This window comes from Hirundo rustica, chromosome Z (genome assembly GCF_015227805.2).
Source record: "Hirundo rustica isolate bHirRus1 chromosome Z, bHirRus1.pri.v3, whole genome shotgun sequence".
NCBI classification, from domain to species: Eukaryota; Metazoa; Chordata; class Aves; order Passeriformes; family Hirundinidae; genus Hirundo; species Hirundo rustica.
In genome coordinates, this window is record NC_053488.1 from 51987775 (window position 1) to 52131953 (window position 144179).

The following is a 144179-nucleotide window of genomic DNA, read 5'->3' on the forward strand; positions in this document are numbered from 1 at the left end:
GGCAGATGAAACAAATCTTTAGAAAATGGGCTGCATACCTATGGAATGTTAGCATCTGCTTCTTGGCTTTGGTTCTTTTAAAAATATAAGTATTTCTGATATCTTTACAAAACAAGCAAAGGAAGGATTATATTTATTACTGTGCTGTACCCAGACAGCTCCTCAGTGACTAACAGACACATGATTTGATTCAGCCTCACCCAGAAGAGCATTTCCTCTTTTGCTGGAATATGACATTCCACTGTTCAAGCAATCTCACAAATCCCAAAATGTAAAGTCTCAAAGAGAAATGATCTCATGATAATTTTTACTCAATATAATAAAATTCTACATAAGCTGTGTTTCTTCATCTCTCTGAATGCCATGAATAGAGTTTGAAATTTGTTTTCATTGTGCACCAGTTGTATCAGCTCTGTGCTTTTTCTTTTGGTATACTGTTTCTACATTTGAGGATTGTAAGTAAAAGCACAAATGAAGTAAATAGAGTGCAATGTGTCACATTCTGCTTCATAAAGAAACAAGCTGCTCTATTTAACTCATTGGGATTGTTCCTGGAATTTGTTTTGAATTTGCTTCCATGGATTTTCAGCAGAGGTACTGTGCACAAGTTCAGCTACTTATGTTAAGACATAGAGTACTGTGGAGAATCATTTACTTATGGAGATCTAACATGTTTGTTTCACAGTGGAATTACCCTTACACTTTATAATGCAGTGTACCACTGTCTTGGTTTGAAAAGACAGGTGTCTGCTAGGGAGAGGCAGGCCTCTCTAGGAATGGGGAATTCCAATCCCTTTCCTCCATGTTATTATAATTTGGAAGATTAAAAAAACCCCAACTTTTCAGTCAGAGCTATGGGAAAAGGAGTAACAGTCCTTTACTAGTAACTATAACAGGACAGACAAACAACAACAGCAATTATAATAATAATAAAACAGAACCAAATACCCTGAGGGGCTTTGTCTCACATGTCCCGGGCAGTCTGATCTCTTGGGACCCCAAGAGCACCAAACTGAAACAGTGGAAACTCCGGAGCTGATGGCTGGAAACGGTGGGTTGTCCCCAGCAGGCAGGAGGGTGTCCCGGCAAACGAAGTGAGCAGTGCTGAAGAAGCCGCAGCGGCTGGACCCAGGCTGACCCAGATCCAGCAGGGCAGGCAAAAAACTCTGAATTCCTGGGCGCTACAGCAGATGATAGAATCCCCAGGACCGTACCCCTCCGTTAACAGTGGAATCCACGCAGCTACCAGTGGCCCGACCGTCCTCCCTGGAAAACCGAGAGCCGAAAAGAACCACCACCCTCAGCTCCCGGGAGCCTTTCCATCCCCCTAAACTAAGTGATCCACTTCTTTTTTACGGGTTAAGCACCCTTTAACTATCAGTATTTAGTCTCCTAGCAACTTATGGTGGGAAAAATTCCACAGGAAAACTTAACCCCCAACAACCACCCTCTTCTGACTTCAGAAATCTATTACATTTCCAGGTCCTGACTCAAGTTTCTAGGTTTAACTGCAGTTACCTGTCCTGAATCTGTCCTAAAATGAGGGCATGGTCATGGGATATGCATCTCAGGGGGAGTTATGCTTTCAAAAATATTCTCTTGCAACGCTATCTTGCAGAGAAAGTATGGCAATATAATTATATTTACACAGACTGAAATAACAAAAAGGAAACAACTTTAAGACCTCTTGACTGGTAGCTGGGCAAATGTTTAAGTAAAAGTTGAGATGAGGATCAGATCTCAAGCAGCTGAGTTAGGTAAGAAAGTGCAAAACACTTCCGTAGAAGAGGAAGTTATATCTCTAAATGGAAGGTTGGGAAGGAAATAATATAGAGAGAAGATTCAAAGGCTGCACTATTTGTTTGTTTAATTGTTTTGGGTCTTTGATATAAAAAAAGATAGTGAAGACACTGAACATACATGAAAAAGGAGAGAAAGGTTACTGGAGGAAATGAAAAGCAGTTTGGCAGTGCTATGGCACATTAATTTTTTGTTTCTGTTATTATTATTATTGATAATTTACTATATAGTTAATAATGATGATGAGATGATGATGATGTCACTAAACTAAAGAAATTTAACCAGTAGTGCTAATTAAATCTATTTAAAGTGAAATTATGCTAGCTGATTTGATCCATAGGTTTCTTGGATTATTTAAGACTACCTTTACTCTTGCTCTAAAGAACAGCCTACTCCTCACAAATCATTGGTGAGAAAGTCAGATAAAAATAGTAGGGGGTGGGAAGGGTGGGAGGGAAGAGAACAAATATCTACAATAATTCATAATATATTATTTTGAATGAGGTCACATCCTGACTGTTATGTTCACTTCTGATCTCCACAGTACGAGAAAGAAATTACTGCAGAGGGTCCAGATGGTCCAGAAAAGATGATGAGGGGTCTGAAGCATTTCTCATGGGGAGAGACTGTAGGAGCTGAGCCTATTTAGTCTAAAGGAGAGAAGACTCTGAGGGAATCTTGTTAAATGCATATAAACATCTTGAAGTCAGGTGCCAAGAGGAAGGTGCCAGACTCTTTTCAGTGGTGCCCAGCAACAGGATGAGGAATAATGGCCATAAAATAAAACACAAGAAGTATCATCTCAACATAAGGAAGAACTTCTTTACAATGGGGGTGGCAGGGCACTTGGACAAACTTCCTCACAAAGTTGTAGAGTTTCTGTATCGTGATATTCAAATCCCACCATGACCTTGTATCATGGATTGGCACAATTTTGTTTTCTGGTTATAGAGAAACGTGAAATGTTTTTCCCTGCCATGACCACAGAGTGGTTCGGCAGGGGGAGGACAGGGACCTATCAAAAAGCTAGCTGGGACATTGGCAGCTAGGTTAAACAATGGGAAATGTTGTTGTGACTTTGGAGGGGACATTTAAAACTAATCTGCTGCTGATTGGTCAATCTCTTGCTTCAGAATCAGCCATGAGGTAACATCGTAGGCAGTGGGCTGGCCTGGGTCAGGCCCTGCTGCCCTTTTGGGTGGCCGAGCTGGTCTCAGCCCGGCCTCCGAGAGCCTGTGCCTGCATGGGGAACAGCCTAGGCCAGCTGAGCCCCTTTCCCCTGCTTGCCGGCAGGGAAGAGGGATGACTGCAGTTTGGCAGTGCTGGCCACTTGCTCAGACCATGGCAGAAAGGGCCAAGCCATGGCCCAGCTTAATCGCCACTGGTAGCAGAGAAAGGAAGCCTGCAGCTCCATAACAATTCTGAGCCGAGCCACCCTGGATGAGACCGAGGGGTGGAAAAAAGGACATCTACCAGCTCCCTCCATCAGCACAGCTCTGCATTTTCTGCAGGCCCTGCAGCCCGGAGCCTGCACGTGGCCTTTGCAAGCCCGGGTGGATTTAACCCTTTCCTAGCAACATGGAACTTTTAAAGCACAACTCTTGAGAGAAAGAAGAAAGAAAACAAGGGTACATGGAACAGACACCAAATGAAGTCAGTGGATTAGAAGGGAAAGAACTGATATTGTTGGAATAGGACTGAAGAACTGGACATTTTTAACCAGACTTCTCTAAGGTAAACTATGGAGAAATGGACTGTCCTTTGTAGCATCTTATTGTCGTTGGGTAGAATGCTACTCTAATCAAAATTGAGGACTGATGTAATTGAGATTTATTTGAGAACTTTAAAGCCCCCGCTCCTGAGTTAAAAGGAGGTCTCAGCCTTTCAGATGAAGATGATTTTAGACTAGAAGAAGTATTCGTAAATAATACCCCAGATACTCTGAGAAGCTTTGCTGATGGAACATCACAGTGTGCGAAAACTCCGGGCGGCAGCAGATCTGTGACATTGGGAGCACTGGACTATTTTGTCTTGTGGCAAAACATCTTGTCTTAGTTTGAAAAGACAGGTATCTGCTAGGGAGAGGCGGAGCCTCTCTAGGAATGGGGAATTCCAATCCCTGCCCTCCGTGTTATTATAATTTGGAAGATTAAAAAAAAATTTTCAGTCAGAGCTATGGGGAAAGGAATAACAGTCCTTTACTAGTAAATATAACAGGACAGACAAACAACAACAGCAATTATAATAATGATAAAACAGAACCAAATGCCTCGAGGGGCTTTGTCTCACAAGCCCTGCGCAGTCTGATCTCTTGGGATCCCAAGAGCACCAAGCCGAAACAGTGGAAACTCCGGAGCTGATGGCTGGAAACGGTGGGTTGTCCCGGCAGGCAGGGGGGTGCTGAAGAAGCTGCAGCAGCTGGACCTGGGCTGACCCAGATCCAGCAGGACAGGTGAAGAGCTCCGAATTCCTGGGCGCTCCAACAGATGATAGAATTCCCAGGACCATACCCCTCCGTTAACAGTGGACTCCACGCAGCTACCAGTCACCCAGCTGTGCTCCCTGGAAAACTGAGAGCAAAGAAACCACCACCGTCAGCTCCCGGGAGCCTTTCCCTCCCCCGAAACTAAGTGATCTACTTCTTTTTTACGGGTCAAGCACTCTTTAAGCATCAGTATTTAGTCTCCTAGCAACTCATGGTGGGAAAAATTCCACAGGAAAACTTAACCCCCAACACATCTTCATAAAAAAAACCTTAGAGAGACTCTTCTCCTAAAGTAATGAGTGATTATGCCTAACAATTGAGAAACTGACTGAAAATCTCAAGTTGTGTCTTTCTATGTTGCTTAATAAGAAAGTTAATAGTTTGTAAATGGAGAGAAGTGTGTTTCAAAGTGTCATTCTGTTTTAGTTTAGGCTTTCTTTTTCTCAACTTTTTTTCATTCTTTTAGTGTGTGTTAATAAAACTTTTTTTGTTCATTTTTAAGCTTAAGCCTGCTTTGTTTTTTTTCTCCTAATCTCTCCCCCCACAAAAAGAATTAATACTAAACCCCCTACATTAATTGGTGTTTCCGCCCAGATTTATTAAATCAAGACCATTACACGTTGCCTTGGCAGGGGGGTTGGATCTGCAGAGGTCCCTTCCAACACTAACAATTCTGTGATTTTATGGTATTTTGTTTCAAAATATTATCTTTTTTTTTTTTTTTTTTTTTTTCTCTAGAGATGACAAAGGCATGAATCTAAAGCTGCAGAAAAGCTAGCGTAGATAACTCACATGTTAGGCAAACCACAAAAACAGCAACATGGTGGAAATAGCACTGAGACAGACCCTTAATGACTCAGATATTCTGAATTACTTTTAAAAAGGAAGTGGTTATTTCTGTATGAGGGGGGAAGATATCAACTGCTGCATAACACTTCACCATACTTGTATTCAGGGTGCTAATAAAATCACCTATGGTTGCCAACATATAAGCACAAAGTACTTAAAACATTTCTCAATTTTGCCATTACAAGAGTGGGAGAAAAAACCCTTAAATTTAATCTAATCTTAGTCCTTCTGCAACAAAGAAATTCTATCTCCCTTTGTTTGTTTGGCACTGGCCCTCAAAGTCAGAAAGTTCTGGCTTTAAAGAAGTACCAGACTCTTCTGATGAGAGATAATTCTTCCCCCTAGCCATTTGCTTAGAGAAAACCAGGATAAATGGATACAAAATGGGACAGAATTTACCTTGCCTAGTTAAATCTCTAGCCTGGTGGGTTTAAAATGTTTAAGCTCACAGTTTCAAATTATATGGAGGACTTGCTGAATTCTCTCTTGCACACAGATCTGCAAAAAAGACGTGAGGCTTTCATTCTCAATCATTGCACTATGAAGGAAGACCATAGTAAGGTAACGTTATTATACAATTTTGTACATCAAACATTTGTAAAATGTAAAACATTTGTAAAATTTGTACATCAACATTTTGTATACAAACATTTTGTCAAACCAGTCATTTATTATTATTCTTATGTGACTGTATTGTTATGCCTGACTTCTTATAAGAACAAGTAGTAACTCACTAGTTCAGTGTTTGCCCACCACAAATCACATTACGTGAGTTAAAATCTTTCCAAATCCTCTGGATGGTGGTGGAAAGTGGACCCTCCATTTGCTGCTGATATGAGACTGTGAGGACAGGCAGATACTAGGAGTGGGTGATACATCAGAGGGTTGCGATGTCATCCAGAAGAATGGAGAAATGGGTTGACATAAAGATTGTGTAGTTCAAGAAATGCAAGATCCTGAAGCTGGGAACAACAATGCCAGGCACCAGCATATACTGGGACCACCCAGCTGGAAAGCAGCTCTGCACTAAAGTCTAGAGGTCCCATTGGAGTAGAGGTTAGCTGTCAGTGAGGTTGGTAAAGTAAGCACTGAAGAGTAATAAAATTATAAAATTTCAGAATTTGGAGTAATGGTCCAAACTTTTTTTTTTTTTTTTTTTTTTTTTTTTTTTTGCGGGGGGGCAGGGTGTGTGTGTGTATGTGTGTGTGTGATATGAGGTTTGTATTATTAAATACATTACACATTTTCTTCACTACCCCTTCTGGGATTTTATAAATGAAAACTGTATTTTGGTATTTTGCTAAGATTTGTAAAATCTGCTGGTAACATTTGAAATAAGGAAAAGTTTTTAATGATTACTTATAAATACATAGCTCAAAATACAAGAAATTATAGGACTGGTCTTGTAAACAGAATAAATACAACCTCCTTTAATGCTACAGCATTTGTGCATTTTTTACTGCCTTGACAGCTCTTTCCTTTTCAGGTTAATCTCCCAAACCAGTCAGAAAACTGGGTTCTCCCTGTACTTCACTAGAAGCATTAAGTTTTCCCTTGCATTTGTTAAAAGCTGGGTATAATTCACTCAGAATGATGAGATTTGCTATTTGTAGGAACTCATATTTCAAAATTGTACAACAAAATTCAAGGTTGAAACACATACTTAGGAAAGTAAATACTATCCACATAATAAAGAACTTCAAGAGCAGATAGAGGACCTCCTTTTCTGCTTCCTTTTTTGCTTTTCCTTTAAAAAGCAATGACATCAATCAAACCAAACCCATGAAACACAAAAAATGGAAAGAAAAATCCTTATATTGTTAGATTAGCAATCAAAAAGTTATATTCAAAAGTGTATGCCTGAACAAATCTCTCCCTTTTATATAATACTAGATTTTATTGAGCAAATGGAACACTTAAGTAATGACAATTACCCAATACTGCAGTAAATGTAAAATACAGACCAATGCATAAAAGCTGTGGTCTTTGATGTGCAAATGTTAAACCTTTACAGTTGCCTTTAAGACTAAATGGGAGAGAAAACTTTGAAAAGAACACTAATTCTCTCATCAGTGAGACACAGTGGCATTTTTCCGGAAGATAAGCATAAAAAAATAGTTACTGAAATTTTCTGTGAAAAATAATGCCTTTGTTCAATGGCATAAAAGCTGATAATGACAGCTATGAAGAACCTCAAGAATACTTTGTGTTTTTACTGAGAATTACAAAGCTGATTCAAGAGCATTCCCAAATAATGGAATGAGCCAATACATTAGCTTTAGTGGCTAATACATTAGCTTTAGTGATAGTTTCCTCTACTGATGGGATATGGTTCTGTCAGACAAATGCCAGGGGGTCAGCAGAAAAAAAAATCTTCAACACCTTTATATCAGTGTCTGCTATTTTTTAGTCCACTCACCTTCTAGGCAAGAAAACGACAGTTCTCCCCCTTTTTACTTCAATGGAATAGTTATATTGAAGAATAGCCAAGTATATATATGAAGTGTCTGTATGTGTATAGACATATATACATGAAGAATATATAGCCAAAAACTGAAGAGAACAGATACAGTCTTCCTTTGGTGTAATGTGATTTTGCCTGAGTGAGAATGCTTAAAACACAGTTCCATGTATCTTTTCTCTTCTATATTAAATAATTGGATTTTTTTTAATTAAAAAACCCCTTTCAATTAAAAAAATACCTTCCTACCTTTCAAGGATTAAACATGAAGTATTGTTCCTTTTATGAAATCAGAATTAAGTATTAACTGCCAAAAGCAGAAAGTGAACTTGATGTTAGTCATTCAAGATACATAATTTTTTTGTTGTTGTTCTTCTTCTAAGAGCATATAGATTTAAAGCACCTTATCCAGTCTCCTCTTCATCCTCCTCAGTTACCTTCTTTTTATGTACTTTGTATCTCCAGCTGTTCAAATAATAATCATTTTATATATTGGTTTTAGGGAATGTTACTTGCTCTTAGAGGAACATTTCAATAGACTTTACTGCCATGTTTCACTGCACAGGATTTGAATGTTTTCACATAAATTGGTGGCTTGTTTATTTGTTTGTTTGTTTGTTTACTTATTTATTTATTTATTTAAATATGTGCTTGCACTCAAAGAATTCAGGTTTTAAAATGAAAGGCTGCAATATGGTAGTTCAGACAGAGCATTTGTACAATTTTTCTTCCAGGCAGTATTTAGGATTATTTCAATCTCTGCTCTTCCAATCACCTCTTTTTTCTATGCAAGTGCCAGGCAACATGACGTGGGGAGAAATATTCATGGCATACTACCAAGCAGTTTGCATATTCTGAATAAGAGACAAACTGATCTTCATTGAAAAACAAAACAAACAAACAAACAAAAATCCAACCAAACAACAACAAAACCAAAACCAAAAGAAAAAACACAACAAAACCCCAAAAAGCATAATTATATATTCAGAGGGCATTAGTGATTGTGCAACACATCCTCTCTAACTGTAAGTCAAACTGCATGTGGTTTTCATTAAAGAGAGCCTGTAGTGGATCAGATACTATTTGAAAACGAAGTTGTGAAAACAGCTTATATCAGGGTGAGACTATAATGCCATTTTTATGCATATTGAGTGGAAATCTGGAAAGGTTGAAATGTTTCTTAAAATGCATAGGAGCTTTGGCTTTGCTCTGTGTTACCCTCACAAAATATATGAAAAAGAAAATTCAAAGGACTGAATTAACCTTTTAAATTATGACAACATACTCTATTTACTATGCAACATGAAAATCAGAATAGAATTAAACTATTTCAAATTGAAACAAATATTTATTTCCCAAAGCAACAAAATCTTAAGCAATCAAAACAAGGGTGAGTTGATATACCTCCTTTGTTCCATAGCCTGAAAATTCGATGCTCCCACAAGCTTTTAAAAAGGTTCAGTATTGACTACTTTGCATTACTCTAATGTTCCATTGAAATGACTTTTCTAAATTGAGTGCGTCTGTACAGGAACACTGTTAGCAGGCTTTGTTCCTTATCTTACCTAAATAGGTAAGATAAGGAACAAAGCTTTTAAGGAATGACACATCCCATATGGATTTCTCATGTTTCTTTCACTCTTCATCCTCCATTTCTACAAGCAGAGGGAGTTTGAATCAGTTATTGAAAAATGAGATTATTTAGAATAGGCAAAAAAAAAAAAAAAAAATTTCCCCCTCTGCTCTGCTCTGGTGAGTCTCCACCTGCAGTACTGAGTTCAGCTCTAGAAGCATGTGGATCTGTTGGAACAAGTCCAGAGGAGGCTACAATGAGGGTCAGAGGGCTGGAGCTCCCCTGCTATGGAAATGGGCTGAGAGAGTTGGGGGTGTTCAGCCTGGAGAAGAGAAGGCTCTGGTGAAACCTTAGATATCATTCCAGCACCTAAAGGGGCTCCAAGAGCTGAAGAGGAGCTATTGGAGGGGTATGGAATTACAGGACAAGGGGGAATGGCTTTAAATTGTCAGAGGGCAGGGTTAGACTAAATATTAAGAAAATATTCTTCAGTGTGAGGTGGTGAGGCCCTGGTACAGGTTGCCCAGGGAAGCTGTGGTGGCCCTGTCCCTGACAGTGTTCAAGGCCAGATTGAACAGGCCTTGGAGCAACCCGGGATAGTGGAAGACGTCCTTGCCCATGGCAGAGGGGTGGAATTAGTTGATCTTTGAGCTCCCTTTTAACCCAAACCATTTTGTGGTTCTATGAATCCATGAATTGCTGAGTTAACTTTCCACATTTTTAACCATTTTCAGTATTTCTATCAACCTTTTATGCTGTTGCTTTTTAAAAACAAAATAAAGCAGTGAGCTGCAGTTAACATCAGTGATTTTCTGGATTTGGGCAATAGTCTGCAATATTAAATTTCTATAACATTGAAGACTCTGAAGAATGTTAGTACAACTTCTGTCTTCCCAGAATGCCTTTTTTGTTCTTCGGTTCTTTTGTTTGTTTTTAAATATTCAAGGAACATCCTTTTCTATCTCTCTTTCTGTGTACTTTAAAACATGCTGTGGAATCACCCATCTCAGAGATACCTCCATTAGCAGAGTACAGCCTACGTGCCATATTGGGTACACTTGATTCTAGATGAGCTGTTCTTCATGTAAAATAAAGATACAGAAGGATGGAATAGGTCTCTTACTGCTATCTTTGAATTAAAAGATAATTACAGCATGGCATTGAGTTAAGAGTTTTCCTTTTGAGACTTAATTCATCATTATACATGACTCTTAATATCAAAAGATATTTTGCTAATCTGTACAACAAAACAGAAAAGGAAAAATGTAATTCCTAATGAAGGCTGAGGAAGACATGACAAAAATTACAACTGAACATACAAAAAATACAAGCAAAGTATACATACATACAAAACACATACAAAAATAAAATACCTGGAAGGTATTTCAGAAAGCAAGATAAAGATAGACAGTGCCTACTGCCTTAATAGGGCAATTTTTACATCTGAAACATAGTATCTTGTACCTGGTGGCTGGATTAAGGTCTGCGTTAACAGGATTGCTGTTTTTCAATGAGTCTCAGCAATTTAAGATCTTAAGCAGTTGGCAATGTGTAAAACTCCTGATGTTTTATAAAGATTTCATATTGTTGTTTATGGAATTGTTGATACTGTACTCTCACTATAGCACTGCAGAGCAATTAATGTGAGACATTGCTTTTCCACTGCCATGGTACTACTCTCAATATGATGAATTTTCTGTACCTGATAAGGTAGGATTTGCTTTAATTTCTTCCTAGAGTCTGATATGATCCATGACCTTAAGTTAGGTGATGAGGCATGGTAAAAGTCTCACAAAAATAGTGCATATATTCTTGCTATGCTGGCATCCAAACCGAGAGATAGAAAAAGGTAGAATATGGCCAAACGGTGGTATTCATACAAAGAGGTAATATCAGGCATTCCTGTTGTGCAGCTACTCTATTCCATGGGAAACAGTGGTGATGCCAATAGGTGGATTGGTGGGTTAGGACAGTAGAGTGGTTGGAAGGTTGAGAAAGCAAAGGAGGAAGGCAAATGCAGCATTACTAGACAGTTTGGCACAGATGTATCTAAACAAATTTATGTTAATGCAAATTTTCATTCCCACAAGAATACATTACCCAGAGGAAATCTGAGTTACAGATACACGAGTTCAGTTGTAGACTGGAACAGTACCTTGTGCACCACTATAAATCACATACACAAGCCGATAACTTTTTCAGTTATTACCTGCTTTAATTGAGGCATGGAATAAGCAGGCTTTCAAAGGCAAGCCCAATTAAGAGTAGCAGTTTACTACAGGAGGTGATCTGTCAGTCCTCCACTCCCCTGCTAATAGACGAAACCTCAGAACCAATATTGAGAAGCATCCTTTCTGAGTGAGAAAGGACACTGTCTTCTCTTGTGCAGATGTAACATGAGCTAATCTGCTGCCATGGAGAGAAATCTCCCTACAGTGAAAACCAGATTTAAAAGATGGAGCAGTACCTACATAGTGAAGACCAGTGAACACCACTGCCAGCTCTAAATCCATTAGAAAGGTACTGTAACCTTGCCTAAAATCTGCCAGTCTGACTTTGTCCCTCTGGGAATTGCTGACCACCATCTGTCATGAATTTAAGCAGAAGCCAGAACCCTTTATTCCCATCATAGGGCCCCTATGCTTGGCTGCCGCAGGGAATAGATGTGCCTATTCCTTGTGTATGCCAAGGCAGCTCCTTGTTTCCCGCTTACCATGTACACTGCAATTTCTCATTAGTTAGAAGGATACTAGTATTTAGTCTCCCCTAATTTTCTATTCACTGTGGTACTGTTACAAGCACAGTACAATTTCCAAAATACAGCCAAAGCCTCATGTATTCATATTATATAGTCTGTGATATACTTCTCCAAACAGCTCATCTTTCACTGTTTTACAGAAATAAAGTTAGAAAAATCAATGTGTCATTGCTCATTATGAGTAAATGGATATCCCTGGAAATTGTGCAATATCAGTGAAGGCTGCAAAGCTATTCACAGGTGCTGAAAAAGCAGCAAATGAACAATTATATACCAGCACATCTTGGAAAAATCTTAGATTAAATTTAAACAGTGTTAATGAGTTATCATTTAAATGTCAAATGAAACTAGTATTATTTGTAGCTAACTGCTGCTACAATAATTGCCCCTATGTAACAGATGCCATACATCAGATGCAATGTTTGAACTTCCCCTTTTTCCGAATCACCATGAACATCATGTTGAAGAATATACATACGATTTCTATAATTTCAAAGCAATTGGGTTCAGCGTTATCACCATTAAATCTTTAAGAACCTCTAATTTAAATAGACTAGTGAAATAACAGCTAGTTTAATTGTTAAATACCTTTTAGAATTCAATCCATGGTTGGTTAAAATTGAGTTATCACTGTGTGAACATGTTTAGGTTATTCTAGAATGAGTTACATCACTCCTTAAAACTATAGACTACATGTAATCTTCCTGCTCCTAGTAGTTTCACGCTCTGGAACTGATTTCAAAGCCAGCAGAAATACAACTAGCTTAAACAAATTGCTTCATACAAATAAACTCCATCACAAGCAATACACATATCAGTAATGGAAAGAGTGATAAGTAGACTCTGTGAGAGGTAATGTAAGTTTCAATTAATCCATTTTAAGATCAAGAAGTTTAGGAGTCTGGGCAGTTACATAATATAAACCACATCATTTTGAATCTTGCTGTTAGATTAATTTAATGTCTTAAGTCATAGAATCTTATAACAAAATAGTTAAGTATTGGAGTTAGCATACTGGATTATAACAATCAATTTTTTCCTTCTAATTGAGAAACAAATCTTACTGGAAAAATTCATCCCATGATGTGTGGTGATGTGCTTGAATGTTCAAATAAAATTCCCTATGTTGTTTTTAATCTTTTGGGTTTCCCCTCTCTTACACATGGTTCTCCTGCCCTGAACCATGCCCAACTCCACATCAGTCTTTTCCCTGGCTCTACCCTTATTCCAGATCCTTCCCTTAGCCACACCTACAGAGTTGTCTGTCTACCCTGAACCGGCCCTTCCCTCCTCCTTTGAGACTGTCAATCCTCCTCTGGCCCCTCCCATTCTTCTGGAATGTTCCATGACAGTCCCTCAGTCTTTGCAGCCCTAGTGGCTAGTATAGACCTAGTGGCTAGTATGTTCCCTCCCCTTGTGCCCTTTCATTGGTTGTAGCGCTTTCTGTCTCCATCTTGTGTTCCGCCCCCAAGCAATCCTCTGTGGTTGATGTTTGGTGACCACCTCCGTGTTCCTCCCCCACTTAAAACCCCCAGTTTGTCAGTGTTCTCTTACTCCCATCCGAGAATAAACTGTTCTTAGGTACTACACACAAGAGTTCCTCCTTTCTTCATCGCCGCTGCTCCTCGGCACGAGGTACCACCCGGCCCTACAGCAGAGTGCAGCCTAAGCCCTTTGCTCAGCACTGCCACCCAAACCAGGGCGGGTTTGGGGCAGTTGCTCATTTTTGGCATGGCTCTCACAGCTGCTGGGCTAGTAAGAGAGGCTTTGATAAAGTCTGAGGGTCATGTCAATGATGGAAGACATATAGAAATAAAACTGTGAGTAGAACAACAGGACACCTAAACTATCCCAGTGTAACGTATGAAGGAACTTGTTCCATGTGAGTGTATACATAAGGAAATAGGAATCTTTGTACACAGAATGAATGCTTTAGATGTGTAAATATGATCTTAGACACAGTTACTCATTTTACAAATATATTTTCTATGTCTCACATGCAAATACTAGTTTCTGTACAGTGAGCAAGTGTATACAGAATATTTGATGGCACCATGTGTCCAGACGTTTTAAAACTTAATTGGCTTCATACATGTGAGTCATTGAAAACCAATATAATCACAGACAAAGACCCTCTAACTAATTAAAGTTAGAAAGAGCTATGTTTATTCACCAGTGGGTGGCACAGGAGTCATCTCCGAAAGGTGTGGCCACCCCGAACAAGGCTCTTTGCTCTCTATTTATTTTCCAAGATCTTACATACAATACATACGCATAACCCCAGCACCTCCCATCCCCGCTCTGTATTAAAATGAGGCTATTAGTCCTTCACGTATGCGCAATTCTTCTCTTGCATTGGGTTGGTTGTCTCGAGTTGGGTCAGTGGTCTCAAAGGATGAAGTCAGGAGAGTCTTCATCAGGTCTCTGTGACCCTCTGGCACGATCCAAGGTCCCCTGCTTTGTGATTGATACGAAGTCCAGGTTCTGGCCATTGTTCTTACTGGTTTCAATCTGTTCTAGTGACAGTTCACTTACTCCACTTTTTCTATAAACAAGCTCTTAATATAACAGTTAGCTCTAGCTTGGGCGTCTAATAATCATTAACTTAACATTTACTAATCTAACTTGCATCTTGATCAATATAAATTGCTTCTAACCCTTGGCTAAAATCTTAACTCTTTAAAATCATGGATCTGGCTACATCTTAGTTAAAGAAACATCTGTTACATAAATCAGGATTTTTCTCTCCTTACTTTTGAGTTTTCAATTATACAATTCATAAAGAAGTTAATTTTAAAATGTAGGCCAAAAAGAATTGATTTTTTTTTTCCCCCTGGTAACTGACAAGGATCCCCCCCCCCCGCCCCACCCGAAACTTACATGAAAATTTTAAATTCAAAATAACTTCCACTATCTATTATTATTTTATAAGCTTCATTATATAAACATTCCTTGAAATGAGCAATTACATATTACACTACATTATATTACAGCTACATCTAGATTTTTACTCTTTGTTTTATTAAGCAGTACATCAACTTCTACCATCAATGCAGAATATGAGCCTGCTAATATATGCATTAAAGTTCTTTTTGATTTTTATAGGTTATACATATAGCTATGCCTGACAGAAATATCCTTTATTTAAATACAAGATATAGGTAGATGTTTTATATTAAGCCATTGGAACTTAAAACCACAAACTGAGAAATTATTTGAAATGAGAGAGAAGGATGCATACCTGAACTGTGTTATTAACTGTTTATTTAAAAATTTCAGAGTAAACAGCACAAAAAATTCACCAAATTTGAAATGAAAGCAACAGCTGGGTTTATCCTGTGCAGGTTACATCATGGGTCTCAGAGGAAGTTCTGTAGGTATTAAGAGTGTAGTTATATTTTCCTGTTTGTTCATTCTTATCAAACTTTTTTCCTTTCCCTAGCTGCTATAGAAGCACCTATACAAACATCCAAAAGATACCTAAGCATTTTTGCATGATGCAAAAATACGAAGATGTTTGTCAACATGTAACTTCTGTACATCAACAAGCCAGAGATAAACTGTAGAAATCTAAGCTGTATCATTAGTGAGAACCCTTACAGAAGTTAGATGTAATTAACTAAGCATGGAAATTATTACATGCAAATATTTTCATGTTTAAAATTGAAAAAAACCCTGTCCTCTGCAACTCCGTTTTTCATTTCTTCTTATGGGAAAAAAAAAAACACCTCAATAACAAATCAGCTTCCAAATATGAGGATAATTTTAGTGTTGCTCAAAATGTAACATAACTGTTCAGCGTATCTATACATGAGGTCAGTGTATACAGCCTCATGGGAGAATCCAAACATGCTTTTCATGAAGGCATAAATTGTAAATATAAGTAAGTATAAATAGTAAGGTTTCTCTTACATTTAAACACAGATAATAATATGGATTTTAATAAAAGGAAAACAGCCATTAAGAAAGACTGATAGGGCAATTATGTAGCACTGTTTTGTATGCTACTAAATTTAAAGGGGGGTTGGATTGGCAGGAGGTCATGGCTTAAAAGCCCAGCGAGCAGCCAAGCCCCAGGCAGCTGCTTTCTTACTGCCCTACCAGTAGCACTAGGGAGAGGATTGGAATGGTAAAAGCCAGAAAACTCATGTGCTGAAGTATAGACACAGAATCATTAGGTTGGAAGAGGCCTCCAAGATCATCGAGTCCAACCCATGCCCTAACACCTCAATTAGACTATGCTACCAAGTGCCACATGCCACATGCACTTTTTTTAAACACATCAAGGGATGGTCACTCCATCACCTCCCCAGGTAGACCATTCCAGTGCTTTATTACTCTTTCCATGAAAAACCTTTTCCTAATATCCAAACTATAATTCCCTTGTCACAGCTTGAGACCATGTCCTCTCGTTCTTTCAGTTGCTGCCTGGAGAAAGAGACCAATCCCCACCTGACTGCAACCAACTTTCCGGAAGTTGTAGAGAGTGATAAGGTCACCTCGGAGTCTCCTTTTATCCAGGCTAAACAACCCCAGCTCCCTCAGTCGTTCCTCACAGAGTTTGTGTCCAAGACCCTCACCAGCCTTGCTGCCTCTTCTAGATGCACTCAAGCATCTCAACATCCTTCCTATACTGAGGGGCCCAGAACTGGACACAGCACTCAAGGTGTGGCCTGACCAGTGCCGAGTACAGGGGAAGAATGACCTCCCTGCTCCTGCTGACCACATTATGCCTGATCCAGGCCAAGATGCCATTGGCCTTCTTGGCCACCAGGGCACACTCCGGCTCATGTTCAGCTGCTGTCACCAGTACGCCTCGGTCCCTTTCCTCCTGGGCACTGTCCAGCCACACCATCCCCAACCTATAACACTGCAGGGGTGTTTTGTGGCCAAAATGCAGGACTCAGCACTTGGACTTACTAAACTTCATCCCATTGGACTCTGCCCATCCATCCAGCTTTTCCAGATCTCTCTGCAGAGCCATCCTGTCTTCCAACAGATCAATACATACTCCCAGCTTAGTGTCACCTGCAAATTTACAAGTGGAAGATTCAATATCCTCATCCATGACATCAGTAAAAATATTGAACAAAACTGGCCCCAGCACAGACCCCTGAGGGACAGCACTGGTGACTAGCCGCCAGCTCAATGCAGCACCATTCACCACCACTCTCTGGGCACGGCCATCCAGCCAGTTCCTAACCCAGCAAAGAGTGCCCCTGTCCAAGCACGGGCTGCCAGCTTTTCCAGGAGTACAGTGTGGGAGACAGAGTCAAAAGCTTTGCTGAAGTCCAAATAGACAACATCCACAGCCCTTCCTGCACCCTCCAGGTGTGTCACCTGGTCATAAAAGGAAGCCAGGTTGGTCAAACTTGACCTACCTCTCCAAAACCCATACTGGCTGGGCCTGAGACCCTGGCCATCCTCTAAGTGCTGCATGATGGCACTCAGTATAAACTGTTCCTTTATCGAGTACTGAGGTTAGGCTAACTGGCCTATAACTTTTGTGAATGGGTATCAGACTGGCCAGCCTCCAGTCATCTGGAACCTCACCAGTGAGACAAGATTGTAGGTAAATGATGTAGAGCGGTTTCGCAAGCTCATCTGCCAGCTCCCTCATCTCCCTGGGATGGATCCCATCTGGTCCCATAGATTTATGAATATCCAAGCATCTCAGCAGTTCTCTGACTGCCTCCTCCTGTGGGGTGGTGCGTTTTCTCTATTGAGGAGTTCTTTGAATGGCTGGTCCCTATTTCCCCCCAAATGAGTGGTTTCACCCTAAGTTATCTCCTCCCTCTCCTAGTTATCAGTCATTCCCCAAACCCTGCCCCTTTTTCCAGAAAGCCCTATGGCAGTCTTCCCTCAAACCAACCGCCTATCCATTATCCCACCCACCCTGGTGTCAATCGATGCTTATTCCTTCCCCTCGTTCAAGGAAGTTCTCAGTTACATGAAGCCCCATTGGTTTGTTCAAGCTGTAACCTCCCCCTGCATTCTGTCTTTGGTTCTTGTTTTGTAAGTCCCTCCTTGAGCTCCTCCCCTGTTTTTCCCTGATTGGTTTTAGCATTGTACCCTCCCCTAGTTCCACCCCTGCTTAAAAGTCAGTGTAAAGGCAGTTTACACCTGTGGTGTCTCTATCTCTCTCGGAGCCCCGGCTCCATTTTTGCCTCGACTAACTTGAGAAACAAACCACAGTCGGAAGGATTTTTCCCTCAGGGCCCCAAAGATCCCAGAGCGGTGGTGAACATTTTCCTTTAGAAAGAGCAGGCCCCTGTTGATGGCAAGAGTAAGGAGTCTGCCCTTGGTCCAGGGGGAATCATGGCTTTATTCAGTCTTTCTCCTGTGGTCCTGCCCCCGCAGGATCAGGAGCCCCAGTTCCGGTCCCCAAGCCAAGAGAAGGATCCATGTCCTCTCCCTGGCTTTTATCCAGGGGGAAGGGACTACAGTTGGGGACAAGCCACTACCCAATCAGGGATAAGGTGGGAGTGGAACAGAGTTGTATTACATTCCAGTGTGGGAGAATGGGAGGGGAAAAGGAGCAGGGACAAACCTCAGGATGATACATTTTCCAGGGGAAAAGGGGGGTACAGAAGAAATAATTTAAAAACCTAATATAAAAATGAAATACGGTATAAACCCAAAAAATGCAAAACAACATGCACCCAAAGTGCCTTTCCTGTCAGAGCAGCTTACTGCTGCTAGGAAGAGCAGCGGCCCTGCTCTACCACTATCCTGACCTGTAGTGGTCAGGGGGTGGCCACTCTTAGCACAGTCCAGGAAGGGGCTAGCTGGTGGTCTTCCAAGGCACTGTGTCACTCCTGGATAGCAGGGAGACCATTCTGCTCCCTGTCACCATCTACCAACCCGGGAGTACAGCTGTGCTGAGGACAATCCGTCTTCCCACTCAAGACTGAGGCAAAGAAGGCATTAAGAACCTCCGCCTTCTCCTCATCTGCAGTTACTAAGTTCTCACCCTCCTCCAATAATAAACAAAGGTTGGTCTTACCGTTCCTTACAGTTCAACATGGCAAGCAAAAACCATGCACACAAGCAAAACAAGGAATCAATTCACAGCTTCCTAGGGTATGCAGTTGTTCAGCCACCTCCAGGAGAGAGGGCCCCATCACATGTAATGGTGACTTGGGAAAAAACCCGCCATCACTCCGAATGTTTTCCCTCCTCCTCCTTCTTATCTCTATATATTGAGTATGATGTCACATGCTCTGGAATACCCCTTTAGTCAGTTGGGATCACCTGTCTTGGTTGTGTCTCCTCCCAGCACCCATGCATCCACAACTTCCCTGCTAGCATGGCAAGTGTACGAAAAACAGAAAAGCAATACATGTAGCATGACAGCTATGCAGGTAGCAAGAAACAGCACTCTCTGTAACTGTTTATTTTATACCTGTGGGAGTACAAGGGGAAGAACTGGAATAATTGGAGCATTCTGGGTTCTTCCTGACAGGAAAGCTGCTTTCTTATCACTCTGTCCTATGACAGAAAGACTGAAAATTCATCTGTTGTTATTAATTTCTGAAATAGGGTAACACTTTGGAAAAGTGGAAATAATCTGTACTTAGGGAGAAGAGAGAAGAAGGAAATAAAGAGTGAAAGGGAAGATTTTGTGGTATTTCTATCTACTGTCCAAGAAACACGTCTTTTAATAACTGAAATACTGTGTCACAATTTATGTGGCTTTTCACCCTAACAAACATTAATGTTTAACAGCTTTCAAGTGTTGTAAAAAACCCTAATTGATACTCTCACACCATCTGTGAAATAGCTTCTTACTCTACTGATGGAGAGGGAATAACCTTGCTCAAATTACTTGCCCAATACCATATAAATCAGTCAGAAACCCAACCTGAATACCTGAGCTCCTAAACAGGCATACATCTTTCTGGAACATCTCCCCCCTGCCACAGTTCTCACAATATGTAATATTATATTAGCTCAAACTAGGGAACATGCAAATGCACTTTTCAGAGAAATTAGCCTGACATGGTTCTGACACAGCAGGGATGAAGGATTGACTATATCATTTATACCAGGGATTTCAGAAGAAAACGTATTTGCAGAAGCGGAAAAAGTATCAAGAAAAATATTGTTACATTTGCACCTTCATTCAAATACATTCATTTAAAAAAAAGTCCCATAAAGGCTTGCAGCTTTAGTTTTGAGTAGTCCTGAGAGGAGCAGGGAGTTGGACTCAATGATCCTGTCATGGGTTGGCACAGTTTGGTTTTTAGTTAGGGAGGAATGTGGACTGTTGCCCTGTCAGGACCTTGGAATTGTTTTAGAAAGGACAGGGAGCTGTTGGAGGCTAGTTTGGGATATTGGCATCTGCTTTGGCCACTGAGAATGTTGAATGCAACTTTGGGAAGTACCCATAGAAATCTTGCTTTTGTTCAAGTCAGCCCTTTTCTTCCTGGCCAGCTGAACAGCTAACATCGAGTCAGGCCTTGCTGCTCTCCTTCGCCCACTTTTGAGGGGGAGCTGGCCCTGAGGCCTAGCCGGGCTCCATCGACGTCTGGTGGGGGAGGAGAGGTTGCAGCTTAACCTCAACTACTTTGAAAACCTTCCCAGAGCCCCAGAGCCCCAGGAGCAGGGAGGGATCTCCGCAGGGCCCCTGATAACAGCAATGGGCCTGGTTGGGCTGAAGCTGCCCCGATTGTGACCGAGGGGTGGGCAGAGCTCTCCCCCCACTCCCCTCCGCCAGTGATTTCCAGGCAGAGAGGAAAAGAGGGGAAAGAGGAAACCCGATCTGAGATGCAGCAGGGGGAGATTTCCTGCAGAAATCACATGGCCACAGCAGGCCTGGGCAGATCCAACCCTTTCCTGGCAGCGTGAAGCTTCCAAGGCTTAACCCTTCTCCGAGAGAGAGAAGAAGGAGACAGAATGGACGTAGAAAAGACACTGCATGAAGTCAGTGGAGCAAGACTGAAAGAACTGATAAAGATTATTAGAATGAGGGATTGAGGATGTGGACATTTTTAACTGGACTTCTCTGGTGTAAACTATGGAGAAATTAACTGTTTCTTGTAACATATTAATGTTGTTTGGGGGAATGCTGGTTCTAGTCAAAGTTGGGGATTGATATAATTGAGATTTAAGTGGGAATCCTAAAGCCCCTCTCTCCTGGAGTAAAAGGGAGGTCTCAGCCTTTGAGAAAAAGATGATTTTAGAGAGAAAGTGATTTGAAGCCCTCAGCTCCTGGGGTAAAAGGAGGTCTCTATTTCTTTTGAGATAGAAACAATTTTAGAAATAGAAGAGAATCCTTGTTTTATACTAGAAGAAGTATTCTTAAACATTACCCCAGATACACTGAGAGGCCCAGGAGTAGCCAGGGGAAAGGCTGCTAATGGGTGGGACTGCACAATCTGCAAAAATTCCTGGTGGTTGCAGATTTGTGACATTGGGAGCCACAAGACTGTTTTTGTAGTGAATGTCTCCATAGGACTCTAGAGAGACTCCTCTCCCAAAGTGATGAAAGATTACGTTTAAATGGTGAAACTGACTGAAAATCACAGGTTGCGTCTATGTTGTTTGTAAGAAAGTTAACAGCTTGTAAGGGGAAGGAAGAGTGTTTTGAAGTTTCATTTTGGTTTTTTTGTTCTTTTTTCAACTTTTCCATTCTTTTAGTGTGTGTTAACAAAACTATTTATTTTTAAGCTTGAGCCTGCTTTGCTTTTCCTGATCTTCTCCCACAAGAAAAAAAAGAGAGTAACACTAAGACCACTTCACTAAATTTGGCAAACAGAATTTAAGGAACGTTAAACCACTACAGATCCCTATAGATCACTCCTGTTGTAAATGAGTAATGTGATGGTTAAGTAAGGGATGAATATTATGTGTATGCAAAGAGAAGTTTTATTGATGTGTAGTCATGTTATTGTGATTTGTTGTTTGGACATCCTCTGTTCTCTTCATAGTCCCCTTTCCCCCTGCATGGCTGCCAAGGGATAGCCTTGGTAGTTGGACATGTAGTGGGAGGATGTGTACCTGTGCCCCTTGCACGGGGCATCTGGGGCGAGGGCAGGTTTGTTACTAGGGGGTGTGGCATAGCAACACCTGGCCTCCGATCAAATAGAAGGAAAGCAGTCTCCACCAGTGGACAGCAAAGAAGAGTTGATTGGCAGACTATGGGAGGGACCAGGGTTACCTGAGGCACACCCCACCCCCCCCCACCCCCACCCCCCTGGGGTATAAAAGCCAGAGCAAGAGCAGCCATTTTGTGGGTTAGCACATGGTGGTTTAGTTGCATGCTCTCAGTGCTGTAATTTTTCCTTATTCCGTCCTTTGTTGTATTTTGTTAAGGTTTAATAAACCTTTGACATTTTAAAAGTGCGCATCATTTCTCACACTTCCAAACGGAGATATTTTATTATTCTAAAGAGGGAGTCGACTTCCAAGGCTTAAGAAGAGACAAGGTGCTCTGTAGAACCTCCAGCACAAAGTGGCTTGGGATGGCAACTGTGCCTGCAAATTGAACAGGAAAGGTGTGTCGGGTGCAGAGAAGTAACAGCTCAGCTGGTACTACTAGGAACTTTCTCTGCAGAATCCTTTTCAAATTTAAAACTGTTCTCACCAAAATAAACCTCTTGAAAGAATTTGGAGGGACATTACCTCCTCCTGAGTAAATTCTTAGCTGTCCTTCTAGTGCCCATGCCCCCCACACATATGCTGCTGCCCTGGAAGGCAATTAGAAAAGCTTGCCTCATAATGGGAATCTTATAAATATTTATGCTGCATTTCTATATTTAGGCTTATTGCTACTACTACCGTGACAAGGCTGTGTTACAATTGTTTAGAAATCTGAGGGAAAGCAAGAAGCAGTAAAGGGAAACCCACAGAGAGAGAAGCCCATAATATTCTTTGAAATTAAAATTTCTTAAAGCAGAAAAACAGCAGTAAATGGATGTATTACAACAGTATAAACTGAGGGCTAGAGCTTCTCTTTTCACTGTGACCCTAGGCACAAATCCAGCATAATTCTGCATGTCTTAGTAGTGTAAGTTGGAAGCAGAGTTTGCCATTGAAAGGAAAGATATGAAACAATTTCAGCAGATAAAAAGAGCTTGAGAGCTGTGAAAGTGGGAGCAGTAGTTTGTTTTAGTGGCCTCAGGAAAAATTCACTTAATACTTTTGGGTAATGCAAAGCTTTGAAAACCTGAATGTTTAGATGCCTTCTGAGAACTGTAGAGAAACATGCAAGTGTAAACGTGCTCCTATTTGTCAGCTCTTCTAACACGGGGGAAAAAATAATTTAAACATATCTACATATTTTATTGCCTGGTAATGGCAATCACATGATATCTTCTAGATCCCAGAGGTGCTTAGGTGTGAAGCTGATGTACCAAGTAAACTCACTTAGGGAGAAAAATGGTTGATGATGAAGGTAGGTATAGGTTTGCAGAAGGCAGGGTTGAGAGCTTGCAAACTTGAGTAACGTGAAAGGAATACATTTTCAGAGAACAGGGTAGAGTAGCAATGGAGTCACAGTTCTTACAAGGTAAACCGTATCACCAGGATGTATTTTCAAAATTGTTAGAATAGAATCAGAATCATTAAGGTTGGAAAATACCACCAAGATCATTGAGTCCAACCATCAACCTGACAGGTCCACCGTGTCACCATGTCCCCATGCACCACACCTCCATGGTTTTTGAACATTTTCATGGATGGCAAGTCTGCCGTTGCCCCAGGAGCCTGTTCCAGTGCTTGATCAACCTTTCAGTGAAATATTTTTCCTAATATCCCGCCTAATCCTCCCTTGACAAAAGAGTTTCCACTTTTTCTATCAATACTGAAGGGAGGGTGTAGTGAGGCGGGGACTGATCTCTTTTGCTGTGCCTGCAGTGGTAGGACCAGGAGAGAGAGTCTCAAACGGAGACGGGGGAAATTCAAATTACACAGAATCATACAGAATAAGCGGAGCTGGAAGACGCCCAATGGCGTTTCTACACTGTTAGGGTGGTCAGGCATTGCAACACGTCGCCTAGGGAGGTAATGGAGTCGTCATCCCTGTAGGTGTTCAAAAGGCATCTGGATCTGGCGCTGGATCATAGAGTTCAGAGTTACAGTGCACATGTTGGGTTGAACTAGTGGATCCCACTCTAGTTCCACGCGCGTTGTCAGCCCCTCGGCCGCGGAACGAGCGCTTTGTTTCCCTGGCCCGCACGGCCGCACTCATTAGCACCCGCCGTCCCGCACGGCCCGGCCGAGACCGCGCCGCCCGCGCAGGCGCAGAGGTTCCGCGCAAGCGCGGAGCTCCCCGGGCGGGCGGCGCTTCCCTGGGGCGGCCGCGGGCCGAGGCAGCCGCGCGGGGCCCTGCGGAGCGGGCCAGCCCCCGCCCAGCCGGGCATTGTTCCCGGCTCGTCTCCGCCGGGAAGTTTCGGCCGCGTCCCGGCTCCGCTGCGTGCCGGGGCGGGGGTGGGGGCAGGGGCCCGGAGCCCCTTTGTCGTCTCCTCCCCGGCGTGAGGCGGCCGGCGGAAGGGGGGGCGAGGCTCAGCATGATGGCGGCCGAGGCCACGGGTGAGGAGGGCGGCTCGGGCGCTGTGGCCGGGACGGCGGGAGCCGCTGCCGCCGGGGAGCTGGGGCACTGCCCCGCCTTGTGCCGGGGCCGGGCGCCGGAGCCGCAAGGCCCCTTCCTGGTCGGTGGCGGTCCCCCAGGTGGGCCGGCTTTGTGCTCTGTTCTGGGGCTTCTGGAGCTGGACGCGGGGTCAGCCTCTCCGGCGGCCGCTGGGGTTGCCGATCCCGGCTTCCCCCCGCTGCCGCTGCCGCCGCCGCCGCCCCCATTGGCCGGAGGGCTGGGGACAGTGGACGAGGGAGACTCGCTGGACGGGCCGGAGTACGAGGAAGAGGAGGTGGCCATTCCGCTCAACGCGCCCCCCACCAATCAGTGAGTACCCACCGCCCCCGCTTCAGTCCTTGTGGGGAGTGGGTACCGCACCGCCGGGCCCCCACCGCTAGCCGGGGAAAGTGTGTGTCAAACTCGGCTGGAAGTCTCGCAGGAGTTCTGCGTTCCACCCCTTCACCTTCCCTCGCTCCTCCGGTTCCGTTCTAGCAGGAAGTTTGCTTCCTGGGGACACTGCCGGGGGTCTGCGGAGGGCAGCCCATCCGCAACCCGGGAGGATGAACGGCGGCAGCAGGGAGGTCGGGCTCCTTCCCCTTCACCGGGAGCTGGTTCTCCGGTACTGAGTGGGACCAGCTTATGAGAAAAAGGTCTTTGGGTTAGTTTTTTGCAAAGCTTTTTCATAGCAATGCTGCAGGCTGCCAGGAAGCGTGAGCTATTCTGATTGTGGTTTAAACTACCTGTTGAGGAGACTTTTCCAGTCACTGGTAGCCCCTTCTTAGTAGAGCCATAAACTTAATTTCTTAAAATAGATTAAAAACACCTATTCATGGCATAAAATACTTTATTTACCGTGTTATTATTTTGAATTGCATTGCTTTCTGCTAAAAAAAAAAAAAAAAAAAAAAAAAAAAAAAGAGTAACTTACTTTTAACGTTTCATATAGAAATGCAGCCAAAGTAATACCTACATGTTGGATCTTTTTAAAAATTCAGGCGGTATTGAGTCATGGATTTAAAATGAATTAAAATAATTTCTAATTTTAAAAGTGCTAACAGAGTGATATTTTTAGAAATGTTTTTAACTGCCATGCTGCTTAGCCCATTTAAAGTTGTTTTCATTGAGGTTATACTTGGAGAGAGGAGACATTTGGAATGAACTGTAAACTTATGGCTAGGTTTTATTGTATTTGTCTGTGCATTAGGTTAATTTGGATTCCTGCAGTGCTGGTGATAGAAAGAATCTTGCACTAGAGGCAGACTAGTTCTTTGTTTATGTTGTGTGAAATATAAGATCAGATAATGTTATATAGAGTCCATGTAATTAGAAAGTTCTCTAAACACAACCTTTGGATTTCGCTGTAGAAAATTTGCGGTTTTACACAAAGTACTTCCAAGGTGTGTTTTAGAATAGAAAATAAACCTTCCATATCCTTATCATATTCTCCCCCAAATGTAATTGTTTCAGAGGCTTAAATTTTTCATTAGTATCATTTATATAAATGTGTTGTTCCTGAAGTTCTCGCAAGTGTAGTGGATAATTAGGGAGTAACATACAGTTGTATTCAAAGAGATATGTAGATAGGTCAGGAAGATAACCTAAAAATCCGTGTGAATTTGGGGTTCTTACTTGATATACTTTCATAATTTGGCTGACAGTTAACTTCTGCATTATGTTACATTAGGGATTTCAGAAGCTGTTGTCATTTTAAGTAGGACATAAAATTGTAATATTATAGGATTTATTTTAAAATTATTCTCTCCTAACCTTGATAGGCTTCCTAGCAGTTCTTTATCCTTTTAGTTTCTGAGCTTTGTGTGAAAGTCTGTAAACATTAAAGCCTTGTTCTTTGAAGATATTTGAATACTCTTACATTTGTAGACGTCCCTAATGAGCTACAAATAAGATTAGGCAGTTTTAAAAGAAGTCTGGGAAATGGAAGCACATAAAAAGCAAAGTTACTTTTTCAGGACTGTGTGCCAAGCACGTGAGGGACGGGATTGTGCTTTTCTGGTTTGTCTCTCGAAAGTAGAGTGCTTCTATCAGACCTGACTAATTTCCTCAGTCTCTGAGGAAAAAGCCAAACATCAAGCTTTTTACAACATTTTTGGAAAGCGGGGCAGTTATTAATGAGTAATCAGTTTTTGATATGGAATTAATTACTACACTTCTGAGTGAATTTTTCAGTCAAAACATTGTATCATGCAATATTGTAACCATGTGCAAACATCATGGTTAACTTTCAGAAGTGGATATTAAGGTTTCTGGTGAGGAGTACAGCGCAGGGGAAGACCTCAGTCCTGATTTTGTTTTGGCTGAGAGGGCTACTTCACACAGGACCAGGGCACAGCTCTGTGGTTAAATGTTCTTCTGTTGAAGAATGCAATACTGGAGCAGAGAAGAAGTAAGATGCATTTAGAAATCGATTCAGAAGTTTATACTTCCAAACACTTAAGCTTTATCTTTGTAATTTTTATCCTTGGTGTGTGACTTTTCCGTAAAATAATTAAGTTGTTTGATGATTTAGAAGCTTTTTTCTGTTTCTTCTCTTATTTATGGAATGCAGCATCAGTTTTTACCGTTCTCAGTTAAGTCATAAATTTGTTATATGTCAATAGTAAATTCTATCCTTTCAGTACTGCTGTTTTAGTTTGGAAATGCCCTTTCTTTGTAATTATACCATCTGCTTCTATGGAGTTGAACTTCTGATTTATTACCAGAACTAGAGATCGGTATTAATCTGTCATCATATATGAGGGAAACTCCAGTATGAATCTTTGTAAAGACTAATTGATCTTTCAATTTGAATTTCTCCAGGTGGATGTGATTACTGTGGATTGCTGTTCCATTTGTTTGATTGGCATCTCCACTGTTCCCCACTTCCTCCTTATTCATTCAGTTTTTATAGAAGGAGTACAGGGTGACTTGATCAGTAATTCCACAATTTTGTCACATGGCTTTGTTTGTCTTAATTGCTTACAGTATCTTATGTGTACATCTGAAATTTGAGAGTGCTCTTCACTCCTGGCCCTGCCATAATACAAAATTACTATTCTCCTCTGTAAGAATGCAAAGGTGTTATTTCTTTTATAATAATGATAGTAACAACTCACTAGGTTTCTGTGCCTTCCCGTGGACATGCATTGCATTTTAGGATTTCCTGAGTGGTTACTCTCTCTCCAGAAAGAAATATCTGGTAAACGTTGCTGCTGGTTTTTCCAGGTTCAAACTCCAATCTTAGATTGGACTTGTAAGAATAAAATGAAACATTCTGCATAAATTTTGGCACACCTTTATCACTTCTTCTCTGAGCTTGTTTTGCAAAATAAAAAAAACAAGCCCAAAGCAAACAAAAAAACTCAAACAAAAACCAGACAAAATGAGAGTTCCTAGTCTTCTAAGTTTTAGGCTGTAAAGATGTTACAAATGCTTTTTAAACATGAGTATGTTATTAAATAATGTAAAGTTGACAGTCTGGCTTTCGTAGTAACTAATATGAAGAGGCGGGAAATGAAGCACATGCAGGTTCTGCACTTCTTATCAGGGTTTTAAATATAGTTTGTTCAGGGAGGTCTGGGGAATATGTCTTCTTTAAGTGCATATTCTGTCTTGACTGAAACTAACTTGAGGCATGTCTATTCAGTGTGTGTGGGTTTTCATTTTTATGGAGCACAGCGGTGGTGTGTTTATGTTGCAGCTTAATGCAGGGTGGGAGGCGCAGGATATTAGGGAATAAAGTGGGCAACTCTGTTTGTTTAGGTCATTTTTTCCCTTGCCTTCTGCCCCATTTGCAGAGCTCAGTGACAGAGGCTCCAATAGTGTAAGGAAATGCCTTTGGATTTAATGAATGAATGCTGATTCTGTTATGTACTTGATTTAAAATCTTAGCTGACAAAATTACTATATCCTAGTGTTGCAATAATGTGGCAGGAGCAGTTCCAGAGTTGCAGCAAAACTGGCATTTTCATATGGTGTTTTTTGAACAGTGCTTATCTGTTTGAAATGGAAATCGGTTGAAATCTGAAAGTGATCAACCGCACAAAATGAAATAGGCTCTTAAAATACTGTCTGGTTAAAACAAATCTTGCCAAAAGCAGATGTATTCTTTTGGTCACTTCTGGTGCTTGTTCAGGCAACATAATAACAAGAAAAAGCACTGAAGATGAAGACAGGTAGAGGAAATATTAAATAAGAGTGGATAGCATTATAGGTGAACATTTTTCGGCCTGATCATAGAGTGAAGTTCTAGTATCTTCACATGAGTGTTCCAGGTGGCAAGCTGAGAATTCTGCATTTGTTTCAATAACTCATGAATTTTTTTTTTCTGAATAATTGCAGAAAGCCTTTTTCCAGACTAATGAATGAATCTGTTGCACTGTAAACTATGAGGAAGTAATGTTGGCATGTTCAGTTAGGTACTGTATTAAAAAATGAAATGTGATATCAGTAGATTTTAGTGTGTGAGGTTTCTTTGTTCGGCTGCTAATGTAGTTAGCTTTGAATATTTTCTTTTTTAGATCATTAATTTCTCCATCAGTTCCTGTTGTGTGTGGAAGAGAACTTATTTTTCTAAAGTTGATGGGTAATACACTCTGGGCCGCTTCTGGTTTAATGTGTGGTGTTAGAAGTACTGTCTTAAATGCGTGGTTAAACACAGTGGAACAACATTGTATCTAACCTGCTGCAGAAAGTGAAGCGGTAAGTAAACTGAGTGTGTTAGTTCATAGGTAAATGAAAACTTCAGATAAATAAAACCAGAAGAAGGACAGCATTTGAAGCCAGAAGTTTGAGGATGATTTTTCAGTAGTTTAGTCAGTATGTCTAGTTAACATCAGGTAATGTAATTCTGCTTAAACGGTGACTAGAGTCTCTTGTCCTGCTTCTTTAGTTTTTATTTCATGTTGTAGATTGAGTCCGATAATATCAGTGTGGGACTTTGGCAGTTCATCTACTAGCCTACCCCACTGAGAAGCATAATACTGTGCTGTGTTTTTTCACCCTTTTTTGCCTATATGTTTTGTGGTTGTGAAGGAAGGGGGAGCACAAATGTTCTATTGAGGGCTTAGGTCTCTTCAGTATAGGACTCCGTATTTTGATTCAGGCATAAATTCGTAAAATTCCCATTGTAGTTTTCCAGTTTCTTTCATATCTTTCTCCCAAATGAAACAGGTTTCTTGTTATATGTCTTGCTGGTAGGCATAGTAGGAAGGAGGAGAAGGCATCTTGTTTTTCCATAATCCTTGTGCTTTACATAAGTATTGCAGGGTTGATTCCTCAGTGTTCCTCCAGAGTATTGTCCATACCAGTAAACTGTTACAGTGCTAGACAGGATTTATATACTTGACCTCCTTTATTTACTTTTATATACTAGTTAGAGACTGAAGGTGGTCTTTAATAGTTTTCATTTTTACATGAAACACCTGCTCTATCACTCTTGATAGTGCTAGAGCAGAAAAGTTTCTGCTATTAAATTAGTCTATCTTTAAATCATGTTTACTGCTGAAGGTGCCAAGGAGAAGTCAGCATGGATTTTTAAAAGGAAAATTGTGCTTAACCAACCTAAGAGCCTTCTGTGATATAGTCATTGACTTGACAGAGAAAGGGAGAGAGTTTACTATAACTTCAGTAAGGCTTTGGACACTGTCTTCTAGAGTCTCCTTACAGACCAACTGTCATAGTACAGGTTAGGTAAAAGGACATGAGATGCATTGAAAACTGACTGAATGGCTGGGAATAGAGCATGGTGATCAGCAGCTCAAAGTCCAGATAGAGGCAGATTACTGGGGGTGTTCCCTAGGGGCCTCTAGGGGCCAATACTGTGACCTGGGTGATTGGGCAGAGTGCATGCACCCTTAGCAAGTTCACAGATAATGCAAAACTGAAAGAGAAGCTGCTGAAACAACAGGTAGTTGTGCTGACATCCCAGGTGATATGGACAGGATGGAGAACTGTGCTGCGGGAGATCTTGTGTAGTTAAAGGAAACAAAATGCTCAAGCATGTGATGGGGCTAAGCAGCTGGAAAGCAGCTCTGCAGAGAAGTATGTGGGTGTGAGGATGTGAACAAAGCTAGCAGTGTGCTTGTGTGTTGAAGAGGGCTGATGGTATCTTGCGTGTCATTGGGAGCAGTGTTGTCAACAGCTTGAGAGGGATCATCGTTCCACTCTGCTCAGCGCTGGTGAGACACATCTGAGGTATCCAGTGCTGGGTTCGCCAGTACAGGACAGGCATGGAGTTACTCGAGGGAGGTCTGTGCAAGGCAGTCAAGGTGATGAAGGGACTGGATTATCTGTCAGATAAAGAGATGAGGAGAGATCTGGGACTGTTGAGCCTGGAGAAGAGAAAGTTGAGTGGGTCTTAAACATGAGTATAAAAATCACATGGGAAAGGTTGAGATGAGGGTACCAAACTGACCTCGCTGGTGTGAGGGCAGAAGGCAGTAAAGACAAATGGAAAAACTTGAATTTCCATTTAAATGCAACAGGATGCTTTTGTTTATCTGTTTATTCATTGTTTTGTTTGGGTTTTTTATGGCAAAGGTGATCAAACAGTGACAAAGATTTCTCAGAGTGGTCATGAAGATGTTCATGACCCAATGGAAGATAGCCCTGACTGAGCAACCAGATGTAGGTGATCCTACCTGAGCTGGGGGTGAAAGGGGGGCAGGGTTGAACTAGATGATCCCCAGCGGTCATCTCAACTCAAGTGATTCTATCTATAAGTGTAGATACTATTTACAGGTGAGGATCCATGTTATAGGACCTATTTGCTGAAAACTCTTTCTTGTAATTAGTCAGGTATAAAGTCAGGACAGTTGCTAATAGGGGAGATTTGTAGTGAAAGTACAAGAAATTTTTAAGTTGGCAGAAAGAGTATTTCATTGCTTTCGGTATAGAAATGTATCCTAATTTCTCTGGTAAAAGCTCATCTTTAAAAAGATGAATCTGCCTTTAAAAAGGTTTTTCTAAAGTAGCGAGCAATGTCTCTTAAATATTCAATAATTTGCTTCAAATACCTAGCTTTTCCATCTTGGGTATGTTTTTATTATAATTACTCACATGTACAAATTAATGTACCCAGTGTTGCTAGATGAATTTCAAACTCCAGTCGTGTTCCAGGCATGGAGTATTGAGGTTTCCAGGATGCTTGGTGTATACAGTGTGTTATGACAAGTTACAGCCTGATTCTTACGAAGATCAGACCCAGAAAAGTAATTTTTGTGTTCAAATTTCAGTATTTTCAGCTACTTTTCAGTCCAACTTCATACCAATTTTTTTTTTGTTGGTGGTCTGTTTTTTGCTAAACTGAAATAGCAATAGTTGTTCATCCTCATGTGCTAATAGTTTATGGGTTTTTGTGAGTATAAAATTTCCTCAGGGTTGGAATATAAGGAATCATAGAACCATAAATCTGTGGAACCAGATTGGGACAGACCTTGAAAGTTCTTATGTCCCAGCCTTTTGGGTGACAGGGAGTATGACTGATTATTATCTTGAAACCCGTCCAGTCACTTCTTGAAAACTTCCAGCGAGGTTTTTCTTCCTACTGAGGGAGGTTGTTTCGGTGAATAATTTTAATTACTGGAACATTTTGATGAGATGCCCCTGAACCTTTTCGTCTTCAGAGAGGAGAGGCCTAGCTCATTCATTCCTCATGGGGCAGGTTCTCCAGCCATTTGTTTTAGTGTCCCTCCTTTGGATCTTCCCCAGCCTGTTCACATCTTTCTTGGATTATGTGGACCAGAATTGGACACAGTACTCTGGCTGCAACCACACAGCTGGATTGACTTGGGTGATCACCATTTCAGTTTAGCCAGCTTTTGATAATCAGCTCAGGAATCATATGGTAATTATGTGTACATTTGTGTAAGATGTTTCTCTGAAATTTTCATCTTCTTTTTTCTTGTTCTTGTTTTGAGTCTTCCTCTTACTTTCCATACAATTATGTATGTAAATGTTTAGCCATATAAAGGAAATTCTGTTTATGGCTCATTAGGCTTTATATGGTTATAGATAAATGGCATTATATTTTTTATTTATAAAATTTAGGAATGTTCATAAGTCAATTTCTTCTCAATATTGCTATCTGTTAGTAGAATTAGCCCTAGAGATGTTACAAGATTCAAGGTTGCATACTTGCCTAATACTGAACATGAAGGAACTGCTTGCTTTACCTTATTCAAACCGTATTTTTTCCCTCAGTTTTTTTCTTGTATGGATTTTTGTGCTTTCTAAGCATCTGTGAATTTTTTTTTTGTTATTTCTGTTCCTTAAAATAAAACAAAATGGATGCTAGAGAGATGTCTTTGTTCCTGAAAAAGCTTCATGTTACCAAGCCTCTGTAGTAATCATCTCAACCTATATTCCAGTCCAGTAACAGGTGGGTTTTTTCTTTTTCTCAGTTTTACGCATGGTTTTTTTAATGTTATGTTGTGAGATTTTTTTCTGTATGGGTTGTTCTCTAGGTTCCTAGTGCATGTTGGAAGACTTGAACATGTTCAAATATTCGCACTTTGGGTGAGGGTTTGATTTCTAGTGTATAAATAACTTTCAGGGTTTTCTCATTATAGAAGCAGTTAATCCATCCATGGATATGACACATCTCTCTCTCGAAACAATCCAGCTTGCAGGAGGAGGTGAGAGTGGAGCACAAAACCAAAACATGTGTTTGATTAAAGAGGGTGAGGTGCAAGGTTGAGGAGAAAGATTAGAGCCTCTGGTACATTTAATAAGGGTAATGGTAGATAAATTGAACAACATCTTAGAAATTCCTTAGTTATTGTCAAGAGCATCTGCTCATTTAGGTAGCCTTATTAATGGCTACATATATAGTTTCAGAACTAATTACTCAAAAAAGGTGTATTTTTCACCTCCGGTCACAGATATGTAGCCTGTAAAAATGGAAATTTTCTTGCTAAGGCCTTTAATGAGTTCCAGAATTAATTTCCTAATCTGGTTATTCAGTAAGAAAAATGCTAGCTGTTTCAAGATCTGTTTTTCATGAAGTTTAGGTGTATTTCACTTGCTTATTGGTGGTTCTTGCGAAAATGAGATAGGCAGTCTTCTTCTTAGTGTTGGATAGTATGCCGTTGTCACAGCTCTGCCTCTTCTAAAATTATGGCATTGTTTACTACAGCAGTTGGAACTTTTAGAAGCTTTCTGCCCTTTGTGAAATTATTTAAATATGGTATTCTTTTTACTGTATACTTGCCATGCTATTTCATGTTTTCATAGTCTCTTTGTTAAGACATACTGAGGTTTTTGGTTGATCTGTTTAGTTGTAGCTCAGAGCTGACATAAACTCTGCTGAGTTTTAATGGCTGTTTTGTGGAGGTGCGTGCAAGTCCTGCAGTTAGCAGGTTGGCACAGCTAATGTGCCAGAGTGCCTGTGGTGGTGTCTTTCCCTGTTAGTTGGCTGGTTCCTAGTCTTGTAGCGCAGCTCAGTTGAGTTTTCCCCATGCTATTTTTGAGGGATTTTGGAACAGTCAGATGAGAAAAGCAGAATGAGTTTTTGTTAGGCTTACATAGGTATGCTTAAGTGCGTCTTAGAAAAATGTATGTGAAAGCAAAAAGGATGAAAATCTCTCCCTCATGTTCTTGGAACTGTATGTAATATTCAGGGTCATGCACACTGGGCAAAGAGCACTTACTTGGCTAGAAGTTAATTTCAACTGCATATCTTAAAGGTGCATCAATTCTAGTATATTCGCAGATCTTTTTCTAGTAGCAAAGTTTTGTGATGTGGAGAACTGCAAAGACTTGGTCAAAAGTTGGTAACTACTGAATAATAACTAACAAGATGGAAGAAAGAGATGAATATAGTAAAATTTAACTGAAATTTAGTTTAGTCTTATCTCTACAAATTAGGTGCAGAAAGGCAGTATCACACCTTACAGATCATGAGAGAAATGGGGAATAAAGCATAAAAGGCAGAATCTGGATAAAAATAGTTAAACGGAGAGCGCGGTTTAGGCTGGGAGAAGCTATAAGACTGAAATGAAACTTCAGTGAATAGGAGCATTGAATCTTGTCTTGCTCTAAAATCAGCTAAGGATACTATCTGCCAGATAAATAATCTGCTGAGGAAGGTAGAAACTTTCCTGGAATGGAAAAACAACCCTTCCCTCAAATTTATTGTGTTGTCAAAAATTATGAGGCAAAAATATGGGAAAAGGAATAACAGTTCTTTACTAGCAAATATATAATGTATACACATATATATATCACAGAACAAACAAATAAAAACCCCTGAAGTTTTCTCATCTGTTAAGTGCCACTTTTCCGCTTTGGTGTAGTTAAAATCATTACACCAGTAAGGGATGCTGGTGGCTCTGGTGAGGCAAGGGAGGTGCGGTCTTTGTCTTGTGGCCAGCAAGAGGGGCACCGTCCCAAGTGATGATGGCCCTGGCCTTTGGCAGCACGCAGGCACTGGCTCTGCATTCCCTTGCAGCAAGGAATGAAGGAAGCAAACAGGCAGGTTTTGGTTGCACTGCCGAAAACCATGGGGTAGCAATATCCTAGGCAAGCCACACTCACTGTCACCCATGTGGCCCCTCTCCTCGATTTCCAAAGGGAAGGGGCAATCCTGGCCCCACGCCCCACAGGATTCCAGGCCATGTTTACACCTCTTGTGATGTCCCCTGAGCCATGGGGTACCCGGAGGAAACAATGTCAGTTGCTGGCACAAATGATCGTGGGATATCCCTATCACCATGATTCGCCCCTGAAGACAATCTTCACATGGAAAGCTTGAGAGGAGGATGGTTGATGTTGACAGAATAAGAAGACAAAAGTTATAATTCAGGATATTTTGTTGTGTAATTTTTCTCCCTTGTCTTCATGAAATGCCTTGAGATTTATGTGTGTCTTTTGGTGTGAGGATTTTCCCAGTTCAAAGTAATCTTTGCTCTCTTTTGCCTCTAATTGAAATAGAGCTCATGGTCTGAGGTGCTAACAAGAATCTCTAATGTGTGAAAAGCACTAAGGCAGAGTCTTAACTCATGGCAGAGGAGCTCTGACCGTGATTCCTATAAATTCTCCATTGTTACTGCAGCTGTTCTTGAAGCACCATGATATAGCTGTGAAGAGCCTTGAGTTGAGTGAAGTGGATGTGGCATTTAAAGACTGTTTTCCCCTGTGCACCATAGCTTTTTCTAGATGGAAACAGAGAAGACTATAGCTGTTACCAACATCTATATTTGTGCTAAGTTGCTGAAACTCACTTTTACTCCCCTTCTGCACTTCCTCTTGCATTCTCTTCTCCCTGTGTTCCTAAGTAAAAATTGCATTGTACTCTAAGAGCAGAATCCTTTAGCAGAGCAGCAAAGCTTCATACTTGCTTTTCTCACATGTAATAAGGAAATATGTAAATAAAGATTTGGTCATACAATGTGACATGCTTCCACACGTAATAGCAGCTGCCTCCTTCCATATGGTAAATTCACCATCTGCTACTTCTTTGTGAATGGCTTGTTCCTTGAACGGGCCATGCGGTACTGCGGCCGTGTTGGGGGCCAGAAGCCTTATAGCTATACTGTGTACTTGCTAAAGGGATCCCATGTAACTGCATTCCTTCTCACAGTGGAAAGCGCTGGCTGAGCCTAATGGGGCTGGTGTGACTACCCGGCATCTTCCTTGGAGCATGGGAAAATACAGGGATCTCTTGTTTATGTGTGGACCAGAGGTCATAACTCTGACTGCAATGCAGCTCATTCCATGAAGTTCATGATTTGTCATATGGTTGTCAGCCACTCAGTGTGGCAGTGGTATAGGCACCATTCTTTTGCACACCTGTATGTTGCTTGCATGGATATAGAAGCTCTTTGTGATGCTGTGTCTTTGTTCTGTCTGTTTGCTGTAATTAGATTGTGATAGATAGGGTTGGAGTTTTGAACATGCTGCTTTTGAAATAAACTGGCAGATGGAGTATTTTCAAGCACAGTTTTGACAAGTTTCTGAAACATGGAAGCCTTTTACTGATAATTCTCTTAGAAGCAAAATAACAATTATACAAGTTTCTTAAAGCAGACAAGTCAAACAGGTAGTCACAGAAAAAACCCACCTGAATTGTAATCTATAATTTATAGAACATTTTATAATGAAATAGTTTCATAACATACACTTACAAAGCTACTTACTCTCTTTCAATGCATGTTATAACTGCAACTGCATTGTTAGAGTACTAGCTGTGATTCAGAATGTCATTGAATTATGTTTGCTCAAAATACAAGGAAAGTAGTGGATTGTCAGTATTTAAAAACAAAAACATGCAAACCTAATGTTAGAAACAAAGAAGTGTTCCTAGGTAGGATTACACAAACAAGCAGAGGTGACTGAAGAGAAATTATAGGGTCCTTGTCTTTGGCAGTGGTGGAGGGTGTACATCTAAGTAACAGTGAACTAGTGTTTTGAGCGCAGGCGCTTGTAAGTCACAGTCGCTTGGCAACTTACTTATGAACAGCTAGGCAGGTTTTTTATGTGATGCCTTCCCATCCAAACCTTAATTCCTTTCATGAGACTTACAGTACACCATACATAGAAATTCCTTTTGCATCCATTAAGAATCTCTATTAGCATTGCTTCTGACTGAAAACATTAAACTTGAAGCTGTTTTGATTGCAGAATATTTAAGTTGTAAATCTTGACTTAGAAAACTGAGAGGGAGAAGTGTTTTTTTGTGGTGTATTTTTGCAGAATTACTGAGCTCAGACTTCACTCAGATACCTGATTGGAGCTTAAAATCAAAGGATCTGGGGGTTACTTTATTTCCTTTCCAAAATTAGCCTGTTTATATCCTTCAAAGTGTTTCGCGCTCTGTTGTCTGACAAAATTAGGAGTATGGCTAGCTCTATAGTTTTCTCATTTCTGTTGTCCTTTCCTTGGATAGCACTGATTTGGATGGATCTTCCTTTGTAACAGATAATACAACATAGGAGATCTTAAAATCTTTCATTAATGCTTGTTAGATTAGTCAGTATCCTTAAATGAGATTGAATACTGCAGTTTTGTAAACCAGTCTTCACTACTTGTTGTTGAAAGTCCTTGAAGATAATGATGGGAAGTTGCAGAGTGTATCTTTCTATAGTATTGAAAACCAGTGATAGCAGGATGGGTTATAAGGCATGCACTTCTGACAGTGATGTCTTTCAGTGCACCTAGATTGTATATTGCTCAGATAAACTGTTTTATCTGTTGATGAAACTCCGCTTTCTGAAAAAATGCAGTTATTTCTTCACAACCATTTTGCATACTCTGATGGTATTATTCAAGTTTGCACTTAGGTGTGTATCCTATTATTTTAAAGATGTGTGAGGTCTTCAGAATTTTCCTGAGGATATCACTTGGGCTGTTTTCTCTTATCATTGCTCAGTATTGACCGTTTTACTGGTGTTTGTATTAAATTTAGTGTTAGTATTTATTTCTGTGGCTAGTAGTATAGTTTGGTACAGTACACTAACGCAGAGTTAGCTGTAAAATACAGTGGTTTTTTGCCATCAGAAGTAAACATTTTATATATGGGCTCGGTGACACTGAATTTAATTGCACTCAGAAATGAACTTAATAATTTTATTTCAGAAAATAAGCCTTTCCTTAAATGCTTTATCAGGTAATAAGTGTCTTCTGGTACTCTTGATATAAAAGTGTTGAATGGGACAAAATATATATCGCCTGTTCAGTGTTAGAAAACATGATCTCCAATATATAAGATATACCGATATAAATATTGCTGTCACCAGCAAGGAGGGTGTCTTTTTTGTTTGAAACTTCTGGACTGAAAATTGGAGCACCTAGATTTGTGCTATTGTTGTTAGAAGTCCTGGTCCCTTACAGAAAAATTCTTCTGTTTGCTTACAATTCTGCCTTTCTGTTTACTCTGTAAGTTTTTTATTGGTAATTTGCATTCTTATAAAGACTCCCGTGTTACCATTTTGAAATTGTGCCTTTCAGTTTGCCATTGTAATGCAATGTAATTACATTGTAATGTAATGCAATAGAATTAAGATTGTTTTCCTCAAGTGGGTGATAAATAAGAGCAAATAAAAGCTCAGTGAACATGTTATTAGGGTAAAATAGATTTCGTGAAATGGAATGTTGGTTTATTCATCAGAGAAGTTTCCTGAGTCTCTGAGGAGTTTTATATACTTCATGAAAGTCAGTCTATCCAGGAAAGCAATGCCCAGTTGTGACGTGTTGGGAACAAACTTCTCTCAAGTTTCAGCTGTGCAGAGCATACTGACACACAGAATATTTAATCCTAATTACTTCAAAATCAGCAGTCTTGATTTTGATGCATTTCCTAAAAGACCCTCATGGCAGGGAAGGTGTGATCCACTTCTTTGTGGACTGTCTTTGAGCAACAAGTTTCTGTTCATGAGGCTGCTTTGCTCTGGAATGGAATGACAGAGTCTATTGCTAATATAACTAGGTCTGCAGCAGTTTCAAGTTTTAAACGTTGTACAGATACAAGAGTGCTTCTACTGGTTTAACTTGTTTTGATCAGGGTAAGGAAGAGAAGCAAAGGGGAACAATACTAGCAAACACCCAGTTTTGCCAGATTAAAGTATCTATGCTCGTGCTGCTCCTACTGGTGAAATGGTGTTTTTCCGTTTAGTTTATCAAGGTTTTGTTCTGATAAAAGCTCTCACAGCTTTCATTTGTTTTGTAGAAAAAAATTGCTTTTGTTCAGATTTTATCAACAGCTCAGCTTCTAAATTTTTTTTTAAACAGTATGCTGTGAAATATTTGATATTTTTGTGTGTATTAGTTCAAGAGGTCACTTGCCTGTCTTCTAAATTGCATGTTTGTGAATCTTGCAAAACAGTCTGAACAACTAGGACTAAATGGTATGTGACCTGAAGTAGTGAAGGATTTAAATTGTCTGAAACACTGGCTGTTTGAAGCTGACAATTTCTGAGTGTAAAAATAAAGGTTTAATCAAGCAAAATTAGGCTAATGAATTATTAGCTGTGCTGTGGCTTGGTCAAGGTAATGAGAGCAATGGCTGTCTTTGGAAACTGCTCACTGTCACTCCTTCCTTGAAAAAAAAAACAACTTGATCATTTAGGTTAGGACAAGTGTTCTGACAAAGGCTGTATAAACAAACTGAGATAGGTGATTGAATGCTTGAATGGTAGCAGTAGATTAAAGATTTCCTTTAATCCTTTTCCTTTTGCAGTCCATGATTTGCCATGCATTGGCACTCACTTTTGATTGACAAGAGCGCACATTGTGAATAGGAAAGGTGATTTTGGGGCTGGATGGTGGCCTGGTGTCTGCTGTCCAGTTCTTTACTGGCTTTGGTGCAGCAGCATCTCTGTCAGCTGAGGAACAATCTGATAGAAATCATTTCTCCGTTGGTGCTCTTGAAATACCCAAGCTGAACTGACACCTGTGTAGACTTAAAATACAACAGTCTTTCAAGTAAGGTCAGTCACTTAAGTTTCTCTCCATTTAAAGTAAACAAATTAGGGAGGAGATAAAAACCAATATATGTGTAGGGCCTCTCCCACTTAGGGTTGTTCCTTGGGAAAAGCAGGTTATCTGAAAAACTGCTGTGTTAAAAATACTATTTATTGGCAGTAAGTAAACTATGAAGTCGAACTTCTAACAATGATCACATTGCTTTGAAACAAAATTTTGGAGTTGTGTGAGTTTTGACGGAAAGATTTTTCTTCCTTTCATGGGTCTATTTTGTGAGAGTAAATGAAATCCTTAAGTTCTAAGGACACCCATTGTTACTCTTTTTTTTCAGGTGGTATCATGGAAAACTTGACAGAACAATTGCAGAAGAACGTCTTCGACAAGCAGGAAAACCTGGAAGTTACCTTATTCGAGAGAGTGATCGGAGACCAGGTTCATTTGTGCTTTCATTCCTTAGTAAAACAAATGTCAATCATTTTAGGTGAGAATTAAGTGTTTTATTTTGAATACTGTGATCTATCTACTTTTTGTTTCAGAACACAATAAAGTAAACAATGGCTGCATTATAATGCAGTATTTTTTTACTTCTTATGCTTTCATGGTACAGCTTTTTACTTGTGTTTGATTGTTTTAAAACATGCTACTTTAAAATTACTTTATAGGATGGGGAACTGAAGTGTGAGGAAACCAAAAATATCTGGTTAGAGAAGCTTGCCCAAAGTGGTTTGAATAGACTTAAAGCACCATACCGGTTTCATTAGTCAGTCAAGGAGATTGTTTTGTGTCTGTTGCATAGTAATCATTGTAGTTAGCACAGTTAAAGCACTAGCACATCTGGTTGCTTCCTTAATTTTGAGGAGAAGAAACCCTGCCCAAAACAAATACCCCCCCAAACAAACAAAAAACACCCCCAAACAAATAAGCAAAAGCCACCAATAGATTAGATGTTTAGTAATCGAAAGGTTTGCTGGAAACAACTTCCAGCATATGTCCTGAGCATTGTTTTCTGAATCCCCTTGCAATGCTATATGCTGATGAGCTTGGGTATAATCTCTGAAGATTCATCTTTGTATGCATTTTATATTGCTTCTTGGGAGAAACAGTTTAATTCAAATTATGCATTAAAGAATCTCTTTAAGGAAATACACAAACATTAAAGAAAAAAAAAACAGTTTTGTAAGGAGTCTTTATTTTGTTAGACTGCTGAAATTATTATGTGAGCTTTTTCCCATAAGATACCAAATTTTTAAATTGAGTTTAAAATACTTTGGTTATTCCAAAGTAATTTCTTGACTTTCAATAGGGATGCTAAACTAACGGTAAGAAAATTACTAACTTTGATGGTGTTTGTTTTCTGCATTGTATAGTCTTGAAGTGTTGTAATTTTTTGTTAAAGTACTTTCCTACTTTATGCCTATTATAAAAGGTGTATATTGTGCATGATACAAGTAATAATGCTGTTGTGTACTATTGCATTATTTCAGTTTTCCACCGAAATGTTCACACTTACATTTTTTCATTTTGATTTAATTTAGTTCTGAAAAATGTACTCTTTTTCTGTGAATCAGCACTTTCTTTAGATAAAAACCTGGTCGATCATATAATGTGTATATAAATATTTTTGATAAAATATTCATTAGGTTTATGTACATGTTTACAGAGACCATGTAATATTGTATTTTGGTGAATATAGGCACTGTTTTAAGAATTGAACATGATCCTAATCACCTTTCCTTCCAAAAAATTCGGTAGCAAAAATTTATCTAATGTCAAGCTTCTGGATTTTTTTTTTCTTAACAGGATTATTGCCATGTGTGGAGACTATTATATTGGTGGGCGTCGATTTGCTTCGCTCTCAGACCTGATCGGTTATTACAGTCATGTGTCCTGCTTGCTGAAAGGGGAAAAGCTCTTATTTCCAGTAGCACCTCCAGAGGCAAGTAAAAAGAAAATTCTGAGGATTAATTCACTAAAATGTTTGTAACTTTAATCACAATTCAGAATTTTCTTTGGGGAAAGATTTTAGAAAGTTTCCTGTAGTTTTGTATAGGCATACGTGGAACTATAAGAAGTATGAAAATGCATTTTTTACTGATACAAAGTAATGGTTAAAAAAAATTTGCTATTTAATAGAAATACATAATGAGGAAGATAGAGGTATTGCAGTTGTTGCCCAGTGTAGTAACATAATTTTAAGTAGACAGAAAACCAAGAGAATGCCGAGTTCTTGGCTAATAAAGAGCATCATTGAAATGTAACCTTCAGTGTTCTGTGACATTTTGCATATTTAACTATTGTTTCAAATATGCATCCTGGAGATAACCATGGTTTCTTTCACATGCCCATCTTTAATACAATGAAAGTAATTAAAATGGAGCAAGACACTGCAAAATACCCCTGTAACAAAACACAAAACCTGACTAAAGATGTTTCTGAATGTTAAAATTCTGGATATTCCTTCTGCTCTAAGTGAAAAAAAAATAAAAACAACTGATCTCTTAGTCAACAGATTACATGTTTCTAGCTGATGGTGGTTTTAAGCTTTGGAAATAGAAAGATGGATATAAGTGATGTTACCTGTTCTTTGCCTGAGAATAGCATAATGCTGGGGAGAAAGATTCTTCAGTATAGAATATACAGTCAGAGTGTAGAGAAAAAAAACATTGCTCTCTTTTAAACTGTAGCCTGTGGAAGACAGAAGGAGAGTTCGAGCAATTCTACCTTACACCAAAGTGCCAGAAACTGATGAAATAAGGTATGTTCGAATAACAGTAGTAGCTGTGAAGTCTGCAAGAGTATTTTAAATAGTAATAATTTAGGTAGGTGTTCGTATGCAAATACTTTCCAGTTGCACCTTAAACTTGATGCATTAGATTAAAGGATGATCTCTCTCTCTCTTCTTTGATTGGAAATAAGAATAAGACATTTTGTTCTTAGTATAGTTGTTTGTACTAATTGTAAGGGAATGTACATTAGGTACATACAACTAAAACTATTAATGTTATAATTATGAAATATGTTTTGTAAAGCCCTAGTTTTTACCAAAAGGATAAATTTATTTATTTAACAAAGAATTCTATGTGGAAATGGCTTATCTGAGTGTGTGAAAGAAATGAGCTAGGCTTTTTACTGAACTGCCACAGTAAGTAGATGTGTAGCTAAGGGAAATAATTCAGATCACTAGAAAGAGAAAGTGAGCCTTGACTAGTTACAAATTAAGAATGGAAAAAGTGAGTCTTTTAATAGAAGATAATTTTCTGTTTACTTGGTATTGATACTGCTTTCTTGAGATAATTTTTTTCCAGATGAAAAAATAGGAGGCTTTGAAAGTGATTTATGGTGATTTCTGATCTCTCTAATGAGACAGATTTCATAAACTGATGTAATATACCAGTTAAATGGCTAGTTTTTTAAGTTTAGGATTATTGTCTTAAAATGTATAGAAAGATATGAGAGCTTTATTTCCTCATTTGGATGGAAATATATTCCAAAACTCACAGTCCAGTCTGATCCTTTAAAGGATGATATGAGGATATTTGTTTTTGTAATTATGTGTTTTAGTAAGGCAATAGGACTGGGAAGGGGCTCTCTAATGGCACATTGCAACTAAGGCTTCCTACTATATGTGAGAACAACTGCAAAAAAATTTAGTCCTTTATGTGCCTTATTGCACCTATCAGCTTAAGAGGAAATAGCATTTTATTTGCTAACATAACAAAAATTGTAGGCAAGTAAACCTTTTCTTTTTTTTAGGATAGAGCTGAAATGCAGAGTTGGTATTTGGGTTTTGAGGTGTACATGGCTAAAATAGCTCTGCTCATGGCATAGCTGAGACCAAAGTTCTCAATTTGTTCTAGATTGAATTGATACGCTCTTGAAGACATTATGTATTTCAGAGTATATTGACTTAGAATTTTAATATCGTAGTTAATATTTAGTAAGTTTGAAGTAATACTGAGTTAATTTCAGCGTGCCTTCCATGCAATAACTATACCGTGATGGAGGGTGCTCTTGTTATCTGTCACCTGTTAAAGCTGAATAGCAGTTGAATTTATTCTTTGTTCTCGATAGTCATTTGTTGCTTTTTGTTTTTTCTGTTAGCCTACTTCAGATGAAAGCCATGCCACAGACATTTGCCATGAAATTTTAAATTGAGATGGTAGTTAATGAGCTTCAACTCTTTATTGTTTTTCCTGTGCCTCGGTGCCTCATGAAACATGATCAGAAATTCTGTGCTGCAGTGAAGGTTTTCATGTGACCTGAGTTTGTGCTCTTAAGATGTAAAGAGTGGCTTACACTAGTCTTCCGGAAATGAAAACTGCCTTGGACCAGGTGCTGGGTCCTGCACTTTGGCCACAATAAAACCCTTTGCAGAGCTACAGGCTGGAGTAAGAGTGGCTAACTCTAACCATAACCTAATTGAAAAGGACTTTGGGGTGCCGGTCAGCAGCTGGCTGTAGATTTGCCAGCTGTGCTCAGGTGGCCAAGAGTCAATGGTATCCTGGCTTGGATCAGCGGTGGTGTAGCCAGTAGGACTAAGAAAGTGATTCTTTTGCTGTGCTCAAGACTGGTGAGGCCACACTTTGAGTATTATGTCCACCTCTGGGCTATTTGATTCAGGAATGACATTGAGGTCCTGGAGTGTGTCCAGAGAAGGGTAATGGAACTTGTAAAGTGTCTGGAGTACAAGTCCTATTGGGAGCGGCTGCAGGGCCTCAGCCTGGAGGAGAGGAGTCTCAAGGGAGATCTCATTGCTCTCTGCAACTGCCTGAAAGAAGCATGTAGCCAGGTAGGGTTCCATCTCTTCTGCCAGGCAACAGTGACAGGATGAGAGGACATAATCCTAAATTCCTCTTTAGTCTACAGGGCAGCTTTAGGTTGGACATTAGGGGAAGATTTTTCACAGAAGGGGTGATTAGACATTGAAATTATGCCCGTGGAGGTGGTGGAACCACTGTCTCAGAGGGTGTTTAAGGAAAGACTGGACGTTGCACTTTGTGCCATTGTCTGATTGACATGCGTTATTTAGTTGTAGGTTGGACTCTGTATCCCAGTGGTCTTTTCCAACCTATTTGATTCTGTGATTCTCTGATTCTGGATGTTAATTCTTACGCTTTTAGCTAATTGCATGGCATCTCTGGTAACTGCTTTGTATTCTCCTCTCATGAATTCATTAAGTTTATTAAACTTTGTAGTATGGTTGTATCTCTGATTTAAATCTTGCTGTAACCCTCCTCAGTTTCCTTAAAGGAGACATGTTTATTGTCCATAATGAATTGGAGGATGGCTGGATGTGGGTTACAAACCTACGGACAGATGAACAAGGTCTTATTGTGGAAGATCTGGTAGAAGAAGTGGTAAGTAGTTGTTGTATTCAAATTTCTCACACAAATGGGATTTTTTAAATAAAATAATATTGGACAAAAACTAGTGACAATTGCGTGTTTTCTAATTATGTACTTTTCTAAACCTAGTAAATTCATTTAGTAGTTCAAAAATACTAAAACAAACCTTTAAGCTTAATTCATTACCAAAAAATGTGTTGTCCAAAGATAAGTACAAATGAATGGTACTGTAAACTTACTAGGTATTTCCCTAAAATCTACTGTCCTGGTGAAGAATCATTAAATTGCATTTCTTTCTTGAAATTGACATGAAATGTCCGCTAACTCAACCTGAATGTAATTTTGCATTGTGGTGGGCCTTTCTCATTATTCAAGGATGAAATTTGGTTTAAAAATTTATTTCTGAGAAGAAAAAAAAATGAAAAAACCCCATATTTTTTATAATACCTTCTTACACAGTACATGTGTTTCGCTAATAGCAGTGTTACTTGAGATGCTTTCCATAGGTGACCTGTGTCAGGATGTGAATAGCTAAACTGAAGTGGCAGTACTAGACTGTTGATGTGTGAACTGATAGGTCAGTGGTAATTGAACCTGAGGAAAGCTGAGAAAGTTGAAACTTTATAAAAAATTACCACCTCTAAAGGACTTGGATCATGACTGAAGTAATCATCAGAAATAACATTTTTGCTGAATTTTCACCTCATGAATGAAGAGGAAAACTTCATAGAGCTGCAGTAAGCCCTTCAGTTAAAAAATGCCTCAGACTTCTAAATGTCTTTTTTTTTTTTTTCCTACAGAAGGTCTTAACTAACAACTTTTTTTTTTTAATTTGAGTTGTACTGTTGTCATTCACTTGATATGTTAATTTTCTCATAGGGAAGAGAAGAAGATCCCCATGAAGGCAAAATGTAAGGATTTTTGTTTTGTTGTTTAAAAGCAGTCATAACTGTTTGTAAACTTCTGCTATGTGGTTTCTTAGTTTTTGAGAATGTAACCAAAGGGATATATTTTTTAATCTCAAGACTAATTTATATTCTAGCTGCTGCAGATGCAGGGATAATTAACATGAAAAAGTCCTCTAATAGGTGTGTCTATTGCTAATGGGTTTTGCAGTGCTGAAATCTTAGATGAGGCCATATATGATCGCTTTCAGGCAAAATATGCACACTAGAGTATTTCTTGAACACAGTTGCCTTGGAGATAATGACTCTAAATACTGTACCAAAGTACTATTAGAACAGTGTCTGTTTGCCTCATGGGCAGGAGCATTGATCTGCTGGAGGGTAGGAGGGCTCTGCAGAGGAATCCAGAGAGGCTGCGTCAGTGAGGCCGACGGTATGAGATCCCACAAGGCCAGGTGATAGTTCCTGCTCATGGTTCACCGCAGCCTGTGCAGTGCTACAGGCTGGAGCGGTGGCTGGAAAGCTGCTCAGCAGAAAGGATCTGAGGTACTTGTCAGCCGTGGCTGAACATGAGCTGGTGTGGGCCCAGGGCATCCAGAAGGCCATTGGCATCCTGGCTTGGGTCAGCAATAGTGTGGCCAGCAGGGCCAGGGCAGTGACCGTCCCCCTGTAAGGACTGGTGAGGCCACACCTTGAGTTCAGATTCAGTTTTGGGCTCTCACGGCAAGAACGATACTGCAGAGTTGCAGTGAGTCCAGAGAAGGGAAACAGAGCTGGGGAAGGGTCTGGAGCACAAGCCTGGTGAGAAGCAGCTGAGGGAGCTGGTGGGGCTCAACCTGGAGAAGAGGCAGCTCAGAGACAATCTCATTGCTCTCAACAGAAGCGTGAAAGGAAGTTGTAGCCAGAAGAGGTCTCTTCTCCCAGGTAGTGTGTGACAGGACAAGAGGAAACTTGCTCAAGTTATATGAAGGGTGGATTAGATTGGATATTAGGAAAGATGCCTTCACTGAAAGGGTTGTCAAGCCCTGGAACAGGCTGTCCAAGGCAGTGGTAGAATTACCATGTCTGGAGGGATTTAGAAGGTGTGTATATGTGGGACTTTGGGGACGTGGTTTAGTGATGAACTTGGCAGTGCTGTGTTAAGGATTAGAAATTATGATCTTGAAGATTTTTCAACCTGAAGTATTTTGTGATCCTGTAATTCTGATTCTTATAACACTAAAAGTTTGAAAAATAAGTCACAGGACTATAAATTTCCTTCTGTTTTTTAAATACTCTAACTTTTTTTTAAAACTGAATGCAACTTAAAATCAACAGTGTGTTGATATGTCAGTCTGTTGATAGATTACATTCACCAGTGAAGATGAGTGGCAGATAGTTGTGAAAAATGTCTAGTGCCTTGATGACTTAATCTGATGTCATCATTTGTTTGTCATATTTGTGCTTGCTGGTTTTTTTGCTGTTTCCAAATTTCCAGGAGGCTGATGGCAGAAGGAGGCATTTCAGTGGTCTGTTTGGTTTACTGCATTCTACTAGTCAATTTGGTGGTATGGATGTCTTGAAATATGGAAATTTTATATTTGGAAAGTAGCTTGTAGGGGATACCTAGTGCTTTGATTCTGTCTTTCAGCAGTTGTTTGCCTTTCAGAGGAATCCATAAATTAATATCTGAAGGTAGTATAGAAAGAAAGTTAGAAATTGGGGTCTTTTTGATAGAAAAAAGTACCATATCTTTAGCTTTCCTTTAAATGCAAATCATTAAGTTGTAGCATGTTAAGCTTTTTTGAATAGTGGTAAGTATCAGGCTGAGACTAGGCAGGGGCTGTGAACTTTTTTGGGGTACTGCTCTGACATGGGACTCTGGGAAAGTACAAGTGAGATCAAAGCAGTTCCTATTAATCTAACAAAGCTAGGTTTTGTTTCCAAAAAGCTCTGGCAAATTTGAGTTGGAGGTTTTCTATGTTTAACGTCTTGTTTGAGCTTTAGATTTCATGATTCTAGTACATTGCTGTATGACTTCAAATAATGCCTATCAAATTATCTGCTTTCTGGGCAATTCATATCAATCTCTAAACAGAATTGTATTTGAACATCATCTCCAAGTGTTGGATATTTTTATTGAAAGTAATTTATTATTACCTAAAAGTGTTGGTCTTTTCATGCTGTTGGTAGAAGAGAATCATTAAGTAGCATAGACATTGATTGTCTCATTTATATATATTGGGTCTTTTTAAATAAAGATTAATTCGTAGGTGCCAGAGCCTTGGATGTCACCACAACCAAAAAAGAGAGCTCATAGTCTTGCTTTCTAATTTTTCTCTTCATCTTTGTTAAGATGGTTCCATGGGAAGATCTCCAAACAAGAAGCTTACAATTTGCTGATGACAAGTACGTGCATTTCTCATGTGAAATACAGTGATAGTGAAATGGCACAAAATGATCCTATTAATATTAAGCTGTGGCAAAACTTCCTTTAATGTCTGAACATATATGAGTGGTTTAGATTCTCCAAGTCCTCTGGGGAGAATACTCCTCAGTAGAATACTACATTGGAAGAAAACTTTCATGGCTATCAATGCTGAGTATGTTCTCAAGTGCAGTTAATTTTATAATTTTTGATTCAATTAATTTTGAAATTATTATGTGTGGAATTAATTATTTCACTTTCATACAGCAAATATTTCTATAAATTAAAACAGTACTTCTGACCCATATTGTTTAATATCTTGCTTTAAATAGTGGAACAGAGATTCTGGTTTTTTGAAAATGTTATCAAACTTTTTGTATTCTGTTTTAAAGATATGACAAAGACATGGCTAGGTTGCAGGCTACAGCTGAACCATTTTTCATTAATTTTGGTGGTTTAGTACTAGTTCTTATAGTTTGAGATCACTACTGGAATTTACCTTTATAGGGTTTGTATTTCTTCAAGCATGCAGTTCTTCCTAGTTTATATAGAAATAGATTTAGTAATGGTTTACATATATCACTAAGAGAAATCACACTATTATGATGTCTTTTCAGTTGGTCAGGTGTGCAGTTTTCTTGTGAGGCCTTCAGATAATACCCCTGGTGATTATTCACTTTATTTCCGGACCAGTGAAAATATTCAGCGTTTTAAAATATGTCCAACATCAAACAATCAGTTTATGATGGGAGGCAGATACTATAATAGGTGAGTTCATGTGACAGAAGGAATTGTGCATATTTTATGCTTGTATTACTTGCTCCTGATAGTTATTTACTTCTCTGATTTTAAGACTGTATTTTCCTTTGTACTAAATATTTTTCCTAATTTCCTTAGTAGTTACTTTTAACTGAGCAAATTCTTACTGCTTAAATAGCTTAACTGTAACTTGTTTCTCTTGAAATATTTGTGCTTTTTCTGCCAACCAGTTGCTTCACTCTGTAAACTGCGGTTTGAATGGATCATGTGGATCCATAAATTGTGTATCTGTAATTAAGAGATTACTCTGTTTGAAGCAGCTTGGAAGCTTTTCCATGTGTTTCTGTCTTTTTCAAAAGGGAAAAATAAAAGTGCTAATTTTATCTATGACAATCAGTAGAGTTTTCAAATAATAGAAATGGGTATTCACAAGAAAGGGGAAAAACACCACTGTTGAAAAAGTTACTAAATTGTATTGAAATATGTACGTGGTACTTGGAACAGAAATACAATCAGTTAATTTAGAGCGAACAAACTTAGGATGCATTTCTTTGGCCATTGGTGCAAAATTATAGTAATTTGTACAAAAAGAAAGAGAAATAATGAGGTGTTTACCCTTTTGTGAGAGAAACTATCAGTCATCTCCATCTTTGATGGTATTTCTTAAGAGTTGTATCTGGAAGACTTTTCAGTAGTGAAAACTCACTTTCCTACTTTAACAGAGGTCATTGCCTGCCTTAAAAAAAAAAAAAATCAACATTTTTTCAGTCCTGCTCACCTAGAGCCCTAGGGCATTCTTACCCCAATAGAGAATTTCTGTCACTTGTAGCTTGGCTTCTGAGTGCATAGAGATTCAGCAGCTGGTGTGTCTGAGAAAATATCAAGGTCTCCTCACTAAGTTCAGTGGACTTTTTCATATGGCTTCACTCATGTGGTGCTGTGAGGCTAAACAATTGCATCCTTATGGGCAAACCTATGCCCATAGGTTTCACACCCAGGCTGCTTAAATACCTTCTTCATGAATCAGCCTGGCCTCCAGCCATCCTTACTGAAAACCAGGCTAGCTGCAGGGTCAGCCTTTCATGAAGGTAAATGCCGATTTCGAGCTGCAGGGCTTATTAGGAGGATGATAGGCTGGCATGGTGATGTCAAATTAATCATCAAGTTAGCAGAGCTCTTATTAGTCTCAAATGGGTTTGTAGCATTAAATAGTATACTTGCAGAAAGTTACTATATTGTTACTACTTCAGATTACTTTATAATACAGTGCTGGATTCACTTGGGGTATAGATTACATTGTCTGTAAGAGGTTCTATGCAGCTGAACAGAGCAAAGTTAAGCAGCAATAAATCATGACAAAGTGCTGTAGGAATTTTTTAGTATTTTGGTATGTAGTTTGCAGAGGTCTTCCTCATTGTGAAACAAAATCTTTGATTGTGTTGCATGTTTGGAAGTATTATCACTGTATGCTTAAGCTCACTTTCAGTTCAACTTACTGTGTGTATCAGGTTGGCAATTTGCTGGAAGTTCAAACATGTAATGAGGAATGCAGCCCTTAGGTGTTCATCAGGGCCTGAAGTCCTTGTCTATATGTTACTCTAACTACAGATTTTTTAAATACATAGTTTTTAAATACAACAGACATAGACAAATTATTCTTCAGCCCATATTACAAAATTGCAGAAATTGTGCACCTGCTCCTTACATTGAGGAACTCCTAATGGTATTTTTAATCAAGGAATGGTGCCTTGAAGGTCAAGGTATTCCTGATTTGATGAGTGAGAAAATTCATACAGTGCTGTTTTATTGATTAGAATATGTTGGTAGTAACTATTCAACATGTGGAATATAATGACTGAGTCATTATTTTTTGTAGTGTGACACAGTTGAAATTATTATGTAGAAAACAGCATATGCAGACAGCATCTCAGTAAAAATTGAAATTAATTACTTGATTTCATTAAAACTGAAAGAAACATTAATCTCATTTTACGTACCTACAAAATAAAAGTGCTTGTGGGAAGGTAATTTTATCAAGTTTGCACTAGTTCATAGCTTCAGAATGAAATAGAAAAGCCAACCAAGATGCCTTGATATAGCTTTATTTAGAAGTTTATTTATTTTTTTGAGATTTTTACAGTATCAGCTATTGTTCCTGTGTGGCACACATGCCTTATTCGTATCTTTGCACACACAGCTCAGTATCCATGAACTGAGAAGACACGCTTGAGTATATTTTTATCTCCTTAATTACTCGGCTTTTTCTACATTGATATTTTGTGTGTAAATGATTAATTTCTATTGATGTCCCTGTTGCTGTTCTTTATTACAGTGTAAATTTTAGTAGTGCAGAAATAATTAGAGCATCATAAATGCCTTCAGTTTCAGCTTGTATCTGTCACTTCTTCTTTCTTGAGCCTTCCAAGTGCAATTGCAGTCTGAATCTGATTCAGAATTAATGCTGAATTAGGTGATTATAATGAATGCTTCCCTGTAGAGGAGTGCTGCTGACATGGTTATTTAAAAGGATAGCTCAGTGATGTCCAGTCATAGTCTGTAAAAGCCCTGCTACAAACCTTTTCCTTTCCTTCTAGAAAGACATTGCACCTCACTCAGAGTATGTCACATTCCACTTAGCTAATTACTCTAGGACTTACTTGGAAAATTATTGCCAATGAAATAGTAATTTTCAGCCTGGTTGGAAAGCGATTAATGCACATGTATTACCTGAATGTGGAGAGTGCAGTGTCCTCATTTGACATTTTAAGCAAGTCATTAAAATATTTTGCAGTTATGATTAATACGTTCTGAATGCAGTTTTGTCAACTTTCTTGACTTCAGTATATTAGTAAGTCCTCATTCCTACAAATAAGATTATGATGATTAACATTTGATTTTATTAAAACTTTGAAGGAAAGTTTTCTGTGGTTTTATGGAAAAGCAGATTCTCAGACAGTGGAAAAATCAATGAATTTAACGTTAATTTCAATATTCTTTTTCTTACTGGAACAGTATTGCTGACATCATTGAGCACTACAGAAAAGAACAGATTGTTGAAGGATATTACTTAAAAGATCCTGTTCCGATGCAGGTAGGAATTAATATCTGAGCCTTTGATGTTAAAGTCACAGACTGAATTATTATCAAATCAATTTATGAACTAAATTACAGCAGAGATACCAGTGGTAGTTAAGCAGCATCATCTCCAGTAGTCAGTCGTCAACAGTTTAAATGTTTTCAGCTCATCTCTTTGTTTTGTTTTACCCTCAAATACATACGCTTACCAAAGACTGGCTTGTAGTCAACAGAAAATGTGGTAAGTTCTGTCTATGCTGTGAGGTGTTCAACCTCTGCTCTGTGCCCCTAGCTCTGTTCTGGGCTCATGCTTTGATTTGGTCTTATTTTAAGGGGAACCATTCTGCCCTTCTCCTTTTTATGTCTGGGGTTTTTCTCCTGTCACTTATACATAATGAAAAGCTTATACATAATGAAAAGCTTCAGAGATGATTGTAGGGCTGGGATTGCAGCACTTGTTCTGAAGCGCACTTGCCCCATAGCAGAAGTTGATTCCAAGAGATCACCAGTAATAAGCACCCCACATCATTTAGCTTTTCATGAGCTTATAGCTAGTGAAAAAAATTACATGCCTATTTTTTTATTTTTCTGTTTCCAAGCTTTCCTTTTTAAATGGAAATGAGAAATTTGTTCTTCCTATCCTCCCTAATGAGAGTTGCAGTCAATTCATACCTCTTTGTGGGATCTTTCTTATTAATATGAGAGCATTTCCTCTGTTCACCAAGCTAAGCGCACAGAAGCTAATCCTATCTCTTTGTAATGTTTTCATAGTTGCATTTCTGCTACCAGTTTTGGTGTGAACTCATCTTCCTTGAATATGTACTAGAAAAATTTAGAGTAGTACCATGTTAGGCATAATTCCCTTTCCCTCTGGAAAGCACTTAAAAAATGTAATTTTCTGTGGTGGGTTGACCCTGCTAAGGACCTGCACCTTTGCTCACTCTCTATTCCCGTGGAATGGGGCAAAAGCGAAAAAATCTCCAGGATTGAGGTAAATACTGTTTTATAAGCAAAGGAAGGGGTGATGCAAAAGCAATCACTCAGCACCTCTCACAAGCAGACTGATGCCCAGCTGCCCTCTGAGACCTCCCTGTGCCCACATGCTTATTGTTGGTCATGATGTTACATGACAGGGAATATCCCCCTGATCAATTGTCATCATCAGTCCTGGCTGTCTCTGCTCCCGGCATCTTGTCCACCAAGCCACCTCTCTGAGGAAGGGGGCAGAGTGGGAAATGTAGAAAGTCTTGAGGTTATGTAGGTACTGATCAACAAGAACGCTAGTGTGTTACCAATACCATTTCAGTCACAAAACCAAAACACAGCACCTTAGGGACTGCCGTGACAATTGTTAAGTCCATCCTTGTGAGACCATTATGTTGGCATAGCAAACAGTGTCACAGCCCAGTACTCCAATGAGTGACTCAGCTGTTAATGTCTCATTTTCTTTAAGTGTTGACAGGTGTAACTGCTGTCTTGCACTAGGAGATATATAATGTATACCTTGTTATTGCAATCTTTCCCATACTGATAATTGTGTTGTGTTCTTGGTGCTTCCCCATTGTTTCCCGCTGTTAACTCGTGCTCAGTAAAGTGATTGGGTCAGAAAGCCAATAGGAGTTCTGAGATTGTTCCTTGGAAAACTTCATTAGTAACTTTGTTCATGCTCCATCATTCCTCTTTAATGAGGGCAGTAAATCTTCATTTTAGCCTTTCACATACACAAAACTTACAGTATTAATATGTAAGTTAATAAAGTGTATTAATAAAAAACCTCTATTAATAAACTCTGCATTGACTCATTTTCGATGTGAGAGCACTTCAGATTCTTTTAAACTAGCCAGATACACTTGTGACTTTATTTAAAAATTTAGTGCACAGTGGTGCAATTAAGTTCAGCTTTGTGTTAACTCCCTTCCACATAGCATTCTGCTCCGTGTTTTTGAGGAAAAAAAAGAATTCAAAAGTTTTGCATAATTTTAGGTTCAATCTAATGATGGAATTACTGTGTCTAATATGATATTTACTTAAAAATATTTGTCACTAGATCTCTTGTTTTGTGCACTACTCCTTGTGTACTTAAGTTATAGACATTATAGATAATTATGTTACATTATCATTTAATAACTTACAGATATAGCATCCATTGTAGGTCCTCTAATTCCTATTACGAAACTATTTTTCATCTTGCTTTTGTTATTTTGATCAAAATCATAATTCTTGCAGATATATGCACATGAAGAGAAGTAGAACGTTACAGAAGAACCGGTTCACGTGTCTCTTTTCATCTCAGCGATGTCCTTACTACTTTATAGTCTTTCTTTTCTTGTATTTTTTTATGGCTAAAGAATTTTTGTTGATCATCTTACTTAGCAGCTGGGTCTTGGTTGTATTTATTACTTGCATTTCTAGATACTACCATTTTTTGTGTGAATTTATCTTTTTTCTGTTTCCTGTTTCTGTTTTCTTCTCTTGTCACACTCAGTTACGTGTGAGTTCTAATGAGATTAAGGAAAGACTGTGCCATTTCAAGTCAGTTTTAGCTGATCTACACCATTTTTATTGCTTCAGAGTTTATCCATGATTACTCAGGCCTATGAGCTTTTGTAGAAGACAAGCTAGATAAATCTTCAGAGACCGACATAAATTTTAACACAGTGAAATAACAGTGAAAGATCATGCTTTTTGTTTTTACATCAGAAATACTAACTTTGTAGAAGTTGGTCTGTATTGAAAATTCCTATTTTCTTTCAGTTTTGGAAATATGGGAAGAGTTATAGTACATTTCTAGCAAGTGTATTGTATGAAAAATGAATGCTTTAGTAAAATGTGTGTGAGATCAATAGTAGTGAGTTGGTAGCATTCAGTAAGATGATCCTGATCGCAACTCCATAGGATGCACTTTTTAATGGCAATTTCTGAGCTTAAAGTATGTTCTTATGACATGTTTTCTAGCACCAAGAACAAGTGCTTAATGATACGGTGGATGGAAAAGAAATCTACAATACAATTCGTCGGAAAACAAAGGATGCTTTTTATAAAAATATTGTCAAAAAAGGTTATCTTCTGAAAAAAAGTGAGTTATGTTTACTTCTATTATTTTTTTAAAAGGAAGAGAAAAAGCAGATAAGGATCATAGAATCATACAGTATATTAAATTGGGTGTCATAAAGATCATGCTCCTCACAGGTCTGCTGAAAGCTAAACCACATGACTAAGAGCATCATCTACATACTCCTTAAATCCTGACAGGCTGTGAGCATTTCCTGTATACCCTGTTCCAAGGACCAGCCTCCTCCTCAGTGAAGAACTTTTTCCTGAAGTCTAATCTGAATTTTCTCTGATTCAACTTTCTTCCATTTCCTCGTGCCTTACTGTTGGTCACTATAGAGCGAATTTAGTGAGTTTAGTGGTACTAAAGAGCTAAAAATTGAAGTAGGGAAAAGGTTCTAGAAAGTGTGTAAGGAGTATGAAAGATCTTTTTCCTTAGGTAGTAGATGAGTAGAACAACGTGATACTTGAAATTACATGCAACGTGAAAATTCTAGTTGGCAGTTCTGAAAAAATCAGCACAGCACAAAAACTAAGCATCCTTGTCAAAAGTGACATTCAAAATCATTAAATGAAATATATTTTCATAAACTGTTTATACTTAATATGGAACTCACTAAGTTCTAGCTGATAGAGGTCTGAGAGCTAGAATAGTGTAAATCTGTGCATTCACTGCAGAGAACAGCTGGTTTAATTTTGTTAAACAGCTGTTTAATATTTGTAACAAATAATTAATTTGTTATTCCAAGTTGAGTTTTATGTTTTCAGTGTTAAACTTAACCTTTGTATGTCAGACTGCATTTTATAGTGACTTCTTAGGGTTCTAATGCTGACAGAGCATAACATAAAATAAGCACACTCAAGCTGACAGCTTGACTTACTTCGTTGTAACCTTCAGTATTACCCTGAAGAATTTCCATTGAACAAGGTTTTGAAGTTTTGAGGAAGCTAGTCCCTTGCCGAGTGTTATATTTCTGTCTTTTGAAAAAATCAACATTAATGGATGCAGAAAAATGGGGTCAATAACAAAATTTCTGCCGATGGCAAGAAGGATAAGTTACAAGTGTTAATCTGCATAGTAACCTAATGCAAGAAAGAATGTAAGAGCTGAAGTATAGGCTAATATAAGAGACATTAAAAAACCCCAAACCACCTCATACTATACCTTCTGAACAGAACAAGGGAAGCATCTCATTGGTTGATAAGGCTCATTCTGGGAGGTGAAGAGATGTCATGGAGTAGATAATGAAATGAGAATGACTTGGAAAAATTAGGCTAAAAGAAGCAGATTGGAGTACTGTCTTGTAGACCTAGTGTATATGGCATAAATGTAATAAAATCTCTCTTCCATCTAGGAGTCATGGTATAATAAATGTTACATTTGTGTTTTGAAAACAATGTTGCTATTGGCTTATTGATGCCCCAGTGGATTTGTGATGATTAAAGGATGAAATAAAGGCTGAAAGTTTTTTCTAAATGGTACTCTGATTTAAGCATTAATTTGTTGCAGAATGCTCCTAATCCATTGTAATTTAAAGAACCTTTCTCTGCAGCAGGTGGAACCAGCCAAATTCTTACATATGGGTGTGTTTGCAGGTTGATTCTGATTTAAGTCTGCATATAAAATATTTCCATTTCTGTTGTTCAGCTCTATGTTTTAAGGTATTGTAATGCAATCTGTTAAACATTGGTCAGAGTTAAAGAGTAACTTTCTAATGTCAAGAGTCCATTTCTTAAAAAATCTAATGAATGGGGTCCCACTGTCATTATTTGCAGTCTATGTAGATACAGGCATAACACTGAGAGGAGCTCAGGGGCAGCTCATATGCACTTGCATAATGCTGTTGAAAACACTGAAGATGTTTGAAGACCTGTTGCAACACTACCTGCATCTGTGAAGAGGATTTGGTTTTAGTCACATGTTTTACAAAGCTGAATGTGTATGCTGATGTTAAAACTCTAGCAAGATTATCTGTACGTTGCTCTTCTCTTCGAGAATTTGACAGAAACTTTACTGCCCTCTTCTGTTTTCTTAAGTGACAAAATTTACATGTCGTTTTAGACAGTATTGTAACCATTTGCTTGATTCTTGTGCAGGTAAAGGAAAGAGATGGAAAAACTTGTACTTTATATTAGAGGGAAATGATGCCCAGCTTATTTATTTTGAAAGTGAAAAACGAGCCACAAAACCCAAAGGACTAATAGACCTTAGCGTGTGTTCTGTCTACGGAGTACATGACAGTTTATTTGGCAGGTAGGACATCAGCTTTTTTAAATCCTATTGCACTAAGAGTTAATAAGATAAATAATTTTTTTACGTTCTAAAAGTTCTGCATTACTTGGACAGGTATTTGAAAGCTAACTTGGTTAGAAGTCGGTAGGTGCTTTTCTATTTAAAAACAAATACTTTGTAGTATAGTAGTTCATATAAGTAAACATCCTCAGAGATTGTTTTTGCACAATCTCTGTGCAGTTACTTGCACATCAAACCTTATTTACTGCAATATTTTGATATTCAAAATATGCTGACCACAAGGGACGTGATTATCAGCAAGAAAGTTGAGAATCAGAAGTCTTCTAGATATCACTAGAAATTAAAAAGAGAGTTTATATATTTTTTCATTGTTAGTTACAAAAACAGCTCCACTGGCCTGTACTATAGTGTTTTATAGAAGAAATAATTACATTTACTTACATAATAAATAATAGAAGTTAGAAATTCTGGTTATCCTAAGAACCTTTAATGTTTATTGAAAACTTATATATAGTCAACTTCTAGTTACTTGGTGAAAAAGCTTAGGACAGATGTTTAAAATTAGTGGCATTTCTCAATCTGCAAAGACTGATGCTTTGCTCAGTCTGGGGGTTTTTAAAATATTTATAATAATTTTGAATAAAGATTATGAAAAAAATTACTGGAATGTTCCCTATGTAGTTGACAATTGGGCAGGGAGCTTTGGTTTATATTGTAATCAATAAACATTCTGATTTTTTTCCTTAATTGGAACATAGTTGGGTGCTGGGTGATACTTAGAGGTGTGTAGGAGGACTTGGGTGGTTGCAGCAGGTTAGGAAGCTGTTAGTGAGGAACTGCAGCTGACACAGCTCCTCCTGCACTTCAGGTAGCTGATAAAAAACCATCTCGGCTGTTTCCTCAGGAGTACAGTGAAGTCTGTACTTCTGCAGCTTTTAAGGTCATAGAGTTTTGTCACATACACTTGAATGTTACATGTATGATCTAGTACACATTTCACTGATCATGAGAGCTGTGGGACACATTCATAGAGGGGATTCCTTAGGTTAATACTGTTTCCTGAAATAAAAATCCTTAATGTATGATTAACTGCTTGTAAAATAATGCTCAACCTCAGCTGCTTTTAAAGTCTCTAGGAATAATCCCTGTTGACAAGTTTTTTCAGATGGCTGTTTTTCTGCCTTGACTGTAAGCCAGCATATATGCCTGTTCAGTACACACCATTCTAAAAACATGTCAGTACTCTGAAGCAGGCTGCATATACTGTAGTTTTCTTAAAATGACACAATACATTCAAAAACAAAATGCAGCTTTTGAAGATCTGAGAAATCTTGTTGGAGTTCATCCTCTTTCCATGTGTGATGGTAACATGTAGATGAATAAAAATGGATGCAGTTGTTCAATGCACCTTACAGACAAACAGCAGGAGTCTATTAGTTTGGTGTAAACTTTGTTTTGGCACAGATCAAGTGAAGGTGTCTGTTAATATGTGAAGATTAATTAAACTCAATTTTTGTTGTGTTTTTTTTTATTTTTAAGGCCAAACTGTTTTCAGATAGTAGTTCAGCACTTTAGTGAAGAGCATTACATCTTTTACTTTGCAGGCGAAACTCCAGAACAAGCACAGGTGAGAGCTTTTATTTGCTAATTGTAAAAAAAGTAACTTTTTATCTTGTGGTGTTAAAATGGACTAGTAGCAGATCTCTGAGGGGAAAGGCTGGTGCTGAAAATCCAGCACCTGTATTATCTATTCTTCAGGATTTCAGTTTTGACAAGTTCCAGTCAGGTCCTGTGCACAGAACTTCCATTATTTTCTGTTTCTGGAGAACATACATGTTTTTTGACGTAGTTGAACTCAGAAGAAAAAATTTACTCTCCAGATCTTTTCCATGTTATATAACACAAGCATAGTAAGTGAGAGTTTTACTTAAGAGTGAAATAAATAAAATGCTAATTTGTGTATGTATGCCCAGTGACCAAAGTGCATTGAACTGCCTTTTCCAGTTCTTTACTCTATACAAACTGGTAGTCATGCATAGTCTTCAGCCTTGATGGTGCACAGTGTAAGGTTTTCTGGGTTTATATGATATCTTTAGTTACTAGCTCTCTTAACAGTTAAATGATTACGAATTGTGGGACAGAAGCCTTCTTCTGAGAAATTATTTTACCAGCAGATTGTATCTAAAATGACACAGTGTTCTTGTTTATTAAGTTTTAAGCTCTGCAAGTTCACAGCTCTAATGTAAATGTTGCATTAGAAGTTAAGCTTCGCATTTGATGTTATTTGAATGGGATGAAAGCTTTTTAGAGCACTCATAACAGACTGTATTCACCTGAGCATGAAGTCTGTATAAATACAATATTTTTTGTGCGCTGTATAAAAAGGAAAGTGCAGATTTTCTTGTTAAATTAATGCAAACAGTTAAATTTGCAGATGACTTAAGAATGTAGTGGCATTTGTCATACAACTGTCAATGTACTGTCTTTGAGAAGCAGTGTGCTGTATCATAATTGAGAATATATGAATTAAATTCCATGCGCCTTAATTAATTTTTGTCCTATCTGTAAAATATTTTGTTTTTTAAAAAGTAAAAGAATTAAAAACATGTAGAAGAAAAAATAGCCCGTTTTGTTTCCTAAACATTTGGTTTAATTTGCTTTTGATTTTGAAACTCCTTAACAAGCTGTTCACTGCATTTATACAGAACATAGTTGTTTCAGGTTTCTTTATAAAATGGCTTTGTCCCAGAAAAGTTGACAAATATTTCTTTTTGAGAATGTTCAGCTTTCCTTCTAACATTTCATAGAAAAATAGAAACTTGGTAGGGTGTAGCTGAAAGCTTTTCTTTGGAAGGATTTGAAAGCTGAAGCCTAACTCACAAAGCTGAGAATAGATGCAGTGCATATTCCTATATTTTTAAAATGTAGATGGTGTTGTGAAGAATGATTGAAGCAGTGTCGTGGGGTTTTTAATGACATTGTTAAATTGTACTTTGAGAGATGGCAGATCTTTGAGATACTGACTGAAGAGAAGACTGTTGGTCAAAAGCTAAATCTTGTGCTTTGCAAGGAATGTACAGGATTTAATGGTTGGCAGATGATAATTAGAGAATGAGGCTACAATGTGTCTTCCACCTTCCAAAGACAAACTGGAGAATGTTGGATATATGCTCTATGTTTCTGTTAATTGTTCAGTTTTGGTTTGAAGTGTATAGTGTTACAACTGCCTTACGGTAGTACTGGAGAGAATAATCAAACCAGTTTGGCTTGTTAAATGCAATTTTCTCAGAAGCAAACAAGTTTTGCTTAATTTTATATGCAATTTGCAATTATTTGTAGTATCACTGCACTGGAAAATTGGCAAAGGTCACACTGTATATACATTAGTAATGCTTGATAATTCTAAAAGAAAAAATGGTTCAGATTTGCAAATTCTTTATGAGATTTTGCTTAGTAAAGATGATAAATTTTCTTTAATATTCAAACTTTTGTACCGTGGAATTACAAGGAACTGTGGTTTTGCCCGTGGAATTACAAGGAACTGTGGTTTTGCCAAGCTAAAGTGAAAATTCAGATACTTTTTGCAGATACGTCTGTTCCACTGCAGGAAGCTGTATCTGACTTGGTTTCGTTACATTCTTCTGCGTCCTTCTCTCTTAGGATTGGATGAAAGCTCTGCAGGTGTTTTGCAGTTTAAGAAAAAACAGTCCAGGAACATCGAATAAACGTCTGCGTCAGGTGAAGCTGATATTGTGGGGTTGGAGGTGCATGTGGAAGAGGAGTATTTTGCCTCATCTGTGCAAAATGATATTCATAAATCTCTGAATTTTCCTTTCAACAGTAGCAAATCCTGAATAAAAGTCTAAAGAAGTCAGCAACTTTTCAAATATGCCTCACATGGGAAACTTTAAAAATTAATGTTACATGTAAACAAAACAGAACAAAAAGTTTATATGACACATACATAAAATATTAATTACTTGCATTTTATTTGCATATAAATACATGTTATTTGACTAATGATACTCCTTTTACGTAACAAATACATGCTGAGCCATGCTTGTGTCTTAATTTGTCTTTGGCCTCTTGAAAGTGCCTTATATGCCAGAATTTCTTTGGAGAGAGAGGGCAGTCAGTCTTAAATAGCTATGTCTGTAATGACTGGAGAATAACAGAGAAATACTTGAAGAATTCTTGGTATGATTTAATCTTAGGAACATTGAACGTAGTTATTTGTTATAGGCAGTAGAGAAGGGGATAAAATGGTGAATAAAAAGTAATAACCACAACTGTTTGGTTGTGAACATTAAAGAAGTTTGGATACTTCTGAACTGGTGAACTGAATTAGGTGAATTTACAGAAAAAGTGACAAGTGCAATTGGGAGCTTCAGTGAAGCTGAAAAGCAAAGCAAAAAGGGAATTCTTTTCTTCAAAAAGGAAAGACAGTGCTTATCTACATAAAAGAATATAATGTAATGTGTTGCACAAGAGAATTTTACATAATCTGTTAAGGAAAGCACCAAACAATAAACCACTGTATTTGGAATTGTTCATGGCTCTTACTCAAAGTGCTAGTCTTCCATTTCCATAAAATTTTCTGTGGCTGGAAAAGTTGTTATTTGCAAATTCTAATGCCTCAAAAATTATTTTAAAATAAAAACCCAAGATGCCTTAAAAACATGGGTCTGGATATTTGTTTTCAGTAATAATTGGAGTAACTCTTACTTTGTTCATCGTGCTTCTTAAAATGTTCCAATATCTTTGGTCTTTGCTCTTCTAATAAGGAGTTTTGTACTCAGTATTTGCATATTAACATAAAGCCTCTGCATAGAGGATTAAAAATAATTCATTCATGTGATTTGTATTTTAGCAACAAAAAATAAACTGTGTATATTTTTTTCAGGTCAGCAGTCTCATTTTGCACGTAGAAGAAGCTCATACACTCCCAGTAAAGCATTTTACAAATCCATATTGTAACATCTACCTGAACAGCGTCCAGGTAGCAAAAACACACATTAGGGAAGGACAGAACCCTGTGTGGTCTGAAGAATTTGTCTTTGAGTAAGTCTTAATTATCTTGAATTAGTGAATTTCACTTTTAATTTGTATTAGATTTAAGATTCTTAACACCTTTTTTTTTTTTTTTAACAGTATTTTAAAATACTGTATATGTGTTTATATAGCAGCAACCTTTCAGACAGATTCTGCATGGGCAGAATTTTCTGTAGACATCTATCTTTGCTAATATAAGTGGCTGATAATGGTAACTCAGGATTGAAATGAAATTAGGAGAAGCTTAAATGCCAGCCATGTACAGTATTAATTGAGGCTCTCTGTCTTTTCTCCTAGTGATCTTTCATCTGATATTAATAGATTTGAGATAAGTCTTAGTAACAAAACAAAGAAAAGTAAAGATCCAGATATATGTAAGTATTTTTCTGTAAAAGATGCTTATACATTACAGCAGTGGATACTTTGTGTGATTATCGTTGCTTTTGTCAAGGATTGTCACAAGAGAATTAAGTAGGTTTTTACTTTCACCATACTGCCTTTGTATTTGATTTGCCTATTTTTATGTCTGGTACTGGCTTTCCATTAATGTTTTTATAATGTGAACTTCAATTGATTTTAGTCATAAAATGTACTATACTCCAGTCCTGTATGTCTGACATAGCTCTGCTTCATGGTAACTAATGCTAGACAAATGACTGTGCTTATCAAAAAGCAAGAGCAAAGAGAAGTTTTCTATATTAGTCTGCTCCATAAAATGTTAAGTGCCATGGAATCCAACTACATGGAATTTCTTTTCAGGTTTTTGGCTGCTTCCAGTGAGATAGGGAAAGGTGCCGTTGTGTATTAAAAAAATAATCTTGGCCATCTCTGAAGAAAATTTGCCCTTTTTTCTTTCTATTTTATCTCATCTGTCTTCTTCCCTTACTACCACTCTTTGGCTTAAATCTGAAGTTACCTCAGTATCACTTTGAATGGGAAAGGATCTGTATTTTCTTCTCCTTATGTTAGCCAGGCAGGTGCTTCTTTAATGTGGTTTTCTCTTCCAGCAAATCAGCAAAAAGGTGGTAGAGACTGTCAGCTTCCTAGAAAAGAAAGAGTTTGAAGAATGTGAACTTGAAGCTGTTAAGTAGAAAAAATTATTTATTTTAAGGTCAGGTCTCTTCCCACACAATACTTTGGGTTTCATTTTGGTTTGTGGGGTTTTTTTCATGTTCTTCAAGGTACCTTGTTTCCCAGTACTCGTTCTGGAGCAGCTTCAGCCCTGTGCCACCTCTTTGTTGCTTGCAGGGCGGGACAGCTCTCCCTGCTCTCTTCAAATTTGTTCCAAGATTTTTTTTTCCAGTATGTTCTGAGCTGTCTCTTCCAAGGCAGTTGGAATATATATAATCTAGTGCAATTGTTTCAAGTTTGCATATATTGTGTTACTGGTTGGTAGCTTATACCAGTACTAATTTACTGATTTTTGGTTTTCTGGGGTTTATTAAGATCTGTTGGGAAACCTTAGCCAAAGCAAGTATTTACAACTCATTTTGAATGGTCTTGCAGAATCTGATTGAGTTTCAGATCTCCTTCTCCTCCTCTCACTTGAAATGTTTTTGCATATCAGGAGGAATATATAATCTGTCTGACAGATTGAAGGGCTATAATTGTGACCTTGGTCTTGAATTCATTTGGGCTGGAAAACTGGTCACCTATCTACACCAAAGCCTTGGTTAGGAGAAGAATCTTAAAAGGGTAATTCTTGAGTGGGATATTTCAGCAGCTTCTTTGAAAGTATTTTTGTACTTTCTTCCCTGCTTCTCAGGTTAAGGAGGTGCTGTTAGTTTTGTGCACTCAGGTGATGGAAGGCTTTCTGTTCTAGGTTGGGGCAGGATTGGCTGAATTCCTGTACTGCAGTTATGTACGCTCTTACAGCATAAGCGTAATCCAGCATAACTCCTTTTGAGATAAAGATTACGCTAATCACCTTGAGTGAGCATACATGTCTGCTTACATCCCCAGCCCTGTGAAGTATCTGAAGTTCACTGGGGTAAAATGACCTAAACCACGTCTTCTCTGACATATGTTGTCTTGCACTGCCAGAATAAATCTGTAACTTTTCAAAAGCACAATAACTAGTTCCCTTCCTTAACCAACAATCTTTCCTTTCCTTTTCAGCCACAGATGTTACCTGTGGAATGTTATGAAATGGCAGTCCTGTACAGTTGTTGTTACTCATCTTGTCAATTATTAATTGGGTTAACTCACTTTCCTGCTTGCTTTTCCTTCCGTATAATGCATCTGCATGGAAGATCCCAAATTTAATTGTTGGATTCATTGCTTTGTTTCTTTCATCATAATACACAAAACTTAAATACCAAAATGCTACATGAATGAAGGCTACCTTTTCAGTGTTTTAAAATATTTCCTGAGTTTTCAGGTCTTTACATTGAAGTTTGCCTGCTATGAATGTTCCATAGTTACTTTAAAGTTTTTAAGTATTTTGGATAGTCAGAAATTATACTAAACAGTTCAGCATCAATTCTATTCACTTTTTTTTGTTTGTTTTTCTAACTGTAAATTGCATATGAACATACTCAAATTAAAAAAAAAAAAATCTTGAAAAATCTGGAGTTCTAGAATTTATTAGTAGAATTCAATCTGCTACTACTGACAGTTGAATTAGTAGGTCTCAAAGGACAACACCACAAAGTGTTGAACTGGAGTGGAGATTTCTGGTTTGGTTTTGCACTACAGTGATTAATTTCAAATTAATTAATTTTGAGTAGAAGTCTCTTACTGAAAGGAGCCTACCAAGTCAATGTAACATTATAAACAGGAAAAAAGTCTTACTACTTTAAAGTCTTACTACTTTAATATAAACTATGATAACATCTATTTTGTAGACTTTGCAACTTGTACAGATAATGGGTATGATTTTTTTAAAAAAACAAAGTCAAGTCATATTATTTATATTATAACTATAAAGTGCTACTATAATCACAGGGAAAAACTAAATCATCCCTGTATTCTAGGTCAGGTATTTCCTATACCTCTCACTGTGGTACATGTGCCTTACATGTGCAAGGAAATAAGGAGAAAAGCACATTGCTTACTTGTGGATACTGCTTGTAGTGTCCACATAGTAAGCTGGATCCTTTGCAGCATCCCCTTGCCTTTGATGCCAGGGAGAAGTATGCTAGGGAAGTCAATTTATTACATAGTCTAATGACATTCCATCCACACTGGTGTTAAATAGCAGGTGATGATGGGTTGATTTTCATGCTGTTTGACTGATGTAAATGCATTAACTTTTATCAGTTTATCAGCTCCAAAGAATATGAAATAGGCAGCAGGATTGTCCTAAATAAGGCATTATAAATATGATATTTTTGTGTTCCAGCATCAAATTATATTTTGCTGTGTATTGCAACACTTGGGCAATGAGAAATCTGCTGGAACTGTTGACCGTTTCTGCAAGGCAGATTGGTGTATTGGCTTTGCAGAGATGTAAAAAAAATAAGGTCTTGGTTTTATGGGCTTTTTTGTTTTTTATGTGAGGAAAGTAAAAGCAAATACCTTTGTCATGGAAAGACAGGGTTGTTTGACTGAGAGGTGCAGACTGATAGGCTAAATATAAAACTAGTTGTGGACTTCTCTTGGAGCATGGTGGGTGTTTGACAGGCACAGTGTTGCTTCTGAAGGTGCCTGGGCCTTTCTTTTTGGGATGAAAGCCCCTTCACTCTGGATCACATGTTCCTGCTTTGGATGGGCCTGTGTTCCCTCCCAGCTGCTGTCGCTGGCCAGCCAGCTGCTGCACCAGACTTCAGCTGTGGTCCAAGTCATTGCTTGGCAATTTCAGTGTACCATCATCACCAGTTAATGATTTGGCTGTTCTTCAGCTGACTTTCATTATCTAGTCAGCAAGTGCTTAGGAACACTTTTTAACCTGATACACATAAACTGTTTAGACTGGAGTTACTATAAAAGTAATACATATATCAGTGTTTGGGAATACCATAGGAACACTGTAATAATTAGTAGGAGTAGACACTGATGGGGATGTCAGCCCAAGGCTGGAAAAGGAGTAGTGACTTCTAAAGATTTAACCTGTTTTTTTGTTTCTGACTGCTACCTGGATTTGCAGGGTAGCACTGTTTTACCTACTTACTCAGGCATTATAAGGAAAGCCATGTCAATATTCATGTGGCATTTTTGAATTTATATGTATACATTATTTACAGATTGCCTTATATTTCTTCTTCAGTTTACAGGACACTATTAAGCCATTGAAGAGAGAAATAATCCATTAATATATTGACAAAAAACTTTTTGTTTACTCTAGCTGGTATTTTTTCCCTGAAATAAGATGATGTGCTGAAAATAAAATAATTTTTTTATTCAATAGTAGCACTGTTTTAGTGGAGATAATGTACTTGAACAATGTTTTTTTTTTTATTTTAAGTGTTTATGCGTTGCCAATTAAGCCGATTACAAAAAGGACATGCAACAGATGAGTGGTTTCAACTCAGTTCCCATGTACCATTAAAGGGTATTGAGCCAGGATCTTTGCGTGTTCGAGCACGATATTCCATGGAGAAGATCATGCCAGAAGAAGAGTATAATGAGTTTAAAGAGGTATGAACTTAAGTTTAACCATCCATAGTTTATCTGTCAAAATCAATTTTTTTCATTGGTTGAGAGGGATCTCAGTAACACTGGTTGATCTAATCAAATAATACTTTTAAGTGACAGCTATATATATAGATAGATCATATTTTTCCAAAGCTGTTATATGTAAGGAGAAGTTTCTGTATATTTAAAATTTTTTTTCTTTTCAGCTTATACTCCAGAAAGAACTTCATGTAGTCTATGCCTTGTCACATGTTTGTGGACAGGATAGAACACTATTGGCTGGCATCTTACTGAAGATTTTTCTTCATGAGAAGCTTGAGTCCTTGTTGTTACGAACACTAAATGACAGGGAGATAAGTATGGAAGGTACTGCACTAAATCACACAAAAGTTTACTGGAATTCTGGGCAAATGGGGAGGAAAGGGTTCTGGTGCTTTTTTTTTTTCCTCCTTCTTTAGTTGCAGCTTATATCAAAGTCTAACCATGTTCTTCCTCTCTTTTTGATGTCTCCTTTTCTCAGTTTTTTTAATTTCTTTTTTCAGATGAAGCTACTACCTTGTTCCGTGCCACCACTTTAGCAAGCACACTTATGGAGCAGTATATGAAAGCCACAGCAACAAGTTTCGTTCATCATGCGCTGAAAGACTCCATATTAAAAATAATGGAGAGCAAGCAGTCCTGTGAGGTGATACCTTAAACTGTGTTTTTAAACATTTTGGTTTGTTGACACAAAAATCCATTGGTTGTTAAGTGTTGTGTTTACATTCAATATTACTTATAGAGACATTTAATAATCTCTTAGAACTAGACTTTCTTTTCATCAGAAATACAGGAATGGAATTCATTAAGAGATTTTTTACCTGGATTTTGGCTTCAAGCATTATTCATAGTAGAACTTACTAAGTTTTTTATTCAAAATTTCTTTTAATTATTTAGCAGGCATTCTGTGGCTGTTACTCAATGTCGTAGTCTAGGTAACTCTTGTTAAACCCAAAATACTGTAGAAGTCAAGGTCTGAACTTCTGTTTTAATTGTAAAATTCCAGATACTAAATGGTTGTTACTGATCCTGAAACTCCTTTTAAAATGACCCTCCTAACTCCTGTGTCACACTTCGTTGTGGAAAAGATAGGAGTCATCAGAAATTTGGATTGAGAGAGACAAAAAAAGTCACGCAGATGAAAAATGGTGAATATTCAAGCTGATAAAAGCCAGATGTTTATATCAGAACTTAAAACTGTTGTTTCACATTTCTTGACAAGCCACTGCAACATGGTTGAATTCTGTAAGAGACTTGTACAGCAACAGAATATTTAATTTTCTTTGAAATTCAGTGTGTAATATTCAGAAATTATATATATATGTAGTTCTAGATAGAAAAAGAAACCTAATCTTTTTCTGTTTTAGTTAAATCCCTCCAAGTTAGAAAAAAATGAAGATGTAAACACTAATTTGGCGCATCTACTCAGTATACTTTCAGAATTGGTGGAGAAGATATTCATGGCTGCAGAGATACTGCCCCCGTAAGTGTGCACTCTTCAGGTTTATATTTGAAGATTCCATTAATTACACTGCACTTTAAAATTGCATTCTTACTGAGTTATCTTAGCGTTGCTGTATAGACACAGAGGAAAATAGGGGGAAAATAACATTTCTGGTAATTAATAGTGTTTTACAAATGCCTCTGGCTGGCACATTCAGTTTTGTTTTAAAGCAGAAGATGCTAGACTCAAGAGATCAGGGACAAAATAATAATAAAATAATTAATCTCATATTTTTACAAAAGGTAGAAGACAGTGGTAGTTGGCAGACAATGACGTATTTGTCAGTCTTTCTCCTCTAAGAAAGAGATGGAATTATTAACAGCATATTAAAAATATAGGTAGGTAGTAATAGTTATACTGTGCTATGCCTGTTTTTGTCTGCTAGGGAAATGCAGAGGCCATTTTTTCCCCTGCTTCTTTGAATTGATAAAGTAACTTGTTTTCATACATCAGATTTGAACCATCTAATAAAAACTGGATAGTACAGAGTTTCCTTTCATAGTGTCATTACTTTTTAATTATATGAAACTCTTGGTTTTGAGTCATTGGAGTAGCATGGAATTTTCTTTGGTGTTAGTGATGGCAAGGTTAGCATTGAAAATTGCAGTCCTTTTAAGTATATGATGCAGTCAGTGATCAACATTTTCTGAAATACACCACAAATGTCTATGTCTTTTTAATGGGAGAGGATTATTGCTGTGGTGCTTAACTTCTTTAGCTTTTTTCACTATGTGTCAGGTATGGAAAGAATAGTTTTTATTTAGTTAAGAGAGAAACTGAAAGAAAAATCAGCCATCAAAATGGTCCTTTTTCAAAAAGGAAATCCTACTTAAGGAAACAGTTACAAAACGTTTAATGCACATCTGAATCATCACAGAACACAGAATGGGTTTTCCTTGCCATTTTTAAATTTACTTTTTAAAACAAAATTTTAAAATAGATTTTTTTTTATAAATTTGTTAACTTTAACTAGAAGTTAATTTATAATTTAAAGATTTGTCTAAGTTATTAATATAAAGTTGATAATAGTTCTGCATCAAGTAGGAGGTTGGTCTAGGTCCTTTCTGATCAGCTTTTTTGATTCTGTAAGTTTAATGGAATAAGTAATTAGCAACTATTTCTGCAGGACATTGAGATATATTTATGGGTGCCTGCAGAAGTCTGTTCAAAACAAATGGCCAGCTAATACTACCATGAGAACCAGAGTTGTTAGGTAAGTTACTTGTCAACCTTATTCTGGAAATACTTCTTTCAAGCTTTGTTGAAGACATACTTCAGTGTGCTTATCTGTTTCTTTCAGTGACAAAACTGTATGAACTTACAAAGGTTAATGCAGTGTTTAAGATACTTATGATGATGAGGCACAATGTCCCAATTAAAGATAGAGCTTGCTGGATTCTTGGTTTTGTTCTTAGAGCCTTGCCAGAATTGATGTAGTATAGAGGTCAGTATAGCATTACTTAATGGTTTCAGCTTTGAATTTACAGTAATACAGCCCAATCATGTTAAAATATTCTGGAGCTCCTCTTGTTGCTGGACATTACAGAACCTGGCTGTTCTGAACTCACACCAGCCACCAAAATTCCAATCTACATTATTAAACCAGCACAATACAGAAGTTCTAACTTTGTTCATTGCGAGGGCATATCAGACAAAAATGTTTGACAAAGCTGTGGTCTTGACACTTCTTTTAAATGTGGCAGGGATTTTTGCGGGTATTTTTGATTTGCGGAAATCAGGACTTAACAACCAAAATTGTAAAGCGGGTATGTTTTATTCCCAGCTGGGATGCATGAGGGCATAGCTCCTCCAAACCATGTGTACCTGGTCAAGGTCCAGGTTTAAATACACATTGATCCCACAAACCCACACCTCCTCACCTGCCCATTCCCTGCCTTCTCTTGCATTGTATTCTAATAAGCTGTCACGCCTCTTGGTGGTAGTGAGTTGGGGTTTTGTGAGGAGGGCTGACATCTTCCTCAGGTGTTTGCTGGTTGACCTTTGCTTCTAGGCAGGGGCAGTGGAGGTTTGGCTGTTCTTCGGGTCACTTTATTCCTGCCTAAAACTAGGAGCCCAGTTTTGCTGGATTCAAGCCATAGCTTTTTACTTTATTGATTTTTCACAATACCTAGTCCCGCTTTACTGAATTTTCACAATATACATCTTATATTAGTAGTTCTTGCCTAGCAACTAAATTCTTATGTGTGCTGCTACCAGTTCTTTCTGTATAACAAGTTATGTTCTATATGCCATTACAAGTTGTTGTTCTGCTTTTGCAAAAATCATTACACAAGCCGTATATATTTCTGTTTCCCCTTCACCTGCTTAAGCCTATTACATGCTTCTAAAATTCTCATAGCCATATATGTTCCCCATCTCAGTATCAGAGCCACAGCTTTCCTTTTTGTGGTGTCAGGCAGTTGTACGGTTAGCAGAGATTAATCTCCCACGGAGGGATCTTTCAGAGCATTTGTCTTTTGCTAGTATTTATCATTTTGACACCAAAAGCCTTAATGTGTTTCACACTGTGAAGTGACATTGCTTTCAAATGGAGACTGCTCCTACTCTGAGAGCTCCTTTTACTCTGAGGAGCTAAGCTGCTGGAAGGCTGTAAAGGTCAGTAGTGAATTCTGTATCTTGGCTGTTCCTCCCCAGCTCCAGAGAGGACCATGTGGCTTTCCTTGGTGGATGCAACAGCTTACTTTCAGAGTTTTCCCATTGGTCTCCACTGGATGCTGAATATCACCTGCTTTTGTGGTGTTCAATTTTCACAAGTGGATACTAGAGATTTCTCTCTGGAGTGCAGTTTCACAACCTTCAGTGATGTTCATTACCTTTCATTGCACTGGCTTTGGTTTAAGAATGATTGAATAATCAGAGCCAGATGGACAATTTTTTTATATCTGGGTATCTTCTCTATTGTATTAGTCAGAATGCGCTACCATTTCTCTCTGGTTTAAAATTCTGATGTAGATATTTGCTCATTCCTAATTTAGGCAGGTTGACAAAGGTAAGGAGCATCAGATCTTCCCTATCAGCAGGGTCTCTGCTACATGTGTGCTTCGTTGGCCTTCAAATTTGGGCACTTTAAAAGAGTGATTGGTGTATGTGCCGTCCCTTCAAAATTAATTACTGACTCATAGCTTTGAAATCTCACCACAGAAAGTATTTTAGCTTAACCTCTGGCCAAGAACTGTTTACTTACTAGCCCATAACTTGTGTTTCTTAGAGATAAGATACATCTATAACAGAACATACTAGGTGTCTTGGAGTTATAGAAGGTGCTTCTGCCTCACTACTGTTTGTCACTTTAAAGAAATGTGGAAACTTTCCTAACTCTGTACTTCACAAGAGGCAAGGTTCCCTTCTTCATTAGGAGTGAGGCTCTGGTAGTACTGTGGTGAAATCCAGCCTGCTGGTGGTGTCCAAGACCAAAATTACAGATATTTTAGATTTAATCGGTCTGTATGTCACTTCATTGTACAGCAATTAGCTGGAGTTGAGGTTAACCTCTGATATTAACAGAAACAGAGATTTTTCTCATGCTGCTGAAGACTATTCTGTGTTCCTGTTGAATGAATTCCTAGTACTGCAGTTAGAACAGAGCACTCTTTTCCCAGTTTTTAAAATGGCAGCAATTCTTTCTTGGTGGAAAGGAGCAGATCCCTTATTTTTCTACTGAAGTTGTACTGTCATCAGGATAATGGATCAGCTGAAGCTGACCTAAAGGTGCGTTCTGCCAAGACATCTTCTTGCCCATCCACTCCTGCGCTCCACCTAAAATGGCTTGGGGAAGTGAGTGGCTGTGGGATGGATGACTTGCAGTAGCAGAACAGCGGAGAATTTTTGGGAGGTCAGAGACCAAGGGCAGCTCCTTTTTGAGGCAAGTGTGGTCTGGGATTGCCTTCATTATTACTTGGCAATTAATTTCTTCCTACATGATTTCAACAGTTCACCTTTATTGGGAAATCAGTGTGCCTCTTCTTTTAGATTTCATTGCAGTTCATAGCATGATGAACTTAATTTATATTTTTACAGAGCACAGGCTAATTTATTGGTGTTTGTCTTAACAAGATCGCACATTAACTTTATTCCTGAAAGGCTACACAGTTTTACATCCGTTTTCTAATGGTTTTGAACAAAATACAATTTTGTTTCATTTCAGTGGCTTTGTTTTTCTTCGGCTGATTTGTCCTGCTATCCTGAACCCAAGGATGTTTAATATCATCTCAGGTGACTATGTGCTTCAGATTGAATCTATACTTTATGCAGCAGGAGACATGAAATCACTGTAGTATCTAATGGAGCAAAATGGGAAGTTTTTTTGAATGCTGTGTTTCAAGTCAAGTTATCCACATCATTTGGCTGACTCCTTAGGGTATATGCTTTTCACCCTCAAAGGCCTGACTGTGGATATTCCCAATGTAATTTTAAGGTCCAAAAAAAAATCCATTGTGATATTTAATGATATTTTGAGTCAAGTCTAGCATTGTTTAATATACTTCAGCAGTGGGAAAAATGTACTTATAGGAACTTCAGATGTCAGTTTTCAATACAGTGCAATGCCAGAGTTAACAGCTGAATGCAATGGTATCTCTGAAATGTACAAGATTAAAATTGGTATGTGTCTGCAGAGCTTGGAATAATACATTTGCACACCTAGAAAATTATTTTTGAACAATTTTTTTTAATGTCCTGCTTAGATGGTTTCCAGCCATTAGAGTAGTGTTTTGACTCATTAAATACAGTTGGTCTTAGGTACAGAATCTTAAAGATGAGATAGGGATGGCCTTCAGAAAGGGTGAAAAATAGGAAATGTAGGAGAAAATAAAAAAACCCGGTTCAGAACAGCTTTTTTCTTTATTCAAAGACTTTTTAAGACAGTGTGGTATATTTTCTACCATCAGTCTTTAAACGGTAAAAAATGAGAAGGACTATGTCAAACTAACACTTATTTTGCCTTCTTGTTCTGTGTGCTACTATTACAGAAAACAAGATGATCAGCTTAGCATGGCTTTTGGCATTACAAAAGCAATATATTTTACTTTACTTCATCAAGTGACATCTTTCACATGCAGCTGTTTTATATTAAAAAAGAACCTATAAGAACATGAATGGGAATTTATTTTCATGTGACTGCTGTTAATTTTAAATGTAATGGCCAGTGACTCTCTACTTTGCACTCCTGCCAGATTCTCCTTCCCCCACTGCTGCAAGAACACTGACGCTGGTCGCCAAGTCTGTGCAGAATTTAGCAAATCTCGTTGAATTTGGAGCTAAGGTGAATATACCTGTACATACAGAGAACAACCTAGAACTGTTATCAGTACAGTTTTCACATGTTCCTATTCAGTGCTTGCAAAAAAATTGTTGCTATTTTTTCATGCAGAACGTACGACTTTCTCTTCCTCCACTTTGACCCTGCATTTATGACTTGCTAGATTTGGTGTTTCCTGTGGTACAGTGCTTCAAAGTCTCCTGCCTGTACAATCATACTGTTAGACATAATGAAAGCTGTAAGTCAGGGGTACCTATTGCACTTACAAGCCCAAGCTTTTAATGAAGTTTCTATTAAAACACTAAGAGAATGGCAGCAGTGACTGGTGTCAGTTTCCAGGCTGAAACATTGCTAAAAATAAATCTGTTGTCTTAAGCATAATTAACATGACCTCAGGCTGGCATGAGAAAGTTGTTTCTCTGACACACAGAACTTGGAATGTAAGACTTAATGACAAAACAGGAAAGAAGGCATTTGTTCTTGATGATACCTCTGAACACAGAGCATCTGTTCACAGCAAACAGGTATTTACCATCATGAAAATTTGTATCTGTATGGATATGTAAGAAAAATTCTGAATCACAGGTTCTCAGTCTTCTAAATACAAGAAAATACCAAATTCTGTTGACTGGCTGCACACCAGACACTAGAAATACACTTGAAAAAAAAGATAATATTGTTCCAATTTACATACTCATTTTGCAGTGTCATCTGCCTGACTGCACTCAGATGTGACAATTATCTTGGCACTGATTTGTTAATGAATACTTCTTAAAATTATTAGGAGCCGTATATGGAAGGCGTAAATCCTTTCATCAAGAGCAACAAACATCGCATGATCATGTTCTTGGATGAACTTGGCGTAAGTAGTTAAAAAATATTTGCTGAAGCAAATTTACAATTCTGCTGTTAGTTACATAGCATAATTCTGAATGCTTTTATCTGAGTACATTTTTTAATACTTATTTTAAAATAGCTGGTCTGTCATATGGAATTAAAATCATCAAGTATCTTCTTAAGACTTTATTAATTTAGTGCCTCTGTAAATATGAGAAGCTGAAGTAGATTCTGTAGCTATGAGATTAGAAATTTCAGGCAAAAATGAAAACATGTTTTTAAATCAGAAGTTTTTATATATTACTTGTCACATGGTTTTGGCCAGAGACTGAAATTAATTTTTCTTCAAAAAAACTAGGTTGAATTTCAGTTAGCACTGGCAAAAGCTTCACTGCATGCATTCTACATATTTTAGTTTGAAAGTGAACTGCTGTCACTGTGGTTTTTTTAAAGTGTGACTTTTTAAAGTGTGTGTGATAGCTGTAACAGGAGTTAGGTCTTCATGGTTTATATATACGTATTTTAAAGTCAATAACTCATTTTTAAAAAGTGAGATGAAAAGAATGTGCTAAGCATCCTGAATTAATCCTTAAAAAGTGACCTAGAAGACATCTCAGAATACTTAACAAGTGTGGCATTTGAGTAGGTTCCAGATGTCATCCTTTTCTGATTAAACTGCAACTTCTGCATATGATGATACATCAGTTTTCTTTAAATGACTTTAGATTTTTCATGAGGTATCTGATAATATCTCATGTAAATACCTGGTTTGAAAATACCTATTGGATTATTTGGCTGTTTTAATTGCAGCATTATTGGTTTATCTTCAGTTTCATGAGTTACCTGATAGGTAACAGCAGATTTTTCTGCCTTTTGTTGCACTTATCTCATTTAGATTAAAACTCCTAATGGCTGGATTTCCTCGTCATTTAGAGGGTTTGAGTCTTCATATGCTGTAGGTTTCTGATCAGCTCAAAGGTATAGCAATACTAGATCTTGTAGTAAGAATCCTGCTAGCACTGCAAATTGCAGTATACTCACAAAACATGTGCCTGTGAAGAGGAGAAAATAAACAGATAATTCATAATAGAAAGATGGACTGAAGGTTTAGCTGGAAAGACTGAAATTGGTCTTGGCACCCTAAATCTGCTGTCTTCTCTTTTGTTGAAGAATGTTCCTGAGCTTCCAGACACTGCAGAGCACTCTCGAACTGACCTCTCCCGGGACCTGGCGGCCTTGCATGAGATCTGTGTGGCACACTCGGATGAGCTCCGGACGCTCAGCAATGAACGAGGGGTGATGCAGGTGAGTTAAACAAATCACAGGTAGGGGTGCTGTGTTCTGAGTTGCTTTCAATACTGGGCTTCTTTGTGGTATTTCTATAGCAATATGACTGATGTTGTACTTCACCGGGAGGTTATTAGCTGTGAAGGATATACTTAATCCATAGTTTCGTTCCCTCATGCAATAAAACCAACTGAGTTTGGTTGGTTTTTTTAAGTTTCTAGAGGAAGCCTTAAACCCACAAAATTACTGTCTCCTGACAGACTGTCTGGGTCTTAGCTTTCAGATCTGGATTTTTTTTCAGTTGAGAACCAAATTAACTTTCTATTAATGCCTTATTTCTGCTTCATAGTTTGCCAGTTCACTTGCATGCTTTGCAAAGTGCTGGCAAACTGTAACAGTATGTTAGCTGTACGCTTCCTCTGCCTTCCTGTTAAACACAAAGAAGAAGATCCATGGGAGGAGAAGCAAAGTCCATAACATTGTTTTAAGACGACCCTTATCGGCTAGGGCATGAGACGTTACCTTTTTAGTAATATATTTAAACTACTGAGTCGCAGGTCTGATAGGCTGGTGCTGAAAATGCTGCTTAGGGAGGCCTTTTCTGTTAGCAGCTAACATGTAGTTTTACTGACTCACTCTCTTTTACAGCACGTTCTTAAGAAGCTTTTGGCCATTACTGAACTGCTACAACAAAAACAAAATCAGTATTCAGTGTCTAACAACATCAGGTAGCAGCCGTCTACCTGAATTCTGCATGGATCCAGCATGCCCAACAAGGCAACTCTCACCATTATCACTTCCTTGCTCTTGCCAAAAATAGCACACCCTGTCACATTCCCAGTGATGTGTGAACTATGCAAAAAGAAAACAAAGATTCTGTTGGTGAATGTACCAGCAGCTTTTTTTAAGCTATCTGTGCAGGACATTTGCACTTTTTTTTTTTTTTCCACTTGGAAACAGTTTTCACAACCTCTGAGCCTTGGTGTACAATTCACCTTCCACAGAGAACATGCTGTGACTGTGTCTAGGACTTTGAAATTTTCAGCACCTCTGATTGCCAAAGTTTTTGCTGTCTGATTGGAAAAGAAGTATCAACTGACATGAGAAGAAAGGCGTTGTCCTGACAACCACCTATAACTGGATAACATTTCTTACTGTAATTTCTGACTGGTTACAATAATTATGACTTTTGACTGTTTTGACCACTTTTAACTTGTATTTACAGTTTTCAGAACTTGATGTTATGGTAGGAACAACCTTCACTGTACACTTTTTATACCATGCTGTTTCTCTTGCTGGAATGATGTTGAAAGAGAATATGCAGAATGGGTCTTGTCAGCTTTATTTTTTTGATGTGCCACTGATTCAGTCTGAATAGTTCTTCCATCAAGAACTGTATATCCCGATAAATCACAATGCTTTTGTAAAATGTTTACAACAATAAATAATTTGAATTCAGTAAATTTATTGATCATTATATCAGACATGCATGCATTCATTAAACCATTTTATAAAATAGGTATTGTTTGGTCTTTTTTGTACTGTAAGTCTGGCATAAATATTTTTATAAGTGAAAAAAGTATGTTTTTAAAATAAATCAAGCTGCATATCTCTGTCTCTGGAACCTGGCTAACTGGCTGCTGTGGAAGTTTTTTAGTGTCTGCACTGGTGGTGTATTTTGCAGTGTTCACACTGTCACTTTTTGAGCGTGAGTCCTCAGACAGCATTACCTTGTCCCTGTACCTTAATTTGTACATAATTGGGTGAGAAAGTAGATGGTAAAAGCCCTTGGGTTGGTTGAGATTAAATAAAAATAAATTCTTCCCTGCAAGTGGAGTGGGGCACTGGCAGAGTGCCAAAGAAACTAGGGATGCCTCTGGGAAGTGTTGAAGGCTGGATGAAGCTTGGAGCAACCTTGTCTAGTGGAAGGTGCATGAAGTGCTTAAAAATTTGAAAAGTAAAATGTGTTGCTGATTTAGAGGGTATTTCATCATCACCATGTGTTACATTCTAGGCAGTGATACAATAATAAGGAATAAAAGAGATGCTGACAAGACTAAGGACATAACCACTTAAATAATTTTATTGTATGAACACTGTTAGCCTTTACAACACCCACAGTGTTTTTTCTGTCTATCAGAACTGCCAAATCACTGTCACATAAAATCAGAGACTTCGCTTTTGCATCTTTGCTGTAGTATTATAGTGGTTCTTGCTGTGTTGCCCTGGTCTCCAGCTGGAACAGCTTCTTGAAAGGTGAGAGCTCTCAAATGTCACATGTATGGCACCGGGCAGACACGTGTGATGCTCTTCCCTAGTGACAATGTACCTGTTTGCAAGACCTTGTTACTAGAGAAGTCTTCTCTTTTATTGTCCAATAACCCTATCAAGCCTGTATTAGACTGCATCTCAGAGGAGGAAGTAATTAACCTTTCTTTCTACTCTACTTACAACTTTAAGAGAGTGTATAAAAGGGATTATTTTGTGGATTTAGTTGCTTTGGTGTAGGCAATATAACACTCTAAAAATACGAGAGCTGTCTACCTAATTTACCTGTTACACACAAAATGCAGCAAAGAGAATGAAACTGGGGGACATCCAAAGGTGTATGCAGGTGTGTGGATTGTAGAACTCTTAGCAGGGTGTGTAAAAAGGAAATAAATCAGCTGGTGCTCTAACCTTACACTGCAGCCACATCAAAACGTTTCTGAACCAAAAACAAGGGCCAGATTTCTTGAAGCAAATCTTGCTAGTGTTGGACCCGTATTGGATGATGGTTTAATGGAACCACAACCTGCTTTTAGGAAAGTAAAAGCTTTACTGATAAGGTAAAAGTTAACATATGATACATAAGAAGGAACCTGTGGCAGGCAGAGTCACATCTGACACCGGAGAGTAGTTCCTGCAGTGGTAGGAGTTCCTTCAAAGTAGTGCTGAATCCACAAGATCATCATCGGTCCACTCTTCCTAATGGAAGGGGAAAACACAACACCTTGAGTGCTCCTTATGGTCTGGATGTAAGAACTTAGAGATTTCAGAAGACAGAAAACTAATAAAAAGTATTTTAACTTGGGGCAAGCCAGGCCTTAAACCTTAAAGCTAGTTATCCATACCTAAGCTTACAGTCATGGACACAGAGTCATGTGAGTAACCCCTTTTTAGCACCTGCCTGAAATAAAGCATGAGCTTGATGTTGGATAACTGTGTAGAGATTTACAAAACAGCTCATAATGTACCTTCTGCTAAAATCTCAATGCTTTTCATGGCTTTATCACCTGGGCAGCTGAGCCACCTTGCTCAACCATTTCCATGTATGTTTTGTCTATCATTTCAAACTGAGGAGCTGCCTATACCACTTCTGGCTTTCCTACTGATACTAACCTTCAGCTGCAAACACTTAAATCCAGAAACATATTTGAGCAGAATTGACTGTGCACTTGTAGACTACAGTCTAATATCAGCTAACTACAGGATTAATGAAGCCATTAATAAGGTATGAGCAGTTTGCGCACTCTGTAAGCCTTCAAAAAGTTAAGCACACTTTCTCCTGTATGGCCTGGCCAGCTGAGATCTGCTCTTTCATGTGATAATTACTTAAAAATGAAATTACTCATGTAGAAACGCAGTTTCAGATACATCAGTAATGAAAAATCTTGAGTTTCAGAATTTTTTGAACTGTACAAGAGTCTACCATGAAGTGCTGTAGACTATGTGAATATCCTATCAGGTTGTTCCTTTGGAAAATAATTACAGATATGAATTAAAAAGAAGCTCCAAAATCAGAACTGCCTCAAACCATAGCAGAGTAACTAATACAAATTAAACTGGGGCATGGAACAAGTAAAACCCCCAAAGCTCATATGAAGGTTTTTAATAAGTTATTCTGTCATAAAGTGAAAAGTTTTCCAAGTGCCTGTTTTATGGAGGTGGCAGTTTCAATATACTTTTGAAAACTGGTATTTGGAATAAAAACAAAAGTTTTTGCAGCAATAAAATCATTATAAAATAAGTTCAAGGTCCCACATTTTGTTAGAATATACCTTTAATTCCAATTTTACTGTAAGCTTGTTTAAATTTTTCAGATTCTAATTTGACACTATAGCATCTACTACTATGATAATCTCTAAGAGCAAAAGACACAAATCTTGTCTTTTATCTTCAGATATTAGCATGTTTTTCTAAATGCTGTATTAAGTGTGTCTTAGACTATCAGTATCCAGTGTCTTTAGTACCATGATGAGTCCAGTTAAAAAGGGTTCTTCACCTCTGCCAGCATGGAGACTCTCCAGTTTCCTGTCCACATTACAAACAAAAGCTCTGGAAGGTGTTCGTCCCAGACGTAAAAAACAACTTTAATACTATTTTTATTTGTTGAGTCACCCATGTCAGGTTCATCTCCACCTTATTTACACCTGGCTTTATAATGCAGCTGTCCATCTGTAATTCATGCAGCCTTGTTAACAAATTGTCTGACATAAATTTAGTCTACTGTACACTGCTTTGAGCAAGAAACCAAATAAAATAAATAAACTTCCAAAGCACAAGAAAGAGCAGGAAGCATGGTCTGCATGTTCATTCCCCTCTCCACAAAAGACAGAGATGTTCAAGAACACTTTCAGGCACAGGTGAGTATGAAATCTGGCTCATTTGAAGAGAGAAAAAAAAACAACAGTTGAAAAAGGTTCAGTCTGAGCAACAAATAGAATTTTATTACATACAGGTAAATATATCTCACTATCTGTGTTACTTTTGTCTTGACATTGAGGGTGAAAAAAAAACAGGAAAAAACTTTTACAATACGTTTACTGACCTCATCCATTTTACATTTCTTTGTGACATATTCATCATCTTCATAACCTTTCCTCTTCTTCCTAACCCAGAAGAAAAGTGAAATGCTTACTGTTTTTTAACTTAAGACTCTCTTTATTTGACCCCAGGACTACATTATGGACATACCTGTTCCATAAAAAAAACTATCAAAGCCTCAGCATGCAGCTTGTTCGAAGTTCAGGGTGCATATTGAAGTGAAATGGGCAGAAAAGAAAAATCAGGAAGTCCTTTCCCATCCACATAATTTTTAAGAAAACATTAAGCCTTTACAATATTCTTGGTTTAATCACCCTATTTTTTAAGCCCTTAGTTCTTATTACATACAACATCAAGTGGTCACAACTAAGAAGCCACCCAGTATTCCAGTTTTGTGTTACAAAACCAGCTTGCCCTGCAAATCAGCACAAAAGAAGCTATTTATGTATTACTGAAAGCACTATTTTGAGTCTTGGATCTCAGCTTCCAGTAGAAACAGCAAGCAGGCAAACACTGTGAACATCTTAATGTTCTTCATTTTCCATAACTCACACAAGAAAGAAAATATTAATGTTCCTGTGCCAATAAAAAAGACTGAAGTTTAGCACATCCAAGCTATACTTACAGGTTTGTATTAAATGAAAGGTCCAAGCTGTGACACTTCTCTAACTTCTGTTTTAGAGCAGCAACCTCTTCGGGCCTCGGCAGTTCATATTTTTTAATGAGATTTTTCATGCCTAAAATAGCATGTAACACAGTTGTAAGCACATGGATAATTTCTGCTCTGCCCTGTTGTGTTGGGTCTTCATGGTAAGATACTGGTAGTGGGGACCTACAGGGGTGGCTTCTGTGAGAAGCTGCAAGAGGCTCCCACACACACAACAGAGGCAATGCCAGACGGCTCCAAGATGTATCTACCACTGGCCAAGGCCAAGCCTATTAAGTGACAGTGGATGTGCATCTGTGATAACAGATTTAAAGGAAAAAACCCAAATGCCAGTGCAACACTAAGTGCTGCTGGAAAGAGGAATGAGAATATATGAGAACAGCACCCTACATCTACCAGGGTCAGTGAGGAAGGCAAAGAAGGAGGTGCTCCAGGCACTGAAACAGATTCCACTGCAGCTCCTGGTGCAGACAGTGGTGAAACAGCTGTGCCCCTGCATGGAGGGCAAAAGGAGTGTGGAGTGTGCTGACACACCAGCAGCCTGAAGAGGAGGTAACTTTGGAGCAAGTGGATGTGCCTGAAGGAGGCTGTGACCCCTTGGGAATACCATGTTGTATGCCATACCTTGTAGAGAAGAGAAACCTAGACTACAGAAGGTTTGCTGGAAAGATTTGTGATCCCTTGGGAGACCTGCACTGAAGCAGCCTATTCCTGAAGGGCTGCATCCTGTGCAATGGATCAACATTAGAGCAGTTAATGAAGAACTGCAGCATGTGGGAAGGACTCATAAAAATTTGTAGAGGCCTGTCTCTGTGGGAGGCACCCCACACTGCAGACGGGGAAGAATGTGAAGAGGAAGGAGCAACAGAAACATACGGTAAGCTGACTACAGTCCCCCTGCACTGGAGGGAGAGAATTCAGGAATGAAATTGAATCCAGGAAGAAGGGGGAAAAGGTCTTTTCAAGATTTGGGTTTTGCTTCTCATTACCCCACTATGATTTGATTGGTGGTTAATTAATTTTTTCCCAGTTGTGCCTATGACAGTGACTGGTGAGAGTGACCTCTCCCTGCCCTTATCTCAGCCCATGACCTTTTTATTTTCTTTTCTCTTCCCTGCCCAGCTAGGGAGGTCAGTGATAGGGTAGCTTTGGTGGTCACTCGGCATAGAGTTGGGGTCAACTCACAGCACTTGGGAATCACACAACCCTATCCAGTCCAGTCTCCAGTGTAGCTGAGTACTGCTTATGTCTCATAGTCGGGCTTGAGTCAACAGCTCATTCTTCCTTCCCTCATTGTAACTTCACTGAAACAAGTCTCCAGCATCACCAACTCTGGATTTCCTTAAGGGAAACTCTGCTAACAAGCCTCAAAATACACAGGTATTTTTTGCAATCAACATTATACCAGCTATCCTAAAAAAGTCTATCCTAATTCCAGTCTTTTTAATAATGCAAAGTAAACCTACAAGGTTTTTTTTCTCTACCACCAGTACTCTGGAGACGTCATTTACAAATGCTTGAATAATTTTCTTCCAACGGTTTATGGAAGAGCAGCCTTTGGACTAAAGCTACCATCCACAATAACTGAAGTGAAAAGTGAGTGATCCCAGCATTCCTTTCCATCTCAGCAATGGAAATCTGAAGACTTGATTTGTTAGAAGACCAGAAAGTAAAAGACATCTTAAGTGTTATAAATTAAAGGTAAATTGAATTTGTAGACCCTGGTTACTTGTATGGTACATTCACTCCTCATGTTAGCCAGCGTAGTTTCACTTGCACCACTCCCATTTGAAATGCTTGCATTAGTTTAACGCATTCAGTAACTGATTAATTAAGCCTTTAAGCCCAGAATTAAGCCTTTTCATTTAAATACGAAAAGGTATACGCAAAATCAGTGTACTACACTCCGTTTTATCTTGGCTAAAACCATGGTAGTATTCTTAATATTTGTAGAATATATACACCCACAGATCTTTCTCACCCTAGTGAAGCTAAGCATCTTTTGAAACACGTTATAGCTGCAAAACAGATGTGCAGTTAAGTATCAGCATATCACATTAATAATTTAGCTTACAAAAGGTACCTTCTGGTGGTACTAATTGTTATATGCAGACTTTGCCTGAAGCTGTAATGTTTAAGATATGGCGCCTTAAAAAGCAATTTAATTTTGTCCTACAGAAACCATTACCTAGTTCTCAAAATAGATTTCTCACTTTTGAATTAACTGACTCTAGCACTTATGTTCTGAAAGCATCAGGCAGGTCCTCTGCCTATTAATTTATTTAATTTGTTCATATTAATTTGTTTAATTTATTTGTTCATTTTGTCTCAGTCTTTTTTTCCCTTTCATCCACATGCTGGGTAGTTCATTCTACTGTCTGTAGTTTACTTTTGCATGCCTTAAGGTGAAGAGAACCATTTGAAGGACACCTTTCTATCTAAAGCTTTCATAATTTGGAAAAAGATGGGTTTTCCTCCTTTCAGGATATTCTTTATTATACTTTTCCAATGCATATGTCAATTTACTTACATTTCATGTCATCTAGTAAGGTGGATAAGGCTGATCTGTTTTCTTTCAGCATAAGACTTTCTGATAAATAGCTGCAGAAAGACATGGAAGAATAATTTTTAAAGTGTCATAAACATTTGTGGCAATTACTGTGAATTAATAAAAAGTGTATTATTACTAACATCTCCTAGAGCTTTATAATTACATAACTAAGAACATTAAAGTGCTATGAAGCGATAAAAAAGCAAATCTGTCACTGTAAGAAGGTGACAGAAGTATTCCCCCAGCCATGTAGAAATAAAACTGCCAAATTAGGCCATTTCTAAGCCTCATGGAGCTAAGTCAAATTGAGTTTAAGATTCTGTGACAACATCACACTATTCTACAATATGCCCACAGAACAAGCAAATGCTACAGTGGTTTTCAGCCTAACCAACAACAGAGCTTGCAAGATGGGTCTGCTTCTTTTGGCAGCTGAAAGCTATTACTAAATGCTGTCATGCATAAGCCTATGGGTCCCTTCCTCTTCCCAATGAGATCAAACTTCTCTTCAGTAAGAACACTAATGCACACTGCCTGGATAAAACAGACATGAGCAATGCTCCTCACCAACACCCACAACCAAGGAGTTCTATCCCTTCCCCCAACAACAGGTTTTCCAATTCCCACGTGTTCTGTAGCACTTCTGCAGCTGCACCTGATGACAGGTCCACAGACCATCAGCGTCTCTCATATCTGGCAGCAAAACCTCACATCAAACAGTAAATAGAATCTCATAACAACCACACGGTGCAGATAGGTAACAAAGACTTGAATTCTTCCTGAACATGCGAAGTTCAGACACCTTGAATCACACATTATCTACAAATTATTTTAGTTGGTTTTGCAAGCACAGTTTTCTGAATTTTGGCACAAGCAGTACAGAATACAGAGCTAGGAATGTAGTGGATCAAGTTTCAAGAAGGCAGATTTTATTTTAAAATACCTTTCTGGATTTAGAGCAGGTGTTACACTCCAGATGCAAAATGCTCACGGGCAGTGGCATGGTATTAAAACCTGCCAGGTACAGTTCTTTACAGCAACCACCTCAGTTATTCATCAGAAGAAAAGTGTATGTTTTGTCCATAAGAGAATTAAATCAAACTACACATTTCAACAAAGGTATCAGTGTTTGATAATGCCTGTGCAAAGACCAGTGGCAAGGAGACAAAAGAGAAAGAAAAGATTGATTTAAAGCAACACCTTAGCCCTGGTTCATATCCATGGAACATGGAAACTGAACAGCTACAGGAGCCAAACACATGTGGCATGTACCAGCATGCCCACTAGCTGTCAGTTCAGTGTAATTTCACCTGACTTGCAGTTTCTACCATATTTCTTCCCTGTGAAACCCTCAAACGGAGTCTGAAAATCCCATGTTGTTCTAATTAAGGCAAAGCCATCGGGATTTTGTTTAACTTCTTCCAAAGGAACATAAAAACCAGACAGAAACTAACTGCTTTCATCACCTATTTGTGAAAATTATTAGTACTACTGACATTCTAAAACACAAAGAAGAGGCAAGTGCTGTCAATCAGTAAATACACAATTCTAGTACTTAAGAATGTCTAAAGCAAAGCAATTCATTTATACAAGAAGGAAAAAAACTGTTTAAATCACACATATGAGGAAAAAATACTACCTTTCCATATTAATTCCTGCTCTTGAGCCACTAGATAATATGGCAGTGAGAGCAATCTGTGAAGGAGTAAAGAGCAGATATGCATCTGTCAGAGCCACGCGGTTAAGGAAGTCATCAGCTGTTTTCCTCAAAACTTCAGGATTTTCCAGCACTGGATAGCGAGTCTAAAAAGTAATAATTTAGGAAAATAAGTAGCTATTCGTCATTCCTGTTCATGAGCTGAAAACACACAGTATTTTATTCAACAGTATTTTATAAAGCTAAAAAGTAGCAGACCATATTTTTATTCCAAAAATATCCTAAATAACTTAAAGGCCACAAGTAAAACATCTATCTTTCAGGCATTTGTCTGTCACTATAGAAACTAGATTTTTTAAATTACAGGCACAAAAGGAAATAAAGTTTTTTAAGACAAGGCATGACAGACTTGTATTACTTTACTATACAGAGCATATAGCGTATCAGAGAGTATTACCTTAATATCAATTAGAAATCCCTCAAACGGTCTGTATGAATTGTGGATGATGAGATGGAAGTTCAGTTGCTGAATAAGTAGCAGTTCATATTCCAGTATTTGTTCAAGAACTTTTTCCTGTCCAAGAGGACTTTCTTGAAGGTTACCAACAAACTGTGCACTGGACACATTAAATTCATCTACTTTACAGGCCAAAAATGCACATGTTAACCTTGAGGAGGGAAAAAAAACCAAAAAAATCAAACAATTGACACATGCAGTATCCATTCTCCTACCAAGAGTTGTGCTCAGAAAACTTGTTTATCTTTAAAACAACATGTTCTGAAGACAGCAAAAGGATATTGCACTGATGATATTTTCTTTACTCCTACTTAAGATCTCAGATCTTCTTTCTTGTTTCTTTTTCTTTACAAATATAAAGACCATACCTCTAATATTCTATTTGATAGGGTAACTCAAGAAGCGTTGGTAACTCACATTATTATCCGAGGATGATACTCCATCACAGAGTTATTGAGGTAAAAACGTTTGAAATACATACAAGCTGTTCCCTAAATCGAAAAAATGGGGAGGGAAAAAATAAAAGAGGATTAAGAAAAAAAAAGTGAGTACATTAAAAAAAAAACAACAAAAAACCAAAAAAAACCAAAAACCACAAAAACCCAAAACAACAAAACAAATTAAAAAACCCCAAAACCACAAAATGGGCAAGTTCAGATATATACTACAGGCACACAGGATACACTGAGGCACTAAGACACATACAACCATTATATGTCTTTAACTATCCCAAAGTCTTTATTTTTGCCTGCAAGAACCTTACACTATGACTGCCATACAAAACAATTTTCCTTATTCTTTCTACATGTTTTGGAAGACAATGCTGAAAAAGCCAACAGTATCTTTATGAAAAAAAAAAGTATTCAAATGAAATTTAAAAATCAAAGGCTGAAAAAAATCATCCTGAAAGTTGCAAGCAATCCCAACCATTTGATTTTTTACATCAGTAAATTTTGCAGCATGTTTATCAGCATGAAAGCTGATGCTTTCCAAAATGGGACTCTGCAGGGGCTACTTCTCAAACATCAGTCTGGCTTCACAGAACATGCCACAGCAGCGACTGCCATCTTTCAAAGACATCCTCAAGCATGGCACTCTTCACCACACCTGCTTGAAAAAGTGAGGACAAACAGGGGAAAATGTAAATCATACATCTTTCACTCCGTTCTTCAGCTCTAAGTCCACAGTTCTCCCCTCAGAAATCTGCTCTTCTGCATTCAAGACAAGTTCAAGGTAATTTTGTTTTTCCTCTGTAGGTTAATATTTTGCCAGTACACGATCCAGCTTATTTTGTGGTCAGAGAAGCATTAGTGCTGGAAAACAACTGAATGACAGCGCAAATTTGCTACCATCTCCTTTAGCTACTGCGAGATTGTTTCTTTGTATCATCAAACATTACCATCAACAACCCATGACTATTTTGTTTCTAATCTTTGCTAAAGGGAAACAAAACAATTTAGTTACCGGAGCAAGTTTAAGAGCCGCAAGCAAAAGATCACGTTGAAAAACATAAGGTTTTGAAATGGCTGCACGTGTCAGAAAACGAAACAAAAAGGACAAAGAGCAGCTAGACTGTAGCGCAAGAAGAGAAAACAGGCTTTAAAGATATCCGCGCTCTCAAGAACAAGCCAAGCAGGCAGCGAGCGAAGGAATAAGGGGCGGCCGAGACTGCGGCTCCGTCCTCGCCTCGCTCACCACAACGGACCGCGGCATCGCGGGCTTGAATGCGGCGCAGAAGTCCAGCAGCCTCTTCTCGTAGTACTTGCATAGCGCCAGCTCCTCGTGCGGCTCCAGCAGCACCGGGTCGCCCTGTGGCACCTTAGGAGAAGCAAAGCCGCGCCTGAGTCCTCCGCGGTCTTACCCTGCCGCCCCGCTCCGCGCCCGCAACCCTTGCGGCCCCGCGCACCTTCCCGCTGGCCGCCGCCCTGGCCCGTGCCCGGTGGTTCCCCTCAGCACGGCGCCGCGCCAGCTCCTCCTCGCCGCGGAAAGTCCAGTGCCGGCGCTGCGTGCTGCTGTGGTACATGGCTCACAACATGGCCGCACCCGCGCGCGGCACGCCGGGAGCCGCCTCAGCGCGGGGCGGGGCCGGGATACTCCCCGATGGGAGAGGGACGATTCCGTTTCCTTTTCCAAACTTTTCTTTTTTAAGGACGAGCTCTGGCGAAACAGCATGTTGTAAGCTTTTGCAGAATAGCAGCATTTTCGTGTTTCTCTTTCGGTTTTATTCATCTAAACTTCTAAGTTTATGTCGCACTTGTGCAGCCTCACCTCGAGTGCTGAGGGCACCTTTGGGCACCGCAATGTAAGACAGACATTCAGCATTTAGAGGGCATCCAAAAGAGGGCCAGGAGTATGATGAAGGGTCGGGAGAGGAAGCTGTATAGGAGTAGCTGAGGTCACCTGATCTGTTCAGCCTAGAGGAGACTGAGGGAAAGTCGCATTGCAGTCTTCAACTTCCTCATGAGGGAAGAGGAGGGGCAGGCACTGATCTCTTCTCTGTGGTGACCAGTGACAGGACTCGAGTAAACGGCATGAAACTAAGTCACGTTATGTTCTTCTAAAAAGAGTTTATGCAGCAGTGGGGGAAAATTCTTTTAACCTTAACACCATTGTGTTTGATCCCTGTAATAAATGTGCTAAAGTTAATTCGTGTTATCAAATTATAAAAGGTAAATGTTGAACTGTATAAAATATGAATGTTAAAGATGTGCTCAAATGAACATAAGTAAGGGTAAAATGTAGAAACCAAAATTAGAAAATTTCCTAGCTTGGGAAGCACAGGAGGGACACGAAGAAAGTATGATTGGAATTACCAGGGAGGGGGCCTTGAAACTATCGCTGCCGGGAATCCCTGAAAAGAAACAAAAAACCACGGAAGAAGAAGATACAAGTCCGGAGACCAAGATAATCACTTCAGATGGATATCTCTACTCGTCTCCGCCGAAATTAACATATACACGACACACCCGGGCTCGGCCATCAGCGGCATTGTTCCACCCTACCGGTCTATTCAGACCTCCGATACCAGAACTTGAATAATTAATGAAGACGCCTCGGAGAGGATAACGTCAGAATTTCGGACTTCACTCCGCGATCTTGTGTATAAAAAGGGGTGGCCGGAGACCAGAAATTGTGAACTTGGGGGGATACCAGGCTGGCAGAGCTTGTTATCCGTGTTCACCCGGCACCGATCCCGGGCTCAGCGCTGTCCTTTTAAATTGTGGCTTTCCTAGACTGATATTTTGTCTCACAATAAAATTCTAAATTTTGATACTTTAAATTTGGTCGATTTTATTTATAACAATTCTGGTGACCCCAACGTGATTGGAGTGATACCGGGACCCCCGTGAGACCCCCGTCTCTGACCAGGAGGCGCCCTGCTGAATTCAGCGGCCTGGCGGAGCTGGGGTAGCCGGGTGGAACCGATCAACCACACGACGAACAGAAACCGCAAAAGCCACACTTAAAAGGGAGATAGGCGAGGTCAGAGCTCTCGGGGAACTCGGGGAGGTTTTTCTTTAGAAGCAGAACCTCCGGAGGCGCGGCGAAGAGATCTACTCATAAAAATCTACGTGCACGAAGAATCCACGCAGGAAAAGGATTGTAAGTATTGCGTGGTTGAGTGGGAGTGACCGAGCGTGTGAGTGAGACGTGATTTTATCACGAAGCGAGTGGGACCCCAAAATCGCAGTTCCATTGTTCCGCGAGGGACGTGGTCGGTTGCGGGGGAAGCGAAAGTTTCGGGGGTAAAACGCACCTCACACATTAAGCCCTGAAAACTCGGGGAGTTTTCGGAAAGGGGGGGTCGGTCACAGGAAAGCTGAAAGGGAAGGTTTCGTCCTTACAAGAGTTCCGGGGACTGGTAAACCTTTCAGCCTTGGACCAGGGACGGTCCGGGGAAGAAGTAAAGAGAAGGGAGAGCTCGCACACACCAGAGAAAACCCGGTTGGGGAGCGATCACCCACAAAGGGCAAGTATCTGGTAAACCCACACCATGGGACAGACAAAAAGCAAAGCTAGCAGAAGGAATCTTAGGAAGACAAAGCGGGGAACCGGTAAAGGAATCCCCGAAATCCCAGTTGAGAGCCCGCTGGGATGGATGTTAGAACATTAGAAAGAATGCCCCATAAGAAAAAGAAAATCCAAGAAACGGATGGTGCATTATTGCATAGAAGTATAGGGTGGGGTAGAAATACGGGATCACGTAATTTGGCCCGTGTTTGGAACATTTGAAGAACAGATATGTAAGGCACTGGTACGTTATGTCGGAAAAAAGGGAACTACAGAAAAACAGGAATATGCTGGGGTCTGGGGTAAAATTGATGCAAAATTATTACCCATAAAGATAAAGGACCCTGCCGATGTTCCCGGAGATAAGTGGGAGCCCTTAGACAACTTACCTCCACCTTACATTGTACCCTCACCCCCTCCCCTCCCAGAGCAAAACGATCCACAAAACCCGGGGAGATTGGGACCCCCTTTGGGACGAAGGGTCCCTATACCCCCGTCTCTTCCCTCTGCCCCTCCGTTAGAGTCACAGACAGTGGCCCCGGTCCCACCGGTCGGGCTCCCTCCCCCGCTAGAACCTGTACAAGACACTCAGCCACTGGGAGGGTGGACACAAAGTACAAACACCCCTGCACCAACACGGGATGACCTGTTGCCTGATTTAGATCTGGCGGCTTTCTTTAATTCTCCTGCAAACACACAGCAGGGTTGGGCAGAAGCAAAACACTCACCTCCCGCTAGGAGGACTAGGAGACAGCTAAAGAAGATGAATGAGACGGAGAGTGAAGGGGAAGGTGAAAAAGCAAATCTTTTCCCCTTAAGGGAAATTCCCACTGCTCCAGGAATTATCGGGTACGTAAATGTCCCGATTAATACCAGTGATGTAAGAGCCTTTAAGAAGGAGATGGGAAAGCTTATGGATGACCCTTTAGGGGTCTCCGAAAGGCTAGATGAGTTTTTGGGAACTAGCATCTATTCGTATGAAGATCTCACAGCTATTCTCAGGTCCTTGTTCAATACGGAGGAAAGAGAAATGATCAGACAAGCAGGGATACGGGAATGGGAACGGAGGAACCCTCAGAGCACTCCTGGAGATCAGAAATGGCCAAGCCAAGATCCCCGATGGAATGCTCAAACCGAGGAGGGTAAGAGAAGTATGATTGATATGAGGAACATCATCATACAGGGAATTAGAGAGGCCGTACCCCGGAGACAAAATCTGAGCAAGGTCTTTGGGGAATGTCAAGGGAAAGATGAGACTCCCACTGAATGGTTAGAAAGATTGAGAAAAAGCCTCCAGATATACTCTGGGACCGACCCTGATTCTCCCGTGGGAGAGGTATTATTGAAAACCCAGTTTGTAGCAAAATCATGGGAGGACATCAGGAAAAAGCTAGAAAAGATTGAGGGGTGGCAAGAGAAGGGATTGCAGGAGTTACTGCGGGAAGCCCAAAAAGTTTATATGAGAAGGGATGAGGAAAAACAGAAAATACAGGCTAGGGTGTTAGTGGCTGCTGTAAGGGAAGCCCAGAAACAGGAACGCCCACAAGCTTCGGAGAAACCCTTAAAGAAAGCACCTCCGAAGGGAGCCACGCGCCCACAAAAGGGGACTTCAGGAAAATGGGTGGAAGGAATGGAATGTTTCTATTGTAAAAAAAAGGGACATATGAAAAGGGATTGTCCGAAGAAGATAAGGGATGAGAAGATGTTTCGGGAGGACTAGGGAAGTCAGGGGCTCTATCTTTTGGGGTCCATAACATCAGGAGAGCCCTTGATAACATTAAAAATAGGACCCCAAAGAACAAAAATGGATTTTTTAGTAGATTCAGGGGCTGAGAAAAGTACATTCAAACAGTTGCCCCCAGGATGCCAAATAAGCAAAGATTCTATGGTGGTTATAAGAGCTAAAGGGGAGCCGTTTAAGGTACCCATAGTTAAAAATGTGGAAATAGAATCGGAGAATAAAATTTGTTTGGGAGATATGTTGTTAGTAGAAGAGGCTGATTACAACCTGCTAGGTAGGGATTTGATGGTTGCACTGGGGATCAACCTCATCGTAAGGAATTCACAGATTATAGTTAGCATATACAAACTAACCTGTGAAGATGAGGACAAAATTAATCCCAAGGTATGGCATACAGGGAAGGAAGCCGGGAAATTGGCTATGGAACCTATATCAATTGAGATTGAGAAGCCTAAGGATCCCATAAGGATCAGGCAGTACCCAATCCCTTTAGAAGGGAGGCGGGGACTGAAACCTATAATAGAGGATTTGATCAAAAAGGGCATATTAGAGCCGTGTATGTCCAGACACAATACCCCAATACTGGCTGTTAAAAAGGGAGATGGGAATTATAGGTTAGTGCAAGATTTAAGAGCCATAAATGAAAGGACAAGAACTCGGTTCCCTGTGGTGGCTAACCCCTACACCCTTCTGAATAAGATCTCCCCGAAAGATACTTAGTACAGTGTTATAGACTTAAAAGATGCATTTTGGACCTGCCCTTTAGCTGAAGGTAGCAGGGATTTTTTTGCATTTCAATGGGAGGATCCAGACACTAACAGGAAACAACAGTTAAGGTGGGCCTCACTTCCCCAAGGATTCGTGGACTCCCCAAATTTATTTGGACAAGCGTTAGAACAGTTGCTAAGTCAGTTCTCCCCTAGGAAAGGGACCAAGATCTTACAATATGTAGATGATCTATTAGTGGCTGGTGAAACAGAGGAAGGTGTAAGAGAATGCACTATTGATTTATTAAACTTTTTAGGGGAAAAGGGATTGAAAGTAGCAAAACAAAAGTTACAGTTCACAGAATCTGGGGTGAAATACTTAGGGCATTGGTTAGTAAAAGGGAAAAAGAAATTAGATCCTGCAAGAATAGCTGGGATTGTAGAACTGCCCCCCCTAAAACCAAAAGACAAGTACGTCAGCTATTGGGGCTGTTAAGTTATTGTAGACAGTAGATAGAAGGATATAGTGAAAAAGCTAAATTTTTGTATGAAAAATTAACTGCAGAAAAGATAAAATGGACAGAACAGGATGATAAAGAATTAGAGCAATTAGAGGGTGCTTTGGTAACTGCCCCAGTATTAAACCTCCCTGATATAAATAAGAAGTTCCAATTATTTGTAAATGTAAGAAACCACACAGCACATGGAGTGTTGACACAAGAATGGGCTAGAGATAGAAAGCCTGTAGGTTACCTTTCCAAACTATTGGACCCTGTAAGCAGGGGGTGGCCTACATGTTTACAGGCAATAGTAGCAGTTGCCTTATTGGTAGAAGAAGCCAAAAAGATTACTTTCAGGGCTCCCATCACAGTTTATACTCCACATAACGTAAGGACAATTTTGCAACAAAAAGCTGAGAAATGGCTCACGGATGCAAGACTGTTGAAGTATGAGGCCATTCTCCTTCATGCTCCAGAATTAGAATTAAGAACAACACAAGCAAGTAATCCTGCTGGGTTCCTGTTTGGGGAAGCTTCATCTGAACCTATACACAATTGTATAGACCTAGTAGAATTACAAACAAAGGTTAGAGAAGATCTGGAGGACGAGGAGCTCGAAGAAAGGGAAAAATAGTTCGTAGATGGGTCAGCCAGGGTTATAGAAGGGAAAAGAAAATCAAGATATGCAATTATAGATGGAAAAACTAAAAAAGTAATAAAATCAGGCCCCTTGGGCACTTCGTGGTCAGCTCAGGCATGTGAATTGTATGCTGTATTGCAAGCTCTCAAAGGACTTAAAGGAAAAATAGGGACTATCTTTACTGACTCAAAGTATGCTTTTGGGGTAGTGCATACCTTTGGGAAAATCTGGGAGGAGAGAAGACTAGTGAACACTAGGGGAAAAAGTTTAATACATGAAGATTTAATAAGGCAAATTCTCAAAGCAGTAAGGGAACCAAAAGCTATTGCAGTGGTATATGTGAAGAGTCACCAGGCTAGACTGCAGTTTAGAATACGTGGGAATAACTGGCTGATCAGGAAGCCAGGAAAGCAGCTCTCCTAACCCTGGACACCCCGGAAAGCAGGACAGAAAATCTTAGAGAAGTTTCTCCTCATCCCACAGAAAAAGAGATTGAAGATTTCAAGAAAATAGGGGGAAGTTTAATAAATGGAAAATGGAAATTGACTGACGGTCGGGAATTGATTCCAAAGGCTTATGCCAGGATCATATTAAAAAGATTACAAGCACAAACTCATTGAGGAACTCAAGCTTTAGCAGAACAATTTCTAAAATTCTTTGGATGCAAAGGTATTTTTGAGTTAGCAAAGCAAGAAGTTCAGAGTTGCTTAGTATGCCAGAAAATTAATAAGTCAAAAGTCAAGCACAATGCATTAGGGGGACGTCCTTTAGCATATCGCCCCTTTGGGAGAATACAAGTGGATTTCACAAAATTACCAAAAATAAGTAGATATAGATATCTGCTAGTGATAGTAGACCAATTAACACATTGGGTGGAGGCATTCCCTAGCCCTAGAGCTACAGCTCAAACAGTAGCACGAAGATTATTAGAAGAAGTAATTCCCAGATATGGAATCCCTGATTCCATAGATTCAGATCAGGGAACCCATTTTACATCTAAGGTCATAAAAAGCCTAACAGAAGCTCTGGGAATCAGATGAGAATATCATACACCTTGGCATCCTCAGAGCTCAGGTCAAGTAGAGAGAATGAATCAAACTCTGAAAGCACAGTTGTCAAAACTTATGCTAGAAACTAAGATGACATGGATCAAATGCCTCCCTCTAGCCCTCCTAAATATCAGGACGCAACCTCATTCAGGTTCGGGATTATCTCCATTCGAGATGCTGTACAGAATGCCCTATGAGCATAGAATGCCAGTTGGACATCCCCAGGTAGAGGATTGTCAGATCCAGTCTTATATTGTTGTGATTAACAAAAATTTACAGGAACTCCGGAAGCGTGGACTGGTAGCACAAAGCACCCCGCTAGGGTTTGCTATCCACAAGATCCAGCTGGGTGATCGAGTGTTGATCAGAGCGTGGAAAGAAGCACCGCTGTCATCGCATTGGGAGGGACCTTTCCTCGTCCCCCTCACAACAGATACTGCCGTGAAAACAGCAGAAAAAGGCTGGACCCACTCCTCCCGAGTGAAAAAAGTGGAACAACACAGCAGCTCTCCGCAGTGGAAAATCACCTCAGCGCCTAGAGATTTAAAGCTAAGAATTCACCGAGACACCCAATGACCAGCACTTATCGGATAAGTTGCACTCAGGCAGGATGTCCCTGCTATCCTTTTGTTCATTTTAAGTGCGGGTATTGTGAACAAGTTTAAGTAACTCATTGTGTCCAGGGAGCTAGACCTTAGAATTTGTGTGTACCTTGTTATGAGGAGGAAGTCAGGCTTACCAATCTATTCCTATACGTTGCCACAGAATCAGGATTGTTTGAATTGGATTCTCCTGAGTAGTTCCACTATTTCACCAAAGGGATAAGGGGAGGATTAAATAAAAGGGCGGATCCACTCGTAATTGAGTGCAGAAGAATGTTAAAAGTACCCTGTAGAGCAGATCAAATAAAGAGAACGAGGTGGGAGCAGTACAAAAGGCGATACGCTCAGAGAAGCACCGGCAGGGACCCGGAAGAATATCCCTGCTGCCAAGAAGATGGATTACCCCGCCGCTGGTGGCAACCCAACGGGCGAAGGGTGGAGCAGAGGGATAGGTCTATGGGTAACCCTGGTGATCCTGAGTCGAGCCATGTACCCCACGAATGGCCTCCACGAACCCCAAGAGGGGATGGGGATGGAAACTAGTCTCCCCACGATCCCTTCAAACCTTACCCGGAACGGAGTTTTGGAATCCAGGGTACGAGTAGACTGGCTTACACTAAAAAGGGGGGAGAATCGCAAATAGAATGAAGGGGTTAAATTGAACAAATCCAATCACCCGATAGCAATGGCTAGGAAAAGAAGGGAGGTAAGCAGTCTTCCTTTGATCACAACATGCAAAGAATGTAACAAAACTGTCTGGATTAGAGGGAAAAGAGAGAGTACTTTTGTGAGATATCTACAAGTTAACCCTTTATGTTATGATAAGAGGAAACTGAAAATGTGTGCCTTGAACGGGAAAACATATTGGGTGGGACAAAATGAGAAATTACAAACAGCTGCTTTAGCTAATGGACCTATACTACTCAATATGTTGGGGGAGAACGATGAAAGAGTTTGTTTAAGAATGGACAAAGTTTTTTGTTTTTCTAAGGATGAGGAAGGGTTAGACCCTGAGAACAAGATACAAAAGGTAGCCCTAGAATTTAAACGACAAGAATTGGCAGCTAAGAAAAAGAGAATGGAGCAGGAGAGAATGAGGACACTAAGTGAACAATATGAACAATTGGAAAAACAATCTAATGATTAGAGTCTGGCTACTTCCAGCAAAAACCTTTTCCTAGATTTAGTACAAGAGATTGCTACCGAATTAAGGCTGACTAATTGTTAGATCTGCGGAGGATTAAAATCCGCAGAAAAATAGCCCTAAAAAGGTAAGAGTTTAACTCCTGAACAGTTGCTAAAATGGGATAACAAAATCTTAAACACTTTAACCCGACCAGGAGGGTGGACATTAGATGAACGAGTAATAGGGACAATCTGTATTAGTAGAGAAGGGAATGTTTACAGTGATGTAGTGAGATATACTCCTTGTCTATCCACTCTAGCTGTAAATTCCAACAATAGATCCAAAATGTGGCAACCAGAACCCCCTAATGGGTACTGGAGAAAGGAAAAGCAAGAAAAGTGTAACTGGGTAGAGGAAATTGAACTCTGTTAGCATGAATTCACTAACGCTAACCCTTATTACTCCTTAACTGAACTGGTGGAATTTTAGGACAAACCGGAAAATATAGATATTAAATGAAAAGCTCCCAGCGGAATTTATTAGATCTGTGGGAAAAGAGCATACAGTGAACTGCCCCGGAAATGGAAAAGGTCCTGTACCCTAGGTATGATTAGACCCTCTTTCTTTACACTCCCCAGAACTGGTAGCAATTTACTAGGGGCTCCTTTGTATGAAACCCTCAGCAGGAGAAGGCGAGAGGTAAAGAAAGAACTCCCACAAGTGGGAGAGAATCAGAAATGGGGAGAGGAAGATTGGCCTGCAGAACGCATCATAGAATAATATGGTCCAGCCACCTGAGCACAGGATGGAAGTTGAGGATACAGAACCCCAGTATATTTATTGAACCGGCTAATCAGGTTACAAGCTGTAGTAAAAATAGTGTCTAACCACACCTCAGACGCCCTGAAATTGTTAGCCAAACAACACTCACAGATGAGAGCTTTCGTGTACCAAAATCGAATAGCTCTGGACTATTTATTAGCAGAAAAAGGGGGCGTGTATGGGAAGTTTAATGATTCAGAATGCTGTATCAAAATAAATGACTATAGAGAAACTATCAGAGATTTAGCTGCAAAAATTAAAAAAGTAGCACACGTCCCAGTGCAGAAATGGAATTCGATCCTAAAAGCATCATGGTAAGATCAAATATTTAGAACAGGAGATTGGTAGAAAAAGGTGGGGTTCTTTATCCTGTGCTCAGTAGCTGAGTTAGTGTTCTTACCTTGTTTAATACCTTGCCTAATAAGACTAATTCACACCGTAGTCCAGAGAATGCAAATAGCAGCCCTTCCTATAGACCCGGAATTAGCTTCAAGGGGATTAGCCAAAGGCAAAGCCACCTCAAAAATTATGAACTTAACCGAGGAGAAGAGTACTGCTGCCCAAGTATTAGAGAAATTTGAAGCCCAGATACAGGAGGGAAACATAGAGAGAACATATTAGAACAAAACGACAGGGGAAAAGTTAACTAAATAATGGTTAAGAGGCTTTTTTATCTTGACAGAGAAAAAAGACTATAACCAGAACACGAATTAAATTAGTGAATTTGGAAGAGGGGGGATTGTAATAAATGTGCTAAAGTTAATTCGTGTTATCAAATTATAAAAGGTAAATGTTGAACTGTATAAAATATGAATGTTAAAGATGTGCTCAAATGAACATAAGTAAGGGTAAAATGTAGAAACCAAAATTAGAAAATTTCCTAGCTTGGGAAGCACAGGAGAGACACGAAGAAAGTATGATTGGAATTACCAGGGAGGGGGCCTTGAAACTATTGCTGCCGGGAATCCCTAAAAAGAAACAAAAAACCACGGAAGAAAAAGATACAAGTCCAGAGACCAAGATAATCACTTCAGATGGATATCTCTACTCGTCTCCGCCAAAATTAACATATACACGACACACCCGGGCTCGGCCATAAGCGGCATTGTTCCACCCTACCGGTCTATTCAGACCTCCGATACCAGAACTTAAATAATTAATAAAGACGCCTCGGAGAAGATAACGTCAGAATTTCGGACTTCACTCCGCGATCTTGTGTATAAAAAAGGGTGGCCGGAGACCAGAAATTGTGAACTTGGGGGGATACCAAGCTGGCAGAGCTTGATATCCATGTTCACCCGGCACCGATCCCGGGCTCAGCGCTGTCCTTTTAAATTGTAGCTTTCCGAGACTGATATTTTGTCTCACAATAAAATTCTAAATTTTGATACTTTAAATTTAGTCGATTTTATTTATAACAATCCCTATCTAGGATTAATGCTTTGTTTTGTATTGTACGGTGCTTACGACAAATGCTAGGGATTAATGTGTCTTTGTGTTAACCCTCTACATCTGTGACTAATAAGCCTGTGCCAACTAGGAAAATTATGTAACTTTCCTCATAATTTTTCTAATTAATTCTTAATTATCTCTTCTAATTAATTGTTTAAATTATTCCGAAGCAGTGTAATTTTCCACTCTGTCATATCCCACTGTAGCCAGCATTTAGCAAGGTTGTCGTAAACTGGTATTGTGGGAACATGGTTTGGGGAAATCCCTGAAACTTTTAAGTTTTGATAAAGCGAGTGTAATTGTGGATGCTCAGCAGCCTAAAACTTTCAAAGAAAGGGTTAACCTTGCTGATGCTACTGAGGGTTAAAAGCTTTAGAGGTGAAAATGCTTTGATTTATTCTTATATGATGTTAATATTTGCTATATTCAATGCTGCTGAGAATTTATCAGTAGAACTAAATTTAATGTTTTAAATACTATGTTTTAGTTCTCACTGTTTGGATATATTAATATCACAGGGACTTCTTGATTTTGCAGTGTTTGGCTATCAATTGTCCTAGCAAAAAATCTAGTTAAAATCACTTTACCTTTCTAGCTTTTGCTAACTAGTATTTTACTTTTGTTTTATCTCAGTGATAGCAGTGAGATTATTTAATTAAAGGAGCTTTATTCTATATTTTTAAAATATAGAATATTTCAAAGCATTACAAAGTGTGCATATGTAGCTGTAACTCCTTATATCGAATATGCAATACAGTGACACAAACTTTACAATCCTCAGCAGAAACCCCCAAATTATAAAAAGCAAAAAAGGACCAGAAAAAACAGTTTGGAATTCGTGACCTTTGGATTTTTAAATATTAAGAAAAGCCTTTTGCATTTAATAATGTACAGCTTCAAAAACACATTAAGTGTACAGTCTCAAAGAAATCACAAATCATGGTAGCAAAACTGAAATATGATGGAGAGATATCTGTATATTATTAAATTCGGAGCATTCCATTCATTCAGCAGGGAGGGCTGAACTCCTACAGGGCAATTCAGAATTGGATGTTCCTTTTGAGACCATGGAAAACATCTTTTGGAGTCAGCACACAATTTCCCTGAAGACTAAGAGCCAAAGCTGGCTTTTGCGGAGAAGAGTTGTTATTCTTGCCATTTTTCAATAATGTGTCTTCAGTCATTCATGGAGAAAGTTCTGTTGCTTCTATCTCTGGTTTCTTATTAGTCCTTCTCTGTTTCTCCCATACTGAATTGACCATGGTGTTCTTGAAGTTTGTTTTTAATTTCTTCACAACGCCATTCTTCCCACCCACTTCACTCCCAATATGTCATCTCATAAGAATATAATGTAATTATTGATACTGATGCTAAACAGCCATCACTGGATTTCTGGATGGTTTAAGAAACTGAGAACTCTCTGGAGTTAAGAAGCTGAGAACATGGACTTCTGAGTAAGTCATATTCATATTCAGAAAGTGCAGTTGTGGCATGTTTGCAAAGATTTCTTTGGAACCAAGTGTTCCTGAAATTTCATTTAAAAGTGAGAGCCATCCCTTTAGCAACACCCCACACTCTTTCCCTCCCTCTCCCATTGCCAATACTCAAACCTTGCCACGCAAACTCAATACATAAGCATACCTTCAATACAAAGTGGGTAAACGAATTAGAATTACCTCCTTCTTGAGCACCTAGATGCAGGGTCTCTCAGCTTAAGGACACAATGAGAGCAGCTCTCTGATGGATATGGGCGGCCTGGACAACCGTCACCTGGCAGAAATTGGATGTCATATAAAAGGAGTTTTATCTAACTCAGATGTTCCTCCTGGCTCGCTGAGAGAAGCAGCTAGGGACCAGCCCAACCAGCAGCAGAGGAGCAGATCTTGGGTCTCGGGGTTTCTCTTGAGGTAGGGCAGCTCCAGGGTGAAGGAGCCCGCGGGGATCCAGGAGCTCAGCGGGGAGCCCCTGAGGAAGAATCAGGTCTACAACAAATGTGTCGGTGACAGCAGAGGCAGAGAGGAGGCTCGGGCACCTCCTGAACCCCAAGGAGCAGTCCCTGCCAGTCCAGGAGAGAAGGACTTTGCTGCACCTGCAGGCATCAAGTGCAGGGGCTGAACAGCTGTGCAGCTGCCTGCTCCTGGCAGTGACTCTGTGACTATCAGGGCTGCTGTGCTACAGAAACTCAAGTCATGCTGCAACGCAAGGAGTGTTTTCCCCAACAGGGATTAATTTTAAGAAAAAATTAATAGCAAGAAAAGATATGTGGTCTGAACTTACTGACACTGCAGTCTCAGTTTCTCTTCCGAGATTCAGGTGGTTTTAGAGCCCTTTTGCCTTCCGCAAAACCCTGAGACAGACGCAAGAAAGAGACGGAGTCTTCAGGGTCTGAATTTCAGGGTTGCGCACTTTGTTTATTGTTTCTTATCTTACAATTTTCTCAGTGCCCAGCTAAGATCTGTGCAGCTGCTCTGGCATCTGACAACTCCCCCCGCACTGGGCTGTTGCTGCCTCTTATACTAATTGTTACGTGTTCTTTATTTATCATTATTTGCCAATACCTATCACTTATACTAAACAGGTCATCCCTACTTTGACCCAATCGCCTTAAATTACTTTGTGCCACCGTCACTGCAGAAAATTGAGTGAGGGAAGAAAGAAGAAGCAAGAGAAAACACCCAAAATCCTCCATCTTGCTCCCATCCACTTCCATAATAAAACCCTAAACCTACTGTTTTTCACCTTGTGATAAGCTAAACTACTATCTTTCACACTCTTGTGGCTTGCAATCCTTCCCGCAGCACAGGAAGCCTTTCCCATGGACTGAGATCAAAGCCAATGTCCCTCTGGGCTCTGTGCCAGGGTCCCAGACCCCCCTGTCCAGGTCTCTGACCCTCCAGGGCAGCCAAAGGAATGCCTTGGACTCCAACACTGCACCTATTCTTCCATGACTTCAGGGCATTTTGTCTTATGACACTCAGATTCCATCTGAATCAGGAATTCTAGAAAAGGACATTCCACATAATCCAAAGACACTTCACTTCTAGGTTTATCCAGTTCATGTTCTACATCCTCATACTGAGGCAGAATTCCTGATCTGAGACCCTGAGAAAACTTTTATGAATAATTCTCTCTAAGTATTTCAAATGGCAGATGTTGTTCCTCCATTTTCCCTTGTGTAAGTACATCAGCAAGTGGGGATGATTTGGGAAACACTAAAAAATGAAAATAATAATAATTTTTATTTTATTTGATGAATAATTAATTAATTACTTTGGCCTCCAGTAAAGATCTAGATGAATTTGGATTAAAACAATGGATTAGGGCTACAGAGATCTAAATTTTAGTGCATAACACAAGCTGATAAGAGGAACTTAGAGAATTTGTGCATTCTATAGAATATTGTCAATATACTTTACTCAGATATAAACACAGCAATATGTAAGCACACTAATTATCCATATACAGCCTTTCCCCGCCCGCACCCCCCCCCCCCCCCCCCCCCCCCGGGGAAGACAAATCCTTATTTTCAAAATCTGCCTCAATTTTTGCTAATTCCTGTGCATTCAAATGGATTGTTCAAGCTAAATAAATTCCCTGTTTTTCTTAGATTGTGCTACACCGCTGTATGCACTAAGGTTCATTTGAGTGAGGAAATACCCATGTGTGATCATCAGTTTCTGTATTGGAACAGTGGCCAACGGTTGCAGTAAATCATGTCTGAAGTCAAGGCTCGGACGCGGCGTTAGCAAGCAGAACTTCCAACTGCTAACCTTCTTCAATAAATTCACAGGCTGCCTGCCACGTGTACTAACACATATGGGCTGTTCAATTAGACCCGTGCTTTAGAGATTAATACAAGGTGAATGCTACTGCGTGTCGTAATGAACATAGTGGCTAAATTGTATCAGCTGCTATTGGCAGCTATTTAGCTGCCTTGGTAATCAGTGTGAATTAAGCTGCAGCCATCCCAGGTAGCATGGCAATAGACACAGTTGGTGGTCACAGAACAGCAGCTTAGCTTTTTAAACAGCGCAAAACATTTAGTTGTTCTCAAGTGTTAAACCTATATCCTAAAGTCACAGCAGTATTGATTGGACCTAGTTAAATTCCATAATTATTTAAGGACCTCTCTGTGTTTCCAATGGTATGTAACTAAATATACATTTATATAACCATAAGACAGGAGACTGATCAACAAAAACTTGAAGAACAGTCACGAGTATTCTAAAGTACAAGGTTTACAAAATCTTTATATACTTGAGTAATAACAGAGGCTGGTTTCATTATAGAAAAAAAAAAGCTATGAATACATCAATTTCCTCTAGGTCCTGTAGTATTAATATATGGGGAAGAAGTGGGGGGGAGAAAAAAAAAAAGAAAAAAAAAAAAAAGAGAGAGAGAGAGAAATGCTGGATATTTCTCCATCATGTTTTACTATGTCCAGAACTGCTAAAAAGTTGGAGAAATAATTAAAAGTGCATCTACAACTTCTCTGGGGTTAGATCTATGGTTAACATTTGGAGAGCTGCAGTCCTTTTAGTGATTTTATACTATGAAGTCTGGATATATATAGATCACTAGTAAAAACATTTTTTTTTATTTCAGAATGCAGAAAAAAGGGGAAAAAAGTCTTTTTGGCTCTGACATCACACATGAGGAGGAAAAAGCCACCAAACCTTTGCTTCTGAAACAAGATTTCTGAACAACCTAAACATCAAATTCTTCAGATTAGAGAACAAGTTTCCTTTAATTTCAGTGAAGTTTGAAACTGTCTTCTGCCAAGGGAGAAATGTATTAAGAACCTCTTAAATCGCAATCTCCAACAACAACGAGGATGAGTGTTCTCAGCCTTGCAAGAGGTCTTGTGGACTCCTGCTAAGTGCACATGTAGGGTCTGGATGACTGATCAATGATCTTCCTTATGTTGGGTGGTACACTGGAGGTTGCCATCAGTTACCAGTGCCCACCCAGGAGCCACTGTCTCTGTTTCCCCATCAATGTTTCCCCCTAGTTCAGGTAGCCAAGTACCACAGAATGCTTGTAACAGTGCAGGTGAGCTGCACAAGTAAACATCTCCCTGAGGCTGGCCTTGGGGTGAGTTTGAGGCCTGCGGAACCAGAAGGGTGTAACTGAGAGTCTGGACATATTTGAATTGTTTGCCATTCCCACGTCAGCTGGTGACCATGAGGGAGACCATGACCATTCAGCAGTGTGTGACACCAGTGAGGGGTAGCAGCTCTTCATTCTCTGTTCTGTCTCCAATCTTTCACAAGAAACAGGACATGGAAGGAGTGTCATAATGCTCCAGATCACGAAGAGCTTCTGAGATGTTGGATTATGCCTTTTTCTGATTCAGAGATAAGGCAACTGAGAGGTGTTTTAAAAACTTTTATTGTGTTTTCAGTCTCATGTGAAGGGTGAGTCAATACAGGTGTTAGAATTCACACCATCTCTTTCCTAATTACAATACATTATAAGCCTTTCTTGGCCTATCAGTTTTGCCACACAATGCCGTTTGATGCCTTAAAGCAAAACATATAACATTGCCCCTCGTGGGTCCTACTACAATGTATCTTTCATCGTTCTATTTCTCCAGAGTGTCTAGTCTTATTTGCAAAGCCGTCCTCTGAAACTTGTTTCTCCTTCCATTTTCTCTCTCAACATCTGTCCTATTCCATGGCATTTCTAAGTCAGCATTTCTTATCTCAAAGTCTGCATACAGATGCATACTGTGAGAGCTTTCTGTCAGGCTTTAAGAATTCTCTACAAATCCATTTCACACACTGAGAAAGCACTAGGATGATGCTTGGAGAGGAGGCATGAGCAACAGAGAGCACCAGGCAGGTCATAATCTGCCACTCTGTGACATCAGCCTCCACAGTTCAGTGATGCACAAGGGATGTCTCTCCCAATCTTCCACTGCACCTCCGCACATGTCTCGGGCTACTGCAGCTCCACTTTATACTTTTCTTCTCACCCATGTCTTCTGCTCACCATAGGTATTTCATGCCAGTCACCGAAGGATCTGTCTTTTCTTCCCCTCCTCAGATGGTCTTGCACTTTACTTTCTCCAGTCTTGTCTCTACTGACATAAACAATTCCACCTCAATGACCCTTTTCTCTATTGCTTCCGACATGGATTGATCTGGTCCCAGACTTGGGATTTGGGATAACATTATTTAGGCAATGTCAAACTTGATGAGGTTGCAGATATAGCTGCACTAATGCTCTTCTCTTGCAAGGCTCCCCTTCCCAACATGTCTCTAGTTCTCATCAGGGTTATCTGCATTTTGGCCATCTCTCAGGAAACATGCCTTCATGGGTTTTGAAATCCAGCCATTCCTCATAGTGTCACCTGAAACTTTTCCTGGCTTTCTGAACCCCTCTGTGTTGAATTTCTGATGATCTGTGACAGACCAAATTTTAACCTTGTTGTTTTTCCACAGCCATGGATCCATTCACTCAGATCTCATGGTTTGGTGTCACCCCCCCTTTCTGGGGTGCAGCAGGGACTCCTGCACAGGGCAACCTCCAAATAGCAGTGTATTTCCAAGAGCCACAGGGGCAGACATCACATTGTTACATCACTAGGCGATGGAGGCGATAGTAAACCTAATAATAATCCTAGGAATAATCATAATCCTGGTGGTAGGTTATGACTGTGACCTCATATCTGTTGCTCTGTAAATTCAGGTGATGTCAGAGCCTGGGCCAGCCTGCGGGAACAAGCACACATGGCCACGGGGAAGGATTGGAGCTGTCCCATCTGCTGTGATGCACCAGATGACGTCGCTTATGTGATGCCCTGCAGCCACCAATTCTGCCTTGGCTGCATCCTGCGTTGGGCAGAAAGAAATCCTGCCTGCCCACTCTGCAGAAGATCCATCTTGACAGTGAAGTTTTCTGATCATGGTGGAGATGACTACCTATACTGTGTCATCACACCTCCCAGACAGTTGCCAGAGACCAGCAGCCAGGCAGCAGAAGCTTCTAGAGGCCTGGCCGAAAACAGACCTCATAGCCCTGCAGATTCCCTTGCTCCCTCTCCACAAGGAATACCAGCCCCTGTTCAGCAGCAGGCTGCAGGACCAGAGGCTGTGGGTGGCATCCTGCCCGAGCTTTGGGCAGAACTTTTCCGAAGACGACGGAACCTCCTGGATCCCGTGCGGCCATGGCTGTGCCAGGTGCTGGAGATGATATATAGGGGCGAGTGGTATCAGGTGAAAAATGCAGAGAGTGGCATTGTGCTCGCACTCTGTGTCTATGGTCCAGATAGAGAAGTCTTGGTCCAGAGATTGCAGCCCCGTCTTCAGCAATACACTGCATCACTGGTCCATGGCATCCTCAATATCATTGAGACCCAGTGCAGGGAGGAGGTTCAGAGGCTGCGGCATTCTCACACTGCCAGGGAGGAGGATGAGTTCCCTGCTGCCAGCTCTGATCCCTCTGCCTCCCAGGAGGGTGCTCCCACCCTCAGCCAGGCCCCATCCAGTGGCATAGCAAATTCCAACACAGAGGAGGAAGCCAGCACATTGGAGCCTGCCCCCAACGGACATGGACATCCCAGCCACTCCCCATCTCTGCCCATCGCTGCAGAGCAGGAGCAGCCCCAGGAAGAGCTGGCTGAGACAAGAGTGGCTGCAGGTTCCTCTGCTCCTGGCCAGGGCAGTGTTTACACACCTGCAACATCCCAGCGTCGCCGAAAGAGGAGGACTCTTGGGTCCCAAGATGCTTCCCGTTACAGCAAGAGGCAGCGCCGTGATCAGCTCTAGAAAGGCTACAGCATGCCTTTACTCAAGAAAAAGAAAATAAATGCCTATTTCCTTAAAGTAATCTCAGGTTGCTTTTCTTTCCTCTCCTCCTGAAGCATTTTTATTTCACCCTTACACCCAAGTGTCAGCCAAAGGCTTCTGGAGCCCTCAGGACATGTTGGCAGGGCCACCTATCCCAGCAAAGGCTGCTGGCAGCCACAATGATGGAAAAGAAATGAGAAAACACTAGGGTGGATGCTTAGAGAGGAGTCATAAGTGAAAGACTGACCAGGCATTCCTCAAGCAAGCAATGGAAAGCCGTGGGTATGCCTTGAACTGTTTCTGCTCAGCACCTTAAAAAGAAATATACAGTTCGCTGAGGTAGCTGAGAGAATCACATTGCTTGTCCTGCTGAGCCTCCTTCATTTAACACAGTCCAGGGTAGACAAAAGCTACATGAGATTTAGAGGCAGGAAAATCATTTGCCTCCTCAGTTTTGCAGCTATGTGTCTTGTCTGCTGATGAATGAAAGTTCTTTAGTGTGTGTTTGTTGATTATCCCTGTTAGTCTCAGACTAGGGAGGTCCAACACATAAGATGCTGTGTGGTGCTTTTATATCCAAAAAAATGAGTAAGGATTATAAAAACTCAATTACCATATTTTCAAAACTGTACTTTTTAACCAAGTAATAGGAGTAATTTTTAATATTTTATTTGGTCTGGACCTTTAGAGAAGCTCTTATTCTCTTGAAGTTGAGAAGCTGATGAAGGAGAAGTTCATAGAATTCACATCTGTGCTGGAGGCTGGGCAGAGCACAATAGGCTTTGCCCTCACAGACATCTGAGGTGGGTCAGCAAAAGAGAACACCAGGAAGGTCAGCATTGCTGATTGCTGTCACAATCTGCCCCTCTGTGACACCACCCTCTGCCATTCAATGATGCACTGTGGCAACCAAACCAGCTGGGATGAGTGGTGGTTTTGCCTTGGTGACTTTTGCAGGAGGCTTCAACCTGAGACTAGGGGAGCAGGAGGCTGAAAGGATAGAAGTAAGTATGTTAATATAATAATTCCATAATGTTTCTAGTTCTGGTTCTCAGCTGGTTCGGGACCTGTCAGGTATAAGGTCATGTTCCTGTTCCCCGTTTGGGATTGGACCCCTGCCTTCAGATATGCCTATATATTGTTAAGATCACCATGCTGCTGAGTCTTTGGATGTTGGACCTCAGATCGTGTGGTTTCTGTGTTTTGTTATTTTCTCTATTAAAGTTCTTTATTTTTCGAGGAACTCCATCATTCCCACCTCTCTATTTCTGCCACACTCACCTGACTGGACCGGACTTGGAGATGCAGTAAACTGGACTGGGGCAATGCACAAATTATATCATGTAGCAAAACCTAGTGATTTTCTTCTTCTGCGGTGGAAAGGTATCTGTGATGCAAGTTACAGGTTATTGGGATATGAGCAGGTTTGTCTTTCACTGGAATTTCATATATTTTGCAATCCTTTATTGTTTTGGAAAACCTGGATTTTGCAAACTAAATGTGATTCCATGGTTGGATGAATCTGCGGCCTTTGAAGTATTTTATCTTCTGCCCTTGCTGCCAAGGGTTTAGTGAGTTCACAGAACAGTGAAATAAGATTTTTTTCAAAGAGGGAATTGACTTTCCAAAATGGTCTCACTGCAGAAATTTCAGCTGTTAGAGACCTGAGGAGATATCAGCTGTTGTATGTTATTGAAAATCAGCAGAAACAGGTTAGATGACAGTTATATTAGCAAATGTTTTGTAGCCTATTCACGCATATTCAAAAAAATTCTCTTAATTTCATTTTCTCATTTCATTAAAATTCAAATGTTTTCCACACTTTTTATTCTATTTTCAAAAGAAGAAAAAAAGTGAAAATCTAGTCAGTGTCTTGTATGTAAGTGTCTATCACATGAAGGATTTTTAAAAACAGTTTTGTAGTTTTTGTATTATTCTGGAATTTGTTTTAGTGATACCATGAATAAAGCACAAGTTAATGGACTTTAAATTCTGCAAAACAAAACAATAAGTCTGATGTATACCTAATTCAAATCAAATAATGTGTGATTTTTGCTGTCATTTGATGATTCTGTTTTTTCATAACTGCTGATATAAGAATTCTGGTAATTATGCTAAAACCCATTTTCCTTAGAGACAATGAGGTCTGTTTAGCTGTGCCTGAACATTTTTCCATGAGCATTTCTATGATACCGTGGACTGCAGTAATTAGCCCCAGACTCCCCAAACTATACAGATTTCCTTAGAGATTTGTTCTACATGATCAAATTTTTCCCCTGCCCCCTCTTGAAGAGACCTCAGAAGCCCTGCTGTCCCATCCAGACACATGAAGAGTGAAACAGGCTTCCCAAGCATCTACCACCAATTTCCACCTGCTGGGTCATGATAGCCTGCCCCATCTGAAATGGCATTAGACACCAAAGAGTAGCAGATTTCAACTAACTCTGCTTTCATATAAATTTTTGTTTGTTTGTTCATGGGTTTGTTTTTGGCTTTCTTGTTTTGTTTTAAAATTTAACTTGCCTTGTCTTTCTTTCACCCCCACTAGTGGCGGTGCTGTCCTTCAGAGTTGTTGGAGTCAGGAGTATCGATACTGTTAAGCAGTCACACCTCTTTTATGGTGCTGCTTGAACACAAATTAACAAAAAACCCTTTAAAATCTGTGAAACAATAAAAGGGAAAAATTATTTTCCTCTTCAATCACTGTCTACATTGTGTTTATGGTGTTAGAGGCTGCTTTTATTAAAGCTACTCATCTTTATCCCCAAATTAAAACAGGTTTATATGAAATGAAAACATGGGGTTGGTTCTTGTATGTTGAAACACAGGACAGAAGTGTTACTGGTCGTCCTTTCTCCATGTGTAGTTATGTGCATTATGAAAAATTAATAAAATTCAGGAGATATTGTAAGGGATAACATTCTTTAATGTTATTATTTGATATGTAATGAAATAAATAATAGCATAAGATTAATTATTCAATATGTGATATGTAATAATTACTAGTTAATACTTTAATTACTTAATACAGAACCATGGCACATGCCATCTTTATATTAAAATTTATCCCCAAAACATGGAACTGTGAAGACTCATTGTCAAACCAGGTGGTATTCCAGATAATCCAGGAGGAATAAATTTTAATCTTCAAAATTATTTTCAGTTTATTCTTGAGGCAAAACCACATGTCCTTAAAGTACTGTTGGGATTCTCCAGCTGAAAATGACTGTGTTTTCTAATTTTTTGATTGGCTCCGACGTTACACCATTGCCTAAACACTAGCTCTTTCATCATCAGTAGCAATGGTGGTGGCAGTCGGAAGGTTGTAGTTTTGTTTACCATGTTTGTCCTACCTTCTCAAAGGACCACAAGCACTCTTCGTACTCCATCCTTGCTGCTTTTGTCCCTGTTGATATATCATGAGACTGTGAATATTTAGCTGAGGCACCTGGGTAATTTACTTTGGAAATGGTAATGGTTTTAGTTTAAATTGGGCGGAAACACTAATCGTGTTGTGGTTTTATGTTCTTCAATTTAGTTTCTCGGCCAACACACTATTTATGCGGTGGTTTTTGTGTTTATTAGAATTTTTTATTCTTTTCTTTACTGTGAGATATGGTTAGGAGAAAAGCAAAGCAGGTTCAAACTTAAGGGGTATAAAACCAGGTTTATTAACACACACTAAAAGAAAACAAGAATCAAATGAAACCTTCAAAATACAAACAAACTGTTACAAAACTGCTAACTTTTTTTACAAACAATGCAAAGAGGCAAAACTTAGAACTCCAGGTCAGTACTACTTACAGTCTTTCATTCAGTCTTTGAGAGAGAGAAGTTTTTCGTTATTTGTTCTGGTAATTTTCACAAAAGAAACAGTCTGCTTGTGGTTTCCGGCTCTCACAAAAGCAGCCCACGCAGTAACTTCTGCAGTTGTGGACCTCCTATATCACGTAGCCTTTCCTGTGACTACATATAGGCCATGGACTCACACATATTGGGGCGTCACATTTTAAAGATGCACAACTCAAAGGCAAAGGATTTTTCATCTCAAGGAACGGAGATATTTTCTCAAGTCTTCACTGGTACAGAGGGCTTCTTCTCATCTTTCTCTGTTTAAACATCTTATAAGATCACTAAATTACAGCTTCTAGTTTAATCTTCACTCAGTAAATCACAGATACCTTTGCTCAAAAGAAATCCACAAATCATTTCCCCAATTCATATTGTCCATTATTTAAAGGAATACTTTAGCATATTCATATCAAAATTTGTTACCACAACTCATAGGAAATTTCAGCCTAGAGCTAAGGCAACTTGTCATGTCTTCTACTTCAGGGGTCACTCCTCCTTCGCTGACTTAGATATCTTTGTATTGTCTCCTTACATATCTCCAATTTGGCCTCTTATCTTTCTTTCTGAGAAGGGTTAAAACTCTAAAAGCTTAATCTGTGTCAGGAAAGAGTTAAATTTGCTCAGCTCTGTGGTGGTCATGTGATCTCTGTTTCTAGGCTGCACCAAGGCCTCACTGATGGGGGATGTCTTCCCCTCCACACCTTGGTCTTATCTAGGGTGGCTCAGCTCAAAGTTGTTATTAGAAGCTGCAGGCTCCCTTCCCCTGCTGCCAGCTGCTACCAAGCCTGGCCATGGCTTGGGCCCCTCTGCCGCAGCCACAGGCATGTGGCCAGCACTGCTGAGCTGCAGCCTCCCCTCTCCCGCCCCGGCAGCTGGGGGAAAGGGGGCTCAGCCAGCCCGGGCCACTCTAGGCCTCGCTGATCCCGGCCCGGCCGCCCAAGGGCGGCGGGGCCTGGGCCGGGCCCCTCTGCTGCCCGCGGTGTTACCTTGTGACCGGCCTGGAAAGAAGAGAGAGCTCCCCGAGCTGATTTTATATTTCTGTGACCCAGAGGTTATCCCTATATTTAATTGGCTACTCCAGACATCCATCTTGAAAACCGTTCACCAATTGGGTTTTACTATTTGTACTAAACCAACACGGAAATTTAGGAAGATTACACAGTGGCAATATCTAAAAGTAACTATTTACATTTATTTGATATTCACAATTCTCCATCCTTCTTGCTAGATAAGCAGCATTAGTGATCTCTGTAGTCTCAGTTACATAGGTCAATACTAACCCTTGTTTACCGTCAATTATAAACCAACAAATATCATCTAGTATCTGGTGCCAAATAACACATTGCATCCCAAATTTCTGTATCCATGGACTACAGGATCACATTCCCAATTAATCTGATTTTTTAATGTCCCTGGGATCACTTTGCTACTCTGAGCAACTTGATCTAGTGGAACAGCTTTTGGAAACATGTGATTGTTAAGGTTGCTTCCAACCCAAGCCATTTATGATTTTTTGAAATTGACTTAGAAATAATTTATGCATCTACCATGGATTTATTCTGGTATTTTAAGAGGTAAATTCTATGTGTTTTTATTCTTGACATGGCATCAGTGTTAAGCATTCAAGGATACTTTCCTAAAGCATGATTTGGAATCAACTCTAAAGCCACTGTTTTGTATAAAAATATCAGCATATTTCAAACCGGACACTTCTGTACGAAACTTGTGATTTCATCAATGTTTTAGTGCAGGTTGAAGATGTTATTATAGTAATGCTGTTTACATAACAATATGAGATGATGTACTGGGGTGGCTTGAAAGCAAAACCAGTGAGATACTCTAAGTCAGAAAAACAATTTAATAAGAAAAAGAAAAAAAGAAAAAGAAAAAGAAAAAGAAAAAGAAAAAGAAAAAGAAAAAGAAAAAGAAAAAGAAAAAGAAAAAGAAAAAGAAAAAGAAAAAGAAAAAGAAAAAGAAAAAGAAAAAGAAAAAGAAAAAGAAAAAGAAAAAAGAAAAAAGAAAAAAGTACAAAAGATTACTGACAGAATACAACCTGACACCCTGTTAGTTAAGGTGGTGGTAGCAGTCCAGATGAAGTGGACATGTTGAAGCAGTGATCCCATAGAAAGGTCTGGTAGCTCTCGTCCTCTGGGAATCCAGTGGGTAAGGCTGCCTGTGCTGTCCCAAATCCCAGATTATATCCATGTGGGAATGCTTGGCTCCTACCCCTGGGTGGAGCATCTCACAATGGGCTGATATCATTTTATCAGTCTTGAAATGAGTCCTTGATTGCCCATTAAACAGAGATAGCTCCTGGAGGGAGGTACCTATGAGTCATGGGGCAAGGCAAACACTCACTGCCTAATCTAGTTTCAACAGCTCATGTAGATGGTGATAGCATACTTTGGGCACATCTTACATTGTAACCTGGGACATTTATATAAGAATTATCTGTGGTTCATTTGCTGCAGTTGAATTTGGGTTAAAAAACTGTATACAAGAGAAAACTGCTCTAAGAAAAGCTAGACTATTTCACTCCTTAGCATAGACATCTGGGCAGATAAAAAAATCGGAAATAGTTTTTCAAGGAAATAGGTGTTATTGAGGCAAAGAAATCAACTTGCAAGAGCAAAATTCAAAATCCTAGGGAAGGAATGAAGAATTGCATATGTGTACCTCTTCTAAAGACAAGTAAATGAAAATGTAATTGTCAAGCATTTTAAACATATTTCTATTAAACAATCAAGAGATGCCTTCCCTAGGTGTGCCCAGGGATACTAGCTTCAAAATTTTTTAGCTTCTCTTGCAGATTTTAAAAGAGATTATGAAATCTGGAGAGAAGATATATTCACTGATGTTTGGTAATAATCTGAGGAGTTTCTCCTCTTTTAGAGAGCAAAAATCTGTTCTTCTCTAGACACTCATTCAGTCTTTAATTCTGTGAAAAACAGATGATGCTGAGAGATAGCTCTAAAAAATAACTGCTTATCTACACCCTATTTATTTTCTCTTTATGGACTAAATCACAAACAGTGATAAATATTTGAAACTGATGCCATGCCATGACGGTTCAACCTTAAAATATTAATTTAAGTTTCTTAGGAAGACAATATTTGACTGTTCAGCATTTGATCAATGCCCAGCCTCCACTCTCGACATGAAATTATCTTCTGAAATATTACAGGAACTTCAACCCTATCCACATGTTCTTAGCAAACAGATTATTCCAAGAGGCAGAATAATATGTACACTTTTTAAAAAATCAAAATGATTTTTCCCTCACTTGGAGGTCTCCAGAAAGCAGAGAAATAAATAGAAAAAAAGACATTGGCCTAAATTTTGGGGCGCTGATATTGGAGTATCATGGAGTACACCCAAACTGATTTTCTGGGCAGTAAATACCAAGGAATAAATTTTCTTGCAGGTTACCAAAGCCCTTTTCAAGGAGTGTTGGTTTGTGTTGTAATGGAGGGCCAGAAACAGGTCAACAGAGACATTGGAAGGGATGGGGAGTGAATCACTGCCTGCAGTTTTGGGTTATTGCCTTTTGAAGGGAATGCAAATCAGTAGCATTTCTCTCTGGGATGAAAAGAAAGCAAAAGGAAAGAAATACAAACACACACACACACACACACACACACACCCCCCGGAAGAGTCCCACCATGCCCAAACCCAATGAGGAAAGAAGATTCGTTGAACCATTAGAACTGACCACATTGGTTGTCCTGCTTTTTAGATATATTCGGGCTTCCTGCAGGCTGGGGATAAACAGAAATATCTATCTGGCAAAAACAAACAAAAGATGTGAATTTGCCAAAACTCATTCGCTATTCAACCAATCTGCTATAATTAATCTATAAATCAGCTCTCTCTAAATACCACAGATGTATTTTTGATAGGGTGTAAAATACAAAAGATAATAGTAGTAGTCAGTCCAGAACAGTGAGAAGAAAATTATTTTACTCTAATAAAAGAAAAATAATCCAGAACCCCAGCCTAAAAGAAAGCTTCAACTAAGGCTGTCAGGGGCTCCTCAGAGGTACCTGTGGCGGGTTTTCTGCTTTCCTGGACACCAAGTTATGGTAGAAATAAACCAACTCCTTGAACTGCTTCAAATGTGCCAAAGCAGGCTGGCAATATTGAATATTCATAATTTAAGTAGGATGCTAAGCCTTTCGTCATCTAGATATCATCCAAAATATAGATGTGCATGAAAAAGGAAAGAGTGAGAAAAATATTTCAGAAAATTGACAGCTTTGTGGAGGAGTGGTAAGCAGTGGCAAGATATATTAAAAATGCCAGAGAGAGCAGTATGTATGGAAATACAGAAACCCCAGTGACTAAGAGTGTGTCAAGTAGGTATGCTCTGGGAGAGGAAGGGTTTAGCTGCTGTAATATCAGAAAGATTAACACACATCTATCTCTAGTGACTCTGTCAATGGGTTTGACTAATTTTACCACAGTCTTGCAGTCAATGAAACAATTTGTTTAGGTGGTTTCTGTAGTAATTCCACATTTTGTTGCACAGAGCTGCCTGAAAGAGGTTTTCTCCTCCTTTTGTATTTAAATATACATGAGATAATCTTGAGGGTGGGGACAGAGATGTTAGCTAAAAGGACTTGGAGGTTTTATGCTTTTTGTAAACCCTCTTTTAAAGGAACTCCTATGACAGAGCCACTAAGTGAATTAAGTGGCAAAGAGGAGGTAAAGCTCATTGTTCCTCATTAATGAATTAATTAGTGTAACTTGCTCTGGAGGTGGATGGTAAGATCTGAGACTCTCAAGAACTGATGTATCTCACCCAGCATAATGCATCTACCTTCCTCAACAATATTATTGGGATAAAAACCACTAATACACACTGATGACCAACTCTGATTTTCCTAATCATACTTACTTTGCCTGCATGAAGCAAATGTTAAAAGATGCTAAAATGTTTCAGTCCTTTGAAAAAGTATTGCAAAATTAGTTTTTTGTGCTAAGTGCTTACTATCTGACTGTAAAACAACGTGAATTTTCCACTTGCCAGTGCACTGTATGTGGATGATTTCCTTTCAATTTGTCTTACATAATTTCTTTATTTTTGTTGATCTTTTCTTAGGAACAGGTGCAAAATGGAAGTGATTTTCCATTCTGCCCTTCTGATGTTATTCATTATTAGCCTTTTCCTTCTCTTTAGTGTTCAATAAGTCATCACTGTGCCAAGAACCTCTGCCCCTGTAATTATTATTATTGCTTTTCTCTGTTAGCTTTCTGTTGGACAGGAGTAGACACACTGGTAGCCCAGCTGTGACACAGTCAAGATAAATATTTGGCATTTAACTTCTCTTATTATTTTGTATCATTAATTCTACATTGTGTGAGACAGAGGAAGAGCATCACTTTTGCTGAAAAAAATCCCAGTTATTTTGATTTCAGAACTGATAAATATTCCAGAAATAATTTTGTTTTCTGGGGAAAATAATCCTAGCACTCAAGCAAGTGAACATGAGGCTTCTCCCACTTGCTTATAGATTGTTTTGACTGCCTCTTCATCCTGATTAGGTGGTCCATAACAGACTCCTGCCATGAAAACTTCCTTATTGACCTTTCCTCTGATTCTTACTCATAAACACCCAATGCTGTCATCATCATCATCAAATTTTGGACAGTCAAACCCCTCCTACCATACAGGGCTACCCCTATCTTTTCCCCCTTCAAACTAGTTTAAAGCAGTTTCCACAAGCCCTGCCAATTCTTTTGCAAAGATCCTTTTCCCCTTTTGAGGAAGGTGAATGCTATTCGTTGCATTCCAGCCTGGTGTCATGTAGACTAACCCATCATCAAAAAACTCCAAATTCTGCTAGTGATACCAGGCTCACATACTGACCTGCTGGCTCTTCCTGTTCCTTCCAGCATCATCCCCCTCTGGAAGGACAACAAAGAAACTTCTTGAATTCTTGATCCCTTATCCAGTAATACCTAGACTTTGAAATACCTTGATTGGTCTTAGACTTGTTTCAACCGTCTCATTGCCAAAATGAAACAGCCATAACAGATACAAACCTGAGGACTGTACCAGGATAAGAAGGTTTCTCTTTACATCTTTAACACAGGCACCAAGGATGCAGCAGAGTTCCCTAAGAAGCATATAGTAATCGCTATGCAGGAAAAAAAATACTAATTCAGTGCAATTCCCTGCGATTATTTACTCTTCAGAGCCTCTTTGAAAGACCCATGTCTCATCATTGATTCTGAAGGTCTGGAAGACATCTTAAACTCACATGACCACATCCTGAATAACAAGATTGGAATCATTTTGTGTACACAAAGCTGCACTTCATATATGCTATCCTGCTTAATTTTCCTCAGAGTTAAACCAATGGTTTTTTCAAACAAAACACTTTATTTTTCTGGAGTATTTTTACTTCTCCATCCCAAACTAACTTTTCCCTATAATCAAAACTAAAGTAGGATCTAGCAGTTTGGAATTTTAAAAAATGTTGATGCTCTTGTCACAAGTACACATATTATAGCAAGTAGCTTTATAGTATTATATTATTATTTTATATTCTGTTAAGACATTAATTTAAAATGAATTATTAATTGAAATTAAGCAAGCCAACACCAAACACCTCTATAATAGGTATTTTATTAACACCTAATTGATAACTTTTGACAGGAGGCTATAGTCTTCCAATTTAAAAGTAAGGAGATTTTTCTTTATTGTGTATTAAAATGTTCATTTTTTAGCTGGGAATTTTATGATAATATTTTAGAGAATGAATTCAGCACCATGTTGAATATTTCTCCTGAGTAGGCAGTCTTTGCATCTGTGAGTTACAAATGCACAGAACAGTGGTAAATGCAATTCCAGGCCAAATCTTTGTATCCACATGTATTTCTTTGACTCCTGGAGTCCCTGCACAGTTTTGTTGGCAACAGTGGTTTTTTCTGATCAGAAAGTGAAGGTAAGGGAAGTATTGAATGACTTCCAAAAAATACTACTGCAAAAAAGCGCCCAGTGAAATAATTTCTGGCAATTTTTTTTTATATGTAATTTTTGATACTGTTGATAGTACAGTGAAAATGATCTTTCATGTCTCAGCCTCAGCTGTTTTCCAGCATTAGCAGGAATTTGTATCACATACTTTGAGCATGGGCATAAAATCACATTGAGTTTGACTTGTAAATAGGTACATGAAAATTGTGTGAAATGTGAAATGTGGTGACCAGCTTTTAAACTCCATTGTTGTGAAAATACTGACCTTTTCCGACCTTCACATGACACGTAAGTGAAAATAATTTTCTAAACAGACCAAGTAAAAGAGATGAAACAAAATAATGATAATAATAATAGATGGTAAAATTTAGGACTTGAGGGTAGTTAAATTCCTCAGTTTTCTGTGCTCATATGTGAGAACTGTTGTCATAAACCTAGCCATATTGCAGAAAAATAAGCAATGGGATGCTTCTCTTCAGTTTGATAAAATAGTGACATTTTGTGCTACATCTGTGGGTGGAAGCCTTCCTTAGGCCATGTTTAGCTTCCCTTTGGTGCCAGTTCTGCAACTCAGTCAGAATGGATTTTCATAATGCAGAGAAAATCCTCTTGTAATAACTCTGGTTCAGAGCTGTGAAAAGAGTGCTCTGTTTTCAATGAAGCAATGCCTAAGCTCCACATGTGTAATGTTGTCATACCAGCCTCAGCAGCTGCAATTCACTTTAGAAATAATAAAACTGAACACAGAAAATTACTTCAGTTAATGCCTCTCCATCATAATGTGCTTAAGAATAAAGGCATTTTATTTATTTTTTTTTTCTTAGAATATTCCTTTCTTGGCCAGTAATCTCAGAAGTATGTCATTTTCTTTAACATTAAAAAACCCCCAACTCAACCCCTCCCAACCACCACTCCCCACAAAAGATCCCACCAGCTCAAGTTCTGTTTAACTTTTTTCTTAATGTACCATACTATATTACTGCATCATATTTTACAGATACTCTACTAGTTGGATAGAGCAGTATTAGATATTATTGCAATGTAAAGATCTCGTATTTTAATGGAGAGGTCACCATTGTATTATATTAATACCTGTTGTCCTCTTAATTTCATATTATTGTGTAGTGGTTTTACGTTCCTTAAATTCAGGTTGCTAAATTTAGTGTAGTGGTCTTAGTGTTTATTCTTTTTTTTCTGTGGGAGAGAGATTAGGAGAAAAAGCAAAGCAGGCTCGAGCTTAAAAATGAACAAATAGATTTATTAACACACACTAAAAGAATGGGGGAAAAAAAAAAAAAAAAGAAAGAAAGTTGGGAAAAAGAAAACCCAAACCAAAACAGAATGAAACTTCAAAACACTCTTCCCTCCATCTACAAACTATTAACTTTCTTATTAAACAACACAGAAAGACACAACTTGTGATTTTCAGTCAGTTTCACTATTTAAACATAATTTTCCATTACTTTAGGAGAAGAGTATCTCTAGAGTTTCATGAAGACATTTGCCACAAGACAAAATAGTCCAGTGGCTCCCAGTGTCACACATTTGCAGCTGCCTGGAATTTTTGCAGACTGTGATGTTCTATCAGCAGCCTTTTTCTTTGGCCACTTATAGACCTCTCAGTTTATTTGGGGTACTATTTACGAATACTTTTTTTAGTCTAAAATCATCTTCGTCTCAAAGGCCGAGACCTCCTCGTAACCCAGGAGCAGGGGCTTTAAAGTTCCCAATTAAATCTCAATCACATCAGTCCTCAGTTTTGATTAGAATTAGCATTCTCCCCAACAACACAAAGATGCTACAAAGAACATTCCATTTCTCTATAGTTTCCCCCAGAGAAGTCCAGTTTAAAATATCCACTTCTTCAATCCTATTCCAATAACATTATCAGTTCTTGCACTTCTAATCCACTGACCTCATGCGGTGTCTGCTCTATGTACCCTCTGTTTTCTTCCTTCTCTCTCTCAAGGAAGGGTTGTGCTTTAGAAGCTCCATGTCGCTAGGAAAGTGTTAAATCTGCCCCGGGCTGCAGGGCTGTAGAGATGTAAAGCTGTGCCAACAGGGAAACTGGTAGAAGTCCTTTCTTCCACCCCCCGGTCTCATCCAGGGCTGCCTGGCACAGAGCTGCCACAAAGCTGTAAGCATGTGGCATATGTGGCATTGCTGAGCTGTTCTCTCTTCTCTCCTGCTGGCAGCCAGGAGAAAGGAGCTCAGCCCGGGCCGCTCTCTAGTGCCGGCAGCGGCTCCCGGAGGCCTGGCCAGGCCCGGCCCAGCTGCCCAGAGAGCAGCAGGGCCTGATCCGGACCCCCTGCCACCCACCATGTTACCTCACGGCTATCTCAGAAGAAAGAGGCAGATCTGCCAGAGATGAAGGTTTTAAATGTGTACTTCCTTAAGTCGCATTTTACAGCTTCATTGGTTAAACTGGCTGCTAATATCTTGGCTAGCTTTATGATAGGTTCCTGTCCTCCTCCCCAAAGCAACACTTGAGGTCCTGGCAGGGAAAAACATGCCACTTTTCTCTACAACTAGAAACAAAACTGTGCCAACCCATGATATATTGGAGGGAAAATCAATAGGAAATTGAGAGTATGGACGGCTAATATTTTCATATTTTATTGCTACTATTTTTAGTTAATCATGCTATACTGGCTTGTGTTATGCGTTTTGTGCTATCTCCTGCAAAACTGAAGCTTCAGAAGAGAAGGAATGGGAATAACTACTTACAAATATTCCCTGCGGTTAACAAAGGAGGAAAAATCCCCAGAAAATCCAAAGCAACTTCAAAATTGTCTAAATTGTCTGTGACCACTTATTAAATTTCTTTCTGACATTTTGGAAGTTACATTTATATTACCAGATAGTTTTCCTTGGCGTTTGGTCCTTGCATTTGTCAAATCAGGGCTGTGTCCAGCGTAGACCACTGGATAATATATCTCAGATCCCAGCTTTGTAGCAACAACACCCTTCAGAGGGGTGTGTAGTTACAGGAAACCACCACTACGGAAGGTTGCAGCAGCAAAATCCCCGAGAAACAGGGAAGAAAGCAGATTTCACATGATCCGAAAACAGAAAAAGATGTCCTGTGTTTTGAGCCTGTTAAACTTGAGATAAAATAACACACTGTCAGGCTGATGGATTTATTACAGGCCTGCAATCGGTTTCATGTGAACAACAGAACACGGTTTCTAACACTAAGAGTATAAGTACTGTCTTAACTGCAATAAATAGATTCACTGGGAGGAGGACTGGTATTCAGTGAGACAATGTCGCTTTGCCTGAGTGGTGGATGGGTGCCTGTCCCTATGTCTTCATACTTGTACCTGTAACAAGTTAATGCTTTGTTCATTGAACTTGCAAACACAGGATGACTCGTCATTTTTAAGAGAACCTTTAAACTTGCAAACACAGGATGACTCGTCATTTTTAAGAGAACCTTTAAGCTTGCAAACACAGCATGACTCATGATTTTTTAGACACATGTGCTATTGCTTAACAAGGCTTTTGAGTTCCAGGAGAAGGAACTGTAACTGTTTTCAGAAGATAGAAGGCGGTCTCCTAGCAACAAGATAAACCGACCGATAACAAAAGAAAAGAACTGTATAAAACAGAACTGAAAGACCTTAACCGTGCGGCAGTTGGCGGGGTGCAGACCCCCTGTTGCCCAGCGCTGTATTTGCTTATGCCCCGCTTGCTGTAATTAATAAAATTTTAATTGGGACTAAATCTTGAGTTGTGCAATTTATAACAATTTGGTGCTGTGACTCGGATGAGAATGTTCCGGTAGAATAGGAATACTGGGGAGGCGCCCCACCTCAGGTGGCCCCAGGATTTCTGTAACCTACCCCGCTCTCACCGACGAACCTAAAACTGGGGACATAAGCAAAGGAGACCGGTCGACCCTATAAACTTTGTGCACAAAGGTCCGGACGAAGACGCAGGACGCGTAAGTATTGCGTGGAATTACACGTGGGGAGCCGTTCGGTCGGGGTCGGGTATCCTGGAGTGTGCTGAGTGTGCTGTGTGAGAGGGGAGCCGGCAGCCGGACACCCCAAGTGAATGTGGACCCTCAGTAGTGCGGTTCCCATTGCCCGCGAGGGCGTGGACCACGAACAAGGGGAAGCGATTGGTTGCACACGTCTGATAGAAGGCACTCCAGAAGATGGGACAGGGGAAGAGCAAGCCCCCTCCACCCATGAAATCTCCCACCTGTGCCTAAAGACAGTCCGTTAAGATTCATGCTAGCTGAATGGAAGCAGTATCCTAGGACTAGAGACAAGGATAAGGCCAAAATGATACGCTATTGTATAGAAGTATGGGGTGGGAAAGAAATATCTAGGAATGTTTTTGGGGTTTTTTTTTGGCCTGTATTTGATGATGATTGGGTTAGGCAGAAATTCAACTTATGGGTAAGCACTAAGACTCCTTTAGTCAGGAGGAAAGCGACTATGCAAGTATATGGGTTGAGACCCTGGGAGTGTTTTTATTAAGCCTAAAAGAAAAACCTGACTCTCGTGAAGATAAGAAAAGAGGGAAACGAGAGGAAGAAGTTCCATTAGTTCCACCACCGTAGGTACCACCACAAGCCCCTCCACTCCCGGATAATGAAAATGCACAGGAACAAGCTGAGGCCCCACCTAGAGGTCCGATGACCAGACAAAGGGTGAGACAACAGAATTTATACCCTTTAAGAGAAATGCCCATGGGGGGACCTCAGGCTGAGATAGGGTTTATCTCTGTCCCACTAAGCTCAGGGGACGTACGAGACTTCAAAAAGGAAATGGGGAACTTGTTAGAAGATCCACTAGGAGTATCAGAGAGAGTGGACCAATTCCTAGGTCCCAATATTTATGCTTGGGATGAATTACAATCCATATTGGGCATCCTTTTTACATCTGAAGAGAAAAACATGATTAGACGTGCAGGAATGCGCATTTGGGATGCCCAGCAGGTCAGGGACTCTATTTGCTGGGGACCAGGACACACCAGGAGCCCTTAATAAAAGATAAGTCCCCAGCGCCAAGAATTCGAGTTCCTGGTAGACACAGGGGCTGAAAGATCAACCATTCAAAAACTGCCCCTTAGGTGCACCTTTGCCCGAGAAACTGCCCTGGTAGTTGGGGCAAAGGGGGAGCCTTTTAAAGTAAAATCAGTAAAGGATGGCCTACTTGCTTACAAGCAGTTGTAGCCTGTGCGCTCCTGACGGAAGAAGCACACAAAATAACATTTAACAGCGAATTAAAAGTGTTATCTCCTCATAATATTAGGGGAATTTTACAACCAAAAAAGCAGATAAGTGGATTACAGACTCCAGACTTTTAAAATATGAAGGCATCCTTCTAGACTCCCCTAAATTAACCCTAGAAGTGATGGGCTTGTAAAATCTGGCCCAATTTTTATATGAGGAGCCGGATGAAAAAGAATTAGCTCATAACTGCATGACAACTATTGAGGAGCAAACTAAAATAAGACCAGACTTAGAGAAGGAAGAATTAGAAACAGGGGAAAGGCTATTTGTAGATGGATCATCATGGGTTACAGAAGGAAAAAGAGTGCCAGGCCATGCAATTATAGAGGGACCGGAACTAGAAGTTATAGAATCAGGCCCCCTGAATAAAACTTAGTCTGCACAAGCCTGTGAATTGTATGCTGTATTAAGAGCATTAGAAAGATTAAAAGATAAAGAAGGGACAATTTATACAGACTCTAAATATGCATTTGGGGTAGTGCACACCTTTGGGAAAATATGGGAAAAAAAAGGGATTAATGAACTCCCAGGGAAAAGATTTAATACATCAGGAATTAATCAAAAGGGTATTAATAGCATTGAGAAAACCTAAGAAAATTGCGGTAGTACATTTGAGAGGACATCAGAGAGGAATAGATTTTAGAAGCAGAGGAAACAATGCAGCAGATCAGGAGGCCAAGAAAGCCGCTCTAATGATAAAAAGAAAAAGGGGGGCCCGGGACAGAGTCATTAGATGAAGAGAAAGCAGAATACAGATTTACTAAAACAGAAGAGCAGAGGTTATCTCAAATGGGAATATGTAAAGACCAGGATAGAAAATGGAAACTCTCTGATGGATGAGAAGTATTGCTAAAAGCAATAGCGCTGGAAATTTTGCATAGAATACACGAGAAAACTCACTGGGGAACCCAAGCTATAGTAGATCAGTTTAGAATTAAATATATGTGTATTAGAATTCATAAGCTAGCCACTATCGGCTGTTTTCGAACAGCTCGGGGTGCCAGGACAAGGTCGGGAGTCGCTTTTACTACAAAAGTGAATCGACCTTAGACAGAAAACCCTGACGTTGCAACACGTGCTGCGGGGTTCGCTAGAAGACCCCTATAGTTTAATAGTGAGAGAGCTTTAGGACCCTGCGCCGCAGTGTGTTTGCGTAACGTAGTTAGACATTTTTTTCTCTCTGCGGAACGGCTGGAGTTCTGTGTACCGGGGAAAACCGCGCGTTTTTGGGGTGGGCTAGCTACGGGAGGGTCCCGGGACAGAAGCCGGCACCGGGACACCCCCTGCCCGTGTCCCCGCAGTCGGGAGAAGCGGCCAGAGACGGCCGCCCCGAGCCGCGGCCAGCCCGCCTTGCCCCTGATACCTCGGGAGCGAGCGGGACGCAGCGGCGTCTTTAGTTTTTCACGTCAGGAGTTAAGATTTTTCGAACAGCTTGCCTTTTAAAAACATCAGAAACATGGGCATACGTTTATCGAGAAATCAAAAGAGTGATTTTAAACAACTTAGAAACATTTCAACAAGTCTAAAATTTCCTGATAAGCTCTTAATCAAATTTATTTCCTGGCTGTCAGCTGAGATTCCAGACAGTACTCTACAAGATATAAATTCTGTTTCATTTTGGGATGATGTGGGAAAATTAATAACTTTAAAAGTTGAAAATGAGGAAAACAAAATTTCTTTATTTATTCCAATATTCTTGCAAGTACGCAAGAAGCTGTTAGAAGCAGAAAACAGCAGACAGCCATGCAAAACCTCTCAGCAATTCCCTGTTCCCAAGAAGCAGGGATTCCCTGATTCCGTACTAGATTCTCCTCGTCAAACCCACCCATCATCCTTATACCCTCCTCTCCCACCTGTTTTCTCTCAGCAAGATGCAATTTTTTTTCTTCCTCTCGGGGCTCTAGCCACATGGATGAGACCCTCGGGGGTTCGCACCACGCGGTCAGCCCTGATGGCGGACGGCATTGCATTCCTTCTTCTTCCTACTATCCCTTCTTTCCCCCAATTTCCGTCCCGACCCCATATCTCTCACCCAATCCCCCACTCCACCCTTCTCCCCAGTGCCTCCCTTTCCCTCCCAGCAGCCGCGCGAAGGGGGAGGGGGGAGGGTGCCTTACAACCCCTTGCCTTACAAACCCTACTCCCAGCGCGGATGGGGGGATAGATAATGAAGGGCGGCTGCCAGCCCGCAGCAGCGGAAGGGGGGGGTGGTCCCCCGCAGCAAGGGCTAAAGAGCAGCCTAACCTGGGCCCCAGGGGAAGAGGGAAGAGCTGCCTGTTGCTGGATCCCAGGGAGGGGGTGGGACAACACCCTCTGGCTGCCTGGGCAATGGAGAAGCAGCAAGATTTTTAGCAACTCAGAATAATGATGAAAAGAGCATACCATCTGTGGCTCCTGTAGTAAGGGTCTTATAGTACAACGACCCCCATTAGACATTGCACTGCATTAAATAAAACCAGGGGACTGGGTATTAATCAAAACATGGAAAGACACTACCCTAGCGCCCCGATGAGAAGGACCTTACCTTGTATTACTCACAACAGAAACAGCAATAAAAACAGCTGAAAAGAGATGGACTCACGCTAGCAAGATCAAGGGCCCTGTTAGAGAACCAACTACCGAGTGGAAAGTTGTCAGCTCACCAGGAAACCTGAAATTAAGACTGAAGAGATAAGTAAAAGACTGAATAAACGGATTTACAATTGAATATTTACCCAATCCATATTTAGTAATGATGATGTTAGAATAAGATAAAGCGAACTGTAACTGTTACCCATTTGTATGTTATAACTGTAAAGTGTGTGGAGAAGGGTAGTGGACTCACTGCTATAGGGGAAGACCCCTAAAGGGGTTCGCACCCCTTGCTGGAAATTACAAAGAAATATTACTGATTGGCTACTAAACCTAAAAGTATCTCTTGGAGAATTAACTGTAGAATCCAGCGAATGGTGGGAGATATTTGCCAAAGGAGCAAATCCAGACTCATATTATCTAAACATGCCCAGTCCATTCATAGCAGAAATAGTTGAAGGGCGTTGCCAAAAGGAGCTACAGGAGCTCAGGTGCAACTCTCCACAAGTTAAAAAAGCGAACTGGTATTCTCATGTTGTCCGAAGTCGTAGAGCAGGGCAATCCCTCCTGAAGAATTCCCCTGCTGCCGAGAAGATGATACCCCTCGTGGCTCGACGCACCCGAGTCGACGAGCGAGGCAGAGGGAGAAAAACTGGTGGAGGAAAGAGCCTCGCTTATGGGACAACAAGGCAATGTTCGCTGAACTGCCAAAAGAATGGGACTGATAGTATTACTGAGTTTTGGCATTGTTACCACCAGAGAGAGTTTTCAGAAAAGAAAGAATACAAAATAGCCAGTGAGACCAAGCACCCGAATCTGCACACCATAATATGGATGCTATCATTATTAGTATGTTGTACTACCGCAGAGCACGATAACCCCCATCAACCCTTTAAGTGGTCCTTGATCCGATGGGAAGACCATAAAGTATTGTCCTCCATGATTACCCCAGGGAATCCCTCTTTTCAGTGTGAATTGAAAGATCTTTTTCCAGTTTAGCCACCTGTATTCCTTGGGGCCTTTTATTTTTGTCCTGCCTCAAATCCGGGAAAACCATATTGTAACTATCCTGGGCATTATTATTGTGCATACTGGGGATGCGAAACAGTATCCTATGGATTCCCCCCCGGAGGAGGAAAAGATCAATTCATATCCATAAAATAGTATCCCTATGGATGTAAAGAACCCCAAATATGGCGAAATAGAGGGCTAGGACGGCGGGAGAATTGTAAAAGAATTTAGATAAATGTTACTAAAGGAGAAGATCAAGCTTGGGTAACAGGAAAACTGTGGGGGGCACGATTATGAGAACCTGGTACAGACAGAGGGGGACACTTCCTTATCAAAAAGAAACCAGCACCACAAGACTCAGAACTTATTGGGCCAAATTCTGTGCTGCAGAAAGAACCAGAATTAGAACAACAATATAAGGGCCAAAAAGATGAAATAAAGAATAGTAACGTAGCCCCGACTGTTAAAAGAGTTGTAAAAACAAGACTAGAGTATAGTGCATTGTAGAAAATAATGCAAGCTAGTTACCAATTATTAAATATAACACATCCGAATTTGATCCAAGAATGCTAGCTGTGTTATAGCATTAGGCCTCCCTTTTATAAAAGTATAGGTAGTACACAAAAAGTACGACGTATCAATGGAACCAATCCAGCGCAATGCCTTTGGAAACAGAATAAAACCGAAACACAAGAAGTAACCTTATCCCAAGTAACGAGTAAAGGGAGGTGTATAGGAAAAATACCACCAGAAAAAGAATACTTATGTGGAGTAATTATGACACAAAGAGAAGAGGATAAACCTGCAGGATGGCTCCTCCCTGCAGCGAATACAAAGTGGGTATGCAACAATATAGGCGTCACCCCCTGTTTATCATTAAAAGTTTTTAATTATGCTCGAGATTACTGTATCCAAGTAACCATTGTCCCCAAAATAATTTACCACTCAACTGATTATATTTACCAGCAACATACTACTGCAGAGCATCATCTAGTAAAAAGAGAACCCTTTACGGCCCTGACCATTGCAACCCTGCTGACTATAGGAGGAATAAGAGCAGGGACAGGAGTAGCCTCCTTGATAAATCAGCAGAAAGAAATGAAGACATTGCGAATGTCAGTAGATAAAGATTTAGGAAGAATTGAGCAAGCCATCGATGGGTTAGTAAAGTCAGTAAGATCTTTATCTGAAGTAGTGTTACAAAATAGCAGGGGTCTAGATCTTTTGTTCTTGCAACAAAGTGGCCTGTGTGTAGCCCTAAAAGAAGAATGTTGCGCATATGCTGACCACACGGAAGTAGTAATAGATACCATGACAGAATTAAGAAACCAACTAGAGCAAAGGAAGCGAGAAAGAGAAGCAAACCAAAACTGGTATGAATCTTGGTTTGATTATTCCCCTTGGCTGACTACCCTGCTATCCACGATTGCGGGACCACTGATTTTATTGATACTTGGATTAACCTTTGGACCATGTATTTTTAATAAATTGATAACAATTGTGAAGAGACGCTTAAGAAGCAGAACATTTAATGCTTATTAGAGCGAAATATGAATCACTACCTAAAAACTCAAAAGATGAAGAATTAAAATAAGCCAGACAAGAATTAAAAAGATTCAATGAACAAATTTAAGCTGAAAGAAAAAGGGGGGATTGTAACAAGTTAATGCTTTGTTCATTGAACTTGCAAACACAGGATGACTCGTCATTTTTAAGAGAACCTTTAAACTTGCAAACACAGGATGACTCGTCATTTTTAAGAGAACCTTTAAGCTTGCAAACACAGCATGACTCATGATTTTTTAGACACATGTGCTATTGCTTAACAAGGCTTTTGAGTTCCAGGAGAAGGAACTGTAACTGTTTTCAGAAGATAGAAGACGGTCTCCTAGCAACAAGATAAACCGACCGATAACAAAAGAAAAGAACTGTATAAAACAGAACTGAAAGACCTTAACCGTGCGGCAGTTGGCGGGGTGCAGACCCCCTGTCGCCCAGCGCTGTATTTGCTTATGCCCCGCTTGCTGTAATTAATAAAATTTTAATTGGGACTAAATCTTGAGTCGTGCAATTTATAACAGTACCCTCTTTGCACCAGGGTATACAATATCTCTCTTAAAACCTACTGTGCATTGTACGTAATTTTGATTCAAGTTAGGGACTTCTTTTTTAAAATATGTTCCTTAATAGTCATCTGCATTTCCAAAGATTGGCAAACACTGCTAGAAAATCCTGGAAACAAAACATTTTTAATAATTCTGTGTTATGAATAAGGGATGATGATTGGCTCATGCAAATGCGAAAGGGTCATTGAGTATGGTGGGGAGAAGTTCTGTTGGGGTTTATAGTTCTTTTGATATGTATTTTTGTTGTTACAATGTAGTTTTGATGCCCCTTGTAAGGGGCGGCAGGGGGGGCACTTATGCTAGGAGACCTGGCAGAGTAACATCACACCACCAATCAAGAAATGAGAAGGGCTCCACCAATGAGGAGGACACATAAGGACTATTATGAATATTAATGGGGCTGATGCAATCTCAGGGTATAAAAGGTGGAGATGCCATTTTGTGAGCTGAGCCTCTGGTGGGCAGAAGGAATCCCATCAAGTTCCCAGTGCTGCTCCCCCCCGCTTTGCTTTGTAATTTTCAATAGGTTCAAATTAAATTTTATTTGCTCATTCCCACCTGGGTTTTGAGTAATTTATAACATTCTGTCACTCTGATTTCTGATTTAGGTGTTTCTCTAATTGATCACACTTATTTTAAATAATGATAGAGTTCCTATGGAGCCTTTATTTGACTTTTTTTTTTTTTTTTTTTTTTTTCAGATGAGTACAGGTTTTGCGCCAGAAGGCTTCGAATAGCCTTCAAGATTTCATTCTACCCTTTCCTATTCTTTGGGGATTGAATATTCTGACAGAGAAAGGTAATTGTAAAGGGAAATAGATGAGATAACAGAAAGAGAGGTAAGGTTGAGAGGTGATTTGTTCTGTGAGAAGAGAAATTACATAGAGGTGAAACCAAAAGAGAAAAAATGACTGATAAAAGAGAAGAGGGATGCTATGATGAGATCTTTCTAGCAGCAAACAAAGGGATACCCCTTGTCTTGATAGCCATATATTCACAGCAGCTATTTATGTGGCATGTCACTATTGAGACAGTTTGATTATATAAAATGATTATATAAACTGATTATATAAAACTTTTTAATAAAACAGTTTGATTATATTAAACTGATTATATAAAAAAAGAAAATAGTTGGTACATGATCATTGTCATTGATATCTTGGCAGAGCAATAGTGATTAGTGAAATTTCTCCTAAGATGTAACACTTTGGTGTCCTTAACTTGTCTCAGTCCTGACTTCAATACCTTCAGTCAACAAGAGTTTTATTCATGAAAAATATTAAAACTGGATTAAACCACCTGCTGTACGTGCAGCAATGACTCACCATACTGAAAATTACAGGAAATACACCATTGCCTTTCAGGCAGATATTAAACGAGAAATATCTGCTATTAAAGAAAGTTTTCTTGAAGCATGTCTTGATGCTGAAGGACTTCACCTTCTAGCAAACCACCAGCAGCTATGCTGGTGTTATTCCTGGTGTCTGTGTCTCACTTAAGTGGTGCTGAGAAGATAAAGTTTGCACCTTGGAAAGGGGATGTACTCATTTTGCTCATGTTATCATCAAAAATATTTTCTCTACTTGAAATGTGGACATTAAAATATAGTGGTTTTGGTACTGGGGCAAAGACAAAAGAGCTTTTCATGCACTTCAGAGTATAATTTTGAACAGAGGAAAAAGAGAAACTGGTGATGGGAGTGAAATGCCTGGAATAAATTCTTAATTCTAACACACGTTCTGTCAAATCTTTATCAATCAAGGCTTGTACTGATGAGAGAGGGCAGTTGTTTTACTCTTGATCTAGTATATTTAGTGACATCTATTTTACAAAATAATTCCTCATTCCTTTATGGGGAAAAACATCTCTTAATTGCAAACAGACTTCCCCTCAATTTTTTTTTTACCTGAAATCCTAGTCTGATACATGAACCTATGGTGCAGTAGCGTTAACTGTAAGCTTCAGTAGGAAATTATTGTCCTTAAATGTAAAAGGGTTTTTAACTATAATAAAACAACATTTAAATATTCTGAATTTCAACCACTGCAAGCATCATCCCTCAGATATTCCTTGCCTTTTTTTTTTTTTTTAACATAAATGTTTATTCATTACTTAAGCACATTATAAGAAGCCCTCGATAACTCAGGGCTCCATTCATCTGGGCATTGTGCATTGAAAAAAGGAGGAGAAGAAAAGAAAATAAGATACTCCCTCCCCAGCCCACATTCTTGAGATCATACCACATAGATGTGAGGACCCTATATTAAATAAAACTGAATAAAAGTTTAAAAATAATTCTCATTTATAATAGGTCACACTTTTTAGTAATTTTCTATCCTAATCTCAGTAAAATTCAATCTAAGTCAGCGAGAACTTGACCTGATAAGAAGAGTATTTCTGTCTGGTTTACCATTGTTTTATCTGAACATGTAATGAATAGAAAAAGATTGAACTTGGTATTAATTACATTTGGAAGGTATTATTTGTCCCGCCTTCAAGGAAAACTAGGAACAGGCTATTGAAAGGATCTGTCCAATAAAAGCAGACAGAGAAATATAATATTTGACTCCCTGTCATTTGCATTAGGAATCCAATTCTTCCTCTGCTACAGACTTGGTTAATTTTGAAGGTTATATTTACATAGACAAAAGAGATGGCAATCTCAGGCAGCAACGCATTGAAGTGGCACCTGTCCTAGTATAGGGCAAATTTGTGAGAGAACCCCTAAGTGGGGTCCCTATGGGAAGCAAACCCAAATGGCCCCTCCCCCAACCAGTCCAGGAAAAGAACTTCCTCAGAGAAAAGTGGAAAAAACTATTTATTTAACAAACAAAGTGCCCACAATCATAAAGAATGAATAATATGAAACAATAAAAGCTCTCATTGTTCTGAGATGGGATTGTAAATTCAGAAAGTCCTTGCTGTGGGTAGCTCAGCTCACTCAGTCCTTTATCATTTCCTCCATGCTGGAAAAATGCAATCCTGGGCCCTGGGGGCTCAGGTGTTAGATCTGGGTGTCTCTCTCAGACAAGCACAGTCCAGGAGAAGGAATGCAGAGGAGTGGATGCTGTTTTCAAAACAGACTCTGCACATCTTCTTTCTCCCCCTTTGTCCTTGGAACCAGTCTCACAGCAGTGATTCCCTCCAGGATCTTGCTTCATGAGTCACTGCTTCATGCTTCTCAAGGTTGTGCCTCCATGATGACCCTCCCCTTACTAGTTAAACCCCACTTTAATCTCACTTATCCTTATTGGATATAGCTGTTACTCATCAGGACAAGGCTGTATTGGTTAATTAACACAACTGTTAATTATTAGTGGTTACTTAGTATATTGGATTATGCAACCTAAAAATGTGTTTTCTATTGCATCTGTTGACTGCTGTCTTTTGGGAGACGTTTTATCCTTCTCTTGTAACCCCAGAAGGGAGTGGGGCAGATGCCTTCTGATAATGGTCCAGCCATTAAATCCAGGTGGAGCAGTGTTTCTTATCTCTTTCACCACCCCTCCATCCTCCAGGGGGACATCTTCTGATAATGGGCCTTTAGGGCCCACCAATGACATGACACATTCCATCATCCCATTGTGAGATGCTCCACACAGTGGGGGGGAGCCAGCTGTTCCTAGCGAGATAAAAACTGGAACTGAAGGACACAAGGTATCTGGTTTTTCCACTGGATTCCCAGAGGAAGACTGGACCCATCTCATCACCACTGGGCTTTCTACAGGACCATCTCTACTCTACAGAACCACATCTTTTACTCCAGGAGGACTTATTTGGACTGCTTCCAACACCCTGACCACCAGGATGCCAGATCGTATCCCTGACTCTGCCAGGGTTTTTCCAGGATCTTTGTTTGCTTCCTTTTTTTGTTGTTGTTTTGTTTTGTTTTGTTACAACAACTACATTTTTTTAATTTTTTTTTTTTTAAATAGTCCTAGTAAAGAACTCTTACTCCTATTTCCCATATCTTTGCCTGAAAGCCCCTAATTGCAAAATTGTAATAATTTGGAGGGAAGGGAGGCTCCCAATTCCAAGGGAGGCTCTGACTTTCCTTGGCAGACAACTGTCTTTCAAAACCAAGACAATTTTTCAAACATTTTTTCATATTCTCTGCTGAGTTTTTTCTTTTTTCATGATGTCAAAAACTGGATCATAATCTTCACAAATATATTTGCTATTTGAAATTTCTCAACCAATAATTTCTGTGAATTATCTCAAACTTGGAAGCTGTTTGTTTTGCAATTTTGCTATTGAGAAATTGTGCTGTTTCTTATGAACAGCACCCCTTTCTGTTAGATTGAATCAAAATCCTATTGTGAATTGCTTTTTGTTGCAAATTTAATTCTAATTGATTATCAGGGGAAAAAAATAGGAGGTTATGGTTTTTTGCCAATACCCTTTCAAAGAAAACTTACTTTCTGGGTATTTCTGAGAATAGCGAGAAATTTTCTCAAAGAATGTTCAAGGAATAGAACAAAAATAGAGTCAAATGCATTTATTTGAAAATGTGACCATAAAATACTGATAATTTTAAATAAATTTGTTTACTCTGATAATGATTATGATTTTCCCTGAGTTTTGAACCTGAGAAAATTTACTGATTTTTTTTTTTTTTTACATTCTTATTGACCAACTGGCATTTTAATTCTAGAAATGTTTTTCACTTACTCTATAGGGTCTAAGGTTTTTGTATACTACTAATAAAAAATATTTTGAAAGTTGGCAATTTATCTTTGGTAACTGCATTAGCACCAAAAGGCTTCTTCCCAACAAATGCTCACAACTTGTATAAGTACAAGGATTTTCCATTTCAATATATAAGTCACTTTTAGTCTGAAGAAACACTGTCTTCAGTCCCAGTCCTTGGTAAGCTGTCAAACATAATGGGACATTAATTAAAATTAATGGGAGTCTGCAACATGCATGGTAGTAGAGAGCCATTGCAGGTGTTTCGTTGTTGTTGTTTTTGGGGTGTTTTTTTGTTTGTTTGTTTGTCTTTTGCATGTCTATGTAATTACTGGAAGATCTACTCCAGTATGTAAATCAGCTCTTCCTAAACACCCAGCAGTATGGTTCCCTTTTTTTCCAGGGTTCTTGACAGAATTTTCACACATCCATGTCATTTACTCTGTTTCTTTTTCCTGTTTGGAGTCCATTAGCTGGCTGCTGATAGTAAAAATAACGTATTTGTTACTTGCTATACAATCTACTCTGTATATAAATAATCTGATAAACTAGGGGAGAAAAAGGAACAGAATAAAATTAATTTCCCTTGATGCTATACTAGTGGGAGTAGTGGAATTACTCCCCCTGTTATCCCAAAGTGACAGTAAGTTGGTCAGCTAACTTAAATGGGTGTAGGGAGAAAAAGTCAGCGTCGTTCACTTTTAGCTTCTACTACTCAGCAGTGAATAGGTAGATAAAACAGAGATGTAAATTAATTATCAATTGGCTTTCAGGTAGACCTCATTCCCTCTGTCTCCAACGAAGCCTCACTTTTCCTGTATGCTGCTCTTATTTCTACTTTGCCTGCTGCTGGCGCTGCTGCTTGTGCTGCTGTTACTGCTGCTACTATTGCTACTCTCTCTACTACTACTACTAACAGTTATATTTAAAAGCACTTATTCTACTCCTAAACATTTCCTTTATTTTTCACTTTTGGTCCCAACACCAAGAGTAGGTAGAGATCTCCACTTAGGATGTTGGTATCTTTTTGCTGCTATAATTCATAGCACAGAACTAAAGGAAATAAGAAAGGGGAGTTTTTCTCTGCATTTATAACATAAATATCTGATAAATAAGATGATATAACAGCAGCCTGAGTGTCAGGAGAACAACTCCTCTCTCCTCTCTCCTCTTCCTCACTGTCTAAGGGAAGTAATTATTATGGAGGATTGCAGTATTTTTTAGGATAAATAATAATAATTTCTGTGCTACACAGAAGGATGGCATCCCCTCAGAAGAAGAGAACAAATACTTCTGGCCTTTAAGGATAGTGAAGACTTGAGTTTCTAAACTTTTTGGCAGTTTTGTGCCTGTTCAGTGTAGCTGGCTTCAAAATGGTTATTCTTGATAAGAAGTAGTGCAACCAAGATCAGATTAAATGTCTTAGAATGCCTCTAAATTACTAGTGAGCATTCAGAGGAAATTTATTATCTCCATATTATGCCCATGATATAGCTTGAAACAATTTGGGTGAGTTTGGGTGCAAAGTTAGTATATTTTTTCCTTTTGGTTGTATTGCTTAAAATTTAGTCCTTCTGTTAAATCCACAATTCTGTTTTTAGGTACAAAATTGAGTTGTAAATGCTGAGCTAGATAAAAATCCTGCCAAATCTATCAAAGATTAAACTTTACCACATACTAAGTTTGAGCCTGACTCCAGATATTTGTACTACAACTTCTCCCCACTTCACGGACAAATAAGGGCTGTATATAGGTATATGACCTGATAAAATGGGCAGTATTTCACCAGGAAAGCCTGGGGAATTTAAGGAATGCTTCATAAAAACTTGGCCAGAGGCATATTTAAATAATCTTGCATATCACTGGGAAGATACATCTGACATTTTCCTCTCTGTGGTTCATACTGCATGTTTAGCCACCAGGTAACAATAATTTATGGATGCCGGCATTTTACACAATGAAATGCTGCTGTGATATGCTAAAACACTGAGTTTTATTGCCACAATGCAACCTAACTCTCTTAATTCTCAGAAGCCATAATTCAAGAAGGCTGCAAAAATCTTTTCAGCTGTGTAGTATGATAGACAATTTAGTAATGATATTTACTATGTTCATAGATACAGTTGTGAAGATATAGTTATTGTAACATGCCTAAAACAGGCTTGTCACCAAAGTAAGGTGCATTTGTGATGATTTAAAACATAAAATCAATGTAGAACATAAAAATTGTGGGGAACAATGTAACAGTCTGCAAAAAAGTTAGGAGGCTTCTAGCCCTAAGAAATAAAAGCTTGAAAGGATTATGTAGGCCTTTATAAAATATCTTTATTTGTGTAGAGAAATAAAAGTTAAAAAAAAAAAAATTGAAAGAATACAGTCAAAGCATCAACACATTTGTCCATTTTCCCCCACCTCTTTACATTCAAAATTTTATTTTAATTTTTTCTTGATTTTTAATTTTTATCAGTAGAATTAGTGTTGCTAAAAGGCACAAAAGCTGATATTTTGCTGCTAATGGCAAAATTTTCTCTTTCATTGATCTGGCAAAACTTTTCTGCCTAAAGAAGGCAAAAATATATTTTGTGTACATAGACTTCAAAATTTTATTATTTTTTTGTCTGCATACCTATGTCCTGGAAAAGCATTGTGTTTTAAGTTCTTAGTGATGTGGCAAGATGTTACATTCTACCTAGTTTTAAACAAATAAAAGCCTCCTTGGTAAGTTTTACTTTTGAAAAACTGACCAAGGAGGCTTTTATTAGTCTAAAATTAATTTGATTAGTTTTGAAATAATTGATTAATTAATTAATTTGAAAGAATTTATTTTCTTTTCACCAGTCTTTTGAGATACACAGTGAAAAGTACATAGAAATTCTATTTTGTGAAGATTTTTAATGTAATTATGTTAGAACAAGAAATGTAATTCTGTGGTGAAAACTAAGTATGTGTATCTTGTCAGCAGTATCCTTTGAAACATGGAATTTGGTGTTTTTCACATGGAGTATATATATATATTTTTTTTTTCCTCCAGATTATTGTGTGTTTTTTCAGCAAACAGATGAACAGTAGGAGGTACTAATCCTGCTAGATAACTAATTTGGTTATTTCTGCTCCTGAGTTTTGAAGCTAGTTCATTCTGGTGGAGTGGGTGGTAGCTCTATCCAAAAACAGCTTCACTGGGAGCAGGGAACCTGTATGGTTTCATTGAAATTCTGCCACTACATCAGTTGGGAAACAAAAAGTCATAGTAATAATAGAAAAGGCAGGCAAAACCTGCTTTCAAAGTAGTGTTTCTAGTCTGAAAAGGTGTACCTTGTGGAGAACTACCAAAAAATCAAGCAGAAGTCATAAACAGTACACAGACAGACTTTTCTATGTTTGATTCCTTACCTTGCCCTAAAATTACCTTAAATTGCTGTGAGATAGCACAGACCTCAATTTAGTAAACGTGTTGGGCTAATTGACTTGTTTATGCCTCAGAGTAGCACTGATTCAAGGGAGCAGAGGTAGGACACGTATGAAGAGGAAGAAAGAAGAATAGCAGGGAAAAACTGAAAACACAGAACCTAAGACAGAATGACATGACAGAGAAGACTGTATACTTGTATTGTGGTTACATGGAGAAAGCACAAGCCAGAACACATCAAACACATTGTGAAGATTAGTCACATGAATAATGACATGTACTGCCTGCAATTCTAAAGTTACTCTTAAAAGCATGAGACAGGGTCATGTATGCTTTCATAAGCTTCTCTCTGCTATCTTGTCCCCACAAACAGCAATATAGAAATATTCTGATTTAGAGGTTGTATGTAGACTATTACCTTTCATAACCATCAGTGAACTTACCCACCATGAAATTTTTTCAATATTTTTTTCATTTTGATCCTTTTCAACAATTAGTCCCTGGAACACTGGCTTCACTTTGCCTCCATGGAAGTAAATTTCACAGTTCAATTATCTTAATTTATTTTTTATGCTGCAAGTAATCACAGTTTGCAGCCTCATGTTCATTTTTTCTTCCCTTTCATATTTGTACAGGCTTCTTTCCGAAGCCAAGAAGCCTGTTTAATCTCGTTTCATACAGATTCTTTTTCCTATGTGATCATACTTGCTGCCCTTTTCTTATAACTTTGTTAGTTTCTATTACTTTTTTTCCCTCTGAAAGGAAGAACCAAAACTTCACAGAACATTTAAGCCATAAAAGCAGAAGAAATTTAAGCCATGTTATGATAATATTTTTTGTGTTTCTTTAGTTATTATTTTCCGAGTACCTCTGGATACAATTTTCTTTTCCCTGCATTGAATGCAGAGGGGTTTTCCTGTGTCCTTCCATTTAATGTATAGCTCATTACTGTATACATGCAATCACAAATAGTTTTGCCCTATTTGCACTAGTTTGCAACGATTGGCAAAAACTTTTGGTAGAAAGATAGATGCAGTTTTGAGTACTGAAAAACTGTCTCATGACAGAATTCAAACAGCTTTCAGAGATCATTTATGAAGATGTTAAATAGCATTCAATTCATCGTTTAGCTTGGTAGGATCTTAATATCTGCAGGAGGACAACTAGACAGGTGAGAAAGTAGTAAAACCATGAAAATCTAGTGGGTTTTTTTAAAATAATGTCAAGGACCAAAAAAGTATTGAGGAAGTAAGAAAGAACAGCTGAGATGAGATATGGCTTTAAAAACTGTTCAAAAGTAGCAGATGTCAAGTGCAGACCAGTGTAGCAAGTGAGGCACAGACTTCAACCAGCAGGGGTACTGAGACATTTATTGAGAGAAATGAGCTGGTTTTATACACTTCTTCAAGTGTATAAAACTTCACTTCTTTCCTTATAGGTTGTTTTTTTGCTAAATGACCTATCACGCATGGCCATGTCAGCTATGTCCTCATGTCCTTCTATGGGGTGATCATGTGCTGTTCAGGTGTCCAGCAGCTTCCAGCAGGCTCCTCTCTGCGCAGGGCATCTGCTGTGTGGCACCTCCTTCCCCCAAGGTCAGGCTGAGACAAGCCTCTCTGTGCTGCCATGGGGTTCTGCAGGTGCATCCCACAGCCTGTAACTCAACTATCATATCTCTCTCTACAGACCAGGCTCCAAATGAGGACACAAAGAGTAAAGGGTAAATAAGGGAAGTGAGGGATAGACAGTTCACTTGAGTTCATTAAAGAAATTCTTAAGGTAGGAAGGAAGCCCATGTGAACAAGTTTGTGTTTCATCCAGTGTCGAGTGCTCAGTTTGATTTACATTTTCACTGGCGTTGCTGGTTGCTACGAGGACATGAGCAAAAAACCCTGAAAAACTTTTAAAAGTCACTGTGTAAATTCACAGGTACTCCCTGATCCTGAGCCTCTAATGCAATACTGAGCATTCTCTTCAAGGTAGCATATGAAAACAAGGAGAGAATACTTAGAAAAGAGGACCATAGCCAGTGGTTGGCAGATGCCAGAACATAACAAAGGACAGATGGGTTATGAAGAGGAAATGATCTCACTACTGATGGTCTGGTCCATCAAAAACCTGCTGCCAGCCATGCTCTGCAGTTTAGGTGTACCTCAGTTTGACGAAACACCATTGGTGCTGTGTTCTTCTTCCCCTTCACATCATCTCAGATTGTACCTCTCCGCTGTCCTGAAACAGGCTGTGACTGCTCAAAATCATTGTACTGCAACAAATATGCTGCTACAAATATTCTACAAAAAATACAAAGGACAGCAGTCCATTAGAAAACATAATGACCAGGAAGACACCTGAATTTTCAAGCCTCAGGATCAGACATTGCAATAAAAAGGTCCAGTAAAGTCTCTTTTTAAACTTGTGATGAATCAACAGTGTGCATCTAAGCTTATAACATCAGATATTTTGCTGCTTAGCTGCAGTACATCCTGTGTATGGGACATTTTTAAAGGTCTACTTTTATGTAATTTCTTTAAAAGTTTACTTTTTCCTCATAGGGAGAAAAAGCATATATTAGAATATTGATACAAGTTACTTCACATTTATGAGATTCTTTTGTAGTTATTCAAAAACTTACCATAAAGCAATCAGAAGCACCTGAGAAAGAATTTCTTTTAGAGAAAAGCTGTTAGAAGAAAAAAAGTATAAGGATGCCCGAAACAAAAGAAAGAGTAATAACTCATCTACTCATTCATATCTTAGAAAAGCAGTGGTGTATTAATTTCCCTTTCTGCCAGAACTACAGTGCTTGTATTTTGTTGTCTATTGGGAATTATTTCTCTTCTTGACCTTGCTTGTAACCTTCTTTATATTTCTATGTTTTAAAGTAGAGTATGAGAAAAATAGGCCTAAGAGATTAGGAAGGAATTTCTTTGACTGGAAACCAAACTCTCAAGCTGTTAGAGAAGGGCTGGGTAGATCTTTGGCCTGCTTCACTGTGCACAACCTACTTCAGTGTTTCAGTAGGTAACTAGTGAGAACTGAACAACTCACTATAAAAACACAACCAGTTTAATCAGTTATGCTGACCGTGTTCCATATCAGACCAGAACAGTTCCTTCTGTTTGGGTGAAATTCAGTTCACTTTCGTAAATGTCACCGAAATTTACAGCGCTTTGGAGGAGTTGTCATATCTGAAAAAAACCCCCAGGTTTTCCTACAATTCTCCATGTCACTTTTTTGGAAATGCCTGTTGTATCTGTTTGGCATCCTATATTTTCAGAGATCCAGTAGATGCTCCAATAGGACAATGAAGTGACATCACCTCACCATGTTGTTAAGTGTGCACAAATGCAAGCCCACAATTATTCCTGTAATCTCCATGCAGTCATCTTTTAATTATTGCCTTTTAACACTTAAATTTGCTGAGAAAAGGGAAAAAAAAAAAAAAAAAAAAAAAAAAAAAAAAAAAAAAAAAAAAAAAAAAAAAAAAAAAAGACGAGAGACGTCATTCCGCCAGCACATGGAAGATGTAAATATTAAGAAAACCAGACCTGAAAATATGTCTGGGAACTAATGATTTGGGGAATTGGCTTAATTTAGTCATTCTGTACCATTCCCATCTGTGCAGAGGTGCAAGAGGATGCTGGACAGGACTGGTTGTGTAATCACAATCACCACAGTGATGTGCCTCTGAGTTAGCTCTGGTCCTCCCATGGGTCAAATGTGCTCTAATATTTTATAGATTTCTGGTCAGCAACATAATGAAACCCCAAAATGCAGTCTGTCACTGAAAAGGGGAATATTTCTGTAAAGAAAAAGATGTGAAAGTTTAGGCATTCAAGTGAAAATTCAATCCTTCACAGTAGAAAGCTTCTCTGAAGTCTCTTAAATGACCCTTTTTATCATAGTGCCATGTCTACCTTTTTTGATAGTGAGGCCAGGTAAGAAAAAATAGACATGTGCCTACAAGTAGCTGAGTAATGTATTAGTCAGGTGTACTTTGTTCCTGCTGGTAAGCATCAAGATAAAAAGCTAAAATTCTTTTGGACTTCTCTTTTAGGACTCATTTCCCCAGGTGTCCACAGATAGTTTCATGAATACAATAGTCATATTTGTTGATCTTTGACTTTTATAAAATGTACCTGAACACAGTGAAGTAAGAATCATTAAAAAGTTATCATGTATGAACATACAGTATGGCATGATATCAGGGAAGATGTTTTCTGGGGAGGGAAAGTACTGAAGTACCCCACTGTTTAAAGGGTTGAAAAAAACTGGTGTTGGATTTTGATAGCTGGCAAAAGGAATTAAATACAAAGGTATTATCTAAAACTATCTTAAAAGATGGTAATTGTTTAATGGGATAAATACTTTTTCTCTCTTGCTTGTTTTCCATCACTTTTGGAAGCTTATGGTTCAGTTCTTTTGAGTGATATATGTAACACCGTGGAAGGGATCTGTGCATTGACAGAGGAGGCACAACATACTGCTGTAGTGAGGAAAAAAAAACCTCTGGACATGGTTTTCCCTGCATTTATGTAATCAGTTTTACTGCTGATAATGAGAGCAAGAAAGCATCAATTCTTGGGTTAAATGCTTTGGGCATTGTAGTGAGCATTCCAGCAACAACAGTAGCAGCACGCTGACTCATGTCCTCCCAAATTCCTCATCTCCAGCCTTTGTCCCAAAAGTGGCTTCCCAAACTCGACAAGCCTTTATTGGCTAGCACAGTGCCTTGTGCCTGGAGTTACACCCACAGATATTTGATCCCTTGCAAGATAATCTGAAAAAAACACTGCAGTCATAAAAATGCTGGAAAATAATGAAAAAAAAATCATTATCAGGGTAACCTGACCGATACCATCATGAACTCTTCATGCTACATTGTCCTGGCAAGCTGGAAGATGCCACCGTGTATTACCATGTGACAAGTACAGACTAATCTGAATTAATTTGAAAAGTATAATCTTAAAATAATTTCTATACTTTAGGCAGGTATCTCTGAATTTATCTGATTTCCATCCTCTTTCTATGATTCTAAAACATGTTTTGATGTTAATTACCTTTCTTTAAGCTTGTTTTAAATTAAGTAAATAATCAATTTGTAAAATTAATTTTCCTCTTTTTTTTCCCTTCTCTCTCTCTCTCTCTCTCTCTCTCTCTCTCTCTCTCCTGGACAATCTGCATGGATATGAAAATATTATTCCTCTTTGGAATAAAAGGTCATAAATTTGAAAATGTAGCATTTTCTGCTCCCATGGAATTCAATGGCAAAATTTCTCCTAGCATTAATGAATCAAGAACTGGTATCTTAGTGTAACACTATTTGACTGGAATGCAGTAAAACATGCTGGTTCCCATGAGAAACCAAATATGATCAGCTTGTTCACACAAAACAGCACTCACATAGAATTCTTATAAACACTGTTTTTATTTCTCAGCAATGTGGGCTGACCAGGGCCAGGATTCAGTTTCAAATCAGGCAAATAAATGAAACCACATACTTTAATAGGCTGATTTACCTCTAAGTTTCTTAGATGTTTCAGAAGGTACCTAGCTCTGCTGGTTTTAATTTTTTTTTGTTCAAAATGTTGTTTATTTTACTTTAATGTGAAACTGTGGCACTAAATGGTGCCCCTAAGCTGCTTTGGAAATGGAATAATGTGGCTGTGCCCTTCCACACCTGGCAGGCGTTGGCTACTGGCTGGCTCAGATCTGCACAGCGGCCAAAGCGTTTTGGTCGGGGTTGAAAGCAGGCGAGCAACCTCTTCTTGTGGGTCTTGGCTCCCCACTGGCGACTGGCCTTGATTGCGTTGTGACTGTGACGGCGGACAAAAGGTCGACTCTCTACTAGGCAGGTTTAATGATGGTTTATTAAAGTCAGAGTGGCAGGAGCTCAGCCACTCTTCAAACTGCCCAGAGAGAGCCCCGTTGAATTTCCCTCCCCAAACTTTTAAATGGGGGAAGGTTAAGCGGTGGCAACAGCAGGTCAGCAAATCAGGGAATTCGGGGGGATAACAGGGGGTGTCCACTTGTAAACATTGGACCACTCACAAAAGGGGCAAAGGGGATTTCCCAGGCACCAGCCTATCACTCGACGCCTCTCCTGGAACTTTCCTGAGTCCAGGGAGGGGTCCCGAAGTGACAGACAGGATGCCCCAGAGCGGGGGGGAGAGGGGATTGACAAGGACAGGTGGGGGGGGTGGGATGATTGATATAAAACAACTTGCTATACAGCAAACTCATAGGGGAGGAACCATTACAGAACTGGGGGCACAGTGGAATGAACCATAACATAAAACTTCTTATAAAACTTACAAAATTACTTAAGAACTTGATAAAACAATTCTTGCACCGCCACAGAATAGCAAGGTTCTTTCTTCTGCTGAAGTCACTGGGGCCAGCTCTATCATCTCTAGTGGGAGTTTGATTGGCTGCAATTTCTTATCACCATGGTACCTGAGATAGACTCATGGTTCTATCAGTTTCCTAAGCTTACATTTGCAATATTTGAATCCATAACAATTACAGAAAATGCGGGGATGCATAGCCGTACTTTACCCACCACTAATGGAAATGAGCAACTGAACCTTGTTAGAACTTTTTTGCCTGTCAAATACTACAGGAGTTTACCACCTTCCTTTTACTATGATGACAATGATGACATCCCATTCTAGAGTTCTTAGGTGTATCTGGGTGTAAAGTAATACATTATTATCTTGTTTGCCCACCCTCTACTCCAACAGCCCAAAACACCCCATCCCCCCTTTGCAATCCCTACCCCTCCCAACTTTCACAAAACCCCTCACACTGCAATCCCCACTTTACACTGCACCATGCCATGTCTTCTGGCCACTAAGTCCAGAATAATCACAATGTATTACTCAGGTCTCTTAGGTTCATTTTCACTATGACCATGAAGGATTTGTTGAGGTACCATAAACACCAGGGGAACAGTGTGTAACGTGAAGCAATTAAGAAAGCCCTAAATTTATAGTGATGGCAAAGGTGAAAAACAGCAAGGACTGCCTGTGACTGGGTCATGTGAGGTGGCTGTCATCTCAGAAGCTTGCCCTGTGGTGCAGGAGCTGGAGGAGATACTTCTGCTTTAGGAAGGACTCTTTGGTGCAGATCTTGCAAAATACAGCTTCAGCATCTCTGCCTATGCCTGTTCCATTACTGTAGCTCATGCAAGAGCTAATTCATTATTAGAGTTTGAAAGAGTGAGGCTGCTTTCATTAAAATACCGCAAACCATCTGTCATTTAACTTGTTTTCATTTGCATAATGCTGCTTTGAGCTGCTGAGTGAATGAACAACTTGTCTGGCACTGTGTGCTTCAGAGTGTAAGGAAGCCCAGCCACAAAGTGAG

At 39.3% G+C, this 144179-nt stretch overlaps 2 protein-coding genes across 5 annotated transcripts; one reads left to right on the forward strand and one right to left on the reverse strand.

The window, feature by feature from the left end:
• The first annotated feature begins 24438 nt into the window (after nt 1-24438).
• On the forward strand, nt 24439-77236 carry RASA1 (RAS p21 protein activator 1). The gene is made up of 25 exons (XM_040089207.2): nt 24439-24827; nt 40249-40398; nt 41718-41853; nt 42602-42672; nt 45157-45274; nt 46142-46173; nt 48503-48555; nt 49192-49342; nt 52346-52424; nt 55364-55484; nt 57557-57713; nt 59253-59340; nt 61374-61451; nt 62617-62774; nt 63063-63139; nt 67171-67343; nt 67547-67706; nt 67883-68025; nt 68747-68862; nt 70010-70096; nt 73049-73116; nt 74076-74164; nt 74946-75023; nt 76169-76303; nt 76934-77236. The coding sequence occupies exons 1-25, from the start codon at nt 24439-24441 to the stop codon at nt 77015-77017; spliced, it is 2991 nt and encodes a 996-aa protein (XP_039945141.1). The 3' UTR covers nt 77018-77236.
• Nucleotides 63162-88538, reverse strand: CCNH (cyclin H). 4 transcript variants are annotated; one of them, XR_005704354.2, is made up of 10 exons: nt 88390-88538; nt 88179-88301; nt 86901-86974; nt 86424-86634; nt 85949-86112; nt 84289-84359; nt 81717-81828; nt 81096-81156; nt 79147-79252; nt 63162-63808 (listed from the first exon to the last, which is right to left on the reverse strand). XR_005704354.2 is itself a non-coding variant. In XM_040089208.2 (9 exons), the coding sequence occupies exons 1-9, from the start codon at nt 88504-88506 to the stop codon at nt 79208-79210; spliced, it is 978 nt and encodes a 325-aa protein (XP_039945142.1). In that variant the 5' UTR covers nt 88507-88538; the 3' UTR covers nt 77605-79207. The 4 variants fall into 4 exon arrangements, 1 of the variants encoding a protein (XP_039945142.1); XR_005704353.2 differs by lacking the exon at nt 63162-63808 and adding an exon at nt 77605-78614; XR_005704352.2 differs by lacking the exon at nt 63162-63808 and adding an exon at nt 77605-78614 and having other exon boundaries at nt 78965-79252.
• Between the last annotated feature and the right edge of the window lie 55641 nt (nt 88539-144179).

Excerpts from the sequence above, each read along its gene's own strand:
- CCNH (XM_040089208.2), bottom strand. The coding sequence starts at position 88,506 with ATGTACCACAGCAGCACGCAGCGCCGGCACTGGACTTTCCGCGGCGAG. Across the intron at positions 88,302-88,389 it reads GGGCGGCGGCCAGCGGGAAG|GTGCCACAGGGCGACCCGGT; the intron begins GTGCGCGGGGCC and ends GCTTCTCCTAAG. Across the intron at positions 86,113-86,423 it reads GATTTCTAATTGATATTAAG|ACTCGCTATCCAGTGCTGGA; the intron begins GTAATACTCTCT and ends ATTACTTTTTAG.
- RASA1 (XM_040089207.2), top strand. The coding sequence starts at position 24,439 with ATGATGGCGGCCGAGGCCACGGGTGAGGAGGGCGGCTCGGGCGCTGTG. Across the intron at positions 45,275-46,141 it reads AAGATCTGGTAGAAGAAGTG|GGAAGAGAAGAAGATCCCCA; the intron begins GTAAGTAGTTGT and ends ATTTTCTCATAG. Across the intron at positions 49,343-52,345 it reads GGAGGCAGATACTATAATAG|TATTGCTGACATCATTGAGC; the intron begins GTGAGTTCATGT and ends TTACTGGAACAG.